At 35.5% G+C, this 144,179-nt stretch overlaps 1 long non-coding RNA gene across 1 annotated transcript; it reads left to right on the top strand.

The window, feature by feature from the left end:
• Positions 1-50,791: 50,791 nt before the first annotated feature.
• LOC117062103 lies at positions 50,792-110,868 on the top strand. Its single transcript, XR_004428217.1, has 4 exons — positions 50,792-50,968; positions 106,148-106,263; positions 108,360-108,510; positions 110,759-110,868. It is a non-coding gene; the product is annotated as an uncharacterized LOC117062103 (long non-coding RNA).
• Positions 110,869-144,179: the final 33,311 nt, after the last annotated feature.

Genomic DNA, 144,179 nt, shown 5'->3' with positions numbered 1-144,179 from the left:
GCTACATTTTGCCCATGGCCAAAAGCATACAGCTTCCATTGGCTTTAATGTGAGGACAGGCACAAGAAACTGACAAGAGAATTCAGCCTAACGCTTCTAATTGCTTTATGAATCTTAATAAGCCTATTTGACTTAATAATATTCAATCATGGAGAATTTCACAGGTTATTTATTCCTTTGCTATAAAAAGCATTTTCTTGAACCCTTTTAAAAAGGGTTGTGTTTTCATTACAAAGCAGGTTCTTTGCTTTCTGTGGCCAAGAAGCATGGTGTGGAGTCATGTATTTTATGCAAACAAAAGGAATCTGAAAGAGACTGAAAATATTAGTTCTAACATTGTAATAGACACCAAAAGTGCATGCCATAAAACGATGAAGGCCCAAGGGAATTCACACAGTGCCTTTTACACAAAGACAAGTGCAATTTGTATAGAATATAGAGAGTCATAGTTAATTAGTTTGGCTTTAATTGGGTTTGCACTACATCCAATGCTTTATAGAACCATCAGTGCTAAGAAGGAAAAAGAGAGTCAATTTGTAAAATATGCAGATAAACTAACTACAGAGAACTAAGCAACATAAATAGAGGCTAAATCCCTGATAGAGGAGAATCAGCAGAAAGTAAGAATTAAGCACACATTTCTAAGAGGAGATAAAGGAGAAATTACTTTTCATCAGTAAATGTACCCCACCAAATTCCCTCTTTCTACACTTTGAATTTTAGATACAGGAAGATGCCTGTGGATATGCATATTTTCTAACATAAAAATAAAGTGTCTCTTTCAGGTGAGGTGATATTATCTTTACACATATGAACACTTTTGTCAAGGTCAAAAACATTGCAGCTTGATAATACTAAGTTGTGGTGTATGTGGTTAAGGACAGCTGACCTAGCGCATTTCTATTGGATAGCAAAAACGTGATTGACTAAACAGTTAACATTAAAACATATGGAGACACATGTATTCACATGTATAATAAAAGTATATCAGGGTAACCTCACAAAGCTGTGATGGACAGACTTACCAGTTTTAATAACCAAGGATAACATCACTTCTCTCTTTTACAAGTAATCAGGAAAACCTCCAGCATATTTTTAAGGCAAAAAACTCTCCAATGTTCTAGTTTATACTGTCTCTAGGGAATGAAATACTAGTGTTAAGCAAACTGTTACTGGGAATCTGTGCTCCAATTTGACAAATCCCATTTTTGTATTGTTAAAGAGCCATATCTCTGTTGGCAAAAGTCTTTAAAAGGTATATGTCAAAGAGGAAGGGATGAAAAAGAAGGCTGGTGTCTTAGTACATTTGTGTTGCTATAAAGGAATACCTGAGGCTGGGTAATTTATAAAGAAAAGAGATTTTATTTAGCTCATGGTTCTGGAGGCTGTACAAGAAACAGTGCCAGCATCTGCTTCTGGTGAAGGCTTCAGGCTCTTTCCATCCTTGCAGAAAGGTGAAGAGGAGCTGACTTTGAGAAATCACATGGTGAGAGAGGAAACAATAGTGTGGGTGGGGGATGACCAGGCTCTCTCTCACAACCAGCTCTCTGTGAACCAATGGAGCAGAGTTATATAACTCACTCATTACCACAAGCATGGCAGCAAGTATTTCATGAGGGATCTGGACCCCCAACTCTAACACTTCCCACTAGGCTCCACTTCCAACATTGGAGATCGTATTTCAACATGAGACTTGGAGGTGTCTATCACCCCATACCCAAACTAGCAGCTGGGATCCAAAAACTTGGATTGGACTTTTGTTCTCAATTATGTCAAAAAGTCACAGGGATTAGCCTACAATATGACACAGATAAGGGTGTATATCATTCTAAGACTGTACACATTTGCATTTCTCAACTGAATTTCATTTCTCAAAGTTTAAAAGTGGCCACCTTACTCCATATATCCTATCTTAACATGATAGAGGATATTTTATGGTTCTTAGTGGGTACAGTAGGTGTTGGAGAGGTCACTTTAGATATAATTACAGTAACTAGAAACTAGCGAAATGTATCCTCTAGAATGCAAGGAATTATTAAAAACAAATTTCAGGATAATGAAAACCAAAAACAACATTTGATTACAACAATGATAATAATAAATTAAATGTTTAAAATATTAAAGTCACTGTGTTAAGCATTTCATGTATATTAATCATTTAAGGTCCACAAACACACAATCACATACATACTATTTGATGTCCAATATCTCAATTTTTAGGGTGAAGGAAATATTTCTAAAATGAGTTGCCCAATGTAATGTATCTCTCAATTCTGGAAACATTAATGTCTGGAGTAAATTTCTGGAAATTTGATAATAAGTATGTCTACTGTCTTAACTGTTGTGATGGTTTCACAGGTTTTTAAATATGTTAAATTTTATCAGATTTTACACTTTGTATGTACACATTTATTATGTGTCAATTTTAGATTTTCAAAAGCTTCTAAAAACCTTACAATCAACTGTCTATCAATACTACATTGCTCTTACACCCCTATACCTTTCTCTTTCAAGGTGTGGTAGAATTATCACTGTGATTGCACTAAATTTGTAGATTAATTCATGGATAACTGACATCTTTGATATCCTGTATTTTCTACCTGGAAATACAATATATTTTTACACATATTTGTATCTTCTTATTTTCTTCATATAGTATGTTCTATATAACTCTTGCAAATATTATATTAGATTTATTTCTAGGTACTATATGAATGTGTTTCTATTGTGTTCGAAATACATTTTGTGTTTTACATTGATTAAATGATTATTGCTCAAGTGAGTTGGGAGTGAGGTTCAGGAAGAAAAAAGGTAATTTTAAATTAAAATAGGCTTCTATGAAAAAACTTAGCACAACATTTCAATGGAGCTTCCTTTCTATGAACTGCAGAACTTCTACTTTCGTATTCAATACCGACATTACATACATTTTTTCTGTTTAAGTCTAAAGCTTTTTATCAAATACAGAATATTGTACATTATCAAGAGTCTGTGGAACATGCTATTCTGAGAATATATAAAGTTGCATATGCATATATAACTCATATCTACATCTATCAAAAAGAAACAGAGACATTACTCTTCTTCTTTTCAAAATGGCATTCTTTTTTGGAAAAGCAGAAAAAATTGTCTACATTAAAAATTGTATTCTGTTCTCCAGGAAAATGGGCGAAAGTGATAGGATGGTGAAAGCTCCATCCTCAAGCCAAAAAGCCTGAAACAGCAGCCCAAAGTGAGATCTTATATCCTTATTTTCCTGCTCATATGCTTTTCATAAACTACACTTTTCATAAACTACCCATGCCCACCTGCCATCCTGTTCCTATAAAAATCCCAGACTCAGTTGGAGACGAGAGGAGAAGCAGCTAGATGTCATAGAGATGTGGCTTGACATCAGAGGGACAGCCTGATGGCATAATTTTGCAGAAAAATCTGGCTGCAGACCAGGTTTTTCAAGGGAAAATTACCTACCGCCATCCCCATCCCCTTTTCAGCTCCTCTTCCTGCTGAGATTACCATCCTTCAGGTTGTTTGTGCGATCTTATTTTTCCTGGATGCTGGACAAGAGTTCAGGAGCCACTGGTGTGCATGCAAAAGGCTGTCACACTGGCCCTTTGTCCTCGTTGACAGAGGGCAGACATCTCACATAATGAGTCAAAGGACCCACTGAGATGTTAACACTTAAGCTGTTCATGGATGGCAGAACGAAAAGAGCACTGTAATATGCTCCCTGGCACTTCAAGGAGTCACAGGCACCTGGATGCTGCTGTAGGGCTCACATGGAGTTCCCTCATGCCAGTGCAGAAGTGGCTAGAGGTTTCAGCGCTCATGCACTCCAGTTCCTGCCTCCTTTGCTCATGCATTCCCTCCTGTGAAGTGTGTAGAGCAGCAGGCTGAGTAAACAAAGCAAACCTGACATGAGTGCAGCAAAGTGGTCAGGGATCCTGCTTCAGGAGCAGTTTTGCAACTGATACTCAAATTTCCAAGGCTGAGGCCAAAACAGATTATGAATTTGAGAACACATACATATTTTGTTTAGATATACTTATAGAAAATTTTCATTAATACCAAGAAAGAGAAGCTTCTGGAAAGGCTTCCTAAAGGCAAGAATTTCTAATATTGGTTTTGGATTGGAAAGTGAACATTAATGTGATTTCATAGTCCCCTATTAGCATATATATGTGTTGGAGGGCGAGGGAGGGGAGGAATGGGGATGAGTATTTGATGTTACTCCAATAGTATCTGTTGAGCCACTCTCTTGTTGAAACACTATGACTTATATGTGGCTCCAGCTACTTAATGAAAAGGCAAAGTTAATTTCCTCATTATCTCCCAGTATGCACTGTTATTTGCCAACTTTACAATAACTATGATTTATCTCAGGAGGTTATAATATTGTTGTTGAGAGAAAACTACATCTGAGCCTTAACTTTGATTATTAGTCATTGAAGCTCCCTCTTGGAATCACTTTTAGTTTTATTTCAAAACACGACTTCACCGCCTCTTCTCAATAGTTTTAGGATCAAAAATTGAGAAAATGTGTTCATCAACTGTCAGCAACATAATCATTGGCATTCCTCTGTAGCCCAAATTTCCTTGTCCCTTCCTCCCTAGGCAACAAGTCGAATCAAAAATTTCCCTTCCTATCTCTATGTTCTGTATTACTTAGACACCTATATGGAATTACCTCTTAATGCTGGGCTGGATCTTCCTGTTTTCCCAAGTAGAGTGGAATCCTCAGAAGGGAAGTGTCATGCCATTTCAACTCTACTTGGAGGATGGACGTAAAGTCTCACACACTATCTACAACATTTCCCAGTAAAAGAAACATACCATGCCAACCTATTCCTTACTATATCTGTTAAAACAATGATAACAAAACAGAGATAAAATGTGTGCACAGGAACATTATTATAAATTACAAATAATAAAAGGCATGTGATTATCTTTTACAGCCTATGAAGTGCTTATCAAATGTGCTCATTAATTCCTTCTTTCAATTGCCCAGAGAATCTTCAAATATCCATTGGTTTTTACCAAGTGGTTTTACTGGCACTGTCTTAGGGATGAAGAGATTAAAACATGAGTGTAGCTTCAAGCAGCTTGCAGTTAATATGGTCAAAGTATTCATGCCTACTGCCATTCTCAGTATTCTCGCAGCCTAACTTGCCAACTTACTTCTTTGTCTTTTCTCTCTTGATTTCTGATATGGATTCATAATCTTCTACATAACTTTCCAGAAAGTAACAGTGAAGCAATTGCTTTTTTAAAGGAATTTTTTTGCTATTTGCAATTCCAGTTTGGTTTCAAATTAGTGCAATTCTTTTTATCTGCAGCATTTCAACCATTCTTCTGTACAGAACTAACAACAACTATACAGAGATGTTTCATTTTACTTAATTTACTTTTTATTTGTATACATTTTAGGGATACAAATGTAGTTTTATTACATGGGTATATTGCACAGTGATGAAGTCTGGGTTTTTAGTGCAATCATTACCCAAGTAGTGAAATTTTTACTCATTTAGTGATTGCTCATCCCTCCCCACCTCTCACTCTTCCAAATCGTCATTGCCTGTTATTCCACACTCTACGCCCAAATGTACCATTATTTAGTTCCCTCTTACATGTGAGAGCATGCAGTATTTGACTTTTTGTTTCTGAGTTGTTTCACTCAAGATAATGGCCTCTAGTTTCATCTGTGTTGCTGCAAAAGACATAATTTCATTATATTTTCAGTTAAATAACATTCAGCCATAATGGCTAAATGGCACTTCATGGTGCATATTTATATATATGATATTTTCTTTATTCAATCATCCCTTAATGGACACTTAGGTTGATTGCATATCTTTGCTATTATGAATAGTGCTGTGATAAACAAACAAGTACAGCTATTCCTTGATAAAAAAAAATTTCTTTTCCTTTGAGTGTGTACCCAGTAATATGATTGCTGGGTCAAGTGGTAGTACCATTTTTAGTTCTCTGAGAAATCTCCATACTGTTTTCCACACAGTTTACACTCATTTAAGTTCCCACCGACAGTTTGTGTGTTCCCTTTTCTCCATATCCTTGCCAGCATCTGGTATTTTTTTATTTTTTATTTTTTATTTTGAGACGGAGTCTCCCTCTGTCGCCCAGGCTGGAGTGCAGTGGGCGATCTCAGCTCACTACAAGCTCCGCTTCCCGGGTTTACGCCATTCTCCTGCCTCAGCCTCCCGAGTAACTGGGACTACAGGCGCCCGCCACCTCGCCCGGCTAGTTTTTCATATTTTTTAGTAGAGACAGGGTGTTCACCGTGTTAGCCAGGATGGTTTCGATCTCCTGACCTCGTGATCCGCCCGTCTTGGTCTCCCAAAGTGCTGGGATTACAGGCTTGAGCCACCGCGCCGGGCCCATCTGGTATTTTTTAACTCTTTAATAATAGCCATTCTGACCAGTGTGAGATCGTATATTACTGTGACTTTAATTTGCATTTCTCTGATGATTAGAGATGTTGAACACTTTTTAAATGCTTTTTGGCTATTTGTATGTCTTCTTTTGAAAAGTGTCTATTCACTTCCTTCACCTACTTTTTATTAGTGTTATTTTTGTTGTTATTGTTACCATTGTTTGATTTCCTTGTAAATTCTGGATATGAGTGTTCTGTCAGATTCAGAGTTTGCAAATACTTTCTCCTATTCTACAGGTTGTTCACTCTGCTGATTATTTCTTTTGCTGTACAAAAGGTTTTTCATTTAATTAAGTCACATTTGTCTATTGTTTTTGTTGCTTGTGCTTTTGAGGTCTTTGTCATGAATTATTTGCCTAGACCAATGTGCAGGGGAGTGTTCCCTAGGTTTTTCCCTAGTATTTTTATAGCATCAAGTCTTAAGTTTAAGTATGTGATTCGTCTTGAGTTTATTTTTATATATAAGAGATACAGATCTAATTTCAGTCTTCTTCATATGACAATCTAATTTTTAAAGCATCATTTATTGAAAAGGGTGTCTTTTCCCCAGCATATGTTTTTGTTTACTTTGTCAAAGATCAGTTAGATGTAGATAAGTGGCTGTATTTCTGAATTCTCTATTCTGTTTCCTGAATCTATGTGTCTATTTTTATACCAGTACCATGCTGTTTGGGTTAATATAGCCTTGTAATACAATTTGATAGCAAGTAAAGTGATGCCTTCAGCTTTGTTCTTTTTGCTTGAGGTTGCTTTAGTTATTTGGGCTCTCTCTTTTTTTGGTTGCATATAAATTTAGGATTGTATCTACAGATGCAGTCTCTATCAAAATCCCAACATTATTTTTCATAGAGCCTTTTTACATTGGTTGCTAAAGTGACACACATTAGTTGGACAGTGTTCTTTGTTCAAGTACATAAGATTTCTCTGAAGTAAATGAATAGAAATAAAGTATGGGGTTAATTATTGTCTGAAGAATTTTTCCCCTTTGACAGGCTGGGCGACAGTCAACAGTGGGAGAACCCATCAAAAAAAAAAAGTCTTAAAGGTCATATTGGAGGTGGATTGAGAAAGCAGACTGGACACAGAATAGAAAGAATTAATGAACTAGAACATTTTACTAATCTAATCCCCTTTGACAGTAACTATCATCTCTTTTCAATAGTTTTTTACATTGTAAAACCTCCCAGAAAATAAAAAGGAGAATACTCTTGCAATTAATTGGACCAGAACAAAAAGGATGCATTTATTTTTGTAATGCATTCATTTATTTATTTATAAGATGAGCCTAGGCTGTAATAATAATTGTTCCTTTTGTAGAAAGAAAACACAATCTATGTTAAATAAATTAATATTTTAATAAACAGAATATTTAGAATTGAGGGTAAATAATGATATATTGTATAGAGAAAGCCACATTTTTCACACCACACTTATGACCCCTCTATGAGGTCAGTCATATGTTTGTCACTGAATCTGTTATCTTCTCTCTTCTCTCTCCTCTCCTCTCCTCTCTCTTTCCTCTCCTCTCCTCTTTTCTCCTCTCTTCTCCTCTCCTGCCCTCCCCTCCCCTCCTTTCCCCTCTCCTCTTCTCTTTCACCATTGCCTATTTCTAATCCTCAAAAACTCTAAGATAAAAAGCTTTGAAGCTTCAAGCTTTCTCTAAAGTTTGGCAACTTTATGTGATGGAACTTACTGCAGCATCTGTAAGACTAGGTAATGGCACTGAGGGATTCTTTACCAGTTTATGACCATTAATATTGTCTGTGAAATACTCTTAATTTGTAGGCCCTTACTATTCAGCACTTATCCCTATATAATATTTCTGTTATCACAATGTGAGTATACAGAAATATAATTTTCAGTGACATATACACACACATGGGCTTCAAGTCAGCAGCCTCTGGGACAAAACTCAACATGGAAAGTCTTATAGATTTTTTTTTTTAAACATTAAGCTTTCTACAAAGACTTAAATCCTCAGGAAAAGAGAATACAGCAATAAATATATCTTTTTACATTAATCTCAAAGTGCTTTAGAGTAGAGATTAAGCCAAGCAGGAGAAGATAAAGGAAAGAGAGTGTTGAAATGGGAGGAAGCTCTCCTTGATAAATTGTGGTCTCAAAGGTAGCTCTCACACAGATGTGACTCTGAGTATATGCAGTCTGTGTTGACAGTGCATTTGTAAGCCTTGAAGTGTGTGTTGAAGCAGAATCATATGATTTTCTTCTGGAATTTTTCATCTAGGTCAGTGACCACCAATTATCAATGTTTACTAGGCTTAAGGTTTGTGACATAAGGCTTCATAAACAATAATCTTTATAAACACACTGACATAAACTTCACATGTAAGAATTAACAGGCAGAGACTTGGAAGCAGCTGTGTTTTTCATGTTTAAAGCCAAACTTAAATTAATTACAGGAAATAGAAAAGTATAAAAAGTAAAATAACTGATTAAGACAAATCATCTAGAAGTTTGGAATACAATAATCAAAATTAAAAGCCTTAAAAGTTGACCAGGTGCAGTGGCTCAACCTGTAATCCCAACAGTTTGAGAGGCCAAGGCAAACAGATCATGAGGTCAGTTCCATACCAGCCTGACCAACATGGTGATACCCCATCTCTACTAAAAATACATAAATTAGCCAGGCGTGGTGGTGCGCACATGTAATTCAGCTACTCAGGTGGCTGAGGCAGGAGAATTGCTTGAACCCGGGAGGTGGAGGTTGCCCTGAACTGAGATCACGCCACTGCACTCCAGCCTGGGCGACAGTGGAAGACTCCATCAAAAAAAAAAAAAAAAAAAAAAAAGCGTTAAAGTTCATATTGGAAGTGGATTGAGAAAGCAGATTGGATACAGAATAGAAGGAATTAATGAACGAGAACATTATATTAAATTACTCAAAATACAACATACAGAGAATAAAGGATTAAAGGTATAGACATACATATATACACACATATATGTGTGTATATATGTGTAAAGTATATATAAATTATGTATAGTATGTATGTATATATATAAATTATGAGTGTGTGTATATACAAATATACAGATACACTTTATACATACAGAATCCTTTATACACATTCTTTAAACTTACACACACATATATATATAAAGGATATCTGTATACATAAATACAAGGGTAATTACAGAGAGAGTGTTCAGTATATGTTTGATATGCATTTTAGAGAAAATATAGAGCTGAAGATTTTTTGAGGAGAAAACAACTGAGAACCTATAACTATTAATGTAATGACATCAAGCTGGAATTATTCTGTAAAATACTTGATATGGTTTGGATGTGTGTCCCTACCTAAATCTCATGTTGAATTGTGATTTCTAGTATTGGCAGTTTTGCCTGGTGGGAGGTGATTGGCTCCTGAGGATGGATTTCTCATGAATGGCTTAGCACTATCCCTTTGGTGCCACTCTTGCAATAATGAGTGACTTCTTGAGAGAAGTAGTTGTTAAGGGTGTGTGGCACCTCCTCACTCCTCTCTCTTGCTCCTACTCTGACCATGTGATGTGCCTGCTCCTCCTTTGTCTTCTGCCATAATTGTAAGTTTCTTGACGCCTCATCAGAAGTTCAGTAGATTCCAGCATCATACTTCATGTACAGCCTGCAGAACCATGAAACAACTAAACCTATTTTGTTCATAAATTACCCAGTCTCAAATATTTCTCTGTAACAATACAAGAACTGTCTCATACAATACTGCTTTTGAGAATACCCTTCAATCCCACCTTCATTCTGTTTTCAGGATTTTTCCCCTCATAACACTCTAAGCTTACTATTCATAGAGTGCTTCTTTCCATTTTTTATAATCTATTTACTTTTTTCTCTTCTCTGTTTAGATTTTGAATTCAATAAAAGTAAGACATTTGTTTCTATCTCTTAATTGCAAATGCCTGACTAAATTCAGTTCACAAAACAAGCATTAAGTTAATATTTGTTGACTGAATTCACAAGTTTTTCCTGGTGCCTAGAATTCTTTTATTTATTTATTTATTTTTTGAGACAGAATCTCACTCTGTCACCCAAGCTGGAGTGCAGTGGTGCAATTTTGGCTGACTGCAACCTCCACCTCCCAAGTTCAAGTGATTCTTCTGCCTCAGCCTCCCGAGTAGCTGGGACTACAGGTGTGTGCCACCATGCCTGGCTGATTTTTATATATATATATTTTTAGTAGAGATGGGGTTTCACCATATTGGCCACACTGGTCTTGAACTTCTGACCTTGTGATCCACCCATCTCGGCCTCCCAAATTTCTGGGATTACAGGCGTGAGCCACCACACCTGGCCTAGAATTCTTATATACCACAATGAGAGTGTATCCAATACAACTGTGTTAGCTTTTGTGAGTAGCTTCCTCTTACTTTTAGAGAACTACAATCTCTGATCATATTTGCTTGCTTGCTGGGTCCCTCAGTTCATAAACTTATTCAAAATTATTTACTGGATGTCTACTACACATTATAAATTGTTCTAGATATTGTGAATATATTTATAACCAAAGTGGAAAGCCTTCTCCTATATAATTAAAGATCTAATGAAGTGAGGCAGGCAATAAAATTGTAAGTAAATAAACAAACAAGATGATTTCGGAGAATAATGATCTCTTTGAAGGAAACTAGCATTACAATATGATATTTTCACCAATGGGTACTTTAAAAAAAGGCCGTTTGGAAAATCTGAAGTATATGTTAAAGAGAGAGAGAGACAGAGAAAGAAAAATGGACTTTCCTTGTACATTGCTACAGCAAATGGCTACTATAATAGGTCATGAAAGGATGTAGCTCTGATGAGGGCAATCTCTGAAGGAAATGTTTGTAAGCCTATACAATGAATGTGAAAAGTCCCAAGATAATATGCTAATTAATAAAAATATGTCAAACATTGAATATATTCATTTTTCTTAGGTTAAAAGAAGTCCTTAAATCTATTTGAAAACTTTACTGTCTAGTTAAGGAAAGCAGATTTTAAAACATGAAAAGCTTGTCACCAACATAGAGCAGTGAAGATGTAAACCTAGTATTCAGTGAGATGTCAGCTGACTCCTTTATTCTTTGTAGCCATACTTATATTTATTTTTATTCAGTAATTAAGTTACGTTTTCTTTATTGTCAGTTTGCCATGCTTTGGATAAATGAGAATGAAACCCTTCTATTTGCAATGACTCTGATAAAAATAGAAGACATTATCATGTAACCTATCTATCAGATTACTGTGAGCATTTGGTTTCAATTTCAGAAAGGCGTAATAGAATTAGAATGAATTCTTCTTTCTTATTAATGTTCCGTTTCAGAAGAGATTATTGTAAAGTCTGGAATGGTTCAGAAGTACTAGTTCAATTCTGGAGGATATAAGATTCTTGATTTTCCTAATTTTCACATTTTAGTACTGGGGGAGGAAGGAGTAATTCACCTCTAACACATCTCTCCTAGGAGCTGACAACTCTGATAAATAATTTGATAAAAAGCAAATGTTTGTATGAAAGAGATTTGTAAACTGTATAAATTGTAACTTCAGGGTGATCTTTGAATTGTAAACAACCAGTGTTCTCCTTGTTTCCTATTATCAGGTGAAATGAGGTTGATTCATTTTAATAGCATCTTGGTAAGCTATGGGGAAAAACTGAGGTTGTCATTCATGTGGAACATCATAAGAAGTTGCAATGCATTGTCAAAAATATTTTTTCGTGTTGGGAGAAAAATTAGGATGACATTCTATATGTGCTTCTTGCAATAATTGTATTTAGTATTAAAGTGGTGGAAGGACGGTTGTCTGTAATTCTTAGATTTCTAATACACTCTTGCTCAGTTCTGTTTGAATAGAAAACATCTATTTGAAAAGCAAATGTAATATGCCTTAAACCAAGCCATTTGCATTTCTCAAGTATAAAAATTGCAGCACTGTGCCAATACCTTTGACAGAACACTTGAGCAAAGTAGAGCTAGTAATGTCATTTACACAAAGACTTTGAAGCACATTCTGTACTTTTTTATTTAATAGAAAAATGGAAGCACCTTGAATAAAAGCAAAAATAATTGAAGATGAGAAAATGATATTGGTAAGAATGAAATAGCAAAGAATAAAATAAATGCATATAAACTCACATAACTTTCTCTAAATTGCAGCAACAGTAATTGTTAATGAATGTTGGAGAAATTAGAATTTCTAGACTTTCAAAAATATAATTAATTCATTTCAGAAATGGTATAAATTAGTCCATTCACTCAGTCATTGTAAAATATTCAGTTTCAAATTAGGCCCTTCTCCTGGGAGAAATGGCTGATTCTAAGGCTGGGTGAGGAAATATACAAGATGAGTCATACAGTAAGATCTCCCAATGACCAAAGTTTGAAAATTTTGAGCAAAATAATAATAATAACAATAACATAGTATTGAATTATAATCCAAAATATAAAATAAATATCCATGAGTTATTATGGTTATATCTATATCTACATATAAAACAATATTCATGAGTAATAACTAACAGATATATATTAGTAATACGCACACATAACTCTGCATATGTGTGTGTGTGTGTATGTGTGTATCAAAGAAAGAACAAATCTCCTGTACAGAATTTCAAATAATTGTGTAGATATTTTGCCTTCAGGGAAATGGAACACAGTCATCATTCTACAGGCATCAGCTACACATAATGGCTTCCTTTCATAGGCTACAGTATGAAGAGAGGGGAGGTAACTTTACAGTGGTGAAAACTTATAAGAACTGCTTCAGCCAGTTTACCAATGTCAGCATGAAAAATATGGAGAAAACTTACAAGAATTACTTCAGCCACATTGCCAACGTCAGCATCAACAGTAGTAAATCATGTTGATAGTGTGTGCCTTTACCTTTCAAATGACCTGACTAAAATTGGATTTTACCTCTGTGGTTTTTCTTCCAAAATCCTATAACTCCTTTTTAACCACAAGAAAAATATCAGACACATTTCATTAAAGGAGTATTCTACAAAATACCTGACCAATATAATTCCAAATTATCAATGTCATTGAAACCAAAACAAGTCTGAAAAACTGTTAGAGGCCCGAGGAGACTAAAAAATACAACAACTAGATGTAAAGTGTTAATCTTGTATTGGACTCTGGAATAGAAAAGGATGTTGGGTAAAAACTAGGAAAATCTATATAAAGTATAAACTTTAGTTAATAATAATGTATCAATATTAGTTCATTAATTTTTACTAATATATCACAATAAAGGAAGACACTAATAGGAGGAGGACCTAGCTGTGGGATATATAGAAACTGTACTATCTTTGCAACTTTTGTATAAATCTAAAACTATTCTAAAATAAAAAGCTTATTTGAATATATAAAAAAGAACTTAGGCCCTTGGAATTTTCCACACTTTATTTTTAGAAAAATGATTACATTATCTTTCTTACTAAATTAAATATCTCAACTTGTTCAGAATGCCCCAAACTTCTTAAAACTATGCCTTATTCTGCATTAGGGATAATGTCTCGATTTAGGATAACAGACATTTTCCTTAACGTATATTGTGAGAAACACATTCACCCATCCATACCCAAAGAATGGACTCAGAGACACGAAGAACAGCAGAAGCGAGACTTTTAACGGCAGTCTTGTAAGATCGGGTGTCTGGTAGGCAGGCATACCTGGGGTAGTTACAGCAGGCAATTTATTTCCTAACATGCAAGTCCCTCCCCCAGTTCCTCATTGGTTGAATACTATGGGGTAACAATCTTCCTGGATGTTGCCTAAGTTTCATTATCCCCTTGTAACGTCATACCCAGGTCCCCTTTCCTGCTTAAGTTTTGATTTCCCAATAATGAAACTTTATTCCCTTTTATGGGTTGACCTCTTCTCTACATTCTGTTTGCTTATCATGACGTTCTAGGTGCATGAGCCGTGTGGTTTGTCATGTAACCAGGCTGGCTGCCAGTATTTACTTCTATCATGCCTTGAAAATGGACCATTAAAATGTTTTCTTAGAAGTTCCTTCCTTTTTTTTTTTTTTTTTTCTATCTTTTTGATCTTATTTTCACTTTAATCTTTGGGTTCTTGGGTCCTTAAATCATTTTAGGACTAGTTTACTTTCTTCTTCATAGTCTGGTTTGGTGTCTAACAGCAGTAAATTATGTGGCTGGTGGGTCATGGACATTTGCTTGCTAATAGCTGTTTCAATTAACCTTTGTGCTAGTCTGCTTATACAACGGATAATACAGCATCCCACTGCCATTAAGACCCCTGCTACAATTATGAAAGATGTAAGGACTGAAGCTATCATGCCTTTCCATTTCCCTCACTAACCTTCCAGCCAACCAGTAAAAGGGTCATCAATTCCAGCATTTTCTGCCAGTTCGTTGGCGAAAGTGTAAGTCCTTGTAACACTTTTGTAATGGTTCCATCTGGGGCAGTATTGTTGGGAATGAAAGTGCAACATTTCCCACCCGGCATAATACATATGCCCCCTTTTCCTGCTGGTATCATGTCTAGTGCACACCTGTTTTCCCAGGTCATTTGGCTGGTGGCATCTAACTGGCTAGCCACCCCTTTGAGGGCATCCTGAGTATAATTGATGAACCTCTGTTGATTATAATAAAAATAATTAATCCAATCTACATTTTTATTAATAATTGACCACCAGAAAAGTGCTAACTCAGACTCAGTAGCTATTTGGTTTGGGACCTTAAATTCATTAGGCACCCCCCTAGAAACTCCTATTGAGTCAACATGTATATTGTGATCAAAAGATTTTGTCAAGTCTCTCCAGTTTTGATGGCCATGTGTATCTTTGGATATTTTATGGAATGTCAGGGTGAAGGAAAAGGCCAATTGAACTGAAGTACAAGTCCTAGTCCAATTGGATGGTAACAGGTTATGGAGGTTCCTCTTCCTGCAATACCACCAGACATCAGCCCAAGGTATATGGAGAGCTGGGTAATGGCCATTGTCTGACTTACCAGTGACATTTAGGATGTGGGTACAGGTCGAGAGTTCTCCATGGGCTTATTGAACTCTGCCCCCTGCCTAGAGAGGCAAGAGGAGTGGTTCATGTTTCCTACAGAGAACGAGGGGATTGCTCTGGGATCTGATCTCTCCAGTGTGGGAAAGAGCAATAACTGACTCTTACAAGTCTCATTTCACCCTGGTATAAAGCCAACATGCAATGCATTCCTTCAGGATCAGTATCCCATCCTAGAGGAAAAGGAACCACCTGCGTCTGTGGTTGTCCCACAGCACACGCATAGCAGTTACTCTTCTTGAGGGTTTGTACTGAAAATTTGACCCATTCCACTCAGGCATTCACATCTTCGTATGCTGTCTCAATTTCTAAGGTTTGCTTTAAATTCTTTACTTCAATTATTTCTACTCTTTTAGGGTCATTATTTGGTGAACTAAAGTGTTTGTTAAGTTTTGGGGTTGGAGTAGTCCCAGGCAAATGGGAGGTCGAGTTCTTGATAAGTTTGAGAACAAATTACCCTGTGGGGGTCTTTTACTATTATTTCTACTCCTAACCCATATACCCAAGAGGCTACTTTTGGTTCTTAGTCTAGAACAGCTGGATTTTCAATGGTGAGGGGTATAGGCTTGCATTCAAAATTCTGGCAGTTATTTGGTGGGGACCCCTTGGATAGATGTAGTTTATTCTTCAAGGATCTCTAGCTGGAGTTACCCACCCCATGTTTACTGTCCAACCCTGAAACTGGGTAATCCAACATACATCATCCCAGCTAGGGCAGGGTGATGTCCTATTGTAACCTGTATCTGGTTCAGGGCAAAGATATTTATCCACCTGTGAGAGCTGTCTCTGATTTTCTAAATTACCACGAGATCAAACCTGGCAGGCATTATATCTTATAGTCTGGGGTGCTACCGTCTTGGTCACATTAATCACTAACCTGATTGGGTAGGGAAGAGTGCTCTGCCAATTTTCATTTCGACCTTCTAGTTTTGTATAGTAACCCATCCCAGCCATATTAATTTCCAGAGATGGGGCCAGCCCATGTTTCCTTTTTAGGTTTTTCTCGGAGTTAACATTAAGGGTTCCTCTGGTGACCTGTGCACTTCCCACACTTTCCATTGGTCTTTTCCTTCCTTTCCAAGCTCTCTTTTACCAGTTTCTTGACTCAAGTATAGTGAGTTCACCCCCATTCAGTTGTTCACACAGCCATCTCAGTGGTCAGGAGCACTTGATAGGGACATTCCCAGCTTAGATGGAGCTTGTCTTCTTTCCAAGTCTTAATCAGCACCAAGTCACTGGGCTGGAAGTGGTGAACTGCAAACTCAAGAGGCAGAGTTTGAGTAAGAAGTCCTTTTAACCTAAGGGATGACAAGATAGAGGATATGGCCAGTATACAGTTTCTTAAGAATTGGTCCTTTGTTTCTGTAGTAGGAGGGTCTGTAAATCTGCCCAAATACAGGAGAGTCCATATAATAACTCATAGAGGGAAAATCCCAAGTCTTTTCTTGGGATTGTGCTAATCTTAAGGAGATTAGCACATTAGCTAATGGGAGATATTTGGTCCAAGGAATTTTAGTTTCTAAGATTCATTTGGTAATATGCTTTTTGAGAGTTTGATTCATTATTTCTACCTTTCCAGAGGAAGGGGGATGCCAAGAGGTGTGATAATCTCATCTAAACTGTCATTATAAACTGTTCATAATTCCCTTAACACCCTTGAGGAAAAGTGGTTCCCATTGTCCAGAGCAATATTTTCCACCATGCCAAATCTAGGTACAATCTGTTCTAATATTATTTTGATCACATTCCTGGCAGTGGCTATTGTAAAAGGAAAGGCTTCCAACCAGTTGTATAAGTGATCTGTGATCACCAGCAAATACTTTAGTCTTCTTACTTTGAGCATTTCTGTGAAATCTACTTGAATGCTCTGACATGGTCTTAGTCTGGGAGGTCTTCCTCCCATGGCCTGTTTCCTAATCACTTTTTTGTTTATCCTGTGACAAGTTACACAGTTTTCACATACTTTTGTAGCAGGATATTTATTTGGGATGATAATATTTAATATTCTCTCTCTTGGCATTTTTAAGTTTGTAATATGTCATTATTCACTATAGTAACTATGCTGCTTAAAAGTTATCCAGAACTAAAATTTTAACCAACATTTTCCCATCTTGGCCTGTCCCCTAGTAACCACCATTCAACTTTCTGTTTCTATGAGCTCAGCTTCCTTAGATTTCACATATGGATGAGATCAAGCAGTATTTTCCCCTCTGTGCCTGGCTTATTCATTCATAAAGAAAAAAATCATGTTGTTTATCCTGATATATATAATATATATATATATTTTTTCCTTGTCCATTCATTAGTTTTTGAAAACTTTGATTGATTGATTCCATATCTTGTCTATTGTGAAAAATGCTAAAATAAACATAGAAATGCAAATATATCTTCAAGATCCTGATTTCATTTTCTTTAGATATATCGTATGCCCAGAAGTGAGATGGCTGGATCACATGGTATTTCTATTTTTAATAGTTTGAGAAACCTCTATACTGTTATTCAAGATGGGTATATTTTTCTATTTTACATTCCCACCAACAGCTTTCCCTTTTTTTTTCATAACCTTGCAAAACTTCACTTTTGTCTTTTTGATAACAGCCATTCTGACAGATGAGAAGTGATATCTCCTTGTAATTTTGTTTTGCATTATTCTAAAGATCAGTGATGTTAAGAATTTTTTCAAATACTTGTTGGCTATTTGTATGTTGTTTTTTGAGAAGTGACTCATTTTCTTTATTGGAAATTTGTTTTTTGTTATTGAGTTTGTAAAGCTTAATTTTTTTTTTTTTTTTTTTTTTGAGGCTGAGTCTCACTCTCTCAGTGCAGTGACACAATCGTGGCTCACTGCAGCCTCTGTCTCCCAGGTTCAAGTAATTCTCCTGCCTCAGTCTCCCTAATAACTGAGATTACAGTGATGTGCCACCATGCCCAGCAAATATATATGTGTGTGTGTGTGTGTGTGTATATTTATGTGTGTGTATATATATATAATGGTCTCCAACATGATCCCAGTTGCTATGAATGCCATTGTTTCATTGCTTTTTTGGCTGAGTAGTATTTTATGGTGCATGTGTATGTGTGTGTGTGTGTATATAACATTTTATATATTTTGTATATATAACATTTTATATTATATATTATATATATAAAACATTTTCTTTATTCACTCATTTATTGATTGATGAGCATTTAGGCTGGTTTGATATATATATACACACACATATCGTACACATATATGTATTTATATACATATAAATTTGATACAGAGTTTCACCATGTTAGCCAGGCTGGTCTCGAATTCCTGACCTCAAATGATCCACCTACCTTGGCCTCCCAAAATGCTGGGATTATAAGCATGAACCACCCTGCCCAGTCCTGTTAAGCATTTTGGATATTAATACCATAACATATGTATGGTTTGCAAACACTTTTGTCCAGTCCATGGGTTGTCTCTTCACTCTGGTGACTGTTTCATTTGCTATGTAGAAGCTTTTAAGTTTGAGGCAGTCTCATTTGTCTGTTTTTCTTGTGTTGCCCATGTTTTGGGATTCATATCCAAAAATCTATTGCCCACACCAATGTCAAGAACTTCCTTTCCCTATGTAGCCCCCCAAGAAGCTGGGATTATAGGCATGCAACACCACTATCAGCTAATGTTTTGTATTTCTTGTAAATATGGAGTCTTGTCATGTTGTCCAGGCTGGTCTCAAATTCTGGAGCTCAAGCCATCTTCCCGCCTTGGCCTGCCAAAGTGCTGGGATTACTGGCATGAGCCACCACACCTGGTCCATATATGATTTTCTAGTAGGTTTATAGATACAAGTATTACACTTAAACATTTAATACACTTTCAGTTGATATTTGCACATGATGGAGAATTAAAATTTCAATTTCATTCATCTACATGTGGGTATTCACTTTTTCCAACAACATTTATAAAAATAACTATCCTTTCCCCATTGTGTGTTCTTAGCATTTGTATCAAAGATCACTTCATCATGAATGTGTAGATTTATTTCTGGGTTCTTTATTGTCTTCTATTAGTCAATATGTCTTTTATTCCTGTATCATGCTGTTTTGCTTAATATACATTTGTAGTATATTTTGAAATCAGGTAGTGTGACACCTCTAGCTTTGTTATTTTTCCTCAGTATTGCTTTGGCTATTCAATTCTGTTGCCATTCCATATGAATTTTAGGAGTGCTTTTTGTTTTAGTGAAAAAAAAAGCCATTAAAATTTTGATAGGCATTATATTAAATCTGAAGATCATTTTGGGTAGTATGGACATTTTAACACTACCAATTCTTCCAATCCATGAATATGGAATATTTTTCACTTATTTGTGTATCTGGTTCAATTTCTTTAATGAGTGGTGTTTCAGTGTTAAGATCTTTCACTTTCTTGGTTAAATTTATTTCTAAGTTTTTTTTTTTTTTTCCAGATGCTATTATAAATGGAATTGTTTTCTTTTTTTTCTAAGCTCTTAAAGATATGTATTTAATTTGTTTTATTTCAATAGTTTTTGGGAACAAGTGGTGTTTGGTTACATGGAGAGTTCTTTAGTGGTGATTTCTGAGATTTTGATGTGCCCGTCACCCAAGCAGTGTACACTGTGGCCAATGTATAGACTTCTATCTCTCAACCCCCTCAAGTCCATCCCACTGTTTTCCTCAAGCTTCTAAAGTCTATTATATCATTCTTATGCATCTGTGTCCAGATAGCTTAGGTCCCACTTATGAGTGAGAATATACGATGTTTGAATTTTTTCCTGAGTGACTTCACTTAGAAATATGGTCTCCAACACTATCCAGGTTGCTATGAATGCCATTGTTTCATTCCTTTTTATGGCTGAGTAGTATTTTATGGTGTGTGTGTGTGTGTGTGTGTGTGTATAACATTTTATATATTTATATATTATATATTATATATATATAACATTTTCTTTATTCACTCATTTATTAATTGATGAGCATTTAGGCTGGTTTGATATATTTGAAATTTGTGAATTGTGCTGCTACAAATATGCATGTGCACTATCTTTCTCATATAATGACCTATTTTCTTCTGGGTAGGTACCCAGTAATGGGATTGCTAGATCAAACGGTAGATCTACTTTTAGTTCTTTAAGAAATCTCCATACTATTTTCCATAGTGGTTGTGCTAGTTTTCATTCCCACCAGCAGTGTAAGTGTTCCCCTTTCACCAAATTCATGCCAGGAACTGATCCTTTTCTTTTTTTTTTTCTTTAATGATGGCCATTCTTACAGAAGTAAGGTGGTAGTACATTGCAGTTTTTATTTGTATTTCCCTGATAATTAGTGATACTGAGCATTTTTTATGTGTTTGTTGGCGATATGTATATCTTCTTGTGAGAATTATGTATTCATGTTCTTTGCCCACTTTTTGATAGGATTGTTTGTTTTCTTCTTGCTGATTTGTTTGAGTTCCTTGTAGATTCTGGATATTAGTCCTGGATTCTGAATATTGTTCATAGTTTATGAATATTTTATCCCATTCTGTGGGTTGCCTGTTTACTCTGCTGGTTATTTATTTTGCTGTGAAGAAAATTTTTAGTTTATTTAAGTCCCATCTATTTATCTATGTTTTTGTTGCATTTGCTTTTGGATTTTGATCATAAACTCTTTGCCTAAGAAAATGTCTATAAGAGTTTTTCTGATGTTATCTTCTAGAATTGTTATGATTTCAGGTCTTAGACTTAAGTCTTTGATTTATCTTGAGTTGATTTTTTGATTAAGGTGAAAGACGGGGATCCAGCTTCATTCTTCTATGTCTGGCTTGCCAATTATCCTAGTATAAATTGTCAAAAAGGGTGACCTTTTCCCACTTTATGTTTTTGTTTGCGTTGTTAAAGATCGGTATGCTGTTAGTATTGAATTTTGGGGGGTTCTCTATTCTTTTCCATTGATCTCTGTGTCTATTTTTATATGGGTACAAAGCTGTTTTGTTTAACTATATTCTTGCAATTTAGTTTGAAATTGGGTAATAAGATGCCTCCAGATATGTTCTTTTTGCTTAGTCATTTTTTGACTATGAGGACTCTTTTTCAGTTCAGTATGAATTTTAGAATTATATTTCTAGTTTCGTGAAGAATGATGATGGCATTTCAGTGGGAATTGTGTTGAAGTTGTAGATTGCTTTTGGCAGTATGGCCATTTTCACAATATTAATTCTACCTATTCATGAGCATGGGATGTGTTTCCTTTTCTTCATGTCATCTATGATTTATTTCAGCAGCATTTTGTAGTTTTCCTTGGAGAGATTTTTCACCTCCTTGGTTAGGTATATTCCTAAGAATATATATGTTTGTAGTTGTTTTTAAAGGAGTTGATCTCTTGATTTTCTTCTCAGCTTGATCATTTTGGTGTATAGCAGTACTACTGATTTGTGTACATTGATTTTGTATCCTGAAACTCTACTGAATTTATTTTTCAGATCTAGGAGCTTTTCGGATGAGTCTTTAGTGTTTTTTAGTATGTGATTATATCATAGTCAAACAATGATAGCTTGACTTCCTCTTTTTCAATTTGGATGTTCTTTATTTCCTTCTCTTGCCTGATTACTCTGGCTATGACACCCAACACAATGTGGAATAGCAGTGGTGAAAGTAGGCATCCTTGTCGTGTTCCAGTTCTCAAGGAGAATGCTTTCAACTTTTTCCTCACTCAATATAATATTGACTGTGGGTTCATCATAGATGACTTTTATTACATTGATATATGTCCCTTCTATGCCAACTTAGCTGAGGGTTTTAATCATAATTCAATGCTGAATTTTGTCTAATTTTTTTCTGCATCTATTGAGATGATTATATGATTTTTGTTTTTAATTCTGTTTATGTGGTGGGTCACATTTATTGACTTTTGTATGTTAAACAATCCCTGCATCCTTGGTATGAAATGCACTTGATCATGGTCTATTATTCTTTTGACATGCTGTTGGACTCATTTAGCTAGTATTTTATTGAGGATTTTTGCATCTATATTTATCAAGGTTATTGTTCTGTAGTTTTCTTTTTCTCATTATGTCCTTTCCTGGTTTTGCTACAGTAATACTGGCTTCATAGAATGATTTATGGAGGATTCCCTCTTTCTCTATCTTTTGAAATAGTTTCAGCAGATTGGTATCCATTCTTCTTTGAATGCCTGATAGAATTCAGCTGTGACTCCATCTAGTCCTGGACTTTTTCTGGTTGGCAAATTTTCTATTACTGTTTCAATCTTGCTACTTGGTATTACTCTGTTCAGAGTTTCTGTTTCTTCTTGGCTTAATCTAGGACCTATAATTCCTTCTGTCTTGTATGGATTTTGCTGAGAAGTCAGCTGTTAATGTGATAGGTTTTCCTTTATAGGTTACCTGATATTTTGTCTTACAGCTCTTAAGATTTTTTCCTTCATCTTGACTTTAAATAACCTGAAGACTATGTGCCTAAGTGATGATCTTTTGGGGATGAATTTCCCAGGTGTTCCTTGAGCTTCTTATATTTGGATGTCTAGATCTCTAATAAAGCCAGGATGATTTTCCTCTATTATTCCGTCAAATGAGTTGTCTAGACTTCTAGATTTCTCTTCTTTGTCATGAACACCAATTATTCTAAGGTTTGGCTATTTAACAGAATCCCAAATTTCTTGGAGGCTTTGTTCATTAAAAGTTTTTTCTTTGTCTTTGTCTGAATGGGTTAATATAAAAGCTTTGTCTTTGAGCTCTGAAATTCTTTCTTCTGCTTGTTCTAGCCTATTATTGAAAGTTTCCAATGTATTTTGTATTCTTTAAGTGCATATTTTCATTTCCAGAAGTTGTGATTGTTTTTTCTTTATGATATCTATTTCCCTGGAGACTTTCTCATCCTGTATTTTTCTTCTTTTTATTTCTTTAAGTTGGCTTTACCTTTCTCTGGTACCTCCTTGAGTAGCTTAATAATCAACCTTCTGAATTCTTTATCTGGCAATTCAGATTTCTTCTTCGTTAGGATCCATTGCTGGGGAGCCAGTGTGGTATTTGTGGGGTTTTATAAAACCTTGTTTTGTAATATTATCAGAATTACTTTTCTGATTTCTTCTCATTTGGTTTGACCTTTTCGGTGGAAAAATCTGGAACTCAAGGGCTACTCTTCAGATTCTTTTGTCCCATGAGGTGATTCCTTGATGTGGTGCACTCCCCCGTTCCCTAGGGATAAAGCTTTTTGGGAGACTGCAGACATTGTTATAACTCTTCTGGGCCTAGTCACCCAGCGGGGCTATCAGGTTCTAGACTGGTGCTGGAGAATGTCTGCAAAATGTCCTGTAATGTGATCCATCTTCAGATCTCCTAGCCATGGATAGCAGCACCTGCTTTCATGTAGGTGTCAGGGGAGTAAAGTAGACTATGTGAGAGTCCTTGGTTGTAGATATGTTTAGTGTGATGGCTTTCTTGAATGCTGGTTATACTAGCAGTGAAGTTGTCATGTGCACAGACTCAGGACTTCTGGTTAGCTAGGATGTTTCAGGCAGTGGAATCAGCTATTGTTTTCTCTTTCCTTGGATCAGGGTTATTCTGTCATGAGTTGTTGTAATGTCTTGAGTTGGCTGGCCTCCAGTCAGGAGGTAGTGCTTGCAAGAAAGCACCCAAGTTTTTCACCTGTCTTGTGGAGTTTGCAGCAGTGCACTACTTCTTTCAAGCATCTGTGAATTATTTAGATTTTCCTGGTAGGTTCTTGCAGTGGTTCTTGGAGCAAAGGTCCATAGCGTGAGTATCCACATGTTGTTCTGTCTGTCCAAGTGGGAGCTACACGTTAGCCCTGCCTCTTAACTGCCATCTTTCTCTCTTGGAGGAGGAGGGGCACAGGTGTGTTGGATGCTGAGACCTGAACGGTGTGGTCTGGCAGCACAGAGTTGCCTACTCACTAGATGGCTCACAGGCACCCACGGACCTTAGCCAAGCGTGGGTCAGAGTGGGCAGGAGAAGAGTGAAACCATTTCCTTGATTGTTCTTTCTGATAGTTTCTTGTTACTGTTTAGAAACACTACTATTTTGGTATGATGATTTTCTATGTGAAACTTTACTGAATCCATTTATTAGTTCTAATATTCTTTTGGGGGAGTGTTTAGGTTTTCTATATATGATTGTGTCATATGCGTATAAAGACAATTTAACTTCTTTCTTTCCAATTAGATGTTTTTTATTTATTTATCTTGCCTAATTTACCTGGTTAAAACATCTAGTACTGTATTGAATATATGTGGTGAGAGTGGACTTCCTCATCTTCTTCCTGATCTTACAAGAAAAGTTTTCAGCTTGCCACCACTAAGTGTAATGTTAACCATGGTGTTGTCATATATGTCCTTTATTGTGTGGAGGTTCATTATTTTTATACCCAATTTGCTGAGAATTTTTATAATGAATGGATTGTTGTTGCATTTTTTCAAATGCTATTGCTGAATTTATTGAGATGATAGTGCAGTTTTATCTTCCATTCTGTTAATGTGGTGTATTACCTTTCTTTATTTGCATACATTAAATTATCCTTGCATCCCAGGTATAAATTCCACTTAAAATTTGTGTATGAACACTTTCATGTGCTGTTGATTTTGGTTTGGTAGCATTTTGTTGAGGATTCTTGATGCTGTTTCATCAGGGATATTGGCCTATAAGTTTCATTTATTTTAGAGCTTTTGTCTAATTTTGGTATTAAGGTAGTGATAGCCTTGTAAAATAAATTTGAAAATGTTTCCACCTTTTCAGTTGTTTGGAAGAGTTTGAGAATGATTGGCATAATTACCATAAATGTTTGGACAAATTTACCAGTGAATACATTAGGTCCTGGACATTTCTTTCTTAAGAGGATTTTAATCACTGATTCAATCTCCTTAATCATTATTTCTTTATTCATATATTTTGTTTCTCCATGATTCAGTCTTGGTAGTCTGCATGTTTCTAGAAATGTCTCCATTTCTTCTAAATTATCCTATATGTTGGCATATAATTGTTTAGGGTAGTTTCTTATACTCCTTTGCATTTCTGTGGTACCAATAATAATGTGTGCTCTGCCATTTATAATTGTATTTATTTGTGTTTTCTTTCTTTTTTACTGGCTAGCTTACTTATAGCTTTCTAAAATTTGAGTTTCTTTTAAAAAAAAAACTCAGTATCATTTACTTTTTCAATTGTTTTTGTAATTTCTTATTTATTTCTGCTTTGAGTTTATTAACTCCTTTTTGCTGATTTTTGGCTTAACATGTTTCACTATTCTACTTCCTTAACAGGTGACATTAGATTGTTTACTTTAGATGTTTCTTTTTATTAATGTAGGCATGTATTTCTTTTCTTTTTTTTTTTAATTATACTTTAAGTTCTAGGATACACGTGCATAACGTGCAGGTTTGTTACATATGTATACTTGTGCCATGTTGCTGTGCTGCACCCATCAACTCGTCAGCACCCATCAATTCATCGTTTATATCATGTATAACTCCCAATGCAATCCCTCCCCCCTGCCCCCCTCCCCATGATAGGCCCCAGTGTGTGATGTTCCCCTTCCCGAGTCCAAGTGATCTCATTGTTCAGTTCCCACCTATGAGTGAGTACATGCGGTGTTTGGTTTTCTCTTCTTGTAATAGTTTGCTAAGAATGATGGTTTCCAGCTGCACCCATGTCCCTACAAAGGACGCAAACTCATCCTTTTCTATGGCTGCATAATATTCCATGGTGTATATGTGCCACATTTTCTTAGTCCAGTCTGTCACAGACGGACATTTGGGTTGATTCCAAGTCTTTGCTATTGTGAATAGTGCCGCAATAAACATACGTGTGCATGTGTCTTTATAGCAGCATGATTTATAATCCTTTGGGTATATACCCAGTAGTGGGATGGCTGGGTCACATGGTACATCTAGTTCTAGATCCTTGAGGAATTGCCATACTGTTTTCCATAATGGTTGAACTAGTTTACAATCCCACCGACAGTGTAAAAGTGTTCCTATTTCTCCACATCCTCTCCAACACCTGTTGTTTCCTGACTTTTTAATGATTGCCATTCTAACTGCTGTGAGATGGTATCTCATTGTGGTTTTGATTTGCATTTCCCTGATGGCCAGTGATGATGAGCATTTTTTCATGTGTCTGTTGGCGGTATGGATGTCTTCTTTTGAGAAATGTCTCTTCATATCCTTTGCCCAATTTTTGATGGGGTTGTTTGTTTTTTTCTTGTATATTTGTTTGAGTTCTTTGTAGATTCTGGATATTAGCCCTTTGTCAGAGGAGTAGATTGCAAAAATTTTCTCCCATTCTGTAGGTTGCCTGTTCACTCTGATGGTAGTTTCTTTTGCTGTGCAGAAGCTCTTTAGTTTAATTAGATCCTATTTGTCAATTTTGGCTTTTGTTGCCATTGCTTTTGGTGTTTTAGACATGAAGTCCTTAGGCATGCCTATGTCCTGAATGGTACTACCTAGGCTTTCTTCTAGGGTTTTTATGGTATTAGGTCTAACATTTAAGTCTCTAATCCATCTTGAATTAATCTTTGTATAAGGAGTAAGGAAAGAATCCAGTTTCAGCTTTCTACTTATGGCTAGCCAATTTTCCCAGCACCATTTATTAAATAGGGAATCCTTTCCCCATTTCTTGTTTCTCTCAGGTTTGTCAAAGATCAGATGGCTGTAGATGTGTGGTATTATTTCTGAGGACTCTGTTCTGTTCCATTGGTTTATATCTCTGTTTTGGTACCAGTACCATGCTGTTTTGGTTACTGTAGAATGTAGGCATGTATTTCTATAAACTTCACTCTTACAACTCATCTTGCTGCAACACATAAGTTTTAGTAGGTTTATGTTTCAGTTTATTTGTCTTAAAATATTATTTGAATTCCGTTTTGATTATTTCTCCTTTGACAGTCATCCAGAAATGTCTTTTTTATCTTCCATATGTCTATAAATTTTCTAATTTTCTTCTTTCTGTTGATCTCCATTTCCATATTGTTGTGGTCAGAAAATAAAATATTTTGCATGATTTAAATATTTTTAAACTTGTTAAGAAGTGTTTGGAGGTCTAACATATGATTGACCTTGGAGAATATTCCATGTGTATTTAAGAATATATTCTTCTGCAGTTGCTTGGAAGGTTTTATATATGTCTCTTAAGTCTATAGTGTTAAAGTCTGCTCTGCTGCTACTTTATTGAATTTCAGCCTGGGTGATCTAGCTTTTGTTGAAATTGGGGTATTGAAATCCAACATTATTATTGTATTTCTTCTATTTCTCCATTCATTTCTGTCAAATATACTTTATATATTTAGAAACTCCAGCTGGCGGAGCAAGATGGCCGAATAGGAACAGCTCCAGTCTCCAACTCCCAGCGCGAGCGACACAGAAGACCGGTGATTTCTGCATTTTCAACTGAGGTACTGGGGTCATCTCTCTAGGGAGTGCCGGACAATCGGTGCTGGTCAGCTGCTGCAGCCTGACCAGCGTGAGCTGAAGCAGGGCGAGGCATCACCTCACCTGGAAGCGCAAGGGGGAAGGGAATCCCTTTTCCTAGCCAGGGGAACTGAGACACACAACACCTGGAAAATCGGGTAACTCCCACCCCAATACTGCGCTTTAAGGAAACAGGCACACCAGGAGAATATATCCCGCACCTGGCCGGGAGGGTCCCACGCCCATGGAGCCTCCCTCACTGCTAACACAGCCGTCTGCGGCGATCTATCCGCAAGGCAGCAGCGAGGCTGGGGGAGGGGCGCCCGCCATTGCTGAGCTTAAGTAGGTAAACAAAGCCTGGGAAGCTCGAACTGGGTGGAGCTCACAGCAGCTCAAGGAAGCCTGCCTGTCTCTGTAGACTCTACCTCTGCGGACAGCGCACAGCTGCAGTCCAACAGGGGAAAGAGCCGGGGCCGGTGCAGACGCGAACGACTCTGTCTGACAGCTTTGGGGAGAGCCGTGGATCTCCTAACGCGGAGGTTGAGATCTGAGAACGGACAGACTGCCTGCTCAGGTGGGTCCCTGACCCCTGAGTAGCCTAGATGGGAGACATCCCCCACTAGGGGCAGTCTAACACCCCACATCTCACAGGGTGGAGTCACCCCTGAAAGGAAACTTCCAAAGAAAGAATCAGACAGGTACACTCGCTATTCAGCAATATTCTATCTTCGGCAACCTCTTCAGCTGATACCCAGGCAAACAGGGACTGGAGTGGACCTCAAGCAATCTCCAACAGACCAACAGACAGTCCTTCTGACTGTCAGACGGAAAACTATCAAACAGGAAGCACACCTATACCAAAACCCCATCAGTACGTCACCATCATCAAAGACCAGAGACAGATAAAACCACAAAGATGGGGAAGAAGCAGGGCAGAAAAGCTGGAAATTCAAAAAATAAGAGCGCATCTCCCCCTGCAAAGAGCGCAGCCCATCGCCAGCAACGGATCAAAGCTGGTCAGAGAATGACTTTGACGAGATGAGAGAAGAAGGCTTCAGTCCATCAAACCTCTCAGAGCTAAAGGAGGAATTACGTACCCAGCGCAAAGAAACTAAAAATCTTGAAAAAAAGTGGAAGAATTGACAGCTAGACTAATTAATGCAGAGAAGATCATAAACGAAATGACAGAGATGAAAACCATGACACGAGAAATACGTGACAAATGCACAAGCTTCAGTAACCGACTCGATCAACTGGAAGAAAGAGTATCAGCGATTGAGGATCAAATGAATGAAATGAAGTGAGAAGAGAAACCAAAAAAAAAAGAAGAAAAAGAAATGAACAAAGCCTGCAAGAAGTATGGAATTATGTAAAAAGACCAAATCTACGTCTGATTAGGGTGCCTGAAAGTGAGGGGGAAAATGGAACCAAGTTGGAAAACACTCTTCAGGATATCATCCAGGAGAACTTCCCCAACCGAGTAGGGCGGGCCAACATTCAAATTCAGGAAATACAGAGAATGCCACAAAGATACTCCTCCAGAAGAGCAACTCCAAGACACATAATTGCCAGATTCACCAAAGTTGAAATGAAGGAAAAAATCTTAAGGGCAGCCAGAGAGAAAGGTCGGGTTACCCACAAAGGGAAGCCCATCAGAATAACAGCAGATCTCTCGGCAGAAACTCTACAAGCCAGAAGAGAGTGGGGGCCAATATTCAACGTTCTTAAAGAAAAGAATTTTAAACCCAGAATTTCATATCCAGCCAAACTAAGCTTCATCAGTGAAGGAGAAATAAAATCCTTTACAGATAAGCAAATGCTTAGAGATTTTGTCACCACAGGCCTGCCTTACAAGAGACCCTGAAGGAAGCCCTAAACATGGAAAGGAGCAACCGGTACCAGCCATTGCAAAAACATGCCAAAATGTAAAGACCATCGAGGCTAGGAAGAAACTGCATCAACTAACGAGCAAATAACCAGTTAATATCATAATGACAGGATCAAGTTCACACATAACAATATTAACCTTAAATGTCAATGGACTAAATGCTCCAATTAAAAGACACAGACTGGCAAACTGGATCAAGAGTCAAGACCCATCAGTCTGCTGTATTCAGGAGACCCATCTCACATGCAGAGACATACATAGGCTCAAAATAAAGGGATGGAGGAAGATCTACCAAGCAAATGGAGAACAAAAAAAAGCAGGGGTTGCAATCCTAGTCTCTGATAAAACAGACTTTAAACCATCAAAGATCAAAAGAGACAAAGAAGGCCATTACATAATGGTAAAGGGATCAATTCAACAGGAAGAGCTAACTCTCCTAAATATCTATGCACCCAATACAGGAGCACCCAGATTCATAAAGCAAGTTCTTAGAGACTACAAAGAGACTTAGACTCCCATACAATAATAATGGGAGACTTCAACACTCCACTGTCAACATTAGACAGATCAACGAGACAGAAAGTTAACAAGGATATCCAGGAATTGAACTCATCTCTGCACCAAGCGGACCTAATAGACATCTATAGAACTCTCCACCCCAAATCAACAGAATATACATTTTCTCAGCACCACATCGCACTTATTCCAAAATTGACACATAATTGGAAGTAAGCACTCCTCAGCAAATGTACAAGAACAGAAATTATAACAACTGTCTCTCAGACCACAGTGCAATCAAACTAGAACTCAGGACTAAGAAACTCAATCAAAACCACTCAACTACATGGAAACTGAACAACCTGCTCCTGAATGACTACTGGGTACATAACGAAATGAAAGCAGAAATAAAGATGTTCTTTGAAACCAATGAGAACAAAGATACAACATACCAGAATCTCTGGGACATGTTTAAAGCAGTGTGTAGAGGGAAATTTATAGCACTAAATGCCCACAAGAGAAAGCAGGAGAGATCTAAAATTGACACTCTAACATCACAATTAAAAGAACTAGAGAGGCAAGAGCAAACACATTCAAAAGCTAGCAGAAGGCAAGAAATAACTAAGATCAGAGCAGAACTGAAGGAGATAGAGACACAAAAAACCCTCCAAAAAATCAATGAATCCAGGAGTTGGTTTTTTGAAAAGATCAACAAAATTGACAGACCGCTAGCTAGACTAATAAAGAAGAAAAGAGAGAGGAATCAAATAGATGCAATAAAAAATGATAAAGGGGATATCACCACCGACCCCACAGAAATACAAACTACCATCAGAGAATACTGTAAATGCCTCTACGCAAATCAACTAGACAATCTAGAAGAAATGGATAATTTCCTGGACACTTACACTCTTCCAAGACTAAACCAGGAAGAAGTTGAATCCATGAATAGACCAATAGCAGGCTCTGAAATTGAGGCAACAATTAATAGCCTACCCACCAAAAAAAGTCCAGGACCAGATGGATTCACAGCTGAATTCTACCAGAGGTACAAGGAGGAGCTGGTACCGTTCCTTCTGAAACTATTTCAATCAATAGAAAAAGCGGGAATCCTCCCTAACTCTTTTTATGAGGCCAACATCATCCTGATACCAAAGCCTGGCAGAGACACAACAAAAAAAGAGAATTTTAGACCAATATCCCTGATGAACATCGATGCAAAAATCCTCAATAAAATACTGGCAAACCGGATTCAGCAGCACATCAAAAAGCTTATCCACCATGATCAAGTGGGCTTCATCCCTGGGATGCAAGGCTGGTTCAACATTCACAAATCAATAAACGTAATCCAGCATATAAACAGAACCAAGGACAACAACCACATGATTATCTCAATAGATGCAGAAAAGGCTTTTGACAAAATTCAACAGCCCTTTATGCTAAAAACGCTCAATAAATTCGGTATTGATGGAATGTACCTCAAATAATAAGAGCTATTTATGACAAACCACAGCTAATATCATACTGAATGGGCAAAAACTGGAAAAATTCCCTATGAAAACTGGCACGAGACAGGGATGCCCTCTCTCACCACTCCTATTCAACATAGTGTTGGAAGTTCTGGCTAGGGCAATCAGGCAAGAGAAAGAAATCAAGGCTATCCAGTTAGGAAAAGAAGAAGTCAAATTGTCCCTGTTTGCAGATGACATGATTGTATATTTAGAAAACCCCATTGTCTCAGCCCAAAATCTCTTAAGCTGATAAGCAACTTCAGCAAAGTCTCAGGATACAAAATTAATGTGCAAAAATCACAAGCATTCTTATATACCAGTAACAGACAAGCAGAGAGCCAAATCAGGAATGAACTTCCATTCACAATTGCTTCAAAGAGAATAAAATACCTAGGAATTCAGCTTACAAGGGATGTAAAGGACCTCTGCAAGGAGAACTACAAACCACTGCTCAGTGAAATCAAAGAGGACACAAACAAATGGAAGAACATACCATGCTCATGGATAGGAAGAATCAATATCGTGAAAATGGTCATACTGCCCAAGGTGATTTATAGATTCAATGCCATCCCCATCAAGCTACCAATGAGTTTCTTCACAGAATTGGAAAAAACTGCTTTAAAGTTCATATGGAACCAAAAAAGAGCCCGGATTGCCAAGACAATCCTAAGTCAAAAGGACAAAGCTGGAGGCGTCACGCTACCTGACTTCAAACTATACTACAAGGCTACAGTAACCAAAACAGCATGGTACTGATACCACAACAGAGATATAGACCAATGGAACAGAACAGAGTCCTCAGAAATAATACCACACATCTACAGCCATCTGATCTTTGACAAACCTGAGAGAAACAAGAAATGGGGAAAGGATTCCCTATTTAATAAATGGTGCTGGGAAAATTGGCTAGCCATAAGTAGAAAGCTGAAACTGGATCCTTTCCTTACCCCTTATACGAAAATTAATTCAAGATGGATTAGAGACTTAAATTTTAGACCTAATACCATAAAAACCCTAGAAGAAAATCTAGGTAGTACCATTCAGGACATAGGCACGGGCAAGGACTTCATGTCTAAAACACCAAAAGCAACGGCAGCAAAAACAAAAATTGACACATGAGATCTAACTAAACTAAAGAGCTTTTGCACAGCTAAAGAAACTACCATCAGAGTGAACAGGCAACCTACAGAATGGGAGAACATTTTTGCAACCTACTCATCTGACAAAGGGCTAATATCCAGAATCTACAAAGAACTCAAACAAATATACAAGAAAAAAACAAACAACCCCATCAAAAATTGGGCAAAGGATATGAAGAGACATTTCTCAAAAGAAGACATCCATACCGCCAACAGACACATGAAAAAATGCTCATCATCACTCGCCATCAGAGAAATGCAAATCAAAACCACAATGAGATACCATCTCACACCAGTTAGAATGGCAATCATTAAGAAGTCAGGAAACAACAGGTGTTGGAGAGGATGTGGAGAAATAGGAACACTTTTACACTGTTGGTGGGATTGTAAACTAGTTCAACCATTATGGAAAACAGTATGGCGATTCCTCAAGGATCTAGAACTAGATGTACCATATGACCCAGCCATCCCACTACTGGGTATTACCCAAAGGATTATAAATTACTCTACTACAAAGACACATGCACACGTATGTTTATTGCGGCACTATTCACAATAGCAAAGACTTGGAATCAACCCAAATGTCCATCTGTGACAGACTGGATTAAGAAAATGTGGCACATATACACCATGGAATACTATGCAGCCATAAAAAGGATGAGTTTGCGTCCTTTGTAGGGACATGGTGCAGCTGGAAACCATCATTCTTAGCAAAATCACAAGAAGAGAAAACCAAACACGGCATGTTCTCACTCATAGTTGGGAACTGAACAATGAGATCACTTGGACTCGGGAAGGGGAACATCACACACTGGGGCCTATCATGGGGAAGGGGGAGGAGGGAAGGATTGCATTGGGGAGTTATACATGATATAAACATCATGCACATGTACCCTAGAACTTAAAGTATAATAAAAAAAAAATGGGCCGGGCGCGGTGGCTCAAGCCTGTAATCCCAGCACTTTGGGAGGCCGAGACGGGCGGATCACGAGGTCAGGAGATCGAGACCATCCTGACTAACACGGTGAAACCCCGTCTCTACTAAAAAATACAAAAAAACTAGCCGGGCGAGGTGGTGGGCGCCTGTAGTCCCAGCTACTCGGGAGGCTGAGGCAGGAGAATGGCGTGAACCCGGGAGGCGGAGCTTGCAGTGAGCTGAGATCCGGCCACTGCACTCCAGCCTGGGCGACAGAGCGAGACTCGTCTCAAAAAAAAAAAAAAAAAAAAAAAAAAAAAACTCCAATGTTTGGTGCATATAAATTATAATTTTTAATCCTCTTGATGAATTGACCCCTTTATCATTGTACTATGACTTTCTTTCTTATCTCTTATGACTGTTCTTGACTAATATCTATTTCATCTATTATAAGGTTATTAATCCATTTATATTTAAAGTAATTATTGATAGAAAATGGCTTACTGCTCTCCTTTTGTTAATTGTTGTCTGATTATTTTGCAGTTACTTTGTTCCATTTAATCTTTTGTTCTTTTTCTTCTAGATTTAATTATTATTTTATTTTTTTGGTAGTGGTAGGCTTTGATTCTTTTCTCTTTATCTTTTATGTACCTATTACACATATATTCCTTTAGGTTATCATGAGGCTTACGTAAAAAACCTTACAGTTATAACAGTATATTTTAAGCAGTTAAGCAACTTAACTTTAACTATATTTTTAAATGTAAATTTTAATACTTCTTTTTTTCACATTATGTCACTAATGTCACAATTTAAACTTTTAAATATATTATCTGTCCATTAACAAAATATTTATCTATGATTACTTTAAATATTTTTGTCTTTTAACTTTTATATCTGCTTTAAATGTGATTTATGCACCATTACACTATTACAATATACTCAATCCTAGCACATTCCTTTTACCAGTGAGTTTCATACTTGCATATGTTTTTATGTTGTTTATTAGTGTCCATTTATTTCAACTTGAAGAGCTGCCTTTAGCACTTCTTGTAAGGCAGACGAATAGTGACAAACTCCCACAGCTTTTGTCTGGGAAAAGCCTTATTTGTGTTATTTCTGAAGGAAAACCTTGCCAGGTATAGTATACTCAATGGTAGTTGTCATGTTTGTTTGTTTTTCTCAGCACTTTGAATATATGACCACACTTTCTCCTGTCCTGCAAAGTTTCTGCTGAGAAATCCACTGATATTGTTATGGAGGCTCCTTTGCATGTGACAAGATCCTTTTCTCCTGGTGCTTTCAAAATTATCTGTAACATTTGAGATTCTGGCTGTGACATGCTTCAGTAAAAACCTCTATTTAATTTATTTGTGGTTCTTTGGACTTTATTTTGAATCTGTAGCTTTGTTTCCTTTTCCAGAATTGAAAAGTATTTGGTCATTGTTCATTTAAATAAGCATTCTACCCCCTTTATGTTTCTCTGCTCCTGGGAAATCTATAATGCATACATTGATATTTTTAACAATATCCTTTAAGTCCCATAAATTTTCCTTACTTTTTAGATTTTTTTCCCTCTGACTATATAATTTCAAATATCTGTCTTCAAGCTCGCTGATTCCTTCTTCTGCTTGCTTATGTCTGCTATTGAAGCTCTGTGTAGAATTTTTTAGCTCAGTCTTTGTGCACTTTAGCTCCAGTTTTCTCATTGGTTCCTTTTGATGGTTTCTATTTGTTGAACTCTCATTTTGTTAATGTAGTTTTTCCTAATTTTGTTATTTATCTGTGTGTTCTTGTAGCTCACTGAACTTAAGGTGATTTTTAAATTTATTTCTCAGGCCTTTCATAAATCTCTATTTCTTTCAGATTGGTTACTGGTGCTTTTGTTGTTACTTTTTTGGTTATGTCCTTTATTTTGTTTGTTTGTTTGTTTTTTAAGACGGGTTTCTGAATTGGTATCTGCACATTTGAAGAATTAGGTACCACATTTTCTTAATCCAGTCTGTCACAGATGGACATTTGGGTTGATTCCAAGTCTTTGCTATTGTGAATAGTGCCGCAATAAACATACGTGTGCATGTGTCTTTGTAGTAGAATAATTTATAATCCTTTGGGTATATACCCAGTAGTGGGATGCCTGGGTCATATGGTACATCTAGTTCTAGATCCTTGAGGAATCGCCATACTGTTTTCCATAATGGTTGAACTAGTTTACAATCCCACTCATAGGTGGGAACTGAACAATGTGATCACTTGGACTCGGAAAGGGGAACATCACACACTGGGGCCTATCATGGGGAAGGGGGAGGAGGGAGGGATTGCACTGAGGAGTTATACATGATATAAATGATGAATTGATGGGTGCTGACGAGTTGATGGGTGCAGCACACCAACATGGCATAAGTATACATATGTAACAAACCTGCGCGTTGTGCACATGTACCCTAGAACTTAAAGTATAATTAAAAAAAAAAAAAAAGAATTAGGTACTTATTCCAGTCTTTATAGACTGGCTTTGTCAGGGAAAATCCCTTCATCAGTCTTTCTGACTAGAGATTCTAGGTAGCCCATCTGGTGGGGTTCATGGAGAGGCTTTCTGCAGGAATTCTTAGACAAGATGGTCTGTTGCCTGTATCAACCTGTGGGCTGGCCAGGCACCTTGTTCACTGAGGCCACTTCAGTGTCTGCATCCGCTGGTGCAGGCCTAGAGCTTAGGTTCACTGGGGTAAGCCTGGATCTTGAATCCAGGGGAGCCATCCTGGTTCCAGGATATACTGTGGTGGGTTTGCTGACTGGATCTATAGAGAGTGTGCCTGGAACCTGGGTAGACAGGAGCCAACATAGTACTGGGGCAGCCCTGAAACCCTGAGTCTGTGAGGGCAGGCCTTGCACTGCGATGAGCCTGATGCACAGATCCATGAGGACAAAAGTGAAGGCTGAGTCAATGAGGGCCGATTTGGCAATGAGTCTGACCTTGATCCTTAGTCTGTGGCAGCAGATCTGAGTTCTGGGTCTGCAGGAGTGGTCCTGGAGCCTGGGTCTATGGGGTGCGACCACAACTGGAGTCTATTGAAGCAGGACTGGGCCCTGAGTCCACTGGAATCTAGGTCTCTAGGGACCAGTCTGGAGTTTGGGCCTTTGTGTACTGTCATGCCGCCTGGAATCACAGATGCTTGCCTAGAGAGCCTAGGACCATGGGTTCTGAATTGTAGGCTATGCTCATGTGTCTATGCAGATGACCTGCAGTGTGGGGTCACAGAGATCATTCTGGTGTTGCTGGAGTCCTGGCCCTGGGTTTCATGGGGCAGGCCAATTGCTGAGGTCCACAGCAAAGGTGGATATTCACTTTAGTCTTTTTTCCCATGTGAAGGGTATTTTATCCATGCTGTGCTCTCTGGACTTGGGGCAGGGGTGACTTAGGAAATGTGAAACTGTCCTTCCTTCTCTCATCAATGCATTTTTTTTTTAATTTCTATGCTACAGGTATTGTACTCACTCATTTGGATTTCTTAACTCTTGTGAAGGTATTTTTATGAATGGATAATTGTCCAAATTGATGCTTCTGTAGGCAACAAGCACTAAAAAGTCATATTCTGACATCTTGTTCTATAAATTTCACTGAGAGCTCTTTTAAGTAGTGGAAGATATATTTTGGAAGTGCTCCTTAAATGACATACATGGATTAATGAGATTAATAAAATTAAAGAACATATAAGTATCAGTATGAAACACAAACCCGTAGTGGAAAAGTCACAAGGCAGCAAAATTCATATGGCTATTTAAATATTCATATTAAATATTATAAGTGTTCAGAGAAACAAGTGATGGGCAGAGTGGTATTCTCATGAGAAATGTTATTTTGAAAAATTTCCAAGAAATAAAGTCACCTAAGCTCTCCCTTGAAGTCTACATAGATTTTAGTTAAACTGAGTAAGTAAATAAAACCAAGAAACAAGCCAAAAACAACAATAAAATAATCCTTTCTAGAAAGGCAGAATTGCATGAGCAAAGGCTACAAACAAGACAGAGCAAATGAGAGAGAAGGTGGTTTGTTAGCTTATATATGTGGGAGAGACTAGTCTCAAATAATAGTGGGAACAGTTTGGAAGCTAATTTAGAGCTATAATATACAAGATTTTGGGGGTGTCACAAATAAAACATATTGAACAAATAAAAAAATTAAATTACATTTTAATTAGCCATAATCCACTACCTTGACATTTTTGTAACCACCTTTTACTCTATTATGCCTAAAACCACGAACTAGGTATATAAACACATTTTGATGTTATTTCACATCTGTATTATATAAAAACTGAGACGTTACAGTATAGCACAATAATTATATATATGAGCAATTAGAAAAAAAAAAAAACTAACATATGACCTCGTTGGTCCAAAATTTATAATCTGTTACACAAATGCTTCCTTATAATTTTTAAAAATAATCTTCCCAATTCAAAATATTGTTTCTACTCAGCGTTATTTCTCTAACACTTTATACTAAATATGAAAGATATCTTGTCTCTAGGATTACTTGGGTGAACAGATTGTGGGAATATAAACAGATTATTATCCTCATCATAAGTGACTTTCAACCAAATAACCTCAATAGAATACATTATATTACTTAAATGGATATTAACCAGCATGCTGGCCCTTATGAATTTCCATCCTAATTGATGTACTTACTGAGGAAAATCAGATAGCATTAGGTTTCAATGCCCTTTCAACTGAGAGAGAGAGAGATAATGTGTGTATTTTTTTTTTCACTAGAGAAAGAGATTATGAGAACTTTAAGGCTCAATTATCGTGGTCATTCACTCCTATGCAAACATTTACATTTTTAAAGTCTTAGTTTAAATAAATGCCACCTCTTCAAGGTAAAGGAAAAGGTACTGGACTAGGTTGCTTTCTTACAATTCAGCTCCGACAAGAATTGCAAGTAACTTTGAACAAGGCTTTAATCTTCCCTGTGCTTCGATTTCTGAGTCTGTAGAAGTGAGAATGAGGTTCTGGAACATATAATAGTCATTACGAGGATTTAATAATTGCCTAATAATTTTGTTGAAATCTTGCTTTTGTTACAGAAAAGGGGTCCCGATTCAGACCCTAAGGGAGGATTTTTATATGTCACTCAAGAAAGAATTCACAATGAGTCCATAAAGTGAAAGTAAGTTTATTAAGAAAGTAGAGGAATAAATGAATGGCTACTTCATAGACACAGCAGCCCCAAAAACTACTGGTTGCCCATTTTTACGGTTATTTTTTGATGATTTGCTAAACAAGGGGTGGATTTTTCATGCCTCCCTTTTTAGACCATATAGAGTTACTTCCTGACATTCCATGGCATTCCACTGACTTCCTGACATTCCACTGTCATGGTGCTGATGGGAGTGTAGCAGTGAGGACAACCAGAGATCACTCTCGTTGCCATGTTGGTTTTGGTGGGTTTTAGCCAACTTCTTTACTGCAAACTGTTTTATCAGCAAGGTCTTTATGACCTGTATCTTGTGCCAACCTCCTATGTCATTCTGTGACTTAGAATGCCTTAACCATCCTTAACTATCTGGGAATGCAGCCCAGTAGTTCTTAGCCTCATTTTACCCAGTCCCTACTCAAGATGGAGTTGCTCTGGTTCAAATGCCTCTTGACACTTTCATACTTCACCATATTATTTCTATTTTTGTTTTCTTATTCTAAATATTTTTGTACTTATTTTGACTTTCAGACCCTATGATATTTTCTTTAGTGATTTGTTGAAAGATATTGGAGATTTTGGCAAAGACTTTCTGAAAGAGTATGAAATGACTTTGAATCACTTTTATTACACATATTTTGTTCTAAACGTTTTCCAATAAAATTATATTTATTAACTTACATGTTTGAGTATGTAATGTGTGTGTATACACAGACATAGAAAGAGAGAAACATACAGAGGTAAAAATAAAGAAAAAAGTAATTTATTTTTAGCCCATAACTTGAGTCATATATATGACAAGAGTCTTGTTTATGATGTAAGATTTCCCCAAAACAATTATCATTTGTAGCAGCAGTTTATAAATATTAAACCATATCTTCTCCAATTCAATTCCTGTTGCCATTTATTATTTGGGGTTTCATGTCTCTTGGAATGTTTTTCACTAATTCATATTTACACAAACCAGTGGATTCTATTTCAACTGAATTTTGTGGCTTTGCCCAATTTGGCCACTCTGTTTATTTCCCTGACCTATTGTTATTCTTTTTCCTCAAAAAATGTAGAAATTAATGTAAAAAAATTAAATAATCTGCCTGAATTCACCCAATCATATGAAGAAAGAAGATAGAGATGGCATGTATATTAAAGATTGATTATTTTCTGCAATAATAGTGGAATATTCCTACCAAATAATGGGTTTCACTACTATTCATGACTATGTCACTTACATTGATTATAACAAATTTATCTTTTCCATTTTTAATAAAATGTGATATTTAAAAATTCATATGATGTACATATTTACTATGTACTTTAGTTAGCCATTAGGTGCAGAAATCAATACCGAAATACACCAATGCCTAAATAAGCACAGGACATCACTCAATTAAGCACAGGCAAGGAAGATACTACCATGGTGTTCTTGGTAAACACTTAAATTTAGATTCACTGTAAAGCAATGTGAAAACTTGATGTAAGGCATATAGATGAGAAAGTCCTTTAAAAATCTAAGCACACTGAGCTTTCTGGACAATCACACAGTTTTAAGTGTGTGTGTGTGTGTTCTTACTTATAAGTTGGAGCTCAGCTATGAGGATGCAAAGGCATAATAATGATATAATGGACTTTGGGGACTCAAGGGGAAGGGTAGGAGGGGGCTGAGGAATAAAACACTACATATTGGTTACCGTGTACACTCCTTGAGTAAAAGGTGCACCAAAATCTCAAAAATCACTACTACAGAACTTATCCATGTAAACCAAAACCACCTGTTCCCCAAAAACTATTGAAACAAAATAAAACATATATATATGTAGTTTTATATCTATATGTATAAATATATAGTTATATATATTAACCTTCATATTTAATAAATGTATTTAACCCTCATCTTTAATAAATGATGCTGTGGATAAAAGTAAATTCTCTACATGTAGTTTGTAATTAAATTCTCCTTAATTTTAAAGTCCATACCAGGCTTTTTTTTTTAGAGCAACAGATATCTGTCTGTAGAATATGATTTGTCACTATGAACTGTCAATATCTCAGTCAGAGTTCAGTTACAAATGTAAGACAACTACTCTAGATATTTTAGGAAAAATAATTTAGTAAAGGGTAGTTTGTACATATAAAATATTGAAAGTGCTAGGTATCTGGAGAGAGAGAAAGATAATCATTTTTAGGAAATTGGCTTAAGTGATTATGGAGCCTGAGAAGTCCTATCATCTGCTGTCTGCGAGCTGGAGACCCAGGAGAGCTGGTAGTGTAATTACAGACCAAGTCCAAAGTCTTGAGAAGCAGGCGAGGTGAGAGTTCTAGTCTAGGTGCCAGAGAAGACCAATGATCCAGCTCAAAAATAGGCAGAGAAAGAAGGAATTCTCCCTTCCTTAACCTTTTGTTCTACTTAGGCCTAAGATGTTTCAGATGTGTCCCACTCACAGACACACCCAGAATAATGTCTAACCAAATATCAGGGCATTCTGCTTCCCAGTCAAGTTGACACATAAAATTAATTATAACAATGAAAATAGTATTCTCCAACATTTTTTCTATTAGTTGTATATATTTAGATTTTATATTTACATCTATGATTGTTTTTAAATTGATACTTGCATATTCTGCAAGGAATTCATCAGTTATTTTTGTGCATATAGATTTCCATTTTATCCAGGAAGATTTATTGGAAGGTATACCATTTCTTTTCTGGATTGCCTTTGCTCTTTTTTCTAAAATTAGTTGTCTGTACATGTGTGGGCATATTTCCGGATCCTCTGTTCTTTGCCAGGTAGTATGAGTCCTACTATTATGTATTCTTCCTTTGAACAGTTGTTTCACTGTACTAGATCTATTGCAATTCAATATGAATTTTGAATTGGTATGTAAATTTTTACAAAAAAAATAAGATTTTGATTAGAATTGTGTTGAGTCCATAGAAAAATAGTTTTTAATTTTGAGTATCTGATCAATGAACACAATACACATTTTCTTGGGAATTCTTTAATTTCTCTCAGCAATGTAGTTATTACTGTGCATATATTTTACCTGTTTTGTCAGATTTATCACCAGGCATTTCATCCTTTTAACAGTAATATAAATGCTATTGTTTTAATATTAATTTTTGGTTGTTCAATCCCAGTATAAAAAATAGCAATTTATTTTTGTATATTTATCTCCTGTCTTCCAATCTTCGTCAACTCATTTATTATTTCTATCAAAATTTTGTGGATATAATCAGATTTTCTAATAGACAATCATGTTGTTAGAAAATAGTTTTCTCTCTTTCCAATTTGTACCTTTTTTTTAATCTTGCTTTTTTTTACTGGCTAGAACCCCCAGCCCATTGTTGAGAGTGGGAATTGTTACTAAGTTACACAAGTTAGGGGAAAAGCATTTAGTATTTCACAATTATGATGAAAGTTGTATTATATTTTAATACCTTTATCAGGTTGATGTAGGTCCTTTACTACTTAGCTTAATATTTTTTATCAGAAACAGATGGTATATTTTGTTAAATGTTTTTTATATGCATTTTGAGATTATCATTTTCTTTTTTTTTTTTTATTATACTTTAAGTTCTAGGGTACATGTGCATGACGTTATATCATGTATAACTCCCCAATGCAATCCCTCCCTCCTCCCCCCTCCCCATGATAGGCCCCAGTGTGTGATGTTCCCCTTCCCGAGTCCAGGTGATCTCATTGTTCAGTTCCCACCTATGAGTGAGAACATGCGGTGTTTGGTTTTCTCTTCTTGTGATAGTTTGCTAAGAATGATGGTTTCCAGCTGCATCCATGTCCCTACAAAGGACGCAAACTCATCCTTTTTGATGGCTGCATAGTATTCCATGGTGTATATGTGCCACATTTTCTTAATCCAGTCTGTCACAGATGGACATTTGGGTTGATTCCAAGTCTTTGCTATTGTGAATAGTGCCGCAATAACATACGTGTGCATGTGTCTTTGTAGTAGAGTAATTTATAATCCTTTGGTATATACCCAGTAGTGGGATGGCTGGGTCATATGGTACATCTAGTTCTAGATCCTTGAGGAATCGCCATACTGTTTTCCATAATGGTTGAACTAGTTTACAATCCCACCAACAGTGTAAAAGTGTTCCTATTTCTCCACATCCTCTCCAACACCTGTTGTTTCCTGACTTCTTAATGATTGCCATTCTAACTGGTGTGAGATGGTATCTCATTGTAGTTTTGATTTGCATTTCTCTGATGGCGAGTGATGATGAGCATTTTTTCATGTGTCTGTTGGCTGTATGGATGTCTTCTTTTGAGAAATGTCTGTTCATATCCTTTCCCCACTTTTTGATGGGGTTGTTTGTTTTTTTCTTGTATATTTGTTTGAGTTCTTTGTAGATTCTGGATATTAGCCCTTTGTCAGATGAGTAGGTTGCAAAAATTTTCTCCCATTCTGTAGGTTGCCTGTTCACTCTGATGGTAGTTTCTTTAGCTGTGCAAAAGCTCTTTAGTTTAATTAGATCCCATGTGTCAATTTTGGCTTTTGCTGCCGTTGCTTTTGGTGTTTTAGACATGAAGTCCTTGCCCATGCCTATGTCCTGAATGGTACTACCTAGATTTTCTTCTAGGGTTTTTATGGTATTAGGTCTAACATTTAAGTCTCTAATCCATCTTGAATTAATTTTCGTATAAGGGGTAAGGAAAGGATCCAGTTTCAGCTTTCTACTTATGGCTAGCCAATTTTCCCAGCACCATTTATTAAATAGGGAATCCTTTCCCCATTTCTTGTTTCTCTCAGGTTTGTCAAAGATCAGATGGCTGTAGATGTGTGGTATTATTTCTGAGGACTCTGTTCTGTTCCATTGGTCTATATCTCTGTTGTGGTACCAGTACCATGCTGTTTTGGTTACTGTAGCCTTGTAGTATAGTTTGAAGTCAGGTAGCGTGACGCCTCCAGCTTTGTCCTTTTAACTTAGGATTGTCTTGGCAATGCGGGCTCTTTTTTGGTTCCATATGAACTTTAAAGCCGTTTTTCCCAATTCTGTGAAGAAAGTCATTGGTAGCTTGATGGGGATGGCATTGAATCTATAAATCACCTTGGGCAGTATGGCCATTTTCACGATATTGATTCTTCCTATCCATGAGCATGGTATGTTCTTCCATTTGTTTGTGTCCTCTTTGATTTCACTGAGCAGTGGTTTGTAGTTCTCCTTGAAGAGGTCCTTTACATCCCTTGTAAGCTGGATTCCTAGGTATTTTATTCTCTTTGAAGCAATTGTGAATGGAAGTTCATTCCTGATTTGGCTCTCTGCTTGTCTGTTACTGGTGTATAAGAATGCTTGTGATTTTTGCACATTAATTTTGTATCCTGAGACTTTGCTGAAGTTGCTTATCAGCTTAAGGAGATTTTGGGCTGAGACGATGGGGTTTTCTAAATATACAATCATGTCATCTGCAAACAGGGACAATTTGACTTCTTCTTTTCCTAACTGGATACCCTTGATTTCTTTCTCTTGCCTGATTGCCCTAGCCAGAACTTCCAACACTATGTTGAATAGGAGTGGTGAGAGAGGGCATCCCTGTCTTGTGCCAGTTTTCAAAGGGAATTTTTTCAGTTTTTGCCCATTCAGTATGATATTAGCTGTGGGTTTGTCATAAATAGCTCTTATTATTTTGAGGTACGTTCCATCAATACCAAATTTATTGAGCGTTTTTAGCATAAAGGGCTGTTGAATTTTGTCAAAAGCCTTTTCTGCATCTATTGAGATAATTATGTGGTTCTTGTCTTTGGTTCTGTTTATATGCTGGATTACGTTTATTGATTTGCGAATGTTGAACCAGCCTTGCATCCCAGGGATGAAGCCCACTTGATCATGGTGGATAAGCTTTTTGATGTGCTGCTGAATCCGGTTTGCCAGTATTTTATTGAGGATTTTTGCATCGATGTTCATCAGGGATATTGGTCTAAAATTCTCTTTTTTTGTTGTGTCTCTGCCAGGCTTTGGTATCAGGATGATGTTGGCCTCATAAAAAGAGTTAGGGAGGATTCCCTCTTTTTCTATTGATTGAAATAGTTTCAGAAGGAATGGTACCAGCTCCTCCTTGTACCTCTGGTAGAATTCAGCTGTGAATCCATCTGGTCCTGGACTTTTTTTGGTGGGTAGGCTATTAATTGTTGCCTCAATTTCAGAGCCTGCTATTGGTCTATTCAGGGATTCAACTTCTTCCTGGTTTAGTCTTGGGAGAGTGTAAGTGTCCAGGAAATTATCCATTTCTTCTAGATTTTCTAGTTGATTTGCGTAGAGGCATTATAGTATTCTCTGATGGTTGTTTGTATTTCTGTGGGGTCGGTGGTGATATCCCCTTTATCATTTTTTATTGCGTCTATTTGATTCTTCTCTCTTTTCTTCTTTATTAGTCTAGCTAGCGGTCTGTCAATTTTGTTGATCTTTTCAAAAAACCAACTCCTGGATTCATTGATTTTTTGGAGGGTTTTTTGTGTCTCTATCTCCTTCAGTTCTGCTCTGATCTTAGTTATTTCTTGCCTTCTGCTAGCTTTTGAATGTGTTTGCTCTTGCCTCTCTAGTTCTTTTAATTGTGATGTTAGAGTGTCAATTTTAGATCTCTCCTGCTTTCTCTTGTGGGCATTTAGTGCTATAAATTTCCCTCTACACACTGCTTTAAATGTGTCCCAGAGATTCTGGTATGTTGTATCTTTGTTCTCATTGGTTTCAAAGAACATCTTTATTTCTGCTTTCATTTCGTTATGTACCCAGTAGTCATTCAGGAGCAGGTTGTTCAGTTTCCATGTAGTTGAGCGGTTTTGATTGAGTTTCTTAGTCCTGAGTTCTAGTTTGATTGCACTGTGGTCTGAGAGACAGTTTGTTATAATTTCTGTTCTTGTACATTTGCTGAGGAGTGCTTTACTTCCAATTATGTGGTCAATTTTGGAATAAGTGCGATGTGGTGCTGAGAAGAATGTATATTCTGTTGATTTGGGGTGGAGAGTTCTATAGATGTCTATTAGGTCCGCTTGGTGCAGAGATGAGTTCAATTCCTGGATATCCTTGTTAACTTTCTGTCTCGTTGATCTGTCTAATGTTGACAGTGGAGTGTTGAAGTCTCCCATTATTATTGTATGGGAGTCTAAGTCTCTTTGTAGGTCTCTAAGGACTTGCTTTATGAATCTGGGTGCTCCTGTATTGGGTGCATATATATTTAGGAGAGTTAGCTCTTCCTGTTGAATTGATCCCTTTACCATTATGTAATGGCCTTCTTTGTCTCTTTTGATCTTTGATGGTTTAAAGTCTGTTTTATCAGAGACTAGGATTGCAACCCCTGCTTTTTTTTGTTCTCCATTTGCTTGGTAGATCTTCCTCCATCCCTTTATTTTGAGCCTATGTATGTCTCTGCATGTGAGATGGGTCTCCTGAATACAGCAGACTGATGGGTCTTGACTCTTGATCCAGTTTGCCAGTCTGTGTCTTTTAATTGGAGCATTTAGTCCATTGACATTTAAGGTTAATATTGTTATGTGTGAACTTGATCCTGTCATTATGATATTAACTGGTTATTTTGCTCGTTAGTTGATGCAGTTTCTTCCTAGCCTCGATGGTCTTTACATTTTGGCATGTTTTTGCAATGGCTGGTACCGGTTGTTCCTTTCCATGTTTAGGGCTTCCTTCAGGGTCTCTTGTAAGGCAGGCCTGGTGGTGACAAAATCTCTAAGCATTTGCTTATCTGTAAAGGATTTTATTTCTCCTTCACTGATGAAGCTTAGTTTGGCTGGATATGAAATTCTCGGTTGAAAATTCTTTTCTTTAAGAACGTTGAATATTGGCCCCCACTCTCTTCTGGCTTGTAGAGTTTCTGCCGAGAGGTCTGCTGTTATTCTGATGGGCTTCCCTTGTGGGTAACCCGACCTTTCTCTCTGGCTGCCCTTAAGATTTTTTCCTTCATTTCAACTTTGGTGAATCTGGCAATTATGTGTCTTGGAGTTGCTCTTCTGGAGGAGTATCTTTGTGGCGTTCTCTGTATTTCCTGAATTTGAATGTTGGCCTGCCCTACTAGGTTGGGGAAGTTCTCCTGGATGATATCCTGAAGAGTGTTTTCCAACTTGGTTCCATTTTCCCCCTCACTTTCAGGCACCCCAATCAGACGTAGATTTGGTCTTTTTACATAATCCCATACTTCTTGCAGGCTTTGTTCATTTCTTTTTCTTCTTTTTTCTTTTGGTTTCTCTTCTCGCTTCATTTCATTCATTTGATCCTCAATCGCTGATACTCTTTCTTCCAGTTGATCGAGTCGGTTACCGAAGCTTGTGCATTTGTCACGTATTTCTCGTGTCATGGTTTTCATCTCTGTCATTTCGTTTATGATCTTCTCTGCATTAATTAGTCTAGCTGTCAATTCTTCCACTTTTTTTTCAAGATTTTTAGTTTCTTTGCGCTGGGTACGTAATTCCTCCTTTAGCTCTGAGAAGTTTGATGGGCTGAAGCCTTCTTCTCTCATCTCGTCAAAGTCATTCTCTGACCAGCTTTGATCCGTTGCTGGCGATGGGCTGCGCTCCTTTGCAGGGGGAGATGCGCTCTTTTTTTTGAATTTCCAGCTTTTCTGCCCTGCTTCTTCCCCATCTTTGTGGTTTTATCTGTCTCTGGACTTTGATGATGGTGACGTACTGATGGGGTTTTGGTATAGGTGTCCTTCCTGTTTGATAGTTTTCCGTCTGACAGTCAGAAGGACTGTCTGTGGTCTGTTGGAGATTGCTTGAGGTCCACTCCAGACCCTGTTTGCCTGGGTATCAGCAGCAGAGGTTGCCGAAGATAGAATATTGCTGAACAGCGAGTGTACCTGTCTGATTCTTTCTTTGGAAGTTTCCTCTCAGGGGTGACGCCACCCTGTGAGGTGTGGGGTGTCAGACTGCCCCTAGTAGGGGATGTCTCCCAGCTAGGCTACTCAGGGGTCAGGGACCCACCTGAGCAGGCAGTCTGTCCGTTCTCAGATCTCAACCTCCGCGTTAGGAGATCCACGGCTCTCCCCAAAGCTGTCAGACAGAGTCGTTCGGGTCTGCAGCGGCCCCGCTCTTTCCCCTAATGGACTGCAGCTGTGCGCTGTCCACAGCGGTAGAGTCTACAGAGACAGGCAGGCTTCCTTGAGCTGCTGTGAGCTCCACCCAGTTCGAGCTTCCCAGCGGCTTTGTTTACCTACTTAAGCCTCAGCAATGGCGGGCGCCCCTCCCCCAGCCTCGCTGCTGCCTTGCGGATAGATCGCTGCAGACGGCTGTTTTAGCAGCGAGGGAGGCTCCGTGGGCGTGGGACCCTCCCGGCCAGGTGTGGGATATATTCTCCTGGTGTGCCTGTTTCCTTAAAGCGCAGTATTGGGGTGGGAGTTACCCGATTTTCCAGGTGTTGTGTGTCTCAGTTCCCCTGGCTAGGAAAAGGGATTTCCTTCCCCCTTGCGCTTCCAGGTGAGGCGATGCCTCGCCCTGCTTCAGCTCACGCTGGTCAGGCTGCAGCAGCTGACCCACACCGATTGTCCGGCACTCCCTAGAGAGATGACCCCAGTACCTCAGTTGAAAATGCAGAAATCACCGGTCTTCTGTGTCGCTCGCGCTGGGAGTTGGAGACTGGAGCTGTTCCTATTCGGCCATCTTGCTCCGCCCCCGAGATTATCATTTTCTTTCTCCAGTTTGTTAGTATGGTGAGGTAACTTTTATCGATTTTTTAAAATATTAAACCCTTGACCTGATATAAAGCTCACTTATTCATGACATAGTGTTATTTATATATATTGTTGGATTTCACCTGCTAAAATTTAATTTATAATTTTTTATCTATATTTATTAGAAATGCTAGTTTGTTGTTATAATTTTTAATAGTATCTTCGGTGGTTTTCATATCAAGGTAACACTGGCCTCAAGGACCAAGTTAAGAAATATTACTGGCCGGGCGCACTGGCTTACGCCGGTAATCTCAGCACTTTGGGAGGCCAAGACGGGCGGATCACAAGGTCAGGAGATCGAGACCATCCTGGCTAACACAGTGAAACTCCTTCTCTACTAAAAATACAAAAAATTAGCTGGGCGTGCTGGCGGGCGCCTGTAGTCCCAGCTACTCGGAAGGCTGAGGCAGGAGAATGGCATGAACCCGGGAGGTGGAGTTTGCAGTGAGCCGAGATCGTGCCACTGCACTCCAGCCTGGGCGACATAGTGAGACTCCATCTCAAAAAAAGAAAAAAGAAAAAAAAGAGAAATATTACTTTGTTTTGTATTTGTAGAAAACTTCTTACAGATTTGTAATTATCTGTTTAACTATTTGGTAGAATCCATTAATGAGACTTTCTGGACCAAAAGTTTTCTTTGTGGGATGTATTTTCGGAATCGGTTTCATTTATTTTTTAAATAGAGCTATTCAAGTTACATATTTTGTTTTAATCTAGTTTTAGTAATTTGAGTATTTTGAGACATTTTTCTATTTTGTTTAAGTTGTTAAATTATTGGCATAAAGTTGTTATAAGATTCACTTGTTTTTCACATAATATCTGGGAATATGTAATTATTATCACCACAGTTACTCCTGATACTAGTAATTTTTATTTTTTCTTTTTCTTGGTCAGTCTTCCAGAGGTTGATCAATTTTATTGCTCATCACAAGGAACCAGATTTAATTTCATTGATTATTTTCTTCATCTTATTTTTATTATATTGATTTCTGATCTGATATTTATTATTTCCTTTCTTCTAGGGACTTTTTATTTTATCTTTGGAATTCTTTGTTTCCTTAAGAAGAGGAAGGAAGGCCACTAACTTGAGAACTTTTTTCTTTTCTAATACAAGCACTTAGTGGCATAAATCTTCCCTTAAGTTTTGATTTTGGGTTCATTAAATTCTTATGTCCTCGAGTATACTAAATTTTTCTTCTTCAGTATGGAATTGGTAGTTAATTCCACTCAGTTTATTTTCACATGCCACATGATAGTGTTTATCTCTAATATTGGATTTGTTTTTGTGTTTTACATCTACTGTATTTCCACTTAACTTTTGAACATATGGACTAGATTATGAACTGTCTTAATGTACCTCACTGCTAATTCCAACATAGGTATAAGTCTTGACAGACTGATTTTTTTTTTTCTCACTAGAGGTTGCATTTTTCTGCTTTTTTTCATTTCTAGTCAGCTTATTGAAAGCCAGGGATTTTAAATTTCCTATTTTTAGGGGTACGAGTATTTTCTTATTCATGTGTGTGTGTGTCTGTGTGTGTGTTTAAGCCTTTTCTGGATGAAATTGGAAATACTATGATTCTTTTGGGACTTGTTTTATTTGTTAGATGGATTCAGAGTAGTGTTCAGGGAAAGAGAAATTCAGCTATTCAATATAGTTGCCTTTTCCTTTTGCCTCAGGATATAATGTGACAGCATAGCTCTAAAACTAATTCTATCTTTATTTAAAATTATTTTTACATTATGTATTCCTTTCTTCAATATTGATTTTTACAAAATATGGCATTATATTAACATTTATTTTGATTGCAAGTTTTTTTTTTGTTTGTTTGTTTTTTGGCATCTCATAAATTATTTGCCCAAGTCAAGGGCCTCCCCTCATCGTATTTATGCTATTTATAATATTTTTCTAGTCTGGCTGTTGGGGAAACGCAATTTCTGACTCTGTGAGCTTTGGGCACCGCTTTATCTAACAGTTTCAGACCTTTTCTTGTCTGATCTTGGTTAGCTCTGCCATATGTATATGCTGATCATTACTCAGCTGGATACTCAAGGAGGGATCCTCTTAATATTTCTAGTGTTCTCTCTCTAGGCAGCAATCTCCTCTTTAGAGATCTCTAATGAGAACTCTAGCTAACTTCTCTCTGGGCTCTCAAACTTTTCTCTTTAATTAAGCAGTCATCTGGGCTCTGCCTGACTTCCCCCTCCCTCATGTTGGCCTGGAAACTCTTAAAACAGTAAGTTGTAGTAAAGATGAAATTTACCTTATTTATTTATCCTGTCTCAAGGATAACTGTCCTTCATTGCCTGAGATCTAGTACGTTGAAATTGTTATTTTATATATTTTGTCATTGTTTTGATTGTTTCCAGTTAAAGAATAAATATGGTAGTTTTGACTCCATATTGTCCATAGGGTAAAAAGTCTATCTACTTTCAATCAAGTATGATCAATATTTGGTATTTCTGTCCCTCAGTTTTCTCATTTGAGGATTGGGAGTATAAAAATATGATTAATAAAATTAATTATAAGGGTGAAATTAACTAATATGTGTTAAGTGTTCAGAATTATTTTTTGGTTATAAGGATGCCTATTAAAAATATGCATGCCATTCTTAGTCACAAGTTATTAACTGAATTACACATCCGTCCAGGAGACAAAACACAGTGACTGGAAGTCATATGTAAACATGAAGACTGACAGCAGATTTATCCTATGGAGCCCATTCCGATGAGAATTATTAGATACACAAAATTGCAAAATTTTAAAAGGATGAGTAAATACAGGCTAGGAGGTGGATGTCAATGATTACATTTTCTGAAATTATTTGGCTTAGGTTAGATCTTATCTAGGATTACATAGTATAACTATTCTTTCACTAAATTGAAATTACTCTAAAACATAATAGAATTGCCTGTATGCCACCTTGACTGAGATATCAAAAATTATATATTATATTTTAAACTTGATATATTTGAGAAAGTTTAATTTTGGTTTCCAAATTGTTTTCTTAATATGTATGACTGCTGTTATGTTCTCTTATTCAAATGTCATCATGTTCATTTAGACATTTAAGTTGGGTCCCTTATTAAATTATGAATGAATTAATATTAGAAATAATAATTATTGGTGTTTTATTATATGTAACACTACAGATGTTTTCACAGACTTTTTGGGTTGCCATTCTAATGCTCCATGGATTCCAAATAATGTTTTTGTTTCTTAAGATAAAATCATATTGCAGCCTGCAATTAATAATGAGGTAGAAAAATTAGTCTAGTGTCAAGACATCAATTAATAAGTCATTTCCTCTATCTAGTTTTATTTCTTTATTTTCAAAATGAATAATTGTTACATTTGTGATGTGCCTTATAGTTCTGAAATTCCAGGGTTTCAAAAGACTTAGTATGAAAAATAACACAAAATTTTAAAACTATAGACAAAATTATTTTAAAGAATTTGAGAGAATATAAACATATTTTTAGCATAATAACAAATCATAGAGTCTTTTTATTGTGTTTATATTTATTAATACATGTATGGTGTTAGTATTGATAATGGGAGATTTTTTTAAATATTTGGGGACTTTAGGAACATGGGCCACCTTATAGGCTATGGAGTAGAGAAAAATATCTTGTATTTAACCTATTCTTATACCAATAAAGGTGATCAGGGAAACAATAGATGAAATTATATTACACATATTTCTACTTGTTACTGCCAAGAAAATTTATTTTATGCATTCCACAAAGTAAGTCTCACAGAGGACAGAAATTGCATTTCCATATTTATAAATAAGAGAATTAAAAAAGAGAGCAGGGAATATTATAAGTTTAAAAATATTGAATATAAGAGAATAGTTAAGTATAGTTCCCTGACTGAAATTGAAAATAATGAACAAATAAAAGCTAAAGTGCTGGTCTAGTCTAATAACCAACTGCATGACTTTTGCGTAGGCTCTATTTAAACTACTTTCCTTAATATATGTCTACATATATATAGGAATAAAATGAGAATAATATTACAGGCAAATGTGTCTAACATATGTTAATATAAAATGCTGCATATATAAGGTAGCAGAGTTAGACAAAAATATTAATGTTTTTAATTCAAGATTTTGTATTTTTACTGGACCATATATATTTGCTAATTGTATGGAATTCTGCTGTGAAAGTATAAATTTTTTTAATTCTATTTATTTGTCACTAAATGTAAATATAGAAGAAAATTATCTAAAATTAACTGCTAAGGTAGAAAAATAGAATAGATTGGAAAAATAGGTACTTGCTTTAAAGGTCAAAATAATTAATTCTACTTATTTACTTTATTGCCCTATGCTCAAATATTAAAGATCTGTGAGATGATAAGGATAAGAAAAAAAAAAAAAAACCTTGAGAAAGCAGCAGAGCCCTGTTTACATTATAGGAACTCAGATGCAATTTGAAAAAATAAAACAAACAAGGAAAGTAACTCACCATAGCCACACAGTTTTTCTTCAGTGTGTCAGCCTCTTGTTTTATTAAAGATCAACCAATGAAAGCACGTTTACTCATTTCTCATCATATAGAACTTTAACCTTACCTTTCAATGAAAATATGTAATCAATTTCACTATGTTGTTACCAAATGTATCTGAAAAATGTAAGAAAATGTTAAAACCTTACTGTTGTTTTTCTTCCTTTTCCTCCTCCTTGTCATCTATTTTTCCTGTCCTCCTTTCATTCTGTCTGCCCCCCTTTTCTCTCTGCCCTCCTTTTCTTAGAATCTCATCTTTTTCTCCTTCATGCTATTTATCCTATCATATTCCCTTTCCACCTTAAGAACTCACATTGTCAAAAGTGTATAAATAGAATTAAGAAAAATAATAAGACTGATTTCATTTAGTATCCTCCCACTATTTTCACACCTATGGTAACTTTAAATTTTCTCAACCAATGTCCCCAGGTTGCTCACTCATGCTTGTCCATCACTAACCCATAAACCTCTCCTTATAACTAGCCCATTTCAGGCTCGGCCTGACTCATCTTGCTCCTCTACCTTGTCAAAGATAAACCAAACCTGCCACTAGTTAAGGGGATAAGAACAGACTGCAGTCAATAATATACTAATACAGTAAGAAAAAGAGTACCACATGAACTAAACTCAACTTCAATTTGTATAGCGATTACTTGATATTTTCCATAGAGTATGAGAGAGTACGGAGGAGGGTGAGAAGGAGTGAAAAATTATAAAAGGCAGAGACTGGTCCATGAGAAAGCCATCTGGGTCTGCTAACCTGGCGCTTATTGAAGTTAGGTTTCTATACTGCCATAGAACCTGGGGTGGGAGTGGGGAGCAGTAGCCTGATCTCTAGAATATACTGGAACAAACAGGACATTCTTTAAGTTGACTTGAGTTTCCTCAGGAAGGCTCTTCAAGGGGTACAGAGAACATCCTAGGAATGTAGTCTTGAGCTGTTAGAAACCATGTTAGTGTTTGTTCAAGTCTTCATGGGCCAAGGTTGAGGCCCAGTCAAGAAAAAATATCTGAGGAGCCTGGCTAGACTTTGTCCAAGTAGAAAATCTTTGCCTCCTTGTAGCCCTGGCCTTTATAGATTCACTGAATCAAGGCGCCCCTATGCCTACCTAGAAAATCAGTTTAGTTATCCTTTCTACCACGTAATTCCTATTATGTGCTATTTTTATTTATCTTACTCTGTTTTCCTCAAAGAGCATGTGGGATGCTTGATAACTAATCTCCAGTCAGTAGGGTGTGGGCTGTCAGCAACATGGTGCCATGGTATGAGAGCTCCTCTGACCTTCTGGGGTCTCTTCATTGACCTAGAACATCTGATCATCAGTTCCAGCTTACTTCCTTAGACTGAGTTATCCTAACTGCTGATTAGGATTTGAGACCTTTTCCTTTTGCTACCGAAGAAATATTAACATAATCTATAATACTTTATTTCATTCAACTCTTCAATGTCATCTTTTATGACTCCTCAGGCTCTTCCATTAACTTGAAGTATCTGATCCAGCCATGAATCTAAATAACACAGTGTATGCATCTCCTTCTCCAGATGAGAATATTTCTCTTGTGTTTTTCACTTTTCTCAAATTCTTTCACATTTTCTCTGGATAGAAAAAATATAGAATAATGCAGAAGAACACATCTTACTGTAAGAAGGAATGAATGACAGGGATGTAAATTGCCTTGTTAAACATTACTCAGTGAGTTAAAAATAGAGGGGGTTTTACAATTCATTTTTGAGCTAAAGATATTTCATTGAGTCATATACTTAATCTTATAACATTTTCAGATAAGATAACCAAGTTTACACATGGAAGATCATTATTTTGGTGAGGCAGGAGACCACTCCCTCTCTCTCAATCAAGAATATATTACATTTTCCTTTCTCTATTATATTTTCCTCCTCTACTCAATAGGACTATTACGATGATAAGCACAGAAGTAAATCTGATTTTCTCTTAACCTGGGTTTGTACTAAATACAAGAAAAAGGTCCTAATTATTATTTAGTTACCCAATTTAGTTGAAGAACTTATTCTTCATATATTAACTATAATTTCTTACCTTTCAAACTCTCTTGGTACCCTTGCCTTTCCTATTATCTTCTGTGTATCATAAGGATGCATTCTTAATATGTAGATGTCTCTGGAGCAAACTTGTCCACAAATATGGAACTCCTTAAAGACAAAAAGGAATTACGTTAACATAACTCAACAAGTAGTAATGAAACAGAACACCTCCTAATGCCATTTTATATTATTGAAATATATTTTTAAAAAATTAATATTCTTTTTCCTATTCTGTTCAGGTTGCCACTTCTCAATCACACAGTTAGCACTTGATAAATTCCCTATGTATTACCAAAGGAAAAATGTATAAAATATGTACTATATAATTAATGCATATATACACACACATAAAGGAATACTATGAACTATAATATTGTCCACAGAGAAATGAATAAAAAATTCAAATTATCAGACATGATTTTTTTGTCTTTTTTCTCCTATTTTCTTTGGAGAAATAGGATTTCTTTACCTGTTGTATTACACATTGGAGAAAAATGTGTAATATAATTTCACCTATTTTCTTTTTTCTCCTTTTGAATTTTTTTCTTTTTTCTCCTATTTTCACATTTCTTTTCTACGATGATCAGGATTTGGTGAAAGTGTACCTTTTCAGAAAATGCTACTGTGCATATGATTTCACTGAGGCTATATACCTGAATTTACCGGATCTACCTCCTGATATAATTTGGCTCTGTGTCCCCACCCAAATCTCATCTCAAATTGTAATCCCCAGAATCTCTAGGTGTCAAGGAGGGACTTGTGGGGAGGCAATTGGGTGGTGGAGGCAGTTTCCCCCATGCTGTTCTCGTGATGGTGAGTGAGTTCTCACGAGATCTGATGGTTTTATAAGTGTTTGACAGTCCCTCCCAAGACTTGCCACCTTATGAAAAAGGTACTTCTCCTTTGCCTTCCTCCATGATTGCACATTTCCTGACGCCTCCCCAACCATGCAGAATTGTGAGTCAATTAAACCTTTTTCCTTTATAAATGACCTAGCCTCAGGCATTTCTTTATAGCAGTGAGAAAATGGAATAATACATGAACTGTTTAGTTTAATACATTTTTATCACTCATTGTAGCTCCATTTTCGTATCCCGCACTTCTATTTTGTCTCCCTTCCAAGACCTAGTAGTGGCACAGTCTACCCTGTATGGTGGTTCAGATGGCTTGGCTTTTATGTTAGTTCAGGTTTTATCTTGATGTCTTGCTGTGATGATTCCTAGATGTGTAATATTGAAAAATTTACTTAGTTATTCTAAAGCATATTTCTTTCCTTTGTAAAATTGGTTAGTTGGGGATTAAATGAGATAATATATCTGAAGCACTTTATACAATATATGTCACCTAACAATATTTTGTTAAATGTCAGTAATTATTATAATGAATCAAGTTATATTTTATACTCAGTAGAATGCCTTTCTGGCTGCCTATACTCCATGAGAACATCTAGAAAAGTCTTTTTTGTTTGTTTGTTTAATAGACGGGGTCTTGCTCTGTTACCCAGGCTGGAGCGCAAGATCATAGCTCACTATAACCTCAAACTCCTGTGCTCAAAGGATTCTCCTGCCTCAACCTCCTGAGTATCTAGGACTGCCAGTGCACTCCACCATTTCCTATTTTATTTTATTTATTTATTTATTTTTTATTTTATTTTTTATACAGACAGAGTCTTCTGTGTTGTGCAGCTAGTCTCAAATTCCTGGCACCAAGCAATCCTCTAAGCTCAGCATCACAAAGCACTGGGGTTACAGCCATGAGTCACTGTACCTGGCCCTGGAAAAATCTTAAACTAGAATCACAATAACCTCAGATATATCTATATCTATATCTATATCTATATCTATATCTATCTATTGATCTCTGTGTGTGTATACATATATATCATTTAGTATGGCTGTGTCTTACTTGCTAAGTGATTTAATATTAAAAAATGTTGATTTAATGATGGTTCAACATAAGTAGATGGATTAAGTTTTGATAAATAATCACCATGCTTAAGTTTTGGGATGATTATTTGGAAAGCTATAGGCCTTCGTAAAGAAATACATATCTAAACCTGTCACATTGGCTTTGAGTATTGGAAGGCAATCATGTCATCTCACATACTTTCTTAGCATGTAGAAGATCCACTCCATATTATTGTATTTAAGAAATCAAATGTCTAATGCAGGAGAGTACACGATACATTGCCTTTAAAGAGTTCTCAGGAGCACTGTAGGAAAGAGTCTTGTTAATCTAGCTTTTACTTCAATAACAAGAATACTTGTCCGTCCGTGAAACAGAAGCCAGGCTTGAGTCCTTGTTTGTTGTCTGCTGCTTTCTCTTTGCTGTAAAGACATATTTGAAAGTAATAGTTGGGTTATATCATTTCTATTAACAGTAAAGTTTTAGATGAATTCTGTTTCTCCCAAGTTTTCAGATACTCAAAAACCAAACGTACTTGCATGAAAAAATGTAGCTTTTGTATGGCTCTGTTCTCACTGCTGGATGTGACACTCTTTATTTTATTCTAAACATGTTAGCCCTTTTGGTTCTGAGTATCATTGGATAATAAAATTATTATCTCATTAATCTTGGTTCTAGGCTTTACAGTTAACTAAATTTCTTCCTCCCTCTTCACTCAACAAATCCAATTAATTGATAAGTCTTGTAAACTTATTTCATAATACTTTTTAAATTTGTTACTTCTTTTCCATGTCATTTTGAAGATATCAGCATTCTCATATGTATTTTACTTCTTTCTAATACATTATTCCCATTATAGTTTTTTAGTTCTATTTATATTTTTCATAAATATACTTTTCCTTATGCTCTCTCCTGCTTACAAATAGTAGTAATTCAGTATTGACTTATTTGTCAAATATATGTTGTGGAAGCTAGCACTCTCCAATGTACTGAAATGTAAAAATATAAAGACATCTGACCACAAGGGAAATCATAGTCCAAAAATATTTTCAACTTTACTAACTTCTCACTGCTCCATAGATGCTCCTTTCATATATTAAGACATTCCTTTATTACATCTATTCTCCTTAAGTGCAACAACATCCTATCTCATCTTCTTCCACCTGCACTATTAAAGAGCAATGTCAATCCTGGCCTTCATCAAGAAGTCCCCTAGAAACTTCAGGACAATATAATCTTTGCCCATAAATTGTCCTCTTTGTATTAGTTGTATAAATTTTTCAATTTTTTAAAAATAAAATTTTATCTATGCATATTTCCCAATGTATCATAAGCAACATTGAACTATATTCAATATTCAATAAATGTAATTTTCTCAATTAAGACCAAAGGACATGTCATTCTTCAGTATGAGATGCATGACTAGAAAGGCTGGAAAAAAAAAATAATCAAGTCTGGGTGACCTTATTAACAAGCTATTATGATTAATGACCAAAGTATGTGAATTGCTGAGGTGACAGCATTGAATTCCTCCTTGAATCGACTATATTTGGTTTCCTAGGCAGGCAGGAGCACAGATGATCTAGGAAGTTTGTCACATTAATCTTTGATACTTTTCAGACCCTCCACTTCCCTCTTCTCCATGAAAAGAGTGGGAGTTTTTGTAGTCTTCTGATTTCCAAGTTAGTAAAATGGTTCCCCTAAGAGTAATTTTCTTTTAGATAATGCCTCACATGTTTAGTTTTCTTATTTTTTATCAAACTAAATAGGAAACTGGGAGCAGTATCATCTCTGATACAGCACCTTAAACAGTTACTGAGTAAAGAAGAAAGAGAGAGATATTGATTAGAAATTAATTGTTGTCACCTTGGCCTGTTGCAACCCTTACACTTAGTTTTCTTTTACAATGTGGAAATTGTATGAGTCACTCTTTTCTTCCTTTGAAAAGCCTGCTCGAAGCATCTACCTCCATTGGTTTTTCATTACTAAAAAATCATGTTTGAAATTATTTGTTAAAAAAATCTTTTCTGAACTCATAGAATTCTGAGAATGCTCTGTAGATACATGTGTTTAGCAGATACAATCCCTCCAATTCACACAGGAATCCAGTGCATGTCCTCTTCTATGTAGGAGAAGTTTGTCAGTTTCAGTTTCCTTCTGAGAAACATCCCAAGGGCTTACTGACTGATAGGAAAGCTAAACTTTCCCTGACAATGTTGTAGAACATATGACACAACAAAACGTTCAGGTTTTGAATTTTCAAGTCTAGGAAATAAAATAAAGGTGAGGAAAGAATGTAACACAGTCATTACTATATCATCCCACATGCTTCTCAGTATCACCCACTCATGTTCAAAGATGCAGATTGGGAGACCACCTGTGAACAATAAATTTGCACAGATTTTTATCTGTTCACTTTTCTGTGTGTTCATACTTATGTATCTGTTCGACTATTTTTAAAAGAGAAAGAAAAGTGTATAATAAAAAAATTAATAGAGCACAGTTTAATTGTCATCTAATTTATATCAGTGACCCTCTAATGTCCATACGATCATAGCATCTTTGAAATAAAATCTACATTTTTATATTAACAGATCATTCTGATTATTCACATATAGTCCAGGGATTCTAGACCCACAATAAGTTTGTTCAAATAACAATGTATTAAATATCCGTTTCCTAAATCACCTCACTACTGAATGCCCAACCATACTTTTAGAAGAGAGACTCAAATACAGCTTTAGAACATGTTGATGGGAAGCCTTTTTTTTAAGATAAGGATGGGTGATGGACCATTACCCCAGATCAGGTATTTGCCTGCCTCACCTCCCTTTTCTTAGTTCCCATGAATCTTTCTTCTTCCCGTAGACACACTAATACTATCAGAAAATACTAAATGACCCGAGGCTTTGATGAAACAACCACATTGTAACTAAATCTCTTCACACACAAAATCTGATATGATCTTCAGACCTGACAAAAATCTATGTTTCCTGGTGCCATGTTGGAGATAAGCAAACCTATGAAAAACTAAAACCCCAAAATCATATTGCATGTGACTTTTTACCTTGAACTATGATGTAACAGAATAAAAAATTAATAACTAAACATAAAATAATCTTACAGAATATGTGAAATATGTAGAGAAACTGGACAAAAAGAACACATAACCATGCTATATAGACACTACCCAAGCCCAGAGCATGTGGGACGTTATTGGAGTGGGAAGGGGAGGGGCCATGAGTAGGCAGAAAGAAAATAAAAAGATTTTCTGGTAAAAAAAAATAATGAACACACAAACAAAGGAAATCATATAATATCCAACATGGAGTCAACTTATATAATAAAGTAGAACATTAGCATATCAAGATATTACCACATAAATAAGAGACCAATCTTAAAGTAATTACAATAATTGAATATTTAAAGTTATTAAAAATGATGGATTAGAGACTTTAAAAAATAAGTGTAGAAAAAAACCAAAAACTTGAAAAGAAAGCAAAATGAGTGGAGAGTGCTATAGGTATCTATCAGGTCAACTTGATACAGAGCTGAGTTCAAGTCCTGAATATCTTTGCTAATTTTTTATTTCAATGATCTGTCTAATATTAATATTGTGAGTTGGGTGTTAAAGTCTCCCATTCTAATTGTGTGGGAGTCTAAGTCTCTTTGAAGGTCTCTAAGGACATGTTTTAGGCATCTGGGTTCTCCTGTGTTGGGCACATACATATTTAAGATAGTTAATTCTTCTTGTCGAATTGAACCCTTTACTATTACGTAATGCTCTTCTTTGTCTTTTTTGATCTTTGTTGTTTTAAAGTCTGTTTTGTCAGAGACTAGGATTGTGATCCCTGCTTTTTATTCTGTTTTCCTTCATCGCTTTATTTTCAGCCCATGTGTGTCTTTGTATGTTAGATGGGTCTCTTGAATACAGTTTATCAATGTGTCTTGGTTCATTATCCAACTTGGCACTCTGTCTTTTAATTGGTGGATTTAGTAATTTCCATTTAAGGTTAATATTGTTATATGTGGATTTGATCTTGTCATCACAATGCTAGCTGGTTATTTTGCAGACTTGTTTACGTGGTTACTTTATAGTGTCACTGGTCTGTGTACTTCAGTGTGTTTTTGCAATGGCTGGTAATGGTATTTCTGATCCATATTTAGTGCTACTTTCAGGAGCTCTTGCAAGGCAGGTCTGGTGGTAACAAATTCTTTCAGCATTTGTTTGTCTGAAAAGGATCTTATTCCTTATTTGCTTATGAAGTTTGGCTAAATATGAAACTTTGGTTGAAAATTATTTTCTTTAAGAATGTTGGGGGCCGGGCATGTTGGCTCATGCCTGTAATCCCAGCACTTTGGGAGGCTGAGGCGGGTGTATCACCTGAGGTCAGGAGTTCAAGCAGCCTGGCCAACATGGGGAAACCCCATTTCTACCAAAAATACAAAAACTTATCTGGGCGTGGTGGTGGGCCCCTGTAATCCCAGCTACTTGGGAGACTGAGGCAGAAGAATCGCTTGAATGTGGGAGGCCGAGGTTGCAGTGAGCCGAGATTGTGCCATTGCACTCCACTCTAGGCAACAAGAGTGAAACTCCTTCTGAAAAAAAAAAAAAATGTTGAATATTGGCCTCCAATCTCTTCGGACTTGTAGAGTTTCTGCTGAGAGGTCTGCTGTTAGTCTAATGGTGTAGATCCCTTTGTAAGTGATCTGGCCTTTCTCTCTGGTTGCCCTTAACAGTCTCTCAGACCACAGAGCTATCAAAGTAGAATTCAAGACTAAGAAATTCACTCAGTACAACTATATGGAAATTGAACAACCCGCTCCTGAATGACTTTGGGGTAAACAATGACATTAAGGCAGAAATTAGTAAGTTCTTTGAAACTAATGAGAACAAAGATGAAATGTACCAGTATCTCTGAGACACAGCTAAGGCAGTGTTAAGAGGGAAATTCACAGCACTAAATGCCCACATCAAAAAGCTAAAAAGATCTCAAATTAACATCTTAACATCACAACTAAAAGAATGGAAGAACTAAGAGCAAACGAACATCAAAGCTAGCAGAAGACAAGAAATAACCAAAATCAGAGCTAAACTGAAAGAGATAGAAGCATAGAAAACCATACAAAGGATCTATGAATCCAGGAGCTGTTATTTCAAAAAATAATAATAATAACAAAATAGATAGACTACACTAATAAAGAAGAAAAGAGAAAATATTCAAACAAACACAATCGGCAATCATAAGGGAGATATTACCACTGACCCCACAGAAATACAAACAACCATCAGAGAATATTATAAACACCTTTAGGCACATAAACTGGAAAATCTGGAAGCAGATAAATTCCTGGACACAAACACCCTCCCAAGACTGAATTAGAAAGAAATTGAATCCCCGAACAGACCAATAACAAGTTCTGAAATTGAGGCAGTAGTAAAAAGCCTGCCAACCAGAAAAAACCCAGGGCAAGATGGATGGACAGATGAATTATACTAGATGTACAAAGAAGAGCTGCCACCATTTACACTGAAACTATTCCAAAAAATTGAGAATGGACTCGTCTCTAACTCCTCTAACTAAGTCATTCTGTGAGGATAGCAACATCCTGACACCGAAACCTGGCAGAGATACAACAGCAACAAAAAGAAATTTTCAGGCTAATATCCTTGATGAACATTGATGCAAAAAGCACAACAAAATACTATCAAATCAAATCCAGCAGCACATCAAAAACTTATCCGCCATGATCAAAAAGGTTTCATCCCTGGAATGCAAGCTTGGTTCAACATACACAAATTAATAAATGTTGTTCATCAACTAAAAAGGACTAAAGACAAAAAACACATTATCTCAATAGACACAGAAAACGCTTTTGATAAAATCCAATATCCTTTCATATTAAAATCTCTCAATAAACTAGGTATTGAAGGAACACATCTCAATATAATCAAAGCCATTTATAACAAACCCACAACCAATATCATACTGAATAAGCAAGAGCTGAAAACATTCCACTTCAAAATTGGCCCAAGAGAAGGATTACTTCTCTCGCCATTTCTATTCACCATAGTGTTGGAGATTCTGGCCAGGGCAATCAAGCAAGAGAAACAAATAAAGCATATTCAAATAGGAAGATAGAAAGTCATATTATCTTTGTTTGCAGATGACACGATCCTGTACCTAGAAAACTGCATTGTATCAGCCCAAAACCTTCTTAGGATTATAAGTAACTCCAGCAAAGTCTCAGGATACAACATCAATGTGGAAAAATCGTTAGCATTCATAAGAACCAAAAACAGTCAAGCCAAGAACAAAATCACAAATGAACTCTCATTCACAACTGCCACAAAAAGAATAAAATATCTAGAAATAGCTAACAAAGGAAGAGAAGGACCTCCACGAGGAGAACTACAAACCACTGCTCAAAGAGATCAGAGATGACACAAACAAATGGAACAACATTACCTGCTCATGAATAGGAAGAATCAGTGTCATGAAAATGGCCATACTGCCCAAACCAATTTACAGATTCAATGCTGTTCCTCTTATACTACCATTGACAGTCTTAACAGAAGTAGAAAAAACTGTTTTAAAATTCATATAGAATCAAAAAAGAGCCCAAATGACCAAGGCAATCCTAAGCAAAAAGGACAAAGCTGCAGGCATCAGGCTACCTGACTTCAAACTATACTACAACGCTACAGTAACCAAAACAGCATGCTACTGATACAAGAACAGACACATAGACTAATGGAACATAACAGAGAACCTAGGAATAAGACTGTACACCAAAACTATCTGATCTTCAATAAACCTGACAAAAACAAGCAATAGAGAAAGTATTTCCTATTCAATAAATGGTACTAGTAGAACTGGCTAGCCATACACAGAAAATTAAAACTGGATCCCTTCCTTACACCATATACAGCAATTAATTCAAGATGGATTAAAGACTTCAATGTAAAACACTAAATTATAAAAACCCTAGAGGAAAACCTAGGCAATACCTTTCAGAACATTGACACAGGCAAATATTTCATTACAAAGATGCCAAAAGCAATTGCCACAATGGCAAAATTTGACAAACATGATCTAATTAAATGAAAGAGCTTCTGCACAGCAAAAGAAACCATCAACAGAGTAAACAGATGACCTACAGAATGGGATAAAATTTTTTCAATCTCTTCATCTGACAAAGGTCTAATATCCAGCATCCATAAGGAATGTACACAAATTTAGAAGAAAAAGACAACAACCCCATTGAAAAGTGGGCAAAGGACATGAACAGATACTTCTCAAAAGAAGACATACATGCCACCAACAAACATATTTTAAAAAGTGCAACATCCCTGATCATTAGAGAAATGCAAATCAAAACCACAGTGAAATACCATCTCACACCAGTCATAATGGCTATTACTAAAAAGTCAAAAAATAACAGATTCTGACAAGGTTGTGGAGATAAAGGAACGCTTTTACATTGTTGGTAAAAGTGAAAATTGGTTGAACCATTGAGGAAGACAGTGTGGCAATTCCTTAAAAACCTTAGAAACAGAAATACCATTTGACCCAGCAATCCCATTACTGGATATTTGCCCAAAGGAATATAAATTGTTCTGTTATAAAAACACATGCACATGTATGTTCATTGCGGCACTATTCACAATAGCAAAACCATGGAAACAACCTAAATGTACATTAATGATAGACTATATACAGAAAATGTGGTACATATATACCACGAAATACTACGCAGGCATAAAAGGGAATTAGATTATGTCCTTTGCAGGAACATATACTTTGCAGGAACATATCCTGAAGGCCATTATACTTAGTAAACTAACACAGTAACAGAAAACCAAATACCAAATGTTTTCACTTATAAGTGGGAGTTAAATGATGAGAACACATGGACTCATAGAGGGGACAACATACACTGGGGCCTACCAGAAAGCAGGGTGGTAGGAGGGGAAGGATTAGGAAAAATAATTAATTTATACGAGGCTTAATACCTGGGTGGTAAAATAATCTTTACAGCTCACCCCATGACACATGTTTACCTATGTAACAAACCTGCACATCCTGCACATGTGGCCCTGAACTTAAAATAACATTTAAAAGAAAAAATACAAAATGACTTTCTGAAATATTTCGTTATTGAAATTTTGTAAGAAATCAATGGGCATGTTAAATTGCAGTCCAGATGCTAATGAGATAATATGCAAACTTTGAGATAGATCTGAAAATACTATTGATATTAAGCTGGATACATAAATTTATGAAAAATAGAAAACATATAATGAAAACATGAAGACACATGTAACTGTAGTTTCTTGAAAAGCAAATAAATATATTGAGAATTTTTTTCAGTGATTGTGGATGAAAAATAGTCACAATTGAAAAAAGATGAAACTCCTAAAGTGGAGAAAATCAGATTAACCACTTACTTCTCATCACTAGTAATGAGATCCATAACAAATAAAATGTCCTGAAATTGCTAATGAGAATAATTCTTAACTGAAAATTCTTTGCCCAGCTAAGTGTTCATAAAAGTGTAGAGGAAATATGAAGCTATTTTTCAGGCTAAATATTAAACAAATTTCACACTCAAATATCATCAAATAAAGGACTACCAAAAACGTAAGAAAAAACTAAAACTTGAGAGGAAAGAATGGAATGCAGAAAATGTTAATAATTAGAAACCCTGGTAGGTAAAAGTTTCAGAAATTTAAATAATTATTGACTAACATTACTTGATCTGAAATTTAAAAGAAATAGAAAATGAAATATACCACAATAATGACACAAGCTATCTCATATTTTGCTTAGAGTTTTAATTGCTTTACATATAACAATTCACTTCTCATTGTGACTCATTCCAATAGATATTCATCTTCTCCCCATATTTTGAAAATGAAGGAAAAAAGGAATTTAAATTGTATATTTCTCTAAGGTCATAAGCAATTGAGGTGAGATTTGGATGCTGTCAGTTATGAAGCTGAAATAATTGATGAGTTCTTACTTTCTTAGTACTTGAGGAAAAAGACAGAGGGATTGATTAAGATGTACAAGTTGCAATGTATAAGTATCATGCAATAATAGAAAATAGATATGCAATTGAAAATTAGAAAGAGTAGATAAAACAGGAAATATATAATCAAATTACTAATTTTCAGGAAAAGAAAACACTAAAAATAAACCATAGTTTATATAAATCACATTATATAATTGCGTATAAAGTCAGAAAACATAATGGCAGGGAAATTTTAAAGAACAATAATTAATTAATTTAATTATTTTTGTATATCTAATATTTGTTAGGAATTTTCCTAGTGTGAGAGATAAATAAATGAATAAAAGCTGCAAAAATTTATTTTTCACAGAGCATATCTCTTCACAATCACAATAAATATTAATAATTTCAACTGAATTTGAAAATAGTTTTTTACAATGTGCAAAGAACGAAAATTTAGTTATACAATGCTTACAAGAAAGAGCTAATAGGAAAAAAAATACAAAAAGGTTAAAGGCTTAAAGATGGGAAGAGAGTACCCTCCCTCCTAAAAAAAATGCTGATCGAAAGTAAGCTTATGCAGCTGTATTAAAATCAGATAAAATACACTATAAAGAAAAAAGCTTGAATTGAAATAACCATAATTTACTTCACAATATTAAAATGAAGACATTACCAGGGAAACAAAGTAAAAATAACAAAAATTATATCTCTAAAATATATGAAACCAAAGTGTGCAAAAATATTTTTAACATGATGAATACATCAAAATATTGTTAGGTTTTTATGAGACTTTCTTCAGAAAGTGATAAGTCATTGAACAGGAAAGAAGAGAGTAACAATAAAGGGACAGAGAAAGGGAGGAAGGAAAGGAGAAAAGAGAGAAGTAAAGAAGGAAGGAAGGCTAATGGACAAGCCAAACAATGTAATCAGTACATTAAATGAAAATAAAATAAAATCTACACTTAAAAGACAGAGATGAGAAGACTAGTAAGATCCACATGATAATGAATGAGATTTGACAACTTCAGTAAGAACTCAATAAACTTAAAATATATCCATATAGTTACACATGTTTTGTGGGTGTTTGTGTGTGGTATATACACACACATATACTTTCTTTCCCAGCTGAGAGACCTGGACACAGTGGCATCCCAGTATCTATGAGCTCACTAAGCACACAGATTTTGTTTAATAATACCATTGTCCCTTAAGGAAAACATGGCTCCTTAAAGAAATGAGTCATTCTAGGACTTGGGAATGGAATATAAAAGATGAACCTGAAGCATCATGTATTTTAATAAAGTAAGGGATGATAATATAATAAAAATCTACAATGATGAAAGTATGTCAAAGGGACAAAGAAACTAAAAGTGAAAGAACTCTATGTGACTGAAATGGAAAACTAGACTAACTAAATAAATACTGGATTATAGCCCGAAAGTATAATAATATACATTCATCCATAATGAAATTAATAAATTTAGTAAAAGTTCGAGAAAAGAAAAAAAAAACTCTCTTGAGCAGATTTCCCAGTTATTTATATAAACATTTCACTTATAAGGACATAAACTTTAACTTTCCACTTCTTAAGTATGGATTGTGCATAGTTACTTCCTTCCAACAAGAACATAATGCAAAAGGGTAAAAGGGGGCACTTCAAAGTGGAGAAAATCTGACAAACACTACATCAGTCAGGTGATCAAGGTCAACATCAACAGTAATATATCACATTAACAGTTCACACCCTTGATGGAATACAAGGAAAATGGCACTTTACATTTGCGGTCTTCCTCTTCCAAAGTGATACTTCCCCTCCTAACCATGAGAATAACAGTAAACAAATCCTGAATAAAGTATTCTGCAAAATAGATGACTTGTATTCCTTTAAATATCAAGATCATCAAAAACAAGGCAAGTTTGAGAAACTATCATACTCAGAGAGACTAAGAAGACATGATAACCAAATGCAATGTGATACCCTGGAGGGGATCTTGAAACAAACAAACAAATAAACAAACATATGAAGAGCATTAGGTTAAAAAAATTAAGGAATCTAAATGAAGTATGGTCTTTAAGAATGATATATGAATACCATTTTATTAATTTTGAAAAATGTACAACACTAAGATGTTAATACTAGGGGAATTGAGTTTATGGGATGTCTCTGTATTGCCTGAGTAATTTGGAAATCTAAACTATTCTAGAATTTTTAAAGTTTATTAAAAAAAAAAAAAAAAGACTCATTTGGCAGACTAGGGTAAAATACCAAAACTCACATACATACATTTCCAAGAAATGTACTTTAAATGTTTTAAAAATAATAGGTTAAAAATATAGTGGTAAACATTATGCTAGGGAAACTTTAATCATTAGAAAGCTTGAATGTTTATGTTAATATTAGCAAGAGTACACTTTGAGATAAGGTATTGTCTTAGTTATTTTGGGCTGCCATAACAAAATACCATAAGCTGGGTAGCTTATAAACAATAGAAAATTATTTTTCACAGTTTAGGAGAAGTGGAGAGTTCAAGGTTCAGGGATAAGCAGATTTGGTTTTGGTGAGCTGCTTTCTTGCTTTCTGGTTGCTGGATGTTGCCTCCATCTTTCTATATCCTCACATGGTGGTTGAGCTTTTATGTTTTTCTTTTTGAGACAGAATCTTGCTTTGTTGCCCAGGCTGGAGTGCAGTGGTGTGATCTTGGCTTGCTGCAACCTTCACCTCCCAGGTTCAAGGGATTCTCATGCCTCAGCCTCTGTGGGCCTCTTAAGAGGGCACTAATCCCATTCATGAGGGCTCCACCCCTAATCACCTTCTAAAGATCCCACTTCTTTGCAACATTCGCATGGGTGTTAATTCTTCAACTGATGAATTTTGGGAGGACAAAAACATTCACACCATATGAAGAATATTATCAGAGCAAAACGTATATTTGATAATATTGCGAATGTCAATTCATCAAGAAACAAGACAATTCTAAAGGGTCTTTCTGAGGTTTATCTATAATTTTGGATATTTCTGTTTTTATTTAAAATTTTATAAAATCTCTTTTGAATAGAATGTGTTTACACTCTTTGATGTATAATCTGAAAAAAACAAATACTCTGTGTTTATTCATTCTTCCTATTCGTATTCAGTCCTCGATTACAATGGTATGTGGTTTCCATTGATTCGGGATTGAAACCATTTTCAATCTAGTTAAAAATAAGGGAAAATGTTGTTGGAAATATGGAATATACTCCTATATTGTAGTGACATAATTTATCCCAGGGTAGCAGTTCCAGAGCTTAATTTATAACAATAACTCAGTTTCATGGCTGATGCCGTCTAAGGGCTAGACAGAAGAGTGATTATTCCGCTCTTTGGACTATTTTCAAATAAGAAAGTATAAGACAGAACAATAAATAAGCAGGGAAAGGGGGCCATTGTAAGCAGGCAATAAATGTCTGATCTGAGGAGGGGAAGGGAGAGAAAGTGGAAGGAGAGAAGGGACACAGGAAGAGAAAGAGAGAGAGAGAGGGTGGGAGGGAGAGAGGCGGGGATGGAGGAAGAGCAAAAGAGGGAAGCCAGTACAGTGAGACCATTTCAGGAATGGAAAATAATTAATGCAGATGCTGCTTGTTTAGAGTGAGAAGATAAAGAGTCACATGTTGTACTTAAAGTTCAAACACCTGGACTATCCAAGCGAGACTGACAAAAAGGATTTTAAATTTGAAAGAGTGATGGCACTTGGCATCCTCTCTCTGCACTACTTATTTGTAGTTAATTTTCATATCTGTAGTTTCCTTCCCACATTAGCTAACTCTTTAGAATTATGTCTATAAAAATTTGAAAATCTACTCTGAATGTGTTGCAGTCTTACCAAAATCACCAATAAATTATAGTGCACACTTTAAAAATAATTGTAAAGTGACATAATACTCAGGTCATTTCTTTATGCTGAATTAAACCTTGTTATCTATTTTCTTACATTAGTATGAAATACAAGGCTGGGCTTGTCCTGCTTGGCTTCCAAGCATTAAACACTGAATTAATGTTGAAAGTGGGATAAACTATATTACAAGAGATTATTTTTGGTATTATCTTGTGTTCATTCTCTTTTCATGTCTTAAATTCATTTTGTTTTCCAGTTGTATCTTGCCATGTCCCAAGCTTTAATTTCCAAGTAAAAATAGCAGTAGGAGCTAAAACCCCTCTCTGAGTGTATGTGTTTGAGTATGTGAATACATAATGTTGCACATGGGGCAAGTATAAATGTAAAATAAAAATCATGCAACATTATTCTCTAAAGATATATGTTGGTGTACACATATTCATCATATTTGTAGAATTATATTTCTTTTTAAAATTGACTTTTATGCTAAATTATACAAACATTGCTACTTAGCACTAAGGGCACAGAGCCTATACTGAGTCCCAAAGATCAATTTACTCTATTTCACCATCTGTTTAAAAACATATTTTTTTTTTCATTTTTTTCATTCTGGCTGAATAGAATTAGAAGAGACAGACTGTAGCCTGTTAATTCTTAGCAAGTAAATTCACCCCAGAAAGAAAGTCTAAACAAGGCAAGGACCCTATTACATCAACCATGTATAGGGTGGGAAGCCAGAGTGGATGCATTTTGTATTTTCTTAAGCTACTCATTGAAAAATGAATCAGGTCATTGAAGTCACTATTACCTACCTCTCCATTCACACTTCAATTTTATAACTGTTCCTTCAAGTATTAGTGAATTAGGCTCAGTAAGAGGCATTCAAATCTACTAGCACCGTAACTAGGCAAAACAGGAGTTCAGTTATGTAAGGGTTCCATTTGCCTCCTGCTCTCCAGGTGCTGGGCTGATAATCAGAGCCTGGGTGGAAGAGTAGGCAGAAAGCACATATGGGTTAGTGGGAAAACTGTCTTCCCAGGAGACACCCTATAGAGTGAAATCAAATGACTGATTCTTGAAAGACTCAGGAAGAGTTTGTAGAAAGGAAATGTCTGTTTCGTTCATTAAACACCTGCCTTATCGCTCCAAAATTTTAATAGTTTATACATAATATTTCAAATAAATCTTTTGTTTTAATAAGATATTGACCTGACTAAAGATCATTAGAGAAATTGTAGAAGTGCTCCTCTCTTTTATTTCACCAATATTTACCAATTGAGCCTTATATGAAGTACTCACAGAAGGGGTAGGAAATACCTTGAGGCTTTGTTTCCATTAGATTCACATTAGATTTTGGTGCAAATTGAGGGGTGCACTTTCTGGCTGCTATTTCAAGTGTCTCCTCCAAATATATGTTAGGGAAAATAAATGTTCACTAAATCTTTAACATGTTAACATATTTTAATAGGAAAGTAATCAGAAATACAGAAGCTATGTTCTTCAAATGTTATCTTTCAGTGTTTCAATTTCTTTCACTTTCTTATGTTTGCCGTCCTGTATAATATTGTTATATATTAAACAAGGTCATCTCATCATCAGTCGCCCTTCCTTTGACTCAGAACATTTTCCTTTTTCTTGCCATAGTTTATAACATATAATAAGTATTTCTCTGTCCGCATCAACCTAGGATTACAAATGAAGCCGATACTTTAATTTCTGATCTTTAAAGAACTGTGTGTCTTTCAAAACATTGGCCTTTCTCCCCTCCCTGTTCCCAAACCAATATACTACTGTCCTGTGTACAACTCACTACTGAAGAAACCAAACTTTTGCCTCAGGGAGAATTTAGGTGACCATAAGTGGGTATAAACATAGCCCATGGACATATGATTGGTTTAAATCTCCATCTGGCTACCCATCAGAGAGTCAACCAAAATCAGCATCTTGTCAACATTCTGACAGCCCCCAATACTGGAAATGAAAGACCATGGTGACCAGGGTGTGCGAGCTGCTCACAAAGCCACTCTCCTAGAAAAAAACACATAATCATGAATTCTGACCTCCTTTGGACATCTGGAATACACAAAGAATAAAGGGTTAAAGAGTGCTTTGAAATGGAGACACAGAGACCAAACATTGTATCAATCTAGATCTTGGCTCAGACCATCCTACCCAAATGGCACCAGTGTCCTGGGCTGGTCGCAGTCACCTGAGAAGGATGTGGAACATTTTGACAGAGGATCTATGCCTTGTTATTCAGCGGATATTGCTGCCAGTCAGAGAGGTCCAGGTACAAGGGTGGTACTTAGGAAAGCTCATAAAGTGCACTCAATGTGGTAGAGTCCCCAGAGGTGTAGGACCCAGGATAGGAGTCAGCTTTCTGTAGTCTATGGCTAGGACAGTTGCCACAATAGTGAAAATGAGATCAACTCTATCTTATTCCCTATATCTTGCTCATTTCATTTTATCCATTATCCATAAGTAAACAAATAAATATATCTATAAATCTATGTGTATACATTTATGTACATATAGTATGTAAATATTTATATACAGTTGTAAGTAGGCAGATACAAATATAATATATATGTAGAAAAATGCATGTGTATCATATACTATGCCCTCTATAATAATATTTTTAGCTTATCGACAGGATTAGAAATAATTTAAAATAATTCAATGTTAATTTCTTGATAATTCTATAGTGAAATAAGCATAATGTTTAGGCATATTCATCAGTGTACGTGTATTATAACAAAATAAACAATATGTTTGTATTGCCAAGTAGTTAATGCATCACATTTCAATTAGCAAGGATGATTCTCTATGGTATTGGGATGCTGAATTCAGTAGTTAGTGAACCATTTAATTCCTTCATTACCAGTTATCGCAGAGGTAGGTGGGTATGCAAAAAATACAAAATATCCTAATTACTGTGTTTAGTCCAATAATAAGTAGCTACTCTGTTACAGAGATCACTATATTGCATGGTTTATTTTTTGCTTCTAGCTGAATCATTTACAAATTTAGTTTTTCTTGTAATTTAAAGCTATGTTCATCATGCTCATCTGTTTCTTCTTTGTACTTTAATTGCATTTATGTCATTAAGCTTTGCTTCTGTTGAATTAATAGAATATCGTATACTCTCTAAATTTTAAATGCAATTGTTTCGCATAAAAAATGGTATACTCGCTAAGTCTTAAATGCAATCTCGGGAACAGCATTAAATAAAATGTTTATGTTATGCTACTTTAACATAAGCTTACAATGTATTAGGTTGGTGCAAAAGTAATTGCAGTTTTTGCCACTTCTTTTTTTTTGAGACTTTTTTTTGAGACTTTTTTTTTGAGTCTCACTGTTGCGAGGCTGGAGTGCGGTGGCTCAGTCTCGGCTCACTGCGACCTCGGCCTCCCAGGTTCAAGTGATTCTCCTGCCTCAGCCTCCCCAGTAGCTGGGACTACAGGCACGCGCACCACGCCCAGCTAATTTTTGTTTTTTTGTTAGAGAAGGGGTTCCGCCATGTTGGCCAGGCTGGTCTGGATCTCTTGACCTCGTGATCCGCCCACCTCCGCTTCCCAAAGTGCTGGGATTACAGGCGTGAGCCCCCACACCCGCCCCCGCTTTTTACTGGAAAAAAACCTCAATTACTTTTGCACCAACCTATTATTATACATACAGCCCTTCAGTGTTCACATTTCATGAAGTGTCCTTACCAAAAGGTCTATCCTTTAAGTACTATCGAATACTCTACTTATGGATCTACTTTATGACTCTCCTTATGAATAGGCCTTATCACCCTCTAACTATTCTTCCTTGAGTAAAATTTATTTATAGTCCTTAGAATCTATTTTGAGGATTAAAGACAAAGAAACAACATTGTCCTAGAACAGCTCATTAAAAAGACACAGGTTATCTGCAAAAAAAAAAAAAAAAAAAAAAGTCATAGTTAATTTATATGTTGATTTCTTTTTCTTTCCTTTTTTTTGTTTTACTATTTTTATTCTTCTGTTATTTATTCCTTATTCATTCATTTACTGAACTGATATGTGAACTCTTATGAGAAAATTTAAAACATTCCTGCCTTGAGAAGAAAGCACCTTCCTTTATAACCTGTAACTGTGCTTTTGCTTTTTATTATTTTTAGAAGTATATTACTGAGATTTAGAAATATATATTCAATTATATATCAAAAGAGCATAATAGTGATTTTCAGTCTATGAAAATAATTCAGAAAATTATTAGTATGTTGATTACAAAACAATATCATGAAATATGTATTGGCCTCATGTTTACTTGGTATATTCTAGAATATTAAGAAGTCACACTGTTTTATTATGTGATATCTTAGATTTAATTTCCTAAAACCACATTTGCTCATTATTTTAAAAAGAATCTAATGCCTCTCTGTTAATGACAGGACAAAGAAAAACCTCTATGGAGTGAAATTAAAAGCCTCTTGCAATCAGTTGCCGTTTGTTCAATTATTTGCTTCAGTTCCTCAGTATGGATGGATTGACTATAATACATGCATGTATGATACATTATAAGTTTAATACATACATGTTTTATAATCCTCACCTTCATTTTTTTTTCTATACTTTCTCTTGAGTAGGTTGCTCTAATTCTTCCTATTTGCTTTGCTATTTTTTACCTTAAGGACCTTGCCAAATCTTAAATTTAAAGAAAGCTTTTCTTTTACATTTAATGCATTTGAAGTTTTAAGTCACCCTCTAATTTGCCCTAATATCTATATGTATTAATCATTCATCTACTAAGTCTTAGTCATAAAAATGTATATTAATTTTGCAATTAGATAATGAGAATGTGAGTGCTATATTATGTAGTATACTTGTTGTATTATGTCATATTTTACATAGACATATGCTTTTCATTTATTCACAGGGTTAACAAAATGCGAAGAATGTAGTGGAATCTAAATGTTTGATTATCTGAATTAAGCACTTTAACATTTTTGACCCATATGAAATTTAGGTGATGGATGTCCCTGGCCTGGCCATGTTCCACTGCAGCCGTTGCCATGCCAAACTTCCTGGACTACACACAGGATAGAGTCCTGTCCCTGCCAACTCTCCAAGTAGCTCTTTCTGCCAGCTCAAATGTCCATTGGGGTCTTGGATTCTCTTTTGAACCATCCTTTCTAATTGAAATGTGATGCATTAACTACTTGGCAATACAAACATATTGTTTATTTTCTTATAAACTTTACTGCTGCAAAACTTTCTATTCTGCAAAGTTTTCAGAATTAAAAACTTCAGTGAAGGAAATGCTCATTGATGTCAAGAAATATGAAGGGTCTGCTATTATCCTGTTCTTGTAACCTGGCAAGTTAGCCTGCTACTGTTTCTCAGATGCTGACAGAAAACAGATTTCTTTACAGGACAAACAGAAGGAACAGCATCATGACTACATTTTTTCCTGTTTCTCCCAATCCTATAAGAACATGCAGTGAAGACCAGGTGATACATACATATGCAACAGTTGCTGTTATAGGAGAAGAATCTTGAATTATATGTCTTGTTTAATAATAGGACAGAGAGGAGCCCAGATGGCCGACTAGCTGCAACCAAGAAGCACTTCTTCCACTGAGATCAGACTGTAAGGAAGACCAGCACATCCGGAGAAGATCATCAGAAGCAAGGCATTGGGAGTGGACTAAGGGAGCATACAGAGCCTCAGCTGAAGAAGAAGTCTGGTAACCTTCTACAGGATGCTGAGCACCAGGACTAATTCCTAGCTCCTAGTGACTCTGGGGGAAGGGATGAATTAAATATGTGTGCAATGGCTGACTCTCATCATGGACCTCCAGAGTATTAGCTACCAGAGACCCCAAGACCCTAATGGACATTTGAGCTGGCAGGAAGAGCTACTTGGAGAGTTGGCAGGGATAGGACTGTATCCTGTGCGTAGTCCAGAAGGTTTGGCATGGGAACAGCTGCAGTGGAGCATGGCCAGGCCAGGGACATTCATCACCTAAGGCACACCATGCTCCTCTGGGTGGCTTTGGCCTTTGTTCACTCTCAGATCCTTGAACCTGAACAGAATAGGGCTACTTAGCCCATGAGACGGGTCCAGTTTGAACTAAGAACCCCTCTGTCTGCTGGCCTCTCCCCAGGTCTTGCCTTACTGCACTTGTAGCACAGCTTCAGTTGCCCATCCAGGACATATTCCAATGGTTGCCACTATAGCTCCTTTGCTGGCAGACCTCATCTGATTGTTGGAGAGTTCTGCAGACTGACAGTGCAAGCACATACCCTCCCACGGCTACCTATACTGCTTTATCAGCCCATGGAGGTGGATCTCCTCACCCCACCACTATGAGTATGTGCATGTGTGGACCTCAGCACTGCTGCTCTGCCCAAGCTGCTACCAGCACACATGTGCATGTGGGCTCTGTCATACCACCACTTTGCTATGTGTACAAGCATGGACCCAGCTGTTGCCACCACAGTGAAGCACTTTTGCTAGTGAGCCCCATTGGAGTGTTGTTTCTAGCAGATGGGAAACACCTCAGCTCTGCCAGCACAGCAGGTACTTAACCTCAAGGGACCAGGGAACAAAACTGAGGGCCTGGTCCCAGTCTCCCAGGGTTAGACCACAGGAGGCCTGATTTGGGCTTTGGCCCCTTGAAATCATCTAGAAACGAAGCTACTGATTGAACAGAACCTATAACATAGTCAAACCCTCAAGGGCCTCAAAGAATATAAAATCAAAAAGCCCCATTCAAAGGACAGTAACTTCAAAGATTGAGGGAACATTAGCCCACACAGATGGGAAGGAACCACAAGAACTCTGGCAACTCTACATGCCAGCATCTTCTTACCTCCAACAACTGGATTAGCTCCCCAGCAATGGTTCTTAACTAGGCTGAAATGGCTGAAATGACAGACATAGAATTCAGAACCTAAATGGCAATGAAGATCATTGAGATTCAGGAGATAGTTGAAATCCAATCTGAGGAATCTAAGAAATCCAGTAATATAATACAAGAGTTAAAAGACCACATAGCCATTTTAAAAAAGAACCAAACTGATTTGATAGAACTGAAAAACTCATACCAAGAATTTTGTAATACAATCAGAAGTATTAACAGTCAACTAGATCAAGCTGAGGAAAGAATTTCATAGCTCAAAGACAGGTTCTTCAAATCAACTGAGTCAGACAAAAATAAAGAAAAATAATAAAAAAGTGAACAAAACCTTGTGGAAATATGAAGTTATGTAAAGTCACCAAACCTGTAACTCATTAGTGTCCCTGAAAGAAAGGGAAAGAAAGCAAGCAACTTTCAAAACGTATTTAAGGATACTGTCCACAAAAACTTCTCCAACCTCACTAGAGAGGTTGACATTCAAATTCAGGAAATTCAGAAAACCTCTACGAGAAACTATATGAGACCACCATCTCCAACAGACATGGTGATCAGATTCTCCAAAGTCAATGCGAAAGAAAAAATATTAAAGGTAGCTACAGAGAAGGGGCAGGTCATCAACAAAGAGAACCCCATCAAGCTAACATTGCACCTTTCAGGAGAAATCCTACAAGCCAGAAGAGAGTGAGGCACTCTGTTCAGTATCCTTAAAGAAATTCCAACCAAGAATATCATGTCCACCAATTTAGAGTTTCAATGCTATTCCTATCAAACTACCAGTGATACTTTTCACAGAATTGGAAGAAACTATTCTAAAATTTATGTGAACCAAGAAAAGAGCCTGAATAGCCAAAGTAATCCTAAACAAAAAGAATAAATCCAGAAACATCATACTACCTGACTTTAAACTTTACTATAAGGTTATAGTAAACAAAACAGCATGGTCCTGGTACAAAAACAGACACATAGATCAATTCAACAGGTTATACATCCCAGAAATAAATCCATGCACCTACAACCATCCGATCTTTGACATAGTCAACAATAACAAGCAATAAGAAAAGACTCCCTAATTCAATACATAGTGCTAGTATAACTAGCCAGTCATATTCAGAGGACTGAAGCTGGACCCCCTTCCTTTACAATATTCAAAAATTAATTCAAGATGAATTAAAGACTTCAATGTAAAACCCCAAATTACAAAAACCCTGGAAGATGACCTAGGCTATGCCATTCAGGACAAAGACATGGGCAAAGATTTCATGACAAAGATGCCAACAGCAATTACAATGAAATCAAATATTGACAAATGGGATCTATCTGCACAGCAAAAAAAACAATGACAACAACAACAACAAAAAAAAAACTATCAACAGATTGAGCAGATAACCTACAGAATGAGAGAAAAATTTTGTGAATATGTGTCTGACAAAGGTCAAATGTCTAGAATCTATAAGAAATGTAACAAATTAATGAGCGAAAAATAAACAACCCCGTTAAAAAGTAGGCAAAGGACATAAACAGACACTTTTCAAAAGAAGATATATATGCAGCCAATGAGCATATGAAATAACGTTCAACGTCATTAGTCATTAGAGAAATGCAAACCGAAGCCACCATAATATACAATCTCATACCAGTCAGAATGGCTGTTATTAAAACGTCAAAATATGATAGATACTGGTGAGGTTGTGGAGAAAAGGGAATACTTATACACTGCTCATGAGAATGTAAATTAGTTAAGCCACTGTGGAAAACAGTTGGAAGATTTCTCAAAGAAATTAAAACAGAACTACCATTTGACCCAGCAATCTCGTTACTGGGTATATATCCAAAGGAATATAAAGAGTTCTGTGATAAAGAGTATGCATACATATGTTCATTGCAGCACTATTCACAATAGCAAAGACATGAAATCAATCCAGATGCCCATCAATGTGGACTAGATAAAGAAAATATGGTACATATATACCATTGAGTACTATGCAGTCATAAAAAAATGAAACATGCCATTTGCAGCAACATGGATGCAGCTGGAGGCCATCATCCTAAACACATTAATGCAAGAACAGAAAAGAAAATACCGTGTGTTCTCACTTATAAGTTGAAACTAAGCACTGAGTACACATGGACACTAAGAAGGAAACAACAGACACTGGAGTCTACTTGAGGGTGGAGGGTAGAGGAAGGATGAGCATCAAAAACTACCTATCAGGTACTATGTTCATTACCTGGGTGACATAATAATGTGTACACCAAACCCCCACAACACATAACTTACCCATGTAACAAACCTGCATATGAACCCCCTAAACTTAAAACAAAAGTTGGAAGGGAGAAAGAAGGTGAAAATTTAACCTAATGATAGAAAAAATGAGACAATGAATCAGCATTTTCCCAGTTCTACTCTTCTCGGCTAAATAACAATAATTAAAAGAACATTCTTGAATAATAAAAATGAGATATGTAGACATTAGGTGATCCCTGGAACTGGGCTCTAAAACACACTGATTATCTAACAATTCACTATTCAGAATGAAAATTACAGTTAAATATGCAGTGATTAGAAGAGAGATTAACCCTGTTAACCTTATTTAAAAATGTCTTTACCTCTTAAATTCACTTTTTCTATGGCATACACTTAAGCTATGAGAAAGCTATGAAGACACCACTTCTAAAAATGAAAAAGGGCCGGGCACGGTGACTCACGCCTGTAATCCCAGCACTTTGGGAGGCCGAGGCGGGCGGATCACGAGGTCAGGAGATCAAGACCATCCTGGCTAACACAGTGAAATCCCGTCTCTACTAAAAATACAAAAATTTAGCCAGGCATGGTGGTGGACGCCTGTAGTCCCAGCTACTTGGGAGGCTGAGGCAGGAGAATGGCATGAACCCGGGAGGTGGGGCTTGCAGTGAGACGAGATCACGCCACTGCACTCCAGCCTGGGCAACAGAGCAAGACTGTCTCAAAATAATAATAATAATAGTAAAAATGAAAAACATTGCACTTCTTAAAAGGCGCCTCAGCTTCATCAGGTGGTAACCTGGGAACCAGGTGCTTCCTGGAGTATTAATAGCAAGGTGGTTACTTTGTCCCTTCTTAACAGGAGAATGCTACCAGTCCTTCATTTCATGTAACCCTCATAAATCTCTTACTTGTATTAAGGGAACATATGTACTATGATCTATGGCCAAAGGAAGTAGTTGTAGCCAAATTGGTTAATAAGTAGGTATTTATGGGCCTGGTACGGTGGCTCACGCCTGTAATCCCAGCACTTTGGGAGGCCAAGCCGTGTGGATCATGAGGTCAGGAGTTCAAGACCAGCCTGGCCAACATAGTGAAACTTCATCTCTACTAAAAATACAAAAAATAGCCGGGCGTGGTGGTGCACGCCCTTAATCCCAGCTACTCAGGAGGCTGAGGCAGAAGAATCGCTTGAACCCAGGAGGCAGAGGTTGCAGTGAGCAGAGATCGTTGACTGCACTGCAGCCTGGGTGACAGAACAAGATTCCATCTCAAAAAACAAAACAAAGCAAATAAATAAAAAAGGAGGTATTTATGAAAAGAAGTGGTAATTTCTTATTATCAAATAACAAGCAAACTTCATGCCTCCATCTTATCTGAAATGTAGTTTGATTGGTTCTATTGCCACTCTTTTTTTTTTTTTTTTTTTTTGAGGTGGAGTTGTTGCCAGGCTGGACTGCAGTGGCGCAATCTCGGCTCACTGCAAGGTACGCCATTCTCCTGCCTCAGCCTCCCAAGCAACTGAGACTACAGGCGCCCGCCACCACGCCCAGTTAATTTTTTGTATTTTTAGTAGAGACGAGGTTTCACCGTGTTAGCCAGAATGGTCTCCATCTCCTGACCTCGTGATCCACCCGCCTCGGCCTCCCAAATTGCTGGGATTACAGGCGTGAGCCACCGTGCCCGGCCTATTGCCACTCTTAATATTGCAGTAGTGCTATTATACTTGCACTGAAATAGTGTTTCTAAATTTTCTGGCCATGGGAGAATACTTATGTAAACCATTAGGAAAGTAAAATGGTGAAAAGGAACATCTTTCAGTAATAAAACTGATAAATGTTGATAAGCCCAAAGCTTATTAAACACATTTAATATCGAATGCTAGTTTAAGTGAAGAATGTCATCCAATGTGACTTTAAAAATTAGGTACGAATTTGATTTAATTATAAATGTTCCTATAAACAGTGATTATCTTGACTTGATAAAAATAATAGGCAGAACTAAACCATTTACCTCTGAGAAAACTCACCTTTTCAGAAGGTGAAAACTTTCTCAGAGGTAAATGACAAACATGAGGATCCAATAATCAGTTTTGTATTAAACTCAGCATGTTTCTATTAGGAGCAATGCATTTTACTCTCTTCTCAGGAATGAGTATTATTACTAATATTATTATATTCTTGATTACAAAGTTATATTTTTATGAGGGAAAATATAAAATGAACTCTTAATTTGTTTATGTCATCCAGTGAAGACTGGGCTTTTGGAAGTCAAACATATAAACTTTTAGGAGGGACAGTCTGAGCTTATGTACATTGCCCCAGAGTGATTATCCATAGTACTGTCTTTCTCAAAATTGTATTGATTTGAAATCATATGATTACCCCTAGGTTCTGCTGGCTGTAGAGGAGGAATGCTGTATTATCTAAGTAGAACAGTCTGCCAAGAAGACTGAAAACCAAACACACATGAATTTGTCACCGAATAATTCTGAGTTCATTAATAATATAATACAAGTTAGAGAAAAAAAGGTGTTCGACATCAGACAGTGAGAATAATGAAGGAAAAAAAAAAAAAAGCAGAGCAGAGCAGGTAAGAAGGAAGTGGCAGAGATAAATTCCAGAGGCATAGTGTAGAAATCTGCTGTGATTGTAATTTAATTCTGAATGAAAATTTACATGGGCTAGCCAGTTTTATATAAAGAATACATAGGAATAGTAGCTCTTCTTATCTTTGCTGTCTTTCTTCTCAGTGTACTATTTAAAAAAAAAATGTTTTGAACAGCAGTTACTATGAACTACATCTGGGGAATGCATTTTGGCCACAATTAATGGTAAAGAAAAATGTAAACGCTGTAAAAGCTGTGCAAAGTGATGATGGTATTTTCAGAAGATATAGTTTAATTGATCTCAAATAAGCTTTAAATACACTGGAAACTTGTGTGTTTTTTTCTGGGTGCGTAAGTACAGTGACAAAGGTATTTTATACCACAAAATTTGGGGGAAAAACCTACAATAAAGCTAAATCAATTTGTTATTTCACATATAGAATATAAATGGTACCTTCCTATATATAATGACTTCCTGTAATGGACACTAGTTCTATGAGGCTCCAGGAAGCCAGATTTTAGGATGTTTATGTGAGTATGTCACACTACCACATTTTATTTCTATAAGAATTTGTTTATCAATTATATCTGCTGATAATGAATTTCAAGAGTTTAGGGAGTAACCACTTGCTTATATATTATACATTTTAAACAATATCAGAAAGCAATGTACCATGGATACTGTGGAAGAAAATGGTAGCTTTAATGGAAGAATAGAACAGATGAAGCTTGGAATATCACTCAATTCAATATATTAGGTAAGGTTTTTAGTTTGTTTAAATTTTAGCTTAGTTTTAATGAACCGCTATGTTTTTATTTTCAGATTTTTTATATAGATAATAAACTCACTCTTCATCTCTTAGTCTACTATATGTTTGAAACCTGCATGTATATAAAATAAGTTTATAATCAAGACTACCAGTCATTGATGTCAGTATAGAGTCTCATAGTACAAATATTCTTTAATTGTCACTTCCTCATCTAGCATAAATTTGTAGTAAATAGCATTTTTAGCACAATTAGGTGATCAATATTTTATATTCTACCAATAAATACCAGTACTTTCCACAATTTGAGCAGCAATTCTCTCTGTGTTTTGAGTATGCTGCAGTATAGGACCAGATCCTCTTCCTGTTGGATGGTAACAATCTTAAAAATATCTCAGTTCAGAATTTTTTGTCTTTGTAGTCACTTTTTTTAGCAACATGAACAGTCACTTTTTAAAAATCATTTTTGGTCACAGTTCTCTGATTTGCTCTATACATACAGAGTATGGACTCTAGGTCACATACCTCTGTGGTTCTAACTATGCCTGGTGCAACCATAACATTGAATTCTGTCTCTCTCACAAACCTTGACATCAAGGTGAAGCAATGTGGTCCCCTCTCACCTTGTCTTTTCTCAGTGATTCCATCTTTTCACAAATATTATTTGCCATTTTTGGTAGAACAAAGGAATATCAGAATATCAGATACCTAATGAATTATACATCCATTCATATACTCAACGTTGTATCTGGAGCCTCTGTACCTGTGTTTTGAAGAGAAGCAAGCTATAATGAGGGACTGTCCTTTCTTAATGAGAAATGTATTTCTCAATTTGATTGTTTCTTTTTCTTCCTACATCCCTCTGTAATCACCCAGGAAGGTGGGTGGTAGTTAAAACTGTACGAAAATTGTTTCTCTCAACTAAGATGGAAAAATTTGACAGTGGGATTCCCAGTGTCTTGTGTTCTCAGCTGTTGATCTCAGTTAACAATTTAATCACTAAATTATTTAATATCTCCGTGACTAAATTTATAACCATATAGTCTTACAATAACTTTTGAGTATTGTAAATTTAAATCTTATTACAGCTACTTTATAACTGTACTTAAATAGCTATAGTTTTTCCTACCAAATGCGTGGGAACATTACATTTTATATAAGACCCGAATTTTCTTTCTGATTCTGTCGGATATAATCATATCAGTCAGGGTCCAAATAGGAAAGATAAGTCACATTCAGGTTAGGTAAATTAAGACAGCTTTAATAAAAATATTATTTATAAGCTTGTGTGCAGAGTTTAAGAAAACAAAGAAATGACTCGAGAGAGTTAGCAGGAAAAGAGTCAGGGGAATAAATAATTCAACATTGCTCTCTTTCTACTTCCCTTCTCCTACCACTGCCTCCCATTGGCAAAGCACACTAGGAAGAGAAAGAGGCTCTATTGATATAGTGCAAACACAGTATCCTCTCACATAACATAGCAGGGAATTGAAGGGCGCCCAGTTGATCCAGCAAAGCAAACAGAAAATATTCAGCATAATGAGGATTTTCTTCTCATTTTCTTATTTACTTATTTGTTTGAAATTTCTTTTAAAATGTTATGCCTTGAATAACATATTAATATATGTACTTTGGACCACTATGATTAATGTGGCTTCTGATGAGCTAAAACTGATGTAAAATTGTATTGAAGGAAATAAATACATACATCTCTGTTGTATTTTATTTTTTACTTGTGAACCTTACTATGCATTTCAGTAGGAGAGATTCCCCAGTGAGAACACTGCGGATGTTTGGCTTTGGATTTCAACATCAATGACCAACAAATCTGCTTTGTTGTTTATTCTTTCATAGTAGTTTACTAGATCGAGCCTCACAATCCTTAATTCAAAGTCTTATTCTTCTGTATGTGTAAGTACTTCTCACCAACTTGCCAACATTTAAGTAGGTCAACTATATGTTCCTCTCCCTACTTTTTCTGTTACTCTATTTCCTTCAAGCATACTGTTCAACTGCTTCACAGCTACCAGGTGTTATTTGCCTTTCACTACCTAGAATTAGTAAATGGTCGATTCTTTCACCACATGCCCACTCATCATTAGACTTGAAAACTTTCGCAATACTTCCAAATACTTTTTTTTCTCAAGGACAAAAAGACTTGCTTTATGGGCTTATTTCAAAATGTTTACTAGACTTTACATAGAAGCATGTTAAAACAAGACCATATTAATCTATAGAAATATCCCTTTCTTCATTAACTTAAAAAAATAACATCATAGCTCACTCTACTTTTTTTATTAAAAGGCCCTAGCATGAGTAATTTGTGGCTGGTAATTTATTGTGATCTATGCCTCCTTTCTTAGTGTCATTCTCATCCTCCATGGGCTTTAGGTCCTTCTGATGGCTTGTTAAATATAGTTAGATTTATGGGAAAATTAACAGAGTCTAGAGCAGCATTTTCATAATAGGAAAATACTGTCAAGTCTTTTAGTTTTGGGTACCAAATGCATTATAAATATTATGACAAATAAAAGCTATCTGGTAGCAGGCATTTTCTCCAAAACTCTTACCATGATTTTTGCATTTTATTTACTCCCTCTATTGATACTTATATGTGATTTTCCAGTAGGTTTCAGGGATCAATATATTATTTGTATCTGAGGAAAAAAAATCCAAGAGTCAATTCATAAGTCAAAATTCCCAGTCAAGAATAGGTTATATGCTTTTCATATAGGCATCTCATTGAAATAACTTCTGAGGACAGGGTAGATGAACTTATCAGTTCCTGTTGAATCCTTCAGAGATGAGTTGAGAGACCTGTGTTCTCTGTTCTCATGACTTTTTATTTATTTGTTTTTATTTTCTTTTTTTGTTGTTGTTGTTTTTTTTTTTTGAGACTGTCTCGCTCTGTTGCCCAGGCTGGAATGCAGTAACCTGATCTCGGCTCACTGCCACCTCTGCCTTCCAGGCTCAAGTGATCCTCCTGCCTCAGCCTCCCGAGTAGTTAGGACAACAGGTGTGTGCCACCACACCCAGCCAATTTTTGTATTTTTGTAGGGACAGGGTTTCACTGTGTTTCCCAGGCTGGTCTTGAACGCCTAGGCTCAAGCCATCCTCCCACCTCGGCCTCCAAAGTGCGGGATTACAGGAGTGAGCCACTGTGCCTGGCCTCACCACTTTTTGACAGTTAGGAAACCTGAAAAGTTGATGACAAAGGAAATGCATCTAGTTAGGAGCTCAACAAAAGTTTGACTCTATGTATTTTCTCCTTTAATGTCTGAATAGATTCTCCGGGCAAGCATTTCATGTTTCCACAGGAGATCACACTAGCATGGTGTCCATTAAGTCCTCAACTAGAGCCTTTACTGAGGGCTTTGCACTTTCAAGTTAGTGACTTAGTTGTCAGGATTTCTCACTTCAGTCAACCATGGCCTATCCCTAGATTTTCCCAATCTTTGTACTATTCCTCCCCAATTTAATTTTCTGTCCTCTCTGTGATCTCTGTGATCTAACTATTCTAAAAACAGAAAATTTCCCTATTGGAGCATAAACTCATGTTAGTATTTTAACAATTACTTATGTCTCCCTGAGGTACCTACATTTTCATATTTGACTCCATGGAGGAGGGGCAGCCTTTAGAAATCACTTATTTATTTATTTATTTATTTATTTATTTATTTTTTGAGACGGAGTCTCGCTCTGTCTCCCAGGCTGGAGTGCAGTGGCCGGATCTCAGCTCACTGCAAGCTCCGCCTCCTGGATTTACGCCATTCTCCTGCCTCAGCCTCCCGAGCAGCTGGGACTACAGGCGCCCACCACCTCGCCCGGCTAGTTTTTTTTTTGTATTTTTTAGTAGAGACGGGGTTTCACCGTGTTAGCCAGGATGGTCTCGATCTCCTGACCTCGTGATCCACCCGTCTTGGCCTCCCAAAGTGCTGGGATTACAGGCTTGAGCCACCGCGCCCGGCCTGGAAATTATTTAAAATAGCATCTGTTTTCAAGAAGATTAGATCTAAAATTGAGTAACGTTTAGAATAAGACATAACATAATTGGGCTATATTATTTGTGCTAAAAGGTATTTAAAGTTTTGATGAAAATTAGTGAGTGCAGAAAACACAAGGGTCAGGAAAGCAACATTATTGTGTGGGTGGATTTGCTGTGAAAGAGAAAGACAAAAAGCCACACCAACAGGAATGTGAACAACCGCTTCACCTGACCGCATGATCCTAACTTTCAGAGCAGAGAACCTGTAAACTTGTTTTATGAAACAAAGGAAATAAGGTTGATGGCTTGGGGTCAGAATATAAAAGATCTTGAATGCCAAGATTAGAAATTCTTCCTTGCTTTGCCTGGAAAGAGGGAGTCTTCGCAGGCTGTTTGTAAGGTGGATATGATAATGAAGTTTGAAGCTGTACAGAGGATAGAGAAAACTGAGGTCACTGATGCTAGTGAAGAATGTGTCAGGAACTGTAGAACACACATAGCATGTTAGGCATAATTGTGTAAAAATGAAAAATTTTACGCAACCGATTCCAATATATAATCAGTTTTAAGATTCACTAATGCACAGCAATTAACTGTGGTACATAAAAAAATTTTCATGATAACATCAATAGGATTTCTTATTTCTCTAAATATGGAATTTGAAGAATATTGTTAATAGATTAATTTAACCTTGAAGTAGAAAAATTAGAGACATTTTGAAAGGTTCCGATTTTTGTTGTTGTTGTTGTTGGGTTGGAGAAGGTGGAAAAAACAATTTATTTGGATAAGAAGGTGGGGCATAGTGATTTACAAAATTCCTAGCACATTACTGTTGTGTAAGTATCTGAAAAATGAAACTATGAAAAAGTTTGCATAAGAAGGAAATATGGCTTCAGCTATTGTGGGAAGACAGAGCTACAGGAACATAGATTTGGAAATTATTCACATAAAGTTAATTAGAAATATGAGCTATGCCAAAAAATGATAAATCCAGAGAAAGTCTTTGACGTAGAGCACCTAGTGAATATTTCTAATTAGCAGGAATTTCCAGTGTCACTCAAAAAAATGTGCAGACAATAGTCAATTTTATATTTTCAAATTTTGCTTACAAGTAAAGCTGCTCATAAGAATGTCTTCATAAAGTAGGCACAATGACTTTTTGGCATTCTCGTTCTCTTTTTGATAAACTTTGTTTTTTAACTTTAGAAAGGTTTTAGATTTACAGAAAAATAAAAAAGAGGACAGAGACTCCCATAGTAGTATCTTATATTAGTAGGATATATTTGTCCCAATTAATGAACAAATAATGATGATGCACTATTAATGTCTATATTTTATTTAGGTTTTCTTAATTTTGACTTAATGTTACTTTCCTCTCCTAGGATACCATTCAGGATATGATATTGAATTTAGTCTTCACATCTCTTTAGGTTGCTTTTGGTTGTGAGAGTTTCCTGTACTTCCTTGTTTTTGATGACTATGACACTTTTGAGAAATACCGGTCAGGTGTTTTGCAAAATGCCCATTTATTGGGAGTTTTCTGATGTTTTTCTTATGTTAGACTCAGGTTATGTATTTTGAGGAGAAACATCACGGAGCAAAATTGGCATTTTCATATCATCGTATCAAGGCTATGACTTCACTGCTGATGCTAATGTTGATAGCTGTAGTGATGTTTCTCAGTTTTTGCACTGTAAAATTATTCTGTTTCTGCCCTTCTCGGTCTTCTTGATTTGCTATTTACTCATACACTTTACTTATTTATGCAATTCTGACTTGGAAAATAAGATGCCCAGAATTATTCACAATTTCTTTCCTGCTCCTACCACCCGGAACTTTCTCTACTTTGTTTTTTATTTATTTATTTATTTATTATTATACTTTAAGTTCTAGGGTACATGTGCATAACGTGCAGGTTTGTTACATATATATACTTGTGCCATGTTGGTGTGCTGCACTCATCAACTTGTCAGCACCCATCAATTCATCATTTATATCATGTATAACTCCCAATGCAATCCCTCCCCCATCCCCCCTCCCCATGATAGGCCCCAGTGTGTGATGTTCCCCTTCCCCAGTCCAAGTGATCTCATTGTTCAGTTCCCACCTATGAGTGAGAACATGTGGTGTTTGGTTTTCTGTTCTTTTTTTTTTTTTTTTTTTGAGAAGGAGTCTCACTCTGTCGCCCAGACTGGAGTGCAGTGGCCGGATCTCAGCTCACTGCAAGCTCCGCCTCCCGGGTTTACGCCATTCTCTCGCCTCAGCCTCCCGAGTAGCTGGGACTACAGGCGCCCGCCATCTCGCCCGGCTAATTTTTTTGTATTTTTTTTTTTTAGTAGAGATAGGGTTTCACCGTGTTATCCAGGATGGTCTGGATCTCCTGACCTCGTGATCCGCCTGTCTCGGCCTCCCAAAGTGCTGGGATTACAGGCTTGAGCCACCGCGCCCGGCCTGGTTTTCTGTTCTTGTGATAGTTTGCTAAGAATGATGGTTTCCAGCTGCATCCATGTCCCTACAAAGGATGCAAACTCATCCTTTTTTATGGCTGCATAGTATTCCATGGTGTATATGTGCCACATTTTCTTAATCCAGTCTGTCACTGATGGACATTTGGGTTGATTCCAAGTCTTTGCTATTGTGAATAGTGCCACAATAAACATACGTGTGCATGTGTCTTTATAGCAGCATGATTTATAATCCTTTGGTATATACCCAGTAATGGGATGGCTGGTCATATGGTACTTCTAGTTCTAGATCCTTGAGGAATCGCCATACTGTTTTCCATAATGGTTGAACTAGTTTACAATCCCACCAATAGTGTAAAAGTGTCCCTATTTCTCCACATCCTGTCCAGAACCTGTTCTTTCCTGACTTTTTAATGATTGCCATTCTAACTGGTGTGAGATGGTATCTCATTGTGGTTTTGATTTGCATTTCTCTGATGGCGAGTGATGATGAGCATTCTTTCATGTGTCTGTTGGCTGTATGAATGTCTTCTTTTGAGAAATGTCTGTTCATATCCTTTGCCCACTTTTTGATGGGGTTGTTTGTTTTTTTCTTGTATATTTGTTTGAGTTCTTTGTAGATTCTGGATATTAGCCCTTGTCAGATGAGTAGATTGCAAAAATTTTCTCCCATTCTGTAGGTTGCCTGTTCACTCTGATGGTAGTTTCTTTTGCTATGCAGAAGCTCTTTAGTTTAATTAGATCCCATTTGTCAATTTTGGCTTTTGCTGCCGTTGCTTTTGGTGTTTTAGACATGAAGTCCTTGCCCATGCCTATGTCCTGAATGGTACTACCTAGGTTTTCTTCTAGGGTTTTTATGGTATTAGGTCTAACATTTAAGTCTCTAATCCATCTTGAATTAATCTTCGTATAAGGAGTAAGGAAAGGATCCAGTTTCAGCTTTCTACTTATGGCTAGCCAATTTTCCCAGCACCATTTATTAAATAGGGAATCCTTTCCCCATTTCTTGTTTTTGTCAGGTTTGTCAAAGATCAGATGGCTGTAGATGTGTGGTATTATTTCTGAGGACTCTGTTCTGTTCCATTGGTCTATATCTCTGTTTTGGTACCAGTACCATGCTGTTTTGGTTACTATAGCCTTGTAGTATAGTTTGAAGTCAGGTAGCGTGATGCCTCCAGCTTTGTCCTTTTGACTTAGGATTGTCTTGGCAATGCGGGCTCTTTTTTGGTTCCATATGAACTTTAAAGCAGTTTTTTCCAATTCTGTGAAGAAACTCATTGGGTAGCTTGATGGGGATGCCATTGAATCTATAAATAACCTTGGGAAGTATGGGCATTTTCACGATATTGATTCTTCCTATCCATGAGCATGGTATGTTCTTCCATTTGTTTGTGTCCTCTTTTATTTCTCTGAGCAGTGGTTTGTAGTTCTCCTTGAAGAGGTCCTTTACATCCCTTGTAAGTTGGATTCCTAGGTATTTTATTCTCTTTGAAGCAATTGTGAATGGAAGTTCGTTCATGATTTGGCTCTCTGTTTGTCTGTTACTGGTGTATAAGAATGCTTGTGACTTTTGCACATTAATTTTGTATCCTGAGACTTTGCCGAAGTTGCTTATCAGCTTAAGGAGATTTTGGGCTGAGACAATGGGGTTTTACACTGAGTCACCTAAGGAGCATTAAAAACTGCCATTATCTGCGTTCCACCACCAGGGATTCTCATTACATTGGTTTGAGGTTTGTCCTGAATATCAGTAAATTAAAAGTCTCTCCTTGTGATTCCAATATATAATCAGTTTTAAGATTCGCTAGCCTGCAGCAATTAACTGTGGTCATTTTGCCTTATCATTTGTAGTAACACAGCTACAGCTGAGAGTTGATGAGCTGAAAGAAGAGGGAATTATTTTTGTTCTCTTACTCTATCAACAAAACTTTGGCTTAATCAGCTATGGATGTAGGAGATGCCTTAAAAATAACTTCTAAAACCCTACTTTTTTCACTGAAAAACTAGGAAAACCATAAAACTACTGTTCTAAGGTAATCTGCAATACGAAAAAATAAATGAAAATATTAATAAGCGTACCTTTGACTGAAAATATTTTAAGAGGTAGATTTTAACATAAAAACTTCAGAAGAAAAGTTATAAACAGAGAGGTAAAAGTTGGTTCAGTGATGCACAGAAATTCTGTGACGTACTACATACCCAAAGAAATATATGTGATAATATAAATCATGTAAACTACTTTGCTGTCCTTACTAATTTAGGATAATGCTATATGAATAAGTTTAGGAGAAACAAGTACAATGTTCTTTTACATGCATTTTAATTATGGTTAGAGTAATATCAAGGGCTTTGCAGTGAAAAATAATTCAAATACTTAAAAAAAACTATGGGGAGAATATATAAGATTTTATATTTTTATGAGCAAGTTCTCTTACTGTTTTTTAATGTATGTTAGGATTAGTGTTAAAAAGCAGCACCCACAGACTGACAACACTCTTCAGATTGAACTAAATCATCTCCATGAACTAGCAAAAGACACATAGATGTCATCTGTCAATACAGGTCTTAAATGGAGTAGCAAGTGTTTATGTACACACCAGTTCTGAGCGACAAGTGGCTATTTTGACAATCTTTAGTTATTGACTCTTTACGGAGTTTAAAATTAATAATAATTATTTTTTAAAATTGCTGCACTTACTTATGACAAGTATTAATGTATAAAATTTATTGGAAAAATAAACCAAAAGTTTTAATGTATTTGATTTTTATTATTATTTCCTGACTATAAACCTGTAATTTTATGAGCCAGGTTTTCTAGAACTATACAACTTAAAATATGTATAATTTTGCTTTTGGTCCAAGATAGCTGATGACACACTCATACGCATATACAGACACATCTTTTTTTCTGACAATATTTCTTAAGTTAATGAAAAAGTAAATGATTTATGGGCTGTTTAGAAATAAATTACAATGGGAATTCTACAAAACAAAATATATCCACCTGCAAATAAGTCAGATGTATTATGATATCCTACCAAACATACTAGAAAATATATTCTGTGATAAACATTTCGAGATCACTGAATAGATTATGTGTCAACTCGTTCTTTGAGAGTAGGATAACCCTAATGCCCACAACTGAAGTAAACATAATTGATAATTATGAAGTAAACATAATTGAGGTAAACACAAAACTAAGCTGCATGTAATGATATCTTAAAGTATAAATTGACAAATTTAGTTAAAACCTTAGCATATAAAGTCTAATTATAATTAATGTAATGCATCATTGCTAAGTAAAGTTTGTCCCAGGAATGGAATGATCAATAGATCAAACGAAATAGTCTCATAATTAGTTTAATTAAGTGAATAGCACTATGATTTCACTACTCAGTGATAAAAAATAATTTTACAAACTATAACATAGATTGTCTACTTTAAAACAAATACAAATTAAGTACAAAAACCAACAGAAAAATCACTAATAACTAATATTTTGAAACTATAAAAATATTTCCATTAAAGTTAAAAATAAGACTAGAATATTCACTATAATCTGCACTATAAAAGAATACTACAGAGGTTCTACCTGAAGCAATAAACAATTTATAGAATAAATACTTGCAAACCATCTTATTTGCTACCAGAAATACATGTGAAAACATATTCAAATATAAAATTATTAGACAAGTAAAATGAAATGCTTTCATACCAGAGTAACATATGATAAAATACATGATTATGCTAGACAGCATGGATGACCATAAATATATAATAAACTAAAGGGATTACTTATAATAAAAAGAAAAACTTTAAAAAACTTTTGAACACATCCAACAAGAAATGGGTAGGAATTATATTCAAAAACTATACAATGTTTTCAAAGTTTTTATAATGGCATCCAAACAAATAAATATCTATATCATGTTCTCATATATCATAACTACAAATTTCAAATTATTTGCTATAAATAAACTATATGTTCAACAAGATCATACTTAAACACTCAAAGTTGATTTTAGGAAAACATGCCAGTGTATTATAAATGTAATGTAAAATAGTAATTGTTCAAAAAATAATAAAATATAATTTAATAATAATAAATGAGATGGGAGTGAACATATATTTTCCCTACCAGAAATCAAACCTCAAGACACTTTATAATTAGGGTAATTTAAAGAGAGGTAGTTAGCAAAGAAGAAATCATGTACTCTATTTTTCATTATTAACAGAGTTTGTATCATATGATAAAAATGAAAAAATAGGTCATCTGACAGAGAGAGACAAAAAGAGAGTTAGACAGAGGGGGGAGAGAGAGAGAGAGAGAGAGAGAGAGAGAGAGAGAGAGTCAAATATTCTAAATGTTATACTCCCTTGCAAAACTTTCAGGGCTGCATTAGATATATTCAAAGCTATAGTCCTCTTTTGCTTTGAATTTATCTTATGAATCCTGTTTAGTCTGATGTCTATAAGAACAAATCTTTACTTTTCTTGTGAATAGAGAGGCAGCCCCAAAAGGGGTTGAGGTGGTAAATCTTGGAGTATATTCAATCATAAAAAGATATTCATAATATGGCAAAAAATTGAAGTGTAATAGTCTCTAATTTATTGCTAACTGTGAAACTATTTCATATATAACTTTCAACAGGTCATCACTAATGTAAAAAAAAAGAGAGGTCATATTAAAATGTCCAATAAAGAATGTTTTCATGTTTTGAAAATATAGGAGACAAAATACAATATAACAGAAGAGAATCCAGCAATATATTTAGGCATAAGTTGGAATGTTATCTTTTATATAAATTAATGTGTAATCACTCTTTTAAAAAGTACTACATTTAAAGCTACTGGGATAATTGTAACTATTCATATTAAAATATTTTTTCTAAATAATACTCTACATAAAATACAGTAAAGACAAAAATCTGATGTAAATCAAAATTTTGGTGATTATATTCACAATATGAGATTTTTAAAATCAGGCATTACATTTAAAGAAAAAGAACATTGAAAAGTAGAAATATTGACAGATTTAAGCAAAAAAAAGTAAAACAGAAAATGTTTTTACATTCAACATCAACATAATTTTTAAATATGAAATGATCTAGAAGAAAGTACTTGAGGCCGGGCGCGGTGGCTCAAGCTTGTAATCCCAGCACTTTGGGAGGCCAAGACGGGTGGATCACAAGGTCAGGAGATCGAGACCATCCTGGCTAACACGGTGAAACCCCGTCTCTACTAAAAAAATACAAAAAACTAGCTGGGCGAGGTGGCGGGCGCCTGTAGTCCCAGCTACTCGGGAGGCTGAGGCAGGAGAATGGAGTGAACCCGGGAGGCGGAGCTTGCAGTGAGCTGAGATCTAGCCAGTGCACTCCAGCTTGGGTGACAGAGCGAGACTCCGTCTCAAAAAAAAAAAAAAAAAAAAAAAAGAAAGAAAGTACTTGAAATAAGCGTTTGGGAAATATTTATACTGTATAACAAATTCCTTTAAGGTGTAGGGAAAGAAAAAATAATAAATGAATAAATTCTTTTAAATAAATTACTAGTAGACAAACAATAAGAACTCTAGAGACAGAGTATAACTCAGCAATCCAGAGAAGAAGAAATGCAAAAGACCACTAGACTCTTGAAAATATGGCTTTATAAGCTTTTACATTGTTGAGAAAACAATTTTTAAACATAAAAACTAGGTATCACTTCTCTCATTGAATTTGAAAGTATTTAAATTAGCAATAATATTATATATTAATTGGTTATGTAGAAATAGTATTCAAATATAATGTTGATGGATGTGTGAACTGATGTTTTATGGAGAGCAATTTGGCTATAATTATCAAAATATAATATTCTTTGTTCCAATAATTCCTGTCCAGTTATTTATCACAAAAAATAATATACTTGAATTAATTCACAAATATACTTGTTTATACATTTCTTACACTGTTGTTTGGAATGTAGAAAACTGGATGATGTGGCTAGGTGTGGTGGCTCATGCCTGTAATCCTAGCACTTTGGGAGGCTGAGGCAGGTGAATTGCCTGAGCTCAGGAATAGAGACCAGCCTGGGCAACATGGCAAAACCCTGTTTCTACTAAAAATACAAAAAAAAAAAAAATTAGCCAGACATAGTGGCACATGACTGTAGTCCCAACTACTGGGGAGGCTGACTCGGGAGAATCACCTGAACCCAGAAGGTGGAGGTTGTAATGAGCTGAGATTGCACCACTGCACTCTAGCCTGGGAGACAGAGTGAGAATTTGTCTTAAAAAAAAAAAAAAAAAAAGCCATTTAATAATGAGAGTATGATTAAATAAATAAATTGGGGAGTATCCATACTGAGAGTTGTGGTCCCGTTAAAATTAGTGAGGCATCTTAATTATGTGCACCCTAATTTAAGAAATTGTGATATATACCCCAAAGTGCACATGCACATAATTGCAGACTTAGGAAACAGTCCTTATGATCACTTTCACTTTTTTTTTTTTTTTTTTGAAGATGGAATCTCACTCTATTTTGCAGACTAGAATGGCCTGATCATAGCTTGGTATACCCTCAATCTCCTGGGCTCAAACAATCCTCCCAACTCAGTCTTCCTGGTAGGTGGGACTACAGATGTATGCCATCACACCTGGATTATTTATTTATGTATTTATTTGTTTGTTTATTTATTTATTTAGGAACAGGGTCTCACTATGTTGCCCAGGTCATTTGTGAATTTATGGTCTCAAGTAATCCTCCCATCTCAGCCTCTCAATGTGCTGGACTTAAAAGCGTGAACCACTGCACCCAGCACCACCCTCACTTTTGACGCCGATTTGAAGTTCAGGGGTCTCTAAGACTACCCTCAATTTCAGTTATTCACTAGAAGCTCTAACCAGATATCACTGGAAGCTGTTACAGTGAGTTGTGGTTTATTATAGCAAAAAGATACAGATTAAGGACAGCCAAGAGAGGTTATGCGTGGGACAGAATCCAGAAAATTCTTCAGGCAGAGTTCTTCATCCAGCGGAGTAATGAACAGTGCTAACTTTTCTAGCAATAATGTGTGAAAAAACGTGTCAGCCAGAGATGCTCACTTAAGCTTTGCTGTCCAGAGATTCTACTGAGGCTTGGCCACATGGCCATTATTGACTTCCAAACTGGCTGACCCCTGTCTGCAGATCCTTCTAAGGTCAAGGTGATACCAAGTGATCTAAACCTTCCACATATACCAGACTCTCCAGCATGGCGCAAAGCCCCCAGGTTCACAAAGGTATGCTTGTCCAGCAGGAAATTTTAAGGGTTTGGAGAGTATCACCCAGGACCCAGGACAAAGTCCGGACCTCTCTTTGGGCAAGGTTAAATTATTTGCTACACAGAATTATTCAAACCTATAGTCCAAGGTGTGTTTTTGTGTGTTTAGGGAAAAGTTTGCATATATGTTTTCACATTTAAAAATAATTTGGAATAGAACACATCAAATTGACAATAATTATTAATGAGGAAGAGATGAGAGTCTGAGAATGAAAGAGAATCTTTGGTACTTTACTGTTTCTGTGTACTTTTTACAAGCGTGTATTCATGCAATGTGTTTTAATTAAACATTTAAAGAAAATATATCAGAATACAATTTATTTATTTGTCAAAAAATAACATTTAAATATTAAAATTTGACACTGCTAAGAATATATAGTGAACATGTGTTCAAAATTTTATTCAACTCATTAATGAGTGAACCAGTAAAGTTGTAACCCTTATTATAAGAACATTTGGGAAACAGGAGTTTATCAGCTAATTAGAAAGTGCAGAAGTTAAAAAAGTATCAGAACAAGCTTGCTGCTAGGTGAAATTAGAACATTTTCTCCATAATAATAAAATCATACCCTTTGGAGGTTATCTTCCTATGAGACAAAAATCTACTTTTTATCCTGAGTTTTCATAGTATCTGATCTCTGATCTCTGATAAATTTGTAAACAACAAAGACAAACATTGTTCACCAACAATTAAGTAATTTTTGAGTTACTTCGTAAAAAAAAGTCCCAGTATGATATGGACTTATTTCGTTTCTTTTTTTTTTTTAAGATGGAGATCATTCTTATTGCCCAGGCTGGAGTGCACAGGCGGGATCTCGGCTCACCGCAACCTCTGCCTCCCATGTCAAGCAATTCTCCTGCCTCAGCGTTCCAAGTAGCTGGTATTACAGGCGACCACCACCACGCCTGGCTACTTTTTTTAATTTTTATTTTTAGTAGAGAGGGGGTTTCTCCGTGTTGGTCAGGCTGATCTTGAACTCTCCACCTCAGGTGATCCGTCTGCCTTGACCTCCCAAAATGCTGGAATTACAGGCGTGAGCCACTGCGCGCCTGGCGATATGGACTTAGTTCTAAGTGATGAGTTATTTTCTTCTCAACTGCATTTAGAGGTATTTATAATGGAATTAATATTAATTAGTTCTCGAGAATGCTATATGTCTGAGAAGACTCATCTCTATGCAGTTATACATAGAGATCAAATGAGACTTTTACCTTTAATATTCTTTGCAGTTTGGATTTTGAAAGCAAAAGATGCTTGTGATGACAATGAGAATAGGTATTAGGGTCTCTATTAGATTATTTGTGTTTAACCTTTGACCCAGTTTTCCATAGTAGAATTGTTAATGCAGCGTTAGAAATTGTTTCTACCAAAAATTCATAAAACGCTTGAAAAGACAAAATGCTGAAGTTGCTATGAATATACTCACCATGGAAAGAATGAAAGTGTAAAAATATATTTTCACTGTTTAGAACATAATCTTATAAAAATGACAAAATTATTGCTTTATTTTCTCTGTTAATAGCATTGATATTAACTTTAAGTTAATATAGCTTTTTTGTGATTTTGGTAAAAAATCAAAATCAAATGTAAGAAATTAGTCTCAAGTATTACTGTACATTTAACTGATACATTATAGATTTATTTAACATAACTTCTTAATTCTATTTCTTTAATTTGATCATCTCTTAAGCATCCTGAAATTATTTAGTGATTATACTTCACAAGACACAATGTAGGGAAATAGTTTTACTTTAAGTTTTAAAAGTTGTATTAGTAATGACACATTTATTTTAGGGAGAGATTTATTTTTAACCACTTTGTGTTGTAAAAATTTTATTAGGGTTATTCTGTAATTATAAAAGGAACTCTTTCTTTCCCCTTTTCCAGCAATTGTTCGCTTTATTATCTTAGGGAAAATAAGTGAACAAAACAAAACCTCTAAGAGCTAGATTAAGGGAGCTTGCAACAATTATGAATAACTTTTAATTCCTTCTTCTCTTTGGAAAGTTTTCTACCATGCCAATCTATGTCAGAACTTTATCGTCATTTCCAGTCCCAAATTTACAGGCTCAAATTGGTATTAATGGCTGTCATGAAGCCCACAAAGAACCTCATGGTTTGTTCCCTAGGCTGCCTACTTTTTAGTTTATAAACATGGTGTGTTACTTCCTGCATTTTAGCATTTTGTTTTTCTCTTGCCAGCAATGTTTTTCCTTCTTTGATAATGAAAAAAAAAAAAAACATAGTCAATAAACAAACAAACAAAAAGTAACCCTAAAGAAAGCTGTCCATTAGACCTCTCCAATTAACAAAAATGGCCAGAGAAAAACACTAATAGAAGGAAAGAAAAAGACCTTTGGTAAGAACATAAAGAAAGAACAGTGAGGATCACCCAATAAAGCCATTGAAGTTCGGTTAGACTTCATGAAAGTAGCGTGAGACTGGAGGACCAAATCAAAGCCTAGATTATAAATTCCTTATATTTATTGTCTTCATTCATTCAGGCTACTTTAACAAAATATCACCAACTGGGTGGCTTATAAACAACAGAAATATATTTTTTACCAGTGGTGGAGCCTGGGAAGTTCAAAATAAAGAGCTAGTGGATTAAGTATCTAGTGAGGGCTCACTTCCTTAAAAGTACACCTTTTTGCTGTGTCCTCACATGATGCAAGGAACAAGAGGTCGCTCTCTGTCTCTCCAAGGGCTGCTTTTATAGGACATTAATTCTATTCATGAGAATGGGGCCATCACAAAGTCCCCAACTCCCAATAACCATTATTTTGGAGGCCAGGATTTCAACATATAAATTAGAAAAGACACATTCAACCTATAGCATTTGTTATAAACATACAAAAATGTTCAGAAGTTATAAATTTATATTTGTATATATATTTATAATTGTAACATTGACTTTCTGACTAATATGAATATTGATAGACATTATAGGTACTATAGATAGGGATAGTGATAGAGATGTAGTTTCCATATTTTCTTGAAAAAAAAAGTCTTTATTGTAGGTAAAAATACAAGTTCAAATAATTTGTCATTAGGGAATTGAAAATTAAGAAACTAAAATGCGGCTGGGCGTGGTAGCTCAGAACTATAATCCCAGCACTTTGGGAGGCCAAGGTGAGAGACTTACGAGATCAAGAGATCAAGACCTTCCTGGCCAACATGGTGAAATCCTGTCTCTACTAAAAATACAAAAATTAGCTGGGCATGGTGGCACATGCCTGTAGTCCTAGTTACTTGGGAGGCTGAGGAAGGAGAATCGTTTGTACCAGGGAGGTGGAGATTGCAGTGAGCCGAGATCATGCCACTGCACTCCAACCTGGCAACAGAGCAAGACTCTGGAAAAAAAAAAAAAAAAAGCTACAGCACATTTATTATAATGGCTAAAATTATTTAAAAGCAAAACCAAATACTAGAGAGACAAAGCAGAGCATAAAAAAACTCTAAATCATTGCTCATTGCTGGTGGGAATACAAAATCATACTGCCACCATGAAGGGAATTTAATAATTTTTACAAAGCTAAACATAGTTTTATCATATGATCACATCCTAGGTACTTATCGAACAGATTTGACAATTATGTTCACATAAACCTTGCATATGAGCATTTATAGCAGCTTTAATCGTAATTGCTCAAAACTAGAAGCAACCAAGATGTCCTTCAATGATGAACAGATTAGCTGTGGTGCATCTATACAATAAAATTCATTCAGCACTAAAAAGAAATGAGCTATCACACCATGAAAACGCATTTATAAAACTTAAATGCATGTGGCTGAGTGAAAGAATACAGTCTGATACGGCTACATGCAATTCCAATTGTATGACTTTCTGGAAAGGAAAATCTCTAGACACTAAAAATACCAGTGATCTTCATAGGTACAGGTAGAAGGAGGGAGTTAAATAGGTGAAACACAGGATTTTGTGTGGTGAAAACAATACATATGGTATTGTAATGTTGGATGCATAAAATTATACATTTGTCAAATGTCACAAAATTTTACAGCACGAAGAATGACACATTGTTTGCAAATTAAAACAAATCATTTGGTAGATGGGAGAATCTTAGGAAGGAATGAAGATGATCAGAAATAAATCAAACTGTATTACAAATGTATGGAAAAACTTTGGTGAAGAGGCTTGGCAGGTGGAGGGAAATGGTTAACTATGTAGCTTTGGATATGAGTAGAGTCAGTAACACTGAATACAAAAGGAACTGCACATAAGCAGTGGCAAAAAATCTAAAGAAATCTAAATAAACTCTGGAGGCCTGGCACGGTGGCTTACATCTGTAATCCTAGCACTTCGAGAGACCAAGGCAGGCAAACTGCTTGAGCCCAGGCATTTGAGACCAGCCTGGGCAACATGGCAAAACTCTGCCTCTACAAAAAAATACAAAAAATTAGCCGGGCATGGTGGTGGGAGTGTGTAGTCCTAGCTACTCAGGAGGCTGAGATTGGAGGATTGCCTGAGCCCAGGAGGGGTCGAGGCTGAGGTGAGCTGTGATGGTGCCACTGTGCTTCAGCCTGGGTGACAAAGTGAGACCCTGTCTCAAAATAAAAATAAAAATTATAAGTAAAAACTGTGAGTTTTAGTTAATAATAATATATCATTATTATTTTATTAATTGTGGCAAGTTTACCATATTAGTGTAAGGTGTAGTAGAAACTGGTTGATGGGGTATATGTGGATTATCTCTACTATCTTTTGAATTTCTCTGTATATCTGAAACTTGAAAAAAGAAAATATCTTCTAAAAATGAATAGAATTCATTTATGATGGGTATGATTATTTATAGAAATTTATATTATCTTTGTTTATAGTTAGAATTTTTTCTAAACTAAACTTGATTTCTTTTATCAAATAAAGCAAGAGCAAAAAAATGGTTATTTTTCAATAGTTGATAAAGGTTGAACACATGGGACACAATGTGTGAATATGATTATTAGTCATTCATGTTACCAATAATATTTCCATGACAAACTCCCAAACACAAAGATGCTTTCTATGCTATCATCTGGGGAGAGAGAATACTCAAGCAGTTCTTACAATTATAGAAAAAAAATGATTTCATGTACAAACTTCAAATTCTGACACAAAAATGGATTTAATTTGAGGAAAACATCTACAATATTGATTAAAATAATAATTTCAAGCAGAATGTGGTCTTTACTGGGCAAAGATAATAAATAGAATAAATACAATTTCAAATGCAAAGTTCTATCCACATGAACCATGGGTTCAATGACGTTTAGGGAACTGTGGTTTCTTAGGAAAACACAATCTTGGCTGTTTAGGAGCTTAGAGATTGCTTTAGCACTGTATCTTTTATGAAGTGGATCAAAGCAATCCAATAAATGCAGTTAATAAATAATTGATGTCTTAGATTCTATAATAAGAAATAGATTCAATTACATATAAATTGAAGACGCTTACTTGCCATCTTAATGACATCTTCATAAAACTTTTAAATACATGAATTTGTTTTCTACATATAATTCTTACAGTCTACTAACATGCTATTTGGTAAATGTTATTATCATTACCATCTATGGAAGGAAAGTAGGTTCACAGAGGTTAAATACATTGCCACAAGTCATACTGCTCGTGGTAAGAAGGCTTGAATTTGACTTAAATTTTATAAATCAATGAGTAGGTGATTTTATTTGTCTGGTTGGTTGGTTGGTTGGTTGATTTTATTTTGTCTTTAGAAACCCCAGTCCTCTCTGAAACCCTGAATGAAGTACACTAAGCAGAAGAACACATGGCTATTAGTCAGATTGATCTTAAATTATTAAATATATTTTATGCTACATATATAGTTATGACTAAATAAGTTGCTTAGTAGTCTGATAGAATGTGAATACCCATATACATTTTATTAACTTCCATGTACACATTTTGGAATATGTTATTCTCATTAACATCCAGATCATTGTTCCAAATATGATTAAGCTTCAAATTGGGGTGAAGCCCAACGTTTATGCACTACCTTAAAAGGCAGATTATAATCCTCATAAAAATTCAGTATCAAACATAAAAACTTGCTGCTGTATGTAGGCTGCCATATGTCAAAGGAAACAAACTATAAAGGCTGAATATATGTGAATAAAATTTGCTTTTGAAATAAAATAAATCCTTTAGCAATAGTAGAATGATACATATTCAGTGATGATAAGCATCAAATCATAGGTTTGGACAGAATCTTGAAGCATATGTAAACAGAGTACCTAGCTTTGCTTAAATTTTATTTATAATATCACAGCCAACCCAGGTCAACATTTGTCCAGCATTTTTGTATTTGTTTGCATTTTGATGTGCTTTATTTTTTTGAAAACTCCAGTAGCAATATTTTCACTATATTTCAAAGCTATCAAGTCTTTCTTGAACCATGTTGTTAGAAGATGTCTATTCTTAGTACCTGCCAACTCTCTCTCTTATAGCTTCTATATACCCTGGTAAATTTTAATCTTGGGACTAGCAGAAATACCAAGTCTTTCACTGAAGACTGAACAAATATTTACTCAGAGTTTGCTAAGAGCCAGGGACAGCAGTAGTAAAATCCTGGGGTTGACACTATATATTAAATATAGGATCTGCTGTCAGAGTACTTGATCTCAATGCTACAGGGTTTTGAGGATACAGGGTATACAAAAATTCTATCCCCTGTGCAGTTCATGTTCACATATGAAGACAATGGGAAAAATAATTTCAAATACATCAAAAGTTAGCAAGCCTAACAAGAAACAAATAATGACTAAGAGGGATGGGTCATTAAAAGTTCCATATGGTTCTGAAAGAACATGTTCCCCAACTTTCTGTGTCATTTCATATTGTCCTTAAAAGTATTTTAACAAAATATAATTTTATATAGACATTAGTTTCTTTTGCAGTCACCCTAAGAATACACTAATATTTTAAATAATATTACTATTAAGAAAGCGACACTGTAACAATATTGGTAGGAAAGGTGATTAAGTAGCTTACCAATATCGATAGATACTAGATTAGCATCCAGAAATCAATAACATTGTTATATATTAGTAATTAGTAATTAGTGATTATTACAAAACCACAATAAAAAATAGATATTATTCACAATTGGCAAAAATTGCTTTCTCTTACTGTTTACATTCCAAGGAAACGGCTCCCAGATCCTTGAGAAACACATTCCTAGGTCACAGAGCTGACAAAAGTTGTATATAGTCTTCAAAAGAAATTATATACATTCTAAGAGAGGAGATAGTACTTAAAATTACATTTTTTAAAAATAAATGCTCTAAGAAAAAGAAATAGAGAGCAATCTCGTCTTTTATTTTCATTAGAGAAAAGTAAGACTCTTATTTTCAATTTGTATTTGTCCTTATATGCCTCAGGCTTTAACCACGGAAGCAATGGAAAGATTTAAAAAATAAACAAAACACCAAAAGTACTTATTACTAAGAATAGCTGAAATAAGACAAACCAGAAAATTATATAACAAGGAAATACTACCGACATATGTAAAAAAGTTACTGTTTAAGGTATATAAAGAAATTGTGCATATTTATAAAAATGTCAGATTTTTAAACACATAGTATTCAATATAATGAATATATTTTAAAACTTTGAATAAACTGAACAGCTATTCAACTTTTCTTTTAATAAATGAAGTTATGTAACATTACATTAATTAAATCATACCATTTTACACATGGGGCCAAAAAAACAAAACAAACTCCAAGCCAAGAATATCCTGGATAATGGCTGCTGACAAAACCTATTCTTATAGCTGGTTCTGCCAAGAGCAGGGATATCTGCACAGTATTCCTAGCCAATCCAGAATTTTTTAACAACATTCCTTTTTCTTAATAAGGTATTATTTTTAATTTCCCCGACTAAATAGCAGTCTTTATTGCTAATGGAAAATTTACTGGTTGTCTATGGATAGTCATTCAAATGCTAACCAACCACCTACATTGTATATTAAGTGTATGTACTTAGAGCACTTCCAAATACTAACTCACCACAGAAGAATGAAGACAATAAAACTCATAACACAGAAATGTATTGCTTTGTCTAGCTTAAGTATTTTAAAGAAAATTAAGCACAGTTTAACTCTGAGCTTTAAAATAATCTAGGAAACTCTTGTGTCAGTTCCTGAAATACAGATGACTGTAGAAGAAAATAGGTGTCTGAGGTGGCTAAGACTTGTGTATAAACGTGGTAATACAGCAATGAAGGTAATAGAAATCAAACTTCTGTTTTGAACAAGTTAATTTTAGGTAGAAGCTTCAATGAGGTAAGGCTATTTGTCTTTCACTAATGATATGCACAGAGTAGCATAGATAGCAAGTGGAGGAGATATAGAAATAAAGGAAGATCACCTGCAAGAAAACAAGGGTATACAGAGCTTGCTAATATGAGGGAGTTAGTCACTATCACTTTCAGTTGGTAGACTCAAAGGCAGACAAAAATGTGATAAAGCCTTACAGTAGAGAAAAGGGAAAAGGGAAGCCTGATTGGAGGCTGTTGGCCTGGGAAAGCTGGAGGTGGGCTAACTAGATCCTTAGGGACTGGTTTGGGAAGCAGATTTGCCTGTCTCTGGTTGGTCCCACATCAGAAACAGGAGTAAAAATTAGGGATGCTGTCAGTTATTAATTAAGTCCTGGCTTTTGGGGGCTTATTGCTACAGATGTTATGGCTTTACCTCCCTTACAATTTGCTGCAGAGGTGATAACTTGCCTTTCTAGTCTGGTGACTGCCGATTATGGGTCAGAGTTCTATTTTTATATACAGAGTTGTCATTGTCTGTCTATACACTTTCTTAGAACTGAAGTATAAACCCAATATGTCTGATTCTAGACTTTGTGATATTAACTGCTACACTATGTTGCCTCTGTAACAGAAATGTGTGAGCTCTGATTCAAGCAGTGGTAAGAATAGCTACTGGGCAGGATCTCCTCTCAGGACTTTCAAGGCTAAGGGTTACCAAATTGCAAAGTGGCAGTGTAGCTGCTTTCCCAGGCACTAATTCTATATGGATTACAAGCACAAACCCCAAAACCTTTCTTTCTCACAAACCCCAAAACTCTTAGGTTCCAAACAAATCTCACAATATAGAGTCAGGGTGAGCCCTGGAATCTGTCACTTACAAGCCCTATTATACTTCCTTCTCTATTCTTCTCCCAAGGCACTCTGCCTCTTGGCCTAGACCCATAAACACACAAAAAATTCTCAAATATCCTGATTATTGAGTTTGTTTAACTCCAGAGTGTTCTATAGATATGAAACACCAAAGGACATTTAACTGTTTCTGATAATGTAGAAGGTAGTATTTGGGAAGAGGCAGGAAATCCATTTCAGTCCAAAGTAATTCACTTTCCCTACTGCTGCCCACCTGACATTTCTTTCACTAAGCAGAGTATTAAAAAATAAGTCAGTAAAATAAATAAGTTAAGGTGTAGCTTGGGCATTATGCCAGAATTTTGTTTTCCTACTTGTTCTTTTTAACTTCGGAATTTTCTTTCAGATAAACCCCAGGCTTAGAAGCTAGGCGTGATAGCAATTGACATATTAAGATTTTTTATTGAAAATATATTTTATTCATAGTAGGTACTCAAAACTACAGGTAGTAAATTTATTCTTCATAGACTTCAATGAATTAAATGAGAATGTTATGTTACAGAAGGCTAAGAGAAGCCATAAAAGGACACATTTATTGAGCAGAAATATTAAAAATAAATGTGTAGATGAAGAAAAAAACTATATTGTTTTTGCTTCTGTTTTGTTTTCAGGTGAGTGGGAGTGTCAATAAGGTTGTTCTTCTACCTGACAGAATTCATTTACATGTCTACAGCTCACAACGTTGATCAAAGCTCCCGCTAGAATCAGAATCAGACAATGTGGAAGGGTATGCTCTAAACAATGTGCCCTCTGTCTCACTGAAGAATAAATTTGCCGCTAGAGTGTCAATAACGCCAACGTACTTGAATGTAACATCAGTTTTATAAAAAACAAATGAAACATTTTTCTCTTATTCTAAACATGATACATCTACTGATAGCTTTAAATATATTCTCTCGCAAGGCAAGAGTTGCAAACTATGACTGGCCCACATGCCAAATCCTATCTGTGGCCTATTTTTGTAGGGCTTCTAAGCTAAGAATTATCTTTCTTTACATTTGTGAAGGCTGTAGAAAAAAAAAATACTACGTGACAGAAACCAATCGTGGTGCACAAAGTCTAAAATATTTATTATTTGGCCATTTACAGAAAAATTTGTCTCTGCTTTTAATGAACTGACTTTCTTGAGATAAGTTTACTTTTTCATGGCAGAATCAATATATTGCCCACTCTAAAATTTCTCTGTTTTTCAATCCATAATTTCCTCTCCCTCTAAATTTTTACCTGCCTAATTTTTTGGTAATTATTTATTAATAATTGTCCACTGATATGCTGTACTTTCTCTTACACATATGTCATCTGTGTACTAATACAATTAGTATTGTAGGATTCATTAAATATGTAGTGTTACTGATTTTGTAGATGAAAACAAAACATGTTCACACCAAAGAATATTCCCAGGCAGGAAGAAAATCTTTTTTTTTTTTTTTTTTTTTTTTCCTAAAAATCCTAGTGAAAATTGTCCTGAGAAACTCATTCGTAGAACATGGAAGTACCTGCCATGTAAAGAAGATTGGTATCTCATCCTCCTGTTGAACAAGACCAACTGAAGCCACAGCTGTATTGTTCAGCTTTGCGTCTACTGTGATTGTGTGAAGACAATGGCAAAGCTATGATAGTCAATCAGCCTGCCTTCTTTCCATTTGGTAGATCTACACTGAATGCTTTCTAGCACATCAATTGTATAGTAAGTAGCTGTCCTAAAGCCTCTACTAGTACCATACTTAAGAAGTCTTGCTGCAGCAAGTTTTCTACTTCAGAGAACTAGGTACATGGGAGAACTGCCAAAGAGAATCCACATGTTTTGCACATACTTCCCACAAGAGAGTCTGCATTTAGAAATCAGTCACATAGAAGTCATCAGTGGTCAATCTGTAGTACTCAGAGAACAAGCATCAAGAAACAGAAAGAGGACTCATGAGACAGTGAAATAGATATCCTCTTCCTCCTGCCAAATACAAGACAGCTATATAAGTATTGCATGCAAAAGGGATGTGAGAGGAAGCTAACCATGCTCCCACTTAGGCTACAGGAGGAACACAAAAGCTACCCAATTAAGTTGCTCTTTTCTGCACGGTGACTATGAGGAGTAGGAGGGTGAACTCTGGGTTTTCCATGAATGTAGACTTTTAATGGGGCAGGTTTTAGTCACTGAAAGCTACTTGGAAATTATGCAAGCTGACCAACATGTCATTCAAAATCTGATGTCTGACAGAGAGGAGAGATTAGCATAGAATATTTGGGTACAGAGGCTGAGCATTCAGCTGGATGTAGTTGGTACACAAATGAATTAAACCTGGTTAATGCATTGATTATCCTTAGAATTATTCTTATTTATTCTATTGGAATTTTCCTTCTTTAAATTTTAATTACTTCAAAACATTTATTTCTATATGTGAAATCATTAGGTGATAAAACTCTATTTATTTTGAAGTGTACTCATACCAGATGCTTTTGTGTTTCTGTTTGTGTTTTCTATTTTATTTTATTCAGATGTATTCATATCTGAGAGTAGGTTTAATGTGGAGTAGATCTTCACTGGGAAGGTTTAAATTTGTTAAGCATAATTTGTGCATCCCTTTTCTGGAGACTAAAAGATAGCAAGGGCTCCAAATTTGAAAAAGAATATATTTCTTCATCTGCCACACAAATAGAGGATGACATTTGAACATCACTATCAGATACTAATTCTCCATGACATAAAACATAATTTTCTCCCAATTGTACTGACTTCTGTGTCCATTTGATTAACAATGAATGGCTTGCACCTTGCCTTGGTTAAAACAGAAATCTCCTGACATTTGCAATAATTCAATTTTGTAGAGAAAAAAGGAAAACTAATGCTACCAGATAACCTTAGGTCCACTGGATAGTCAACTGGACTCAGAGAAGTTTCTGCTTTTGCTTAAAGTTATGACAAACTCTGGAGCTTGTCATCTTGCTACAGATTCCACCCTACCCCACAGGATTCAAGGTATTTAAAATGTTTTCTCCTCACCTCCTTGAGTCTCCTCATTCTTTCTCTAATTATTTAACAAAGTTTAGGGCTCCTTTATGGTCTGAGCTGAAGGGTACTATAATATACATGGACCTTATCCTATTGGGAAGCAATGAATTTCAGTCCAGGCAGTCCCATATTAACAGTGATTTTATACTATTTACAAATAATGGGTAGAATTAAATAAGTTATTTACTCTATACCACTCAGTTTCCTCATCTGTGAACTATAATGTTTATCTATGAGATTGTTATAATTGTTGTGTTTGATAGTCCAGAAGTATTCATTCAGGACATATTTGAGCAAAGCTTGTCTTGACTCTGATGTAGAGGGTACCAGACCTTTCGGAATTTACAGGCCAGTAGGGACAGATCACGTATAGCAGGCAAACAGATAAAAATATAATTAAAAATCATAAAACATTGAAAATAAAGTTTAAAGACATGCTAGGGTGGGAAAAACTGGAATAGAGAGCATAACACCTATTTATATTGGGTACGCATGGAGTGAGTGGGATTAGAGATCTAAAGATCTGAGAAGTGGTCCAGCAATATGATCACAATCAATTGCTAAGTTTCCAAGACAGAAATGAACTTGGCAATTAAAACAAAAAGTCGCAGGGATATAAAACATTCAACCCAGTGCTAAGCATGCAGTAGTAAATCAATAAATGCTAGTTTATTTATTCTTCTTTCCCCTATGAATTTCTCATTATTAAAGTAATTTGCCATTAGGTTTTTTGTTATTCTCCAGACTTAATTGTGAATCTTGGTCCCATCATATTAGCTGTACGATTTGTGCATAATTTTGAAGTCATTAAAATAACTACAATTTGAATTTCATAAAAACATTAAACCATGTGTAAGAAGAGCTAGACTACCATGTCAAAATAAACTCTGTCTGTCAGTCTATAAAACTCTGGGTTATACAATCCTTAGCTATGGAACACAGTGAATTATGAGTTGTGGCAAGTGATGACAATTGCTCTTGATGTTTTATAGTAATATCTCCGATGCTAATATATAATTAGGATACAATTTTGTTGAATTAGTGTGAAACACGTGATCATGAGTTCTGAATGAGGAATTAGTATGTGTGTGCCTATTTGAGAGGGAGAGGATGATAACCCCTAAGAAACCAGAGTCTGGGCTGATCAACATGATAAGCTGTGTGTTTTCTCAGACATACTGTCTTGGCTGCGAATTTGCCCAATTTAATATATTTCCTCTGTTTTGTGTGATGAGGATATGTTCACTCATTTTCATATCATCCTATTCACTGGATTAATATAATTGTGAAGGTGAAATGAGACAATTAAGAAAGTGAGTACTCATAGAGATAGTTATCAGTTACTAATGACCAACTGAAAATTTAGGTGTAATGTTTAAACCTGGATATGTGTAAATCTGTGTTCTTCTATGAGATTATGGACCAGGGAATAACAGAAATCATAAATATTTATTTTTTGGACTAACTTCTCTGGTCCCTGTGACTCTTTAGTTTTGGTCCCTTAGTGATGAAGGCATCCAGTGGGTGGCAGCATCAAAGAAAATCTGGCTGATGTTCCTCAAACTCAGACTCAGACTGATTTGCAATAGAAAACAAATTAGGCTAATTTTGATTTAAGCTGCGGGCTGCCGAGGTCACTGAGAATTGGTCAGTTATTTTCCCTGAAAAAAGGCCAAGTTGTGAGAACAAATTCAATTTAGGGCTTTTTGATTAAGATGTTAAGAACAGCACAAAGAAGAAGAAGATATCCTTTGCCTCCTTTCTATCCATGAAAGATATATATATATACACACACACACACACACACACACACACACACACACATACATATATATGTAAAATATATACATATATATTGCAAAGTTTTACCTATAGCCCATATGGTGCCCTTTCCCAGTATGGATATTCCAGAGGACTATTTCTTACTATCTCCAGTTACATACTATAGAATGCCACCACCTCCATAAGATTGAATTGCAAATTCTTGCCAAGGTCGTATATGGCTCCTGAAGATGAGGAGAATAGCAGTGGAAGAGGATGGGCTGAGGAAGGCCCTAGTCACAATGCTATTAGCAAATCCACTGAAATTTTGAGATATAAAAATGTGAAGAAATACATTTCTGGCCAATAATTATATCCACACAAACAGAAGGACTTATTTTTAAATTACAATTATCTCAGAGACTAATTTATTCTATCTTTTTTAATCTTTCAGAATTAATTTGAAACATTTACTAAAGAAGATAGAAACATTTTAGACACAGCCAATTTCCAGAATCACTCTTGAGACAAATCTCTGGTAAACAAATAAAACAGAAAAAGGAACTCCGTGTGATGTGTGTGGGTTTATGTGTCTGTAAGGCATATTATATATTTATAAATATGCCTGAATACATGTATTTTTCGTCAAAGGTTGTGACTTCCTACTGTCATTGATGTTTATTTTGTAATTGAAGAAAGAAAAATGTGGCATTCAACTTTCTTCTTTCTCCACCATCTTCTTCACTTCATTCTCTTTCCTTTCTTGACACATTTTATTTTACTTATTCTGGTTTGTGCCTTACATGTAGTCTGTCTTCATTAGATGAAGAATAGGAGGAAAGCCTTTGGAACCACAGAGATAAAAGTCTGAAATTCCAGCTCTTCTACTACACTGTAGGTGGACTGAGAAAAATTAGTTAAATCCTCTGAAAGTCAAGGGTAAATTGGAGACAATGAGAGTTTTCTCAGAACTACTGCATAGCAGGCACTACTAAACAATAAGTAATAAATTTAAGCATGTCTTCCCACCTAATGCTTGTGGGATAGCGATCATTAGAAGCATGCATTTGCAGATTATCAAGTTATGGATTTTATTGTCATTTTTTTTTTTTTTTTTTTGGTCAAGGTCTGTACTCACAGTAGCATTACTTTATTTCCTTCCATTTGTATCATCTGCCTCTCTATAGTTTCTATTTTTGCTCAGTCTTTCAAAATTTCAAATGCACTAATTAAAAAAAATTAAACCACGTTAATTAAGAATCATCCCAACTACCATCAGTTTCTCCTTGAAAAATCATAATAGACAGTATTAAAGTAATTAATTAAAGTAATTTGCCTTTAGGTTTTTGTTATTCTCAAAACTTAATTTTGAATCTTCATCTCATCATATTAGCTGTGTGATTTGTGCATAATTTTGGAGTTATTAAAATAACTGCTATTTGAATTTCATAAAAACATTAAACTATGTATATGAAGAGCTAGACCATCACGTCAAAATAAACTCCATCTGTGGGGCTATAAAAATCTAGGTTATCTGCAAACAGGGACAATTTGACTTCTTCTTTTTCTAACTGGATACCCTTTGATTTCTTTCTCTTGCCTGATTGCCCTAGCCAGAACTTCCAACACTATGTTGAATAGGAGTTGTGAGAGAGGGCATCCCTGTCTTGTGCCAGTTTTCAAAGGGAATTTTTCCAGTTTTTGCCCATTCAGTATGATATTAGCTGTGGGTTTGTTGTAAATAGCTCTTATTATTTTGAGGTACGTTCCATCAATACCGAATTTATTGAGCGTTTTTAGCATAAAGGGCTGTTGAATTTTGTCAAAAGCCTTTTCTGCATCTATTGAGATAATCATGTGGTTCTTGTCTTTGGTTCTGTTTATATGCTGGAAGTCAAATTGTCCCTGTTTGCAGATGACATGATTGTATATTTAGAAAACCCCATGGTCTCAGCCCAAAATCTCCTTAAGCTGATAAGCAACTTCAGCAAAGTCTCAGGATACAAAATTAATGTGCAAAAATCACAAGCATTCTTATACACCAGTAACAGACAAGCAGAGAGCCAAATCAGGAATCAACTTCCATTCATAATTGCTTCAAAGAGCATAAAATACCTAGGAATCCAGCTTACAAGGGATGTAAAGGACCTCTTCAAGGAGAACTACAAACCACTGCTCAGTGAAATCAAAGAGGACACAAACAAATGGAAGAACATACCATGCTCATGGATAGGAAGAATCAATATCGTGAAAATGGCCATACTGCCCAAGGTCATTTATAGATTCAATGCCATCCCCATCAAGCTACCAATGACTTTCTTCACAGAATTGGGAAAAACGGCTTTAAAGTTCATATGGAACCAAAAAAGAGCCCGCATTGCCAAGACAATCCTAGGTCAAAAGGACAAAGCTGGAGGCGTCACGCTACCTGACTTCAAACTATACTACAAGGCTACAGTAACCAAAACAGCATGGTACTGATACCACAACAGAGATATAGACCAATGGAACAGAACAGAGTCCTCAGAAATAATACCACACATCTACAGCCATCTGATCTTTGACAAACCTGACAAAAACAAGAAATGGGGAAAGGATTCCCTATTTAATAAATGGTGCTGGGAAAATTGGCTAGCCATAAGTAGAAAGCTGAAACTGGATCCTTTCCTTACTCCTTATACGAAAATTAATTCAAGATGGATTAGAGACTTAAATGTTAGACCTAATACCATAAAAACCCTAGAAGAAAATCTAGGTAGTACCATTCAGGACATAGGCATGGGCAAGGACTTCATGTCTAAAACACCAAAAGCAACGGCAGCAAAAGCCAAAATTGACAAATGGGATCTAATTAAACTAAAGAGCTTTTGCACAGCAAAAGAAACTACCATCAGAGTGAACAGGCAACCTACAGAATGGGAGAAAATTTTTGCAACCTACTCATCTGACAAAGGGCTAATATCCAGAATCTACAAAGAACTCAAACAAATATACAAGAAAAAAACAAACAACCCCATCAAAAAGTGGGGAAAGGATATGAACAGACATTTCTCAAAAGAAGACATCCATACAGCCAACAGACACATGAAAAAATGCTCGTCATCACTCGCCATCAGAGAAATGCAAATCAAAACCACAATGAGATACCATCTCACACCAATTAGAATGGCAATCATTAAGAAGTCAGGAAACAATAGAAGTTGGAGAGGATGTGGAGAAATAGGAACACTTTTACACTGTTGGTGGGATTGTAAACTAGTTCAACCATTATGGAAAACAGTATGGCAATTCCTCAAGGATCTAGAACTAGATGTACCATATGACCCAGCCATCCCACTACTGGGTATATACCCAAAGGATTATAAATTACTCTACTACAAAGACACATGCACACGTATGTTTATTGCGGCACTATTCACAATAGCAAAGACTTGGAATCAACCCAAATGTCCATCAGTGACAGACTGGATTAAGAAAATGTGGCACATATACACCATGGAATACTATGCAGCCATCAAAAAGGATGAGTTTGCGTCCTTTGTAGGGACATGGATGCAGCTGGAAACCATAATTCTTAGCAAACTATCACAAGAAGAGAAAACCAAACACCGCATGTTCTCACTCATAGGTGGGAACTGAACAATGAGATCACTTGGACTCGGGAAGGGGAACATCACACACTGGGGCCTATCAGGGGGAGGGGGGAGGAGGGAGGGATTGCATTGGGGAGTTATACATGATATAAACGTTATGCACATGTACCCTAGAACTTAAAGTATAATAATAAAAAAAAAAAAAATCTAGGTTATACAATCCTTAGCTACGGAACACAGTGAATTATGAGTTGTAGCAAGGATGATAATTGCTCTGGATGTTTTATAGTAATATCTCCAATGCTAATATATAATTAAGATACATTTTGTTGAATTAGTGTGAAACAAATGATCATGTGTGTGCCTATTTGAAATGGAGGGGATGGTGGCCACTAAGACCCTACTGTCAATTTCATCCTACTAAGATTTCTCTCATGACATGTGATGCCCCTAAGAAAATTCTCCTGGCCTCTTCATTCTTATTGTATAAAATATGAATTCTACTTGGTTTCTAAATCATTTAAGCTTATATTTTCCATACTATTGTATCTTGAGGAGCAGATCTACCTTTCCAGTAGAAACAGTAGAAACCTCAAAAATAACATCTGTTTTTTTGTTTGTTTTCTGAGACGGAGTCTCGCTCTGTTGCCCAGGTTGTAGTGCAATGGCATGATCTTGGCTCACCCCAACCTCTGCCTCCCGGGTTCAAGCAATTCTTCTGCCTCAGCATCCAGAGTAGCCAAGATTACAGGCACCCGCCATCATGCCTGGCTAATTTTTGTATTTTTATAGAGACAGGTTTCACCATGTTGGCCAGGCTAGTCTTGAACTCCTGACCTCAGTTGATCTGCCCGCCTCGGCCTCTCAAAGTGCTGGGATTAGAGGCGTGAGCCACTGCACCCAAACAAAATTAACTTCTAAGCTCAGTTCATTTATCCCTACCTCAAAGTTTCCTAGCTCTTATGTCCTCATACTTGGTTACAAGTGTCTGTCCAGCATCCAAAACCTATCCAGGCATCCTAAAACAGAAAACTGAAAGATATTTTTTAAAACTCTACTTATTCATTCTCAGAGCTCATTGAGCCACCAAGTTAATGTATATTTGAATTTTTCGAAATCTCTCTCAACACCAGCTCATCTCCATTTTCTTGCTTTATTTTAGGATCTTACTATCATTTATCCAGCCCATTTTAAGTCATTTTCTCACAGTTAAAAATTCATCCTGTACATGTCTGCCCAAAATATCTTGTAAAAATGGAAATCACATCTTGTAGTTCATATTCACTATATACTCCCAAATATGGCATGGGTTGCCTTTCAAAATCAGGGCCTTGCTAACCTTTTCTGTATCTCATTCTGCCACATTGCCAGAAGGTTTTCCTTTCTGACAAACTAAACTTCTTGAAGTCCCTCACATTTCCGTGGGGTCTCACCATTCTGTTTTCCAATGGCCTGAAATACATTTTCTCACTTGATCATATAGAAAGTATCCACACATCTCTTAATACAAGGCACAATCACTGCCCCTTTTGGAACTGTGTATCCTATTTCCCTCACGTAGTTTTATTTCCAGGCATCTAAGTATGATAGCTTTCATCATCTTGAATCACAATAGTCTCTGCATGTTCTGAGTTACAGACACTGAACCATTTATCAAAATAAGCAGTAAATGTTCCTCGTGCAAATTAGAGAATGGGGGAGCATGTACTTCATTCTCCACTTGTCTCTGTGCTGCCCCAACATGTGATATTCACTTTTTACACTTATTTCTTAAAAGCCTTGCTTTATACATTTTTCCTTCCTCAGCATGCTCTTTTGTTTTCACATTGCAATATTTTAAATATATTACCAATTTAATTTTTATAATGTCAGTGTAATATAAACATTTCATCTGATATAATGGTTAAAGCAAACAAGACTCAGAATTAATGATTCGCAAATGCCTAACATCTAAAAAATTAGAAGACACAGGAGAGGAAACCGAGACTGATGCTATAAGGCTACAATTAATATTAATCTTTTTTTACATATTATGGTACAGTTTCATTGAACGTATGCTTCTTCTGAAAAAATATTATAATCTCTCCCTCTTTGATATTTGCCTGAATAATCCCGGCTTAAATGATCTGCTTCACCTATGGTATCCTATGTCAACCATTCTGTGAACCACAGAGAACTAGATCACATGGTAGACGATATAATCTTCTATTGATTCGGGTTGTCATTCTCAGACTCGTAATCTGACTCTTCATTTGTGAAACGGAGATAAAAACAGAAATCTCATATGATAAATTTACCAAAGATAAGTGTTAGTAACATATTATATATCAATTCTTATTATTTCCTTTTATATAACCTCAACTTGTTTTTTTGTTTGTTTATTTATTTTTAATAGAGACAGGATCTCTATGGAGTGCAGTGGCCCAATCACAGCTCACTACAGTCTCCACCTACTGGGCTCCAGTCATCCTCCCACCTCAGCTTCCTGAGTAGCTGGGACTACAGGAGTGTGTCACCACCCCCAGCTGATTTTTCTGTGTTTTTTGTAGAGACAGAGTTTTACCGTGTTGCCTAGGCTGGTTTCAAAATCCTGGGCTCAAGCCATCAGCCTGCTTTGGCCTCCCAAAGTGCTGGGATTACAGGTCTGAGCCATCGCACCCAGCCAATCTCAACTAATTTTAAGTTTTGTAATATCAAAGATGGTCTCTTTATTTTTTGTATACTGCATGGTCCATTGCATGATATAAGCACATAGTAATTGATAGGCGTTTATCTTTTTTCTTGCTTATAATGATTTATAATACAGTATGAGGATTTTTACTATTTTCTTATATTATCATCTAGATATATTTTTCTTGTATTGCTTTATTAGGTTATGAAAATCTTCTTTTGTTGTTGTTTTATTATGAATCAATGCATTAAGATAAGAAAAAACATATATGAGCCATAAAAATTGGATAGGGAAAACATAAAACAAAATATTATTTAAAAAAATGATTATCTTTCATGACACACATCTCCTACAAATTCATATGCAATTCTATTACAGCTACAGATTATTCAGATACTTGCTTAAAAGTAAGATAGATATTGAAATCAACATTTACTACAAAGCATTGTATATAAATCACTGTGTTGTTGCCATCCATTAAAAAGAATATACTATTTGTATATAGCACCCAAATAAAGATACAGTGAAATATGTCAACTTATGTGGATGGATAGATAGATAGATAGACAGACAGATAGATTTGAATGGGAATATTTAACTAAAATAATTTGTGAAGTACACTTTTTGCTCTAGCTTTCAGACCCAAAGCTCTGGAAGTATCTTCTACTTGTCTGTATTACACATATACATCCAATAATTCAGCCAATATTTTTAGCTGTAAATGCTCCAGAATTTGACCATATTTTGCCATCTCCACCACAACTCCTTTCACATCACAATCATCTGTCACCTGGGTGACTCTAGTAACCTCCTCCCTGGGTTTCCTGCTTCCACTCTGGTCCTGTGATATATTGCATACAGCAGGGTGTCCCTGTGAAGCATGTGAGATCAGGTCCTTCTACCTTTTAAAATTATCTGATGGCTTACATGTTTTTCAGTGTGAAAAGCTAAGTTCCTTAGAAGTTCCTACCTAATTGTTTCCACACCAGTCTTCTGATTTCCCCTCATACCATTCTCCCTGTCACAGACATGGCTCTGGGTAAACTGATGACCTTGCTTTTCCTGGAACTAGCCAAGGGAACTTGCTCTTCCCCTTCATGGATCACTATTCCCCCAGATATCAAAATGACTTATTCCCTCACTACCTCTAAGCATTTGCTTCTGTCACCCAATTAAGGTAGACATGCCTTCCCTGACTTTCATGTATGGCATAGAAATCCTACCCTTTTGCAGGATTCCTGATTTTTTCATTAATTTTTTCTTTTTGTTCAATGTTTATAATACCTATCTTAACCTTTTTGGAAATGCAGGCTCCATGAGGGTAAAACATTTGGCTATTTGGTTCAATGTGTTATTCTAGCATTTGAAATATGGCCTTAGTCTGGCAAAGTCTGTCACATGGCCTTGCATCAAGGAGCAGGAAATACACTCTTTTCAGGAACGTGAAGGAAGCAGGGGATTGAAAATTTGCTAATGATTCATGAAGTTTACCACACATGCTAACATGATAATATTTAACCACAATATTAATGCAGGTAAACAAATGGTATTTGAACACCTTTGATTCGATATTAGATATTAAAAAGATATTAACATTTAGTTAATATCAAATAAGTGAGGGTTAAAATGATTGGAAAGATTTGAAAGACAGAATTCAAGCCAAGATAATAATAGCAATAAATACAATGAAGTAAATTTAGATATTTTATTCCGTCAAGTTATCTTACAAATCAAGTAAGATTGGCTCTTAAGAGGGAAAATTTCAAAATTAGAAATACAAGTCATATATAAACATTTGAAAAAAGCTCACCTCACTAGATATCAAAGATGTGAAATTTCACTGTCTAACCAGTAAAAATAAACAGTTTAATAAATTGGAAGTTACAGGAGCATGTTGAGAAACATAATTTTGCATGCTGCTTTTATGAGAAAAGATTGGCATTAACAGTTTTGGAAAAGTAGTATAACAATATTGATCAAAGTTACAATTTGTAAACTATTTGAAGCAACAATTCTTCTCTTCAGCAATTCATCCCTAGAAAATAATTAAACAATTGACAAAAAAGTTCATGAAAATGTATATGGAAGATATGTGTTATATTCATGAGGACTCTTCATGACAGCATTGTACTATACTAAAAAAGAAACTAATTGCCATCAACACATTTATTAATTAAAATGGTGTATATACATGCAGTGCTATGTTACATAGTAAATTAGTGACTGATAAGTCTTTTATATTTATCAATATAAAATATTCCTGTGTTATACGTTGAGGTAAATAAGCAATTACAAATGAATTTAATAATTTAACATCACCTTGTTTATAAAACTATCACTCAATCTCAATCTATCAGGAGAAAGAAAAAAAGAGAGTTTCTGAAAGGAAAATGTATAGCTATCTCATAATGATGTAAATACAATTATGTAAGGTGCTTTTTCTAAATTTTTGTTCATAGGCATATTTTCTAAAGATTTCAGGCAAAGTAATAATCAAATGAGAGTAGGTCTACTTGTCTTACAGCGAGACAGAAATGAGAATTTATAAAGTGCCCAGATCATACCAGGCAATGTGGTAAATATCTTCCTATACCTACTACCTGGTGATATTTTTCCCATTTTACCGACAAGCAGTTTATAACAAACATACAGATATAGATGGCATTAGAATTCTATTCCAGAATTGATTCATTTATAGTCTCAGGTGGATAATTTATGGTCGAATCAAAGGTGTTCAAATACCATTTGTTTACCTGCATTAATATTGTGGTTAAATATTATCATGTTAGCATGTGTGGTAAACTTCATGAATCATTAGCAAATTTTCAATCCCCTGCTTCCTTCACGTGCCTGAAAAGAGTGTATTTCCTGCTCCTTGATGCAAGGCCATGTGACAGACTTTGCCAGTGAAAGGTAGACAGAAGTGAAGGTGTACCAGTTCTTAGCAGAGGCTTGCACCTGTAGTTCTGAGATCTGTCCTCTCCTGTAGAAAGATCATGCCTCGGGTAGATGTTGCATCTTAAACCTAAGTAAAAAATCATTTACCACCTCAGACTAAAACATTTAGATAGCTAGTTGTCAGAAGATTAGCCAGACATCTTTATGATTATCAAGGATATTCACAAAGGTCTCATCATCTGTCTCAGTCTACAAGAGTTCATCAAAATTTCTCAAATCTTCACTGAGCCTTTGTGTTACTCATGTATAGCTTTCAGAGCTGCCAACATATCTGATTGAAACCATTTCTGGAGAACAATGGACTTCCCCCTTTGCCTGTTTAAAGCTCATCTAAGGTCTTTCCATTGGCAAACTCAAATTTGGCAGGGGATTCTGGGAAATGTACCTCCTGGTTTTCACTCCACAATGAAGAGGCCAATGTATAAAGGAGTAGTAACAGTGACCAGGTGACAAGACACTGACAGGGCATCATTTTCTAAAACAATGTAACCTAGTTTATACATTTTTAAACATTGAGTGAAGCATTTTAAAGAGGGTATGGAGTATCCTTGGTTCTAACAGTAAATGAACAAATGACTTTGGGTAAGTTACTACACCTGTTGAAGAAGATAGCACTTAATACCCTTGCTGATACTGTAGATTCCACCATTGAAGGGTTAAACAATTAAATAATATATATTCACAACAAGAAAGGTAAATAAATCTGTGTATCTGGTATTTAATCTGCTCAACGTATGTAGTTTTGGGTAGAGATTGTTGTTTAGTTTATATTATGCTCCTGTGAGACTGAATTCATTTATTTTTCTCAATTGCTTTGTGTACTAATTGGCTTAGGTAGAAAGAGCGCTTTATATTTGAGTCTAACAAATGCATGTTGCTAGATTTCACTGCATTTGACCATAATCCCATTCTTGAATGCCTTTGACTCCTTAGAGGCACACTTTCATCTGGGATAATTATAAGTGTTTGTCAGTCTCAAAGACAAACTCCTTTATACTTCTGCTGCACTGAATTACTATGCACAGTATGTCTCATGCCATAAGCCAGTACCAATAGTATATTCTGCACCTTAGGTCTGTGTCTACACTAAAGATGACACTCACATCAGAATAACTGAATGCTTTTTATTCTGGGGATGTGTAAATAAATATATAGCAGAAATAGTCACAGAATTTAAAACTATAACACAATCTATGAGAAAATTAATTATCTGGAAATGTAACTGGAAACTGTTTCATGGTCACAAGAGTACTCTAGGTTCATGGACTCTAACTGATGTTGTGGAATGAAATTTGCCTGCTGGAAAACTAAGTAAGGAATTATGCTACAGATGATAAATAAACAAGAAAATGTCCGTAGCATTAATACATGAAACTCTCAGATGTAACCTGATTTTAGATAAGTTCTGACATTTAGCCATGTTGCTGAATTCAAGTGCACCATCGAGTTTCTAAATTTTGTAAAGGAAGAGGATCTCCATTGGACTGTCTAACAGAGATGGGAAAGCCTGTTTTTCTCAAGCTGTTTACATAGATGCAATTGTCAAAAGCCCAAAGATGAGTTGTTTAGATGAGGTTGGTGGTGATAAATAATCAGAATGTTAAATGCATGACAATTACCTTGACCAATAAGTCATGAGTGATTTTATTCATAAAATATTAAATTGAAAGAAAGAAGTGCAAAAACTGAAGGGTGTTAATGGGGACCTGCACACCCTACAGTTAGGGTAATGATATATCCTTGTTGTCTGAGGATATGGCCATTTGACGTTGATTGTCCTGGCATAATTATTAATAGCATAGCTTTCATTCTCAAAATTGTCACAATTTGGATGACATATTGTGAATTTGGAAGCTATAGTGCAGTTTTTCAACTTATTAGAGGTTCATCAATGTATACGGCTACTAGAGAGTCTGGCCTTTGGGCTATATCTACAACATTTAGAGTTGAAGAAAGACATGGTTGATAAAAGGATTTGGACATTATAATATCTATAGAACTACATGCATATAATACCTGTGCAATACCTGGAGAACTACATGCCTTGTCTTTAAGATAAAATTAGGCAATGAGAAGTTGCTTATGTGATAATCTTCTTTGGTAAGATCTATTATTTTCACAAACTTTCAAGTATTTACATGTATCTTGGGCACATTACAAGGTGCTGTAGACAGAAAAGATTCAAAAATCGTATTAGTGTAGCAAGATAGATTTGAAAATTAACAAAATTTTATAGTCAATGTTGTAATAGGAATGTACTTGAATAAACATAAATCATGAGAGAAAATAAGAATGGTTTCTCATGCTGGAAACGTGAGGTAAGCCGTGAGCAGTCAAATAACTCAGATGGACATTACTTTAACAAACAGCACAAATCCAAGCGGAAACAACAGAGAATATTTCCAAAAAGTGAGGACAATTTGGTCAAATAACAATTGTATAACAGAATATGGAAATATCTTACATTCCAACCAAGACTGCCTAATTTGTAGGATTAGTAGAAAATAAATATGCAGGATCCTTTCTTTCAAAAATTATTTAAAATGTATGATGGCAATAATAGAGTATTAAATGAAACGTGGGGCCCTTCTAATCTTGGGAACCTAAGTGGCTGCAGAGGTCACATGCTCAGAAGCTGGCCCTAGTCAATTATAGGAAGAAGGTATCCCAGTAAAACATAACGAATTATTGTATGAATATTACTAGGGCACTAACCAGTATAGCTAACTTTTGATAATCACAGCTTGGTAGATATAATTTCTTAAGTTTATAAATGTCATATCAATTGACGGAACATCCATAGGTCCTGGTCCAGGAAGAAAAAGATGATACTACCCTACCTGTGAGCTAGGGACACTTCCTTAGAATGTTGATCAGATTCATTCTTTAAACTATATTAGTTCTAAAAGAATAAGAGGCCGGGCGCGGTGGCTCAAGCCTGTAATCCCAGCACTTTGGGAGGCCGAGATGGGCGGATCACGAGGTCAGGAGATCGAGACCATCCTGGCTAACACAGTGAAACCCCGTCTCTACTAAAAAATACAAAAAACGAGCCGGGCGAGGTGGCAGGCACCTGTAGTCCCAGCTACTCGGGAGGCTGAGGCAGGAGAATGGCGTAAAATCCGGGAGGCGGAGCTTGCAGTGAGCCGAGATCTGGCCACTGCACTCCAGCCTGGGCGATAGAGCGAGACTCCGCCTCAAAAAAAAAAAAAAAAAAAAAGAATAAGAATTACAACTGAGACTTATATTGTTAGCAATTTTTAGCCCAGATGAAGATACTTTTATTTCCTTAATTGCATTTATGACTCCAAACTTGTGATAGTGGCTTCAGATTTGAGGGCACCCATATACATGGAAATCTCTGACTGAACCTGACTCTCAGACTGAGATGCTGTGATTTAAATTCTGACAATCGCATCAGTTTGTCCTAGTTAGAGTCAGTTGTCAGAGAAGTATCCCGACAATATAGTTTTGATCATTATTCTGCTAAGGAGGATGAATGTGATATCCTGGCAGATAAGTCTCTCCCATGGCACATTTGGCTTCCTGTTATATAGGATTGCAGGAATTCTTCCAAAATTTTTTGAGAAAACAAATACAGCAGAACCTTCTACGTGTACAACTTCCACCAATGTATACCCTGAATGCGTGTTTAGTTTTTAAAAAGGGAAAGAAAAAAAAGAGTATTCATGAATCTACTATAGGTACTCTCCCATAAAATTTATTCTGCTATATCACGGAATTCCTAAGATAAATATAAAGTCACTGTTAGTCTCTTCATTTGAGGAATATGAAAACTTAAATTTCAAAAGGCTAGGTAATTTTCCCAAAAACACAGAGCTCGTGATTGATGTGTTTATGATTTGAATTCAGGCACGTATGAGTTCAAAAAGCCATGCCTTTCACACAAGGCCTCAACGTACAGCAACATCTGGGAGGTACAGATTCCCCTTGACCTTCATATAAATGAATTATAACAATAGGAATTTCTTTCAACTAGAATGGCTTGAGCCCAAGTTTTGCAAGATTTGCCGTAGCAATGAAAGTTGATGAGCTGGGAGTTAATACAATGGATTTGAAATGATGCAAGTCTGAGAGTAGCTGAAGGAAGAGGTTTACATGATCTCATTCCAGAAAAAAGTAGTTATTCACAATAAAATAAATTTAAATGCTAGCATGAGTCAATAAAAGAAAGGAGAGGATACAATGGTTTTCTGTCCAATAATGTGTTTCCTATCAGACAGAACACATGAAGTTACTCCACTGACAATCCAAATTAAGTTCTATTGATAGAATTTTTCTCACTTGGTAAATATTTACAACTAGATACAGGTAAGAAAGCTTTAATGTTAGCTTCCTGAATCTTAATAAATACTCTGATATAAATGAAACATCACATAAGTAACAACCCTTCCAGAATGATCTCCATGCTATTATATTTTCTAGGATGCCAGTTCAACAACAAGTTATGTGCTTCAATTTCCTATGGTCTGAAACTGGTTTAAACAACTTCTAGTTCTACTTTCTGTCTTGAGATCCCGCCAGTCTGTACTACGTTGGGTTGCTCCACGGTTTCTGAACATTTGTTGTCCTAATCTACCTCTTTCCCCTAAAGTTCAAAATAAATCCAGTACCATATCTTACCATCCCTGAAAAATTGACATGTTGGAATCACCAGATGCTACTAAGTCTAGGGCCATTCAATTGCATTCTAGACATAATCTAGCACACACACAGAGCCCCTGCCTGATCAAGTTGCCCATGGGTCTGATATTCTTCATGTGCTAAATATTATTCCTTAATAAGGCTAAAACTGAATCTATATTTTAAACTTGTATTTTATTGTGGTAAGAATACTTAGCATGAGATCTACCCTCTTTATAAATTTTTAATTGTACAATACAGTATTTTTAACTATAGGAACAACATTGTATATCAGATCTTCAAAATTTATTTTTCTTGCACAATGATTATTTTATCCCCTTGATTTAGCAACTCCCCACTCCCCGCTCCCCTTAGGCTCTTGTGACCACCATTCCACTTTTTGATTGACTATTTGACTATTTTTAATACCTCAGACAAGGGATATCGTGTATTTGTTCTTCCATGACTGGCTTTTTTTCTTAACATACTATCTACTAGATTTTACTGGTTTTTCCTTTCCATATTTAGTGCTTCCTCTAGGAGCTCTTGTAAGGCAGGCCTGGTGGTGACAAAATCTCTCAGCATTTGCTTGTCTATAAATAATAATATCTGCTAGATTCATCTATGTTATCACAAGTAGTAAAATTATGTTATTACTATTATTGTTATTATTATTATTATTATTTGAGATGGAATCTCACTCTGTTGCCCAGGCTGGAGTGCAATGGTACAATCTCGGCTCACTGCAATCTATGCCTCCAGGGTTCAAGCAATTCTCCTACTCAGCCTCCTGAATATCTGGGATTACAGGCACATACCACCATGCTTGGCTAATTTTTGTATTTTTAGTAGAGATGGGGTTTCACCATGTTAGTCATGCTGGTCTCGAGCTCCTGACCTCATGATCCACCCACCTTGGTCTCCCATAGTGCTAGGATTACAAGCGTGAGCCACTGTGCCTGGCCAGAAATCTATTATTTTTTAAGGCAAATATTTTTTGAAATTTCATAGATTGCTTTTTTCAGTCTGTGATTGTTTTCTTTGCTGTGCAAAAACATTTTAGTTTAATGTAGTTCTATTTGTCTATTTTTGCTTGTGTTGTTTGGGCCTGTGGTATCATACCCATAAAATTCAACACCATGTCATAAACTCTTTCCCTATGTTTCCTTTTAGGAGTCATACATTTCAGGTCTTAAATTTAAGTCATTAATCCATGTCAAGTTGATATTTATGTATAGTGTAAGATACAGTCAAATTTAATTATTCTGTATGTGGATATCCAGTTTTCCCAACACCATTTCTTGAAGAAACTATCCTTTCCCCATTGTGTGTTCTTGGCTCCCTTGCCACAACTCAATTAATGATATATGCGTTGATTTATTTTGGGGTTCTCTATTCTGTTTCACTGGTCTGTATGTCTGTCTTTATATCAGTACCATCCTGTTTTAATTATTGTAGCCTTGTGATATATTTTAAAATTAGAAAGTTTTGTTTTTCTTTCTCAATTTTGCTTCAGCTATTTGAGGTCTTTTGTGATTTAATGTAAATTTTAGTACATTTTTCTATTTCTGGAAGAAATGCCATTGGGATTTTGATAGGGATTGCATTGAAATTGTAGATCACTTTTGATAGTATAAACATTTTAGCAATATTAAGTATTTCAAATGTTGAACATGAGATATCTATTTATGTGTGCCTTTTTTTATTTCTTTCATCATTGTTTACAGTTTTCAGTGTACAAGTTTCCCACCTTCTTTTAGTTAATTTCTTTTTATAGACTTTATTATTAAATTACATTTTTTCATAAGTACCTTTTCAGATATTTATTTTTTAATTAGTTTTTTTTTTTTTTTTTTTTTTTTGAGATGTAGTCTTGCTCTGACACCCAGGCTGGAGTGCAGTAGTGCAGTCACAGCTCACTGCAACCTTTGTCTCTCAGGCTCAAGTGATCCTCTTGCCTCAGCCCCCGAAGTACCTAGGACTACAGGCATGCACCACCACACAACACTGATTTTTATATTTTTTTGTAGAGAAAAATAATAAAAATTTTTGTTCAGGCTGTTCTCAAGCCATCCATCCACCTCAGCCTTCCAAACTGCTGAGATTACAGGCATTGTCCCTGGCCTTTTTAGATATTTCATAAAACTTAGTCCATTTGAAATAAAGCTTTTAAAAGTAATAGATAGCAATTTTTAAGGTGATCCATATATATTATAGAAGGCTTGGAAAATTGAAATAATTATAATAAACAAAAATATTATTTACAATAAAATCTACTACCCATATAAAACCTGTGTTAAAATTCTGGTTATATAATGCTAGTCATGACATAAGCATAAACTTGTATCCTACTTTTTGCTATTATTTTCCAAATCTCTGAACTATATTTGAATGATGAGACAGGAGATCTATAAGCATTATGTAATTATTCCATAATAGTTTATTGCATAAGTGGTGAACATTATATTTAATATTTGACTGTTGGGAAAACTTTAGGTGTTTTACTCTCATAAACATTTTTGCTTACTGGAGATGTCATTGATACAGCAATTGCAACTGCCCTTGTGAGCATTATTTTTTGATACAAACACGCTGCATGGCACAAATGTTTCACTGACTGACTCTACATTCTTCCTTGTGAACTCTTCCAGTCTTCCATTTGATATGTTGCTATCCCCATATTTTTGTTATCTAAATGTGTAACACAGAGTTTCACAGTGTCCCCACTTTACTGACACCCAGAAAATACATTTTTCCTAAATTTAATATTTCTATTTCTGAAAACATGTTGAAAAATTATATAGTCATTGTCATCCTAGTTTTACAAATGCCATGATACATGTCTGTTAAAATTAAGAATGGGATTGATTTGAGGAGTCGATGAGTATTGGCATTGTTTTACAAAGTCTTTTTCTTCCATGGCTAGTTTTTCTTTATTTTTCACATTTTTCTCCTATGACAGAGTCTCATGCATAATTTTTATTCTTTTTAAGGCATATTCCATTGCATTAAAACATATTTCCTTTTCAGATGCAGGTATTTTCATAATATCAGCAGAGAATAGAATAAGCTCATTCTTTCCGCATTTTGTGTTGTTTACTTTAATCAAAACTGGCTTCTTCTGACAGTTTTGTTATCATACAGATTAAATATCTTCTAAAAATAATCACAGGAAAGGCAAGTTCTCTGAAATTTCCTCAGGCTGTACATTTAACCTTCTTAATAGCAACATTTTATTTTGGTGATTTCTTTAAGCACTTGCATATCTCAGTTTTGAGGTGTCCAGATGATAAAATAAGCCTTAATTTAAGTGAACCAACATTTCTGGTTTCTTCCTTTGAATTACTGAATACTTTTTTATAAGATCAATGTGTCAAAGCAATTCCTTTCATTGCCATATTTCTGAGAAAACAAAAAATCAACATGAGAATAGACCACATAAACATATTCATGAAAAATATTGAACAAATCCATATTTATAAGACATTGCACTGGTCTTTATAAGAAATGCCATCTTTACTTCAAAGCTTTTATGAGATATTTTAAAAGAAAAAGTTATAATACATTCTGTTTAGAATTTGGAGTTATTATTTCTAGGAGTGAGAACTTTTCCATACCCTTACAGAGTAGGTTGCATTTGATAGACTTGAAACTGAGGCAAGATTGTCTTTTTAAAAAAGCAATTGGTGGTTTCATCACTGTGAAAGAAAATTAAATAATTCTATTAGAAAGAAATTATGTAAGCATATGCAGAGATGGAAAAATATATGGCACATTTAGTAAATGTAATTAACCCAAACTTCTTCAAACAAAATAAATGAAGTAAAATAAGTCTTTAATATGATACTGAGTTGAAATAATAGTCATGGGACCTAGTCCAAGATTTAGTTATTAGTCGATATACTGATTGATTGATTTAACAAAAAATATTTGAAGGCTATGCACTTATGTGTCAAAGGGGTAATATAAAATGGGAATATGTATACAGTTCATATGAGTTATCTAATTTGTTTATTGGGAGCACTTTTTAATCTGTTTTATTGGGGTACAATTTACATACACTAAAATTAATTTACAATTCAATGAATTTGGGGAATTTTATACAGTATGCAACCACCACAACAATCATGATAAAGAATATTTCCATCGACCCTCATAATTTTACTCCTGTCTTTTTACAATATATTCTATATCCCAATTTAATCTCCTTGGAACCTCTGGTCTATTTTCTATCACTATAGTTTTGCCTTTTCAAAAATTCTGTTTCTAAATGAACTTACACAGCCTTCATTCTTTCATTTCAGTCTTCTTTCATTTGTTTTAACGTTTGGAAAACTTTAAAAATGTTGCTAGCGTATCATCAGTTTGTAACTTTTTCATTGCTGAGTAATATCCCATTGTATGGATATGCTTTAATACATTTATCTATTCACAAGTTTAATACATTTATCTATTCACAAGTTTATGGACATTCAAATTTTCTGGATATTATGAGTAAAGCTGCTATGACCATTTGAGTACAGTTTTTTGTATGACTCATGCATTTTTACATACTGGGCCATATTCTCAGTGTATATTTAAAATTTGTAAGAATTAAACATCTTAAGCAGAAAAACTACTAAGAAAACCACACCTAGTCACATTATAGTAGAACTTCTGCAAAGCTGCAAAACAGAGAGAAAATCTTAAAAGCATCCAGAGACAGAAAAATAAAAAGAACACGACAGGCAGATACAGAAAAAGAAGCCAAAAGTCAATGAAGTGGCATATTCAAATGCTTGAAAGAAAATAATGTGCCAGCCAAGAATTTTAAAACCAAAGAAAATGCCTTTAAAAAAAAAAGTTTAACCAATGACATTTACACACCAAAGTAGAATTTATAGATCAAAGTAGAATATATTGATAGGAAACTTACACTAGTGCATTTTGTTCTCCAGAAGGAAAAAAAAATGGTGCCCCTCAAAAATTAGTGACAGAAGAAATAAGAGGCCTTAAAAGACTAAATATATGAGTAATTTGAATGCATGGTGATGACAAAACAATAATACCAGTACTTGTTATTTTAAAATATATTCAGAATTTAAGCCCATAACTAGTGCATCATATAAGTCACAGGTCAGGTGATAAACAGAGTTAAAGAGCTCACAGGATCTTCAGGAGGAAACATTCAGAACTTCTAATAGTTGTTGAAATTTTGAAGATTCAATTTATAATTTTAGTCATTAAAAAAATGTATCAAGTAAAAGAAGAAAAAATGGCATAATAGCTGGGCGCGGTGGCTCAAGCCTGTAAGTAATCCCAGTACTTTGGGAAGCCGAGACGGGCAGATCACAAGGTCAGGAGATCGAGACCATCCTGGCTAACACGGTGAAACCCCGTCTCTACTAAAAAATACAAAAAACTAGTCGGGCGAGGTGGCGGGCACTTGTAGTCCCAGCTACTCGGGAGGCTGAGGCAGGAGAATGGCGTAAACCTGGGAGGCGGAGCTTGCAGTGAGCTGAGATCCGGCCACTGCACTCCAGCCTGGGCGACAGAGCGAGACTCCGTCTCAAAAAAGAAAAAAGAAAAAATGGCATAATAAAACATCAATAGAAACTATGACAACAAAAAAGAGCAAATGGAACATAGTATATGTGACATGGTTTGACTGTGTCCCCACCCAAATCTCATCTTGAATTGTAATTCCCATAATTCCCACATGTGAGAGAAAACCAGTGGGAGATAATTAAGTCATGGGGGTGGTTTCCCACATACTGTTCTCATGGTGGTGAGTAAGTCTCATGAAATCTCATGATTTTATAAGGGATTTCTCCTTTTGCTTGGTTCTCATTTTTTCTTGCTTCTCTGCCACCATGCAAGATGTGACTTTGCTCCTTTTTTGCCTTCAATCATGATTGTGAATCCTCCCCAGCCATGTGGAACTGTGAGTCCATTAAACCTCTTTCCTTTAGAAATTACCTTGTCTCAGGTATGTCTTTATTAGAAGTATGAGAAAAGACTATTAAAATATGTATGAGAAATGTTAAGAAGTGAAAAGTAATATAGTAGACTTAAATTCATTTTTATTAGTAATAATTTAATTAAATGTAAATATACCTAATGGTCCAATCAAAATACAAGATTTGTTTTAAATAATTGACAGAAAAAAAGATTGAAAAATTATGACAAAAAAAGCTAGAGTAGTTATAATAGTATCAGATAAATTAGAGTTTTATGGCAAAATATTGCTAGGAATAAAAAGGAATATTTCATATTTACAGAAGGTTTAGGGGGCCAGGCATGGTGGCTCATGCCTATAATCCCAACACTTTGGGAGGTAGAGGCAGGAAAATCACTTGAGTCTAGGAATTGTAGAACAGCCTGGGCAACATGGCAAAACCTCATCTCTATCAAAAACACAAAAATTAGCTGGGCGTGGTGACTGAAATTACATGCTTGTAATTTCAGCTACTGGGGGCACTGAGGCGGGAGGGTTGTTTGAGCCTGGAAGCCTGCTTGAGATCGAGGCTGCAGTGAACTGTGATTGTGCCACTGCATTCCACCCTGGGTGACAGAGCAAGATGCTATCTCAAAAAAAGAAAAAAAAAAGGTTTAACTCATGAAGAAGAGTTTTTAAAGTTCTAAATTTGTAATGACATAGATTCTAAACATATAAAGAATAGTGGGAAGAACTAAAGACAGACAATCAGAGTGGAAAATATTAATAATCTCACTAATTGATACAACAACAAAAATGGACAGGACCCAACATCCATCACTAGACTTCATTTAAAGTACATGCCAATCAACCATGGAAAAATTGTCTGAATTTTAAGTACAACTCAGTGACTTCCAATGTACTGATGTTATACTGTCTGTTCTTGGAACACAGAGGAATTTAGGTAATTAGAAATTTAAGATAAATAGTTAAATAGAATATGACACAAAATTGAAAATTCATACAGATACTTCTAAAATCCATGGGTCAGAAAAAGGAATTACAAACTAATTCCATTTTGTGGAAAAATGTATTGCCACAAAGATGGGGTCAGAAAGAATTACAATTATCCATTTCATGATGCTACAAAAAGAACAACAAATTCAATCCAAAGAAAGTAGAAAGTTGGTGATAATAGACAGCACAACAAAAGAACAAAAGAATATACATATGAATATACTATAGATAGATGATAGATGATAGATAGATAGATCTATATACTGATGGTGTGTGTGTATGCACCTGAATAAAGTGAAAATTGATTTTAAAAAATAACTAGTAAAAGAGACGAAAATGAAGTAAAACTGGTTTAAAAAGGAGTAGGGGAAGATATACAAGAAAAACTCTAATACCATAAAGAAAATAGAAACATTTTTAGAAATACCTATCTTACAAAAAGAAAACAAGAGGAAATATATCTGAAAAGACCTATATTTATTAAATACATGGAATTCAAACTTATTTTTTTAAAAGAAAATGTCAGATCTATATGGCTTCCTTAGCTATTTCTCTCAAATATTCCAGGTAGAAATAATGCCACTTTTTATATATTATGAGGCTAAAATAAATTGGATATGCAAATTTAACAATAATATTAAAGAAATAAAATTGTAATCCAGCATTACTATTGAGGAGAGAAGTAAAAAACACGAAAGCATGATTCTAAATAATATATAAAATGAGAAATGTGTGACAATGAAATCAGGTTTATTCCTGGAATGTCAGTTTAGTTTAAATTTGAAAATACATTAATATACTTTACTAACCTCATAAAATATAGAATTAAAAAATTATACATCTCAGATGATGCCACAAAAATACTTATTAAATATTAGCATAAAATTTTGACAAGAACTTTTAGCAAAATAGGCGTCAGAGGAAAGTTGCTCATGTGGATAAGGCCATACAGAATGATCTGCTGACACTGGGGATTGGGCAAGTAGTGAGTGAAAGGTGGGCACTGGGATGCTGGAACCTTTGATTTCTTTCCAGGTTCTGGTGAAATGTGTTAATTTTGGATATTTTGTTGAGTACTGCACTTGTAATTAGAGCATTTTTCTGTGTTATTCTTCAATAAAAGCTGAAAATCAAAGCTTCCAATGATTCCGTGTTGCGCTCAGAGCGCAATGCCAATGCCCTTCACTGGGCCCAACTGTGTCAGCTCCACACTGCACGTGACACATAATTGGTAAATGAAACAAATGGCCTAGAGCCCCATCGAGTGTTCTAAATTTGATCAAATTTAAATTTTATTCAGTTAATATCAACACTGATATTTGTAACCAAAATTGTGTTTTAATAAGAGATGGCTTTATCCTGTTAACTTGGCTGTTGCTAGAGAAATAGAGAAATAGCTAGATCTTTGCTTTACTGCTAAAGAAATCAAACTATTTAACAGCTACGTAATATCGTAATATTGGGCATATCACTGCGTATATTTAAGCTCAAGTTCTTCACCATTGAAATAACGGAAGGCACTGAGGGAAACACATGCCATCTTTAATTTTTAATGATGATTTCTTTTGATCAAGCATTAAATTTGAATATTTAGTAAATAAAAACATCACTTTATCACTTTACCTCCGAATATCAGAGACTATGAAGATACTGCTACCACCAAGCACACTCTGACACTGCATGAACACATACTCTTTGATGAGGTACATCCAGTGGCTTAGATAAACCCAGATGATATATCTGTTATTTGTGAGGCTTGGGGGTGGGAGGGAGGCAGCCCTGCTAACATTCCTTTTCCCTAGAGGTTCTGGTCTAAAGTAGGCTCAAGCTGAGAGGGGAGAATGATTTGTCAATCTTCAAGTTTTGATTACTACATGAGTTGGAACATTCTTATTTGTAAATTGAGACTCTAGGACTTTTTATTACTTACTAAGAGAAGAGAAGTCATAAACTGCCTAATTTTTTTCTGCAGTTTTATCTGAAGACATGAAATCTCTTCCACTAAATAGAGTTTGAGGAATGATGAGTTTTAAAAATTCATTTTTGTTTAATGAGGTGTTCTTGTGCAATATCAGAGCTATATTAGTAATATGGATATTTTAAACAATGAATAATTAGATTTTTAGTTTGAGAAACCACTGGAATATTGAGTTATATTAGAAGAGATTAGTTATATATATTTGGTCATTCTTTAACTATAGACAGCATCCCTGATACTGAATTGAGTTCTTGTTGTTAAATTTAAGAAAAGCTTTTATTAATAGATTTCTTACAGGGTAGTGAAGAGGCTAAAGAAGTGTCTTAAATTACACAATATTAAAGGAAAGGTAAAGAAATTGGGGTAGTTATCTTGGTAAAAGGAACATGAAGTTGTAGGAGGTGTAGATGCTATATGTGGAAGAGGTATTTAAATTTCTCATTGAAGCCTCATATAGCAGAATGAGAAACATTGTTCCAAAGAAAGGCAAATTTCAGTTTAATATTAGGAAAACACCCATCGTGTATTTAGAAATAGCACAAAATGTTATAGGTTACCTGAGTCATTCTCTGCTTCTATGAGTTCTGTCATTGTATGTCATTATAATATCATTTTCAACCTAAAAATGTGAGATTCTAGACAGCAGGTTAGACATGATTCATTTAGGGGAAAATATTCCTTTTCTTGAATGCAAAATCAGAGTTTTCAGAGCATAGAAAAAAAGAAAATTAATTTCTGAGGGAAGAAATTAGGTGTGAAGAAAGATAAATGTAAATGAATGTTGTATTTTGAGTCATTAATGATGAATCTGGTATTGTTGAATATACAGTGTTTTCATAGATTGAATGTTCTATAAGAGTCGAAGACTTACCTATCTAGTTTCTTTCCATACTTCAGAAGCATAGAACCATGTCTTGCAGTGTTTCCAACCACCATTTTAGAGCTACATAGTGTTAGAGCTCCTTCTGAAATAAACATTCAGAGTCTGCCAGAGTCTCATGGGTGAGTAGATTCTCTCATTTGTGTTTCCAAATAAAGTAGTGTGTTTTCATTAATCTATCCTCCACTCTATAGTTTTATTTACCTCCTTCTTGAGACCAAATCCTATTTCCCTTGAAAAAAGAAACTCTGAAGTATTATTTCCTTTCTATGTTTGATAATCTCTCTCTCCTTCATGTCCTAATTTGGAGAGAAGATATAAGCTGTTTTCATACTTGTGGAGAAGTTAGTGAGGTACTCTTTAGCACAGAGGATATCTTACAGGATTTGTTCACATATGCAAGATAGTTTTTCTTCTTTAGTTGAAGTCTGGGAAATGAGTAATTATTCTTAGTTTGTCATTCTTGAGACCCTCTTAAATCTCACATTACAAACAAGAGACTCAGCTTTATTTAGAAGACTGGCTGAACGAAGGCAGAAGAGTTCACTGACTCAATTTTAGAATAATCTTTACCAGCGACATGTGTAGCTGAAAGGTTTTCTCATATGACCTCTGTGGGACCCAAAATTAAGTTCCATAGGTTTTTCTTAATCCAAATTTTATGCACACTAAAATTAAATTTCAAATATTTAATTAGAGATCTGTGGTTGTTTCTCTGTAAAGTAAAATTTTGCACATATATACAAAATGACCAAAACTCCCTAAAAATTGTGTAAGGTTGCACTACATATATATATATATATATATATATATATACACACACACACATACACACATGTATATATATCTGTTTACATATTGTGAATATATAATCTCTATGTACTTTACACATACTACAAAATGTGTGTGTGCATATATATATATAATTGTCACCTGTGAGTTCAGTACAGATTAGATTCAAAAGTAAAGAAGACAAACCTCAAGTAATCTTAAATGCAGTTCTTTTGAAATCCACAAAGAGTTAATTATACATTACTAGAAGACCTTACTGTGAAGATTCTAATTTTTCTTGCTGCTTAATAGTAATTAGCACATCCTATCATGAATTACAGACAGACTGTTTAAGCATATTTTCTATTCATTCTTGTTGTCAAATGGTCCAAATGACTACTTGGAAATATGTGGAGACACTAGAATGATACTAATGCAGCCTGTGTATATTTGACTGCCTCAGACCTTGAGATACTTACAGATTTGAACAAAAATATGAGATTTAAATCATAGGGTGACTCCAAGTAGGTAGTTGTTTCTTTTTTAATTTTTCTCATTCAACAATCAACATTGTTTAGTACAAATAATATGCACTACTGGATATTCAGAAATGTAAGTTATATTTTCAGTTCTGACAATATTAGGGAGCTTTAAATAATTAACTGAATCTTCTTAGATTTCCCCTTCTTTATCTTTAAAAGAAGAGGTTACCTTAGAAAACGGTTTTCAAAAGTTATTTTATGAAAGTCCTGTGGAGGTCACTGATGAGAGGATTATCCGAACTGGGAGATGGGGATCTATCTACTTAGAACCCAGGGTTGTCCTCTTCTACTTATTTTGTATACAAGATATTTAAAAATTCGATTTGATGAAGCATTATTTTTGGTACAAATATTATTTAACATTGAAAAAATATGTTTGTACTATTTCCCCCCACATTTAAAATTTTCTGATTGAAAGCTTTCCCCTACCCACATGCTTTATTTTTCTACTGTTCAAATTTGAAATTTTCTGGAAATGAGGCAGAATTTGATATTCTTTATGAGAATACTAATGGCATGCAAATTATGAACTTAACATCTTAATTTTACTGTTGGCCACTCTTTCCAAAGAGAGATTTATTCGTAACAAAAGTCCAATCTAGTCCCTAAATATTGTATAACCAGAAACCTTAGGAAGTTCTCAGTTTCCTTTTTCCAAATGACTTTTGCACGTTTCCTTTTAAATGAGGTCAGAAAGCCACAGCACCACAGAGGGGCAAGAACACTGAGCAAACATGGTTGTCTGTTTTCTCATAAGGAAATTGAAATAAGGATAAAGGAGAGCAAAAATACAATTACAGGCAGTAAAAAAAAGAAAAATGGGCCGGGCACGGTGGCTCATGCCTGTAATCCCAGCACTTTGGGAGACCAAGGTGGGCGGATCATGAGGTCAGGAGATCAAGAACATCCTGGTTAACACAGTGAAACCCCGTCTCTACTAAAAATACAAAAAATTAGCTGGGCGTGGTGGCGGGCACCTGTAGTCCCAGCTACTCGGTAGGCTGAGGCAGGAGAATGGCGTGAACCCGGGAGGCAGAGCTTGCAGTGAGCCGAGATCGTGCCACTGCACTCCAGCCTGGGCGACAGAGCAAGACTCTGTCTCAAAAAAAAAAAAAAAAGAAAGAAAGAAAAATGAATTTATTACACAATTCCTATGTAAGTAACATCTGAAGGAACAGGATGCAATTAAATTGCGTTAAACATAAGCAGAAGGAGAAAAAGAAGCAACAATATGAATACAGAAAATAAAATTATGCTTACTGTGCAGCTAACTTGGCTTGGCTCTTTACCTGCACTACCTCTTTTAATTCTCACCAAAACATTTTAAGGTAAGTGTAACTATCACCATTTTACAGGTGAGAAAATCCAAGATCAAAATGATTAAGTAATTGCCCTAAGGCATTACTAGAGCTCCCACAGAATGAAGCTTTGGTTTATTACCATTCTGTACAGCTATGAAGCCTATGGCCTTTCTTCTACATGACCTGGCTGCTAGAAATACAGTGAAATTTAAAGGAGATGCTATTTCATTAATTTTTACAGAAAAATAAGACATATATGCTACAATTCACCCCACTAAAGTGTAAAATTGTTTTTTAGTATATTCATTAGTTTACTATCTCAATTTCAGAAAATTTTATCACAGCAAAAGAAACCCCCACACTTTACTTAGCTCTCAATCTCCAGACAGTGGCAGTCACTGTTCTTTCTGATTCTGTGAATTTACCTATTCTGAATATTTCAAATTAATGGAATCATATGATACAGATCCTTGTGTTGTCTCTCTTCTTTTATTTATTATGATCTTTTTCAGGTTATCTACATCATGTACCAGTGCTTCATGCCTGTGTTTGATTGAATAACAGTTCACTGTATGGGTAGACATCATTTTATTTGTCTGTTCATCTGTTGCTGGCCATTTGGGTTGTTTGTACTTTTAGTCTTTTATGAATAACGATGCTATAAACATTCTTATAAGAGTTTTTGTTTGAACACGTGTTTTCAATTTTGGAGTATGTACCAAGGTGTGGAATATCTGAGTCCTATTGTAACCCCATCTTTAACTTTTTGAGTAACTACCCAAATATTTTCAGCAAAAGCTTCACTATTTGACATCCCCATCAGCAATGTATGGGGATCGTTCATACTTCTTCACTATGCTGTTATTTTTTCCATTATTTTTATTATTCTTATCCTAGAAGATTTGACGTGGCATTGATCTTATATCCTGCAATCTTGCTGAATTTATTAGTCCAAATAATCCTTTATTTTAGTTGATTCTTAGAGTTTTCTATATGTAATGTCCTCTGCAAATGGAGATAGTTTTACTTTTTTGTTTTCAACATGGATGACTTTTTTGTAATGTTCTTGCTTAACTATCTCAGCTCTAAACCCTAGTGCAATATTGAGTAACAGTGGCAAGAGTGGAGAGCCTTGTCTTTCTTATTGTGTATTTTAATAGAAAGTTTTACATTTTTCACCATTAAGCATGATGTTTTCTGTGGGATTTCATAGCTACCAATTATTACTATAGGTTGAAAAAGTTTCCCTCTATTTCTGTTTGTTGAATATTTTTATCATAAAGAATGCTGAATTTGTAAAATGATTTTTCTGTATTTTTCCAGATGACCATTTGGATTCTTTTCTCCCTTTATTCAACTAATGTAACATATGACATAAATGTTACATTGATTTTCCTATATTGACCTGAATGTATGGGAGAAAACCCACTAGATCATGGGGTATCTGTCTTGGTAATTTGCTGATGATTTTGGGTTGGTGGTATTTTATTGAGAATTTTTGTGTGAACATCCATAAGAGATGATAATATGCCGTTTTTTTATTTTTCTTATGCTCTTTGGTATTGGGGTAACACCAGCCTCATAGAATGAGTTTGAAAAGTGGTCTCACTTCCTCCTGTTGTAAAAGAGTTTGTGGAATTATTTCTTTCCCTTAATCTCACTATTATTCTTTTTTTTTTTTTTTTTTTTTTTTTTTTTTTGACAGAGTCTCCCTCTGTTGCTCAGGCTGGAGTGCAGTGGCACGATCTCAGTTCACTGCAAGCTCTGCCTCCCAGGTTCAAGTGATTCTCCCGCCTCAGCCTCCGGAGTAGCTGGGACTACAGGCGCCCACCACCACACCCGGCTAATTTTGTTTTTGTGTTTTCAGTACAGACGGGGTTTCACCGTGTTAGCCAGGATGTTCTTCATCTCCTAACCTCGTGACCAGCCCACCTCAGCCTCCCAAAATGCTGGAAATATAGGTGGGAGCCACTGCGCAAGGCCAATTTCACTATTACTATTTTTGGTAAAGTATTTTTAGTGTAACCTTTCAAGTATATTTTCCTTTCTTTTACTACGTTTTTGAATGTATTTTCTTAGTGATTTTCCTGGAGATTACCATTATTTATTATTTTATAACAGTCTAGTTTGGATAGGCACAAGTTTAATTAAATAGTATACATAGATTTTCTCCTGCAGAACTTTTCATCTTTCTTTTAAGTTTTTAATGTAATAAATTACATGTTTATCCATTGTGTGCTCATTAAGTTAAATGCTCAATTATGACATGTTTTTGTCTTTAAAATCAGATGGAAAAAAATGCAAGCAAAAAAATACGGTCCTTTATCTTTAACTATATAGTTATATTTACTGGTGTGCTTTACCTCTTCATGTGGTATTGAGTTAGTGTCTACTATCCTTTGACTTCATCCTTTGATATTACTTGTAGGACAGCTGTGTTAAGAGTTTTATGTGTCATATGGTTAGGTCTTAATCTATCCTTTATTTTTGTAGAATAGTTGTGTCAGACGTAGAATTAATGATTGATTATTTATTTTAACACATTGAATATGGAATTTCATTGCCTCTGGACTCCGTAGTTTCTTATGAGAAACTGGATGTTAATCTTATTGTGACTCCCTTGTGCATGACAAGTCATTACTCTATTCCTTCTTTGAAGATCCTTTCTTCATATTTGCTTCTGACATTTTTGTTATAATGTATCTCAGTGTGGGTCTGTTTGAGTTTATCCTGCTTGGAGACTATTAAGTTTCTTGGAAGTATAAATTCAGGATTTTTATTGACCAGAAAATTGTCAGTCTTTCAGCCACTATTTTTCAAATACTCTGTTTTCTGCTTTTTCTTTAGCCTCTCCTTCTAGGACTTTATTTATACCTATGTTAGTAATTATCTTGGTACTTCCCAGTCTCTGAGATTTTTCTAAACTTAAATTTATTTTTTCTGTTCCTCATGCTGAGTAACCTCAATAAACCTAATATTAAGATTGATTATTTTTTTCTTCTGTTTGCGTAGATCTGCTCTTGAGTCACAGTAAAGCAGTTTTTATTTTGGTTATTATACTTTTCAACTGTAGAATTTCTACTTGGTTCCGTTTTGTAATTTCCATTTCTATACTGAAGTTGTCTATTTGATGAAACAAAGTTCTCATACTTTCCTTCAATTCTTCAGTCATGTTTTTCTTTAGCTCTTTGATAAATATTTCAAATTTCTGATTTGAAGTCCTTGTCTAATAAGTATAAGACATGGACTTCTTCAGTGATAAATTCTTTTGATTGCTTTTGTATCAATGTATGAACCACACTTTTTTCTTAATTTGCATGAATTGTATTTTTTGTTGTTGCTGTTAAAAATAGGGCATTATAAATAAGGAAGCGTAACTCTGTAGCAAATCAGATTCTTCCCCTTCCCAGTACTTATTGTTGCTGTTGTTTATATGATACTCTATGTGATACTCTTTCTTTCTTTAGTGACATTTCTTAACTAATTTGATAAAGTCTGCATTTTCTTTTACCTGTGAGTCTTACTCAATTATTTAGTTTTTAGTAAATGATTAGGTATCTCCTTAAGTGCCTGAAAGCAAGAAATCTCCCAGCCTTGCAAAGGGCATTCTCTCTACGTCTGTGTTGTCCTTCATTTTTACCTGGTATAAAGCTTTAAGATAAGCCATAGTTAACAACTGAGGAAATTCTTATGTCTATCTTGAACATGTACACAAACAATTCTACGTATGTACGTGGTCTTCTATAGTCCTTAGAATATGTTAAAGCTTTTATGATTCTCCCAGGAGAATCTTGTTCCTCAGCTTTTTCTATTTTTCGTTTAGTATATTGTTTGCTGCACCTGATACACATTTTCTCAAATAACGACTATGTTAGAACACCTGCTGTAAATATTTTAAAGATATGCATCCTAGGAAAAGACTGTTAGCACTGAGTGAGTTATGAACCAGGCCAATACAGACAAGCCTTTTCTGCGGAGTCTCCCAGCGTGTCCCACTTGACAGGTCAAATAATGACAATTCTCTGGGAATGAGACTTCAAAAAATCTTGAGCTTCATTCTCTTTCCCCCAAATTGTTATGTTTAAGGCTACCACTGAACTAGGAAGTTGAAAATAATACGAAGACTAAGGCTAGCTAAACTACCATAAAGCTTACTGTTGAAATTTAGCTGTTTTATTTGAAAAAGAGGCTTCTTGAAATGGGTTACTGGCAGCCTTTGGTTAGTAGAGTTTGGAAAAAAAAAAATATTCTAATGATTTTTGCAGTTATTTTTGTTTCTTTTATGGAGGAGTGAGTTTTCCGAGGTCTTTTTTGTTGATGTACAATTAGTTTATATGCAATTTTGCGTAAAAATACAATCCTTTTTTACGTGAAATAAGACCCAACTGCAAAGCAGAAGTTTCATTTGTTGTAAAGCACCTTTTGAATCATCAGTGAAATGAAATATTAGAATTTGAGATCACAGGCTTTATTTTTAAAAATAAAATATACAGGAAAATGTTCCAATGTAGTTCTTGTTGTCCAGTCCTGTTGTCAAATACAGATTTCTGATAACCATATTTCTAAACTGTTAACTCAATAAACTGTGATTAAAAACAAAAGAATAGTACTATAATTATATTAAATATCTATATTCAGATGGTGGGTTTTTAGTAAAATTAAGCAGACAGAAAAAACAAATATAAAGAATAAGTTTCATTAAGCATTCCTTTCTTTTATGCTCCCTCAAGGAGTATATTCATGAAAGTACAATTTTATAATAATAAAACCATCAGACTTTTATCCAGAAAAGAAAACTAAAAGAACTCTTATGTGATCATATGGCAAGAATAAAATGAGTCAGGGGAATGAGAATTCTTATGAATTTGTAAATATATTATATCTGACTCCATCCCTCTCCTTCTTCCTTAACTTTCCCTCAGTTTCAGACTGTGCTGGGATTGTTCTGATGACAGCAAAGTAGAATTGCGATTTATCCAGGCAACCTCAAGAACTAATACATATTCCATCTATTTATATTACCTCACCTTGCTTTCTTTTCTCTTAATTTATTTACAGTGAAACTGTTGCCCTCACATAAGACCCAAGAGCAATCAGGAGAAATGTAAGGGATATAGTCAATGACTTTAAAAGTGAGATTGACAAAGGATCAACACGTTACTTCCCTTCTACTCTGCTTGTATTCAGAAATGATTGAGAGAAATTCAAGAGGCAGGAGGCAGGTATTTTCACATAAGAATTTTACCTGTGCTACTTTTGCCCACACTAAGTTGGCGAATACCCCTTCTCATGAGCAGCAGGATGCAAAAATTGGAGAAAGTAAGTTGTTGCTGAGCAACAAAGCTCAATTCCTCTTCTCAACTCACCAAACAGATGACTCATGTCTCCTGCCATGGGAAGGAGTAGAGTGAGAAGGATAGGGAGAAGTGACTGTAATGGGTCTAATCACAAGGAAGTATGTAGCCACGGGAAATGAGTTCCTCCTCTTCTTCCAATATTCTTGATGTCTTACAAATAATAAGGAACACCATTTTTTAAATGATAAGAAGCAAAAATCAATTTTTATAATCCAGTTGCTATTATACAGCAATTTAGCAATGTCAGAATAGACTCTTCTCAGAAATATTCTTAGCAATTCTAATTAAAAAAAAAAAAAACTGTTGCTGAAAAGTACGTATGTGCATGATTTTTCTTTCTGTTGACTGTGGACTTTAAATTGCCCATTTTATTTGATCTTCCAGTTTATTTGATCTGGCAGTTATTTATCTTTCTAGATGTGTGATTTTCCACATTTTCCTTTGATTTTATCTTTTTCTCTTCCATTTTTATCATGGACTTTTTATTAAATATATTTCCAACCTCCATGGCAAGCCGTCATAAATGAATCCAGAATGTTGCTGACTGTCATGAGACTTCTGCATCATTGCACTAGATGCAAGTGGCTTTTTATAAGTGTCATGTGGAATTATTAGCCAGTGATATTAGCACATGCAAGTGATATATATGGAGTTGTTTTTTTCCTGCTGCGACTGCAAAATTGGTATTTCAAACATGAAGAACTATCTGGCATTCTTAGAAGCTGGTAGATGACTTCTAAATGTGACATGTGCAAAACATAATTTATTTCTCATTTACTATTTCTGTTTGAAATGTATTATTCCTAAAGATGCCATTACTATCTTCTTAAGAGAAAAATAAAAAAGATTATCTTTCTACTCCTTATTCTCAGTTATGTGTTTGATTGATGAAGAAAAATAATTCAAATAGCTAACAATAAAAATAGATATAAACATTTCAATGTTCTTAATACTTGCTCTGTATTAAGAAATTGAACAACAAAAACAAAACAAAACCCAATAGCTGCCTCATCTTCACTTCACGCTTGAGTATATCAGAAACCTTGGAGTATACTGCATGTTCAGACACAATTACAAAACCTGCTTTCAGTATAAGAAATATGTATGAAACTAATGCAAACAGTAGCACTTATTGGCCTGAAAGACTTCTGTCTTAGCTAAAGCTTTAAAAATCCTTCCAACATTATTTCCCTATGGAAGAAGTGAGCCACTAACTTCTTCTTCCATAGAATCTGCAACATTTCCTTCTAATTATTCTACCAGCAAAATTATTTCTATATTCCATTCCTGCATTTCTAAATCCTATCAATCATTTTGGTTTCTAATAATTTTATTTAATTTTATAGATATATCTTTGTTTTTTTTTCTATTGAGTACTGAAGTGATGACATATAAGCTGCTATTGATTCTATCTATATATTTTGATCTAATATTAAATATTTTTGTTTCACATCATGTAGTTTTATTTCTGATTAACATTCGCATTTTTAAAAAATATGTTGCACGGGTCATGCCACACAAAAGCCCAAAAGTGTCCTGAATGAATGAATGAATGTGTGAATGAATATGACATGAGTAAAATATAAAGCCAGGAATCTGACCAGTGATGATTCAATAACCAAAGAGAAGAAGAAAAGATGGAACTGCCTAGTGAGGCAGTTAATAATAACAATAGTAATAATTTATCATAATAATTACCACTAAGGAGAGATGAAATTGAACAGGAACTGTAGAATTGAGCTACAATGGTAGACATGTCAGCAACTTAGATCATTGCTATTTATAGGAATCATCAAATAACTATACTTTGGATAGCAAATGAAAACTGGCAGAAATGTAGAATAGGGCTACTCTGTGTATTTTTCTTCTTGCCTTCAGCCCATTCCCTGGTGGGGGATGAAGTGATATGACTGCATCTTGTCCTCTGCATAGAGGACCATGAGAACTCATTGGCAGGTGCAGGTGGGATAGTGCTGCTGGAGTGATGAGGTAATATTTAAAGTAAAACTGTACTCATCTGGTACAGGATAGGGTAGGTTATGCATGCAACCTAAAATTCCCTCAAATATTCTGCTGTTGTCAGGAAACTTCTCATGGAACTAAGGCATTTAATTTCTATTCTCCAATAAATTTACTCTCATTGGAAAAGAAAACCAGTGTTTTCCTTACTTCTTTTCATGAACCTCATCCTTATTTAAGGAAAAATAAGAGAAATTATTATTTTTATGAATAAATACAAAATATGC

The sequence above is a fragment of the Trachypithecus francoisi genome, unplaced genomic scaffold (assembly GCF_009764315.1).
Source record: "Trachypithecus francoisi isolate TF-2019V2 unplaced genomic scaffold, Tfra_2.0 Lachesis_group17, whole genome shotgun sequence".
In the NCBI taxonomy this organism is placed as follows: Eukaryota; Metazoa; Chordata; class Mammalia; order Primates; family Cercopithecidae; genus Trachypithecus; species Trachypithecus francoisi.
Note: the sequence above shows the minus strand (reverse complement) of the source record. Positions and strands in the feature narration are given on the sequence as shown.